The sequence below is a fragment of the Pinus tabuliformis genome, chromosome 5_1 (assembly GCF_031772625.1).
Source record: "Pinus tabuliformis cultivar Carrire ecotype Pingquan chromosome 5_1, CPIR1, whole genome shotgun sequence".
NCBI classification, from domain to species: domain Eukaryota; kingdom Viridiplantae; phylum Streptophyta; class Pinopsida; order Pinales; family Pinaceae; genus Pinus; species Pinus tabuliformis.
Window position 1 is genome coordinate 815,231,452 of NC_142305.1, and position 144,179 is coordinate 815,375,630.

At 40.0% G+C, this 144,179-nt stretch overlaps 1 protein-coding gene across 1 annotated transcript; it reads right to left on the bottom strand.

Moving 5' to 3' along the window:
- Nucleotides 1-17,678: 17,678 nt before the first annotated feature.
- LOC149167411 (vacuolar protein sorting-associated protein 60.1-like) lies at nucleotides 17,679-114,297 on the bottom strand. The gene is made up of 7 exons (XM_089431534.1): nucleotides 114,071-114,297; nucleotides 113,798-113,949; nucleotides 83,690-83,783; nucleotides 34,723-34,794; nucleotides 34,134-34,245; nucleotides 33,844-34,001; nucleotides 17,679-18,032 (listed from the first exon to the last, which is right to left on the bottom strand). Exons 1-7 carry the CDS (start codon nucleotides 114,146-114,148, stop codon nucleotides 17,976-17,978), a joined length of 723 nt encoding a protein of 240 aa, XP_089287660.1. The 5' UTR covers nucleotides 114,149-114,297; the 3' UTR covers nucleotides 17,679-17,975.
- Between the last annotated feature and the right edge of the window lie 29,882 nt (nucleotides 114,298-144,179).

Genomic DNA, 144,179 nt, shown 5'->3' on the forward strand with positions numbered 1-144,179 from the left:
TGTTTCGGTTCTAGTTACATGGCTAGCAGTGTATTGTCAGCAACTAGAAGTATTAACATATCTTAGGTGTCCCTTTTTTCCTCTTGTTTCTCTATACCTTCACTTTGTGTTGATATTTTCTGTTATTGTTTTCTCCTTTCCATTCCTATCTTTATTTGGTCCTACCTTGTCTTTCTCCCTTTGCCTCTGGTGTGTAGTGTCTAGAACCCCAGTGTTTCCATATCCTATGCAACACGCCTCGATGGTGCATGCGTAGTTGCCGAGGCAACGGTGGCATAGGTCCCCAAGATTGAAATCGTGTTGGGACATAGGAACGAGAGGTTGCAGATACATTATGCTCTATCATCCCTCCTAAAATGAGCAATGAAATATTTCACCTTGATTCCCTTACTATTGTGGACCATCAAGATTTTTCAAACTCATAGATTCTTGAGGAGGTAGCTCATTGGGTTCCTATCCCTAGCCATATCGAGGGAAGACAAAAACAATATCTCAACTCCATTTCCCTATACTAGCAAATGAAGACCCTCTTGAGTAGGGGCTTGAAAGATAAACACGAAGAGTGATACGACATCTTTTTTTCTTTGAATGATATTAAGTATGCCCAATGTCATCAACATGTTTTCCTGAAAAGACTCATTGCCAGGATAGCCCATTTAGAGAGCCACCTTCAGTGTGAATCAAACACTCTAGCTCCTCCATGGTCGAGCGCTAAAGACCCTACTCCAGTGACTTCTTCAAATTCTTGACTTCGTATTAAGCATGATAGTAGCTCCTTTTATTGCAGTTCAATAGTAGATAGGCCTCTTTTGCATCAGTTGGTTTTATTTTGGACAGTCTATTTCCTCTGTAGGCAGTTAAAAAATTTGGTTTCCCTTATGGCAGATTGAAACTACATACGATGAACTCTATTTAAACTATGGTTATATGGCTGACGTATTTTGATATTTTTCTATTCTGAGTTAATATCAATATAAATTCACAACAAAAATAAAAATTAGGAGTTTTGGATTTTGGAGGCCGCAGGCTTACAGGCAAGGTGACACACTAAAAGTGTCGAAGGGAATCCTAGTGGCTATGAAGGCTACAAATATTGGGAATCTTTACAAGTTGAAAGACAACACTCAAACAAATGAAGTGGAAGTTTTATTTGAGGAAGCTAATAAATCCACTCGTTTATGGCATCAGCAATTGGATCATATGAGTGAGAAAGGACTAAAGGTAGTGATAAACTACAAGTTACTTCCATATTTGAAATCTTTGAATTTGAATTTCTACAAACATTGTGTCATTGGGAAGCAATGTAGACAAAAGTTAAAAAAAATGGAGTCATACTTAAAAAGGTATTTTTTATTACATCCATTCAGATGTGTGAGGCCCATTTCCTACAGTTTATTTTGGTCAAGCCTCTTATTTTGTAACATTTGTAGATGATTACTCTAAGAGGGTGTGGGTCTATGTTCGAAAAAATGAAGTTTATGTGTTTCATGGATTTAAAGAATTTAGAGTTTTGGTTGAAAAGAGAACTGGGAAAGAAATCAAGTGTTTGAGAACGAATAATGAAGACGATTTCACCTCTTTGGAATTTGAAAAATATTGAAAGGAAGCTAAGATCCAAAGACATAAAACCGCAACATACACACCATAGCAAAATGTTGAGGCAAAACACATAAACAAGACTCTTCTTGAGATAGCAAGGACCATGCTCAGCAATGCTAGTTTGTAGCAAGAGTTGTGGGCAGATAGTCACCATTGCTTGCTATTTGGTGAATCAATCACCATCAGTTGCCATAAATTGTAAAATTATTTAAGGGTAATGGATAAGTCATCTTTGTGATTACTCAAATTTAAACAAAATTGGTTGTGAAGCTTATGCTCTTACTCTTAAAATTTAGCATTATGAGTTAGATCCCATATCAACGTATTATTTTGTTGGTTATGATGATGTACTTAAGGGATATCGATTGTGGAAACTTATTGTTGACAAAATCGTATTTAGCAATGATGTAGTATTTTACGAATCCTCTCTCATAAAATCAAATAATGTAGAAGTTGAAGTAAAATAGGAACATGTACCACAACATCAAGAAATTCATTTATAGACTTAGCCATCCACAAAAACAAGAAATCAAGAAGAAGCTTATAGAAAGGAAGAAGATAAGGATACAAAAAATATACAGAGAAATGTGGAAACACCACAACCAATAATGAGGAGAATTGCAGAAGACAAAAATCCTCCTAAGAGGTATGAAAAATATGTTTCATTTGTTGCTTTGATTACTAATGATGGGGAACCTTCATGTTATTAGGAAGCAATGAATGATACTAAAAGTGCCAAATGGAAAATAGCAATTAAAGAAAAAATGGATGCCTTAAAGATGAACAAAACATGGGACCTAGTAGAACTCCCAAAAGACAGAAGGGTTGTAGGGGTGCAAGTGGGTCTACAAATTGAAGAATGGTGTTGATGGAAAAGTTGAGAGATACAAAGAAAGACTTAATGCAAAAGAATATTTTCAAATGGAAGGTATTGCTTTCCATGAAATGTTTTCACTTGTTGTCAAGCTTGTTTCTATTAGTGTTGTATTAGCACTAGTTGTTTTATTTTACCTTCGGTTGGAGCAATTATATGTTAAAACAACATTTATAAATGGAGATTTGGATGAGAATATATGTGTGTGTGTGCACGCATGGAACAACCAAAAAGGTTTATTCAATATCATAAGAGAAGATTTGTTTGCAAACTCAAAAAGTTATTATATGGCCTAATGTAGTCTCCCAGGCAATGGTAGAAGAAGTATTACTTCATGGTAAGCCAAAACTTTACTAAAGTAAATAGGATCATTGTGTTTACTTCAAATGTTTAAATGGCATATTCTATATCTTGATGTTATGTGTTGACTATATGCTTGTCGCAAGCAAAAGAATGATTGAGATCAACCAATAAAAGCTCGGTTGGCTAGGGCTTTTGATATGAAGGATCTAGGAGTAGCAAAACAAATTCTAGGCATGGAAATACACAGAAAAAATGGTAAGTTTTAGTTATCACAACAAATGTATAGAAATAATTCGTAAATTTTGATACGAATAATGTGAAACATGTAAATATCTCTTTTTCTTCTCATTTTAAGTTTTCTTCAAGAATATGTCCTAATAGTATAGAAGATAAGAATTATATGTCTCATGTATGTGATGGTATATACTAGACTAGATATTTCACATGAACTTGGTGTTGTCAATAGATACATGGAAAATCCAAGAAAAGGTCATTGGTCAATAGTGAAATGGATGTTTTAGTATCTTAGAGGCACAATGGTTGTAGTTATCAACCTATGGTTATGTTGATTCAAATTTTGCAAGTGACATGAACAAAAGGAGGTCTATTTCAGATTATGTTTTCTCTTGCAAGAGAATCTATTAGTTGGATGTCAAAGCATCAAAAAACGACTGCATTATCCACCACTAAGGTAGAATATATCAATGTATCACATCCATGCAAATAGGCAATTTGATTAAAGGGTCTTCTAGATGAGTTTGTGTCAGAACAAGAGATAACTCCTCAAATGAATTGTGTTTATTCATTAAGATTACTCGTGGTTATATACATGAGGGAGTGACTTTTGGGCTTCACCTCCTGATGGCTCTTTATTTTCCATTATTTACTATTTACATTATTTACAAGTGTTCACTCAATCCCAATGATTAGGTGTCAACATTCCCAACCTTAATCCGAAGGGATTTCGATGAGTCCAAGCATCATTTTGAATCTTTCAAGGTTTTCTCTTCCAAGCGCTTTGGTGAAGATATCTGCAATCTGCTCATTAGTGGAACAATGACGTAGATGGATTGTCTTGGCCTCAACATGATGTCGAATCATATGGTATTTTGTATTCATGTGCTTCGTTCGATTATGGAAATTTGGGTTTTTGGCCAACTTTATTGCAGAATTGTTGTCAATCATGAGTGGAGTTTAATGTACCTTTTTTACCTGCAAATCTTCCAGGATTTTCCTGGGCCACACAATTTCTTTTGTTGCCTCAGTTGTTGCCACATATTTTGCCTCTATTGTGGAATCTGCTGGAACTGATTTTTTACGTGATCTCAAGGAGACAGTGCCTGATCCAAGACTCATAGCATAACTTGAAGTAGATGCCCCAGTGTCTTTGTCTCCATCGAAGTCTGAATCAGAGTATCCAATCAAGCTGAAGCCACCCACCTGTGTATACTTGAGTCCAAAGTTTGGGGTTCCATTCAAGTACTGTAGAACTCTTTTTGCAACAGAGCAATGTCCCTCACAAGGCTTTTGCATAAACCTGGAGAGGATTCCAACAACAAACAAAATGTTTAGTCTAGTAGTAGTCAGGTAGTTGAGACTTCCTACAAGTTGTCTATACTTAATTGCATCATCAAATTATTTTCCTTCAATGGATGTGAGCTTTATGTTTTGTTCCATTGGAGTAGTCAAATAATTGCACTTGGCCATGCCAAACCTGTTCAACAGATCTCCAATGTACTTTTGAGAGAGGAATATAGACTTCAAATGTTGAGTTACTTCAATACCAAGATAGTAGTGAACATAGCCCAAGTCAATCATTTCAAAACCTTCCCTCAATTCCTTCTTTATGGATGCATGTAGCTCTCATTGTTCCCTGTCATCAAAAGATCATCTACACATACCACAAGATATACAACTATTTTTCCAGCTTTCTTGACAAACAAAGTTGCATCATCAAGATCATAATGTTTGAAGTTGAATTTCAGAAGATGCTTAGTTAACTTGTCATACCAGGCTCGTGGTGCTTGCTTGAGGCCATACAAGGATTTCACAAGTTTGCATACTTTATGTTCATGTCCCTTCACAGCGAATCCCTCAGGCTGGGACATAAAAAAATTCCTTTTCAGATCTCCATTAAAGAAAGCATTTTTTACATCCATTTGATGGACTTTCCAACCGTTGGATGGTAGCCCATTTTTTTGTGGGGGAAAAAGTATCCTCATAATAGACCCCTTCCTTCTATGCAAAACCTTTTGCCACAAGCCTCGCTTTATGCTTGTCAAGTGAGCCATCAGCTTTATACTTGTTCTTATAGACCCACTTGCAGCCAATTGGTTTGGTTCCCAATGGAGGATCAACCAGCTTCCAAGTGCCATTCTTTATCAAGGCATCATACTCATTTTGCATCGCTTCTTTCCATTCATCGTGACAAGCGGCTTCTTTGAAGGAAGTTGGTTCAAAATCTGTAGACAAATTCAGTTCACAATCATAAAAAACATCCATATCAATAGGTGAATCAGAATCATCTACATCACCTCCATTTTTCCTAGTTGAATTTCTTGTTCTTGTCTTTTCAACCTCATCAGGATGAACACTTTCAAGTGTCTTTGCCAGCCACTTTGGGGGACCTTTCTAAGATGGTCCAAGTTGTTTAGTTGATTGAGTTGGAACTTAATCAAGATTGAGTCTCCTAATTATGTCAGTCACATCACTCAAAGTATCATCACTAGTTAGAGTTTCATGTGGGGGAGAGAGTGCTTCAGAAGAAGATTCCACATATTGATCCAGTATAGGAATCCCCCCTTCAAGATGTGGAATTTGATTATCAAATTCTTGAAATGATTTTGCATGTCTGAATCTATCCAAGCGATCAAGTTGTTGTTCAACAACATTGTCAGCTTTGGAATATTCAAGAAAGATTACATCTCTAGATACAACAAACTTTTTATTAACTTCATCATAGAGACGATATGCTTTGGAGGTATTTGAATACCCCGAGAAGATACACTTACGACTCCTTGCACCAAGTTTGTTTCTATGTACGTTTGGTATCAAGGCATAACAAGTGGAACCAAAGACCATGAGATGATTTACCGAAGGAATGTGTCCATACCACATTTCACAAGGAGTCTTGTTTCTAATAGCATTAGATGGACAGTTATTCTTTACATATAGAGCACATAGAAATGCATCAACCCAAAACATCAATTTTACATTCTTGAAAAACATCATGGAACGTACCATATTTGAGATTGTCCTATTCATTCTTTCAGCTACTCCATTCTGTTGGGGATTATAAGGCAAAATTGTTTGATGTTTGATCCCATGTAATGATCCTAAATAGGAATACCAGTGATACAAAGAAAATAATCTGTGCAGCAAATTATAAAAACGAAATACACATTAAACATTCACAGAAAAGCTGCAAATATGGAACTGATGAGCCATTTTATTAATTATCTGAAGGCCAAATACAATGGATGACAAGATGGTGCCTGTGGGCTTGTCTCAATGACAAACTGGACTAAACCCAGCTGATGGAATAGCTGAGATGATGGTCGTTCAGTTGCTACACCACTTTTCACTGCGATGTCCCAACAAATTTTTGATCTGCAACTTCGACCTGCTAGAATGTGCCCAAAATTTGTCCAGAAATTTATATCCTTCCAGCCATAGACTCTTAAATAAAAACCCAGAAGGGAATTTCTCTGGTTTTGACTTTGGGTTTTCGGCCTCCTTGGAGCCTCTCCACCAGCTGCTACAGCCAAATTCGACTTACAGGAAATAACCAGCAACTCCCTTTCCAAATACCCCTGGAACGATGGGCTCACCTTCACTGACTAACTCCTTGCTCCCTAGATGACTGCTCTCCGAGCACCACGAGTTTGCTGCTACAGTGGCCTCTGCGTTGGTCCAACTTACTGCTACTCCGGCAGAGTTGCCTTTTTCCATGTTGCCTCCTCAACTCCCAGCTCTCCTAGCAAGATGTGAATCCCTTTTTGTTGGTCTATTCCCGGCTCTCCCAACACGTTGTGAATTCCCCTTGTTGAATACCAACTCCTCCTGTGTGTTCTCTGGCTGCCCAGGAATACGCAGTTTTCTCCTACGCTGATGGCTGAAATGTGTGACTGTACCGGACTCCCTAAAAATCCCTGTGTAACAGCCTCCCTAGGGCGAGCATGGATGGTCCCCTAAAGAAGAGGTTGAATCTTCCCTGCGGAAGACTCGTGGATAAACAACCGGTAGACTCGTTGAACAACAGAGTGTACAAAATGAGTTTGTTGTCAAAATAATCAGAATGCCTCCAAAATGAGAGTTGATCTCTCTTTATAGCTCCTTCGGCCCCCTTAGCCTCATGTGGGCCCCTCCATCCACTAGCTCGAATTCCCTCCAACGTATCCTTGGCCACTTTTGAATTATGCATGTGATGGCCCCCACATTCCATTTGCTGCCAAAAATAATTCGAACTGCCTATAGTTCCTAAGTTTTTGCGTGCGGGGTCCTTCTCCTAAACCAAAATTGCTGCCAAAATTGTGTTGTTGCATCCTGTGACTAATTCATTTGAGAAGGGACATGACATTCCTCCCCTCCCAAATGTTTCTTACCCTCAAACAACCTCAAAGCCGGGTGCTCTAGTATGTGCTCACCCTCCCAGGTGGCATCCTCATCTGGTAAGTTCTTCCAGCGTACCAAGAACTCCCTGATGATTCTGCTCCTCAGTTTCCTCTCTCTTCTCTCCAATATGGCCTCTAGTTCCAGCACCAAATAGCCATCATCATCCAATGGGGGTAGATCAACTGTTGCAATCACCTGATGTCTCAGCGCCTTCTTCAGGCATGAGACATGAAACACGTTGTGGATCCTTCTCCCCGAAGGTAGTGCTAGCTCATAGGCCACCTCCCCAACGCGCCTGGTCACCTGGTAGGGCCCATAGAATCCTGGTTGTAGCTTTTCGACCCCCTTCTGTTTCAGTGTGGACTGTCTGTAAGGCTGCAACCAGAGGTACACTAAGTGCCCCTCCTCAAAGTGTCTCTCTATCTTATGCCGATATGCATACAGTTGTTGTTGATTTTAGGTTGTCACTAGATTATCCTTGAGAGCTTTAAGGATATCTTGGCTCTCTTGGACCCAGTCTTTGGCCTTTGGGGCCTGGCTATCTCCGAAAATAATATCAGCAAAAGTTAGAGCATCATAACCATAAAGGGCACAGAAAGGAGTCATACTAATAGATATGTGGTATGTGGTGTTGTAGCAGAACTCGCCCAAGTGAAACCATCAAATCCACGTCCTCTGCTGACCTATCACATAGTTCCTCAGGTACCCCTCCAACCACTGGTTGACCCTCTCTGTCTGGTCGTCCGTCTGAGGATGGTAACTGGTGCTAGGAGTAAGCTCTGTCCCAACCAACTTGAAAATATCCTGCCAAAAGCCACCCATGAATCTACTGTCTCTGTCGCTAACAATGTTCTTGGGGAGTCCATGTAGTCTGAAAACCTCCCGGAAGAACAACTCAGCTACCTGGGTTGCCGTGAATCTAGTGGGGATGGTGAAGAAGTGGGCAAATTTGGTCAGCTTGTCGACCACCACATATATGTAGTCCTTCCCCTGTACTGTGGGGAGCCCCGTGATGAAATCCATCGAGATACTTTCCCATTTCCCCTCTAGAATGGGAAGTGGTTGTAATAGCCTTGCAGGGTGAGTCAACTCCCCCTTGTTCCGCTGGCAGGCCTCACACTCCCTTACGTGTTGCAGCACGTCCTCCTTGAGGCCTTTCCACGTGAACCTCTCCCGAACAGCCATGTAAGTCTTCCAGAACCCCTGGTGTCCGGACAGTGGTGAATCGTGAGCTGCCTGGAGTACCCTCTCCCTCAACTACGAGTTGGGCACTAAGTAAATGCGCCCCTTGTAATAGATGACCTCATCCATCACATGGTAACGCTCATCTGCATGTGTCCCCTCTAGCACCTCGCAGGCCCTCTTGTCCTTGGAGTACTCAACCAACAGCTGAGCCTTCCAGTCCTGGCAGATGCTCATAAGAGATAACCCAGTTGGCCTCCTGGATAGAGCATCAGCCACCACGTTGTGCTTGCCCCACACATACTCAATATCGAAGTCGTAGGCCTGCACCTTGCTGACCCATCTCTGTTGCTTGTCGTTGAGGCCCTGCTGCCCCATGAAATGTCGAAGACTGTTGTGATCAGTCTTCACTCTGAATCGGTTTCCCACCAAGTACTGGCGGAACTTGGCCAATGCATGCATGATGGCCAACATCTCCTTGTCATATATGGAATATGACAACTCATGCGATAGGAGCTTCCGACTCTCGAAAGCTATGGGGTGCCCCTCCTGTGACAAAACGGCTCCAACTCCCACCCCTGATGCATCACACTCCACCGTGAATGGCTGGGAAAAATCTGGGAGTGCCAAGATAGGGAAACTACTCATCACCTCCTTGAGGCAATCGAAAGCGGCATGTGCTCCCTCAGTCCACGCGAAGGCTCCTTTCTTGGTCAAGTCGGTCAAGGGCACTGCCAGCTGTGCAAACCCTTTGACAAACTTCCTGTAGAAAGTGAAAATGCCCAAGAAGCCTCTCAGCGTAGTCACGTCTTGGGGTACTGGCCAATCCGGATGGCCCTGATCTTCTCTTCATGAACCTTCACCCCATCTGCTCCAATGATATGCTCGAGATAAAGCATCTTTGTCAAACCAAACTCACATTTGGAGAGCTTGGCATAGAACTGTTGCTCGTCCAGAATGCGCAGTACCTCCTCCAAGTGTTGGAGGTGCTCCTCCCATGTCCGACTATAGATCAGACTGTCGTCAAAGAACACTAGCACAAACCTCCTCAGCTGCCCCCAAAAGATGTGGTTCATGTAAGACTGCAATGTGGCGGAAGCATTGGTCAGCCCAAATGGCATGACCAGAAACTCAAAGTGCCCATAGTGGCACCAGAATGTTGTCTTCGGGATGTCTTGATCCCAAACTCTGATCTGGTGGTACCCTGAACGCAGATTGATCGTAGAGAAGTACTTGGCTCCTCTAAGCTCATCCATCAGCTCAGCAATGCGGGGAATGGGGTATCGGTTCTTGAGGGTCTTCCTGTTAAGGGCTCTATAGTCTATGCACATCCTAGGGGTCCCATCCTTCTTCTTCACCAGCACTACGGAAGAAGCAAAAGGACTGGAACTAGGCCTGATGTGACCCAAAGCAAGCAGCTCCTAAATAGCTTTCTCGATCTCGTCCTTATAGGCTTTGGGGTGCCTATAAGGAGTGGTGATGACTGCTTGTATGCTCGGTTCTAGCTCAATGGTGTGCTCAAACCCCCATCTGGTGGTTGCCCTAGTGGAATGTTCCTGAACAATGTTGCATACCTATCCAAAAGAGCAAGTATGTTTGTCGGTGGTGACTGTGCTTGTCCCCTAGCCTCTGAGATCCTCAACTCGACTGCCCACGCAATGTCCCCATGTCGAAGATCTGGCTCCATCTTGTGCGTCGAAACTGTCTGAGGTGGACAAGACTACATGCCTCTCAAAACCACTAGTTTTTTGTCTGGCCCCATGAACTCCATATCAAGTTTCCTCCAATTAGTCGTAACCCTCCCAAGGGAATACAACTACTGGACACCCATCACCACATTGGTGTCTTGCACATCAACCACAAAGAAGTGGACCGGCATCAAGTAGTTCCCCATAACTACTGTCAAGTAGGGCACGTATCAGGTACACTGGATGGTACAGTCACCCGGCACTAGGAAGGAGAATCCCTCAAACTCTGCCATGGTGAGGCCCCTCCTCTAGACCAGCTGTGTATCTATGAAGTTGTGGGTAGCCCCACTGTCCACTAGTACCAACACCCTCTGTCCCTGTACAGTACCTCTAATCTAAAGTGTCAACAACTTTAGAATCCCACATAGAGAAGCAAGGAATCCTCCTGATTAGGCAAGAGATGCCCCTCCCTGTGGAGATGGTGGTGGTGGTGGCCCTCTGTCCCACGAACTCTCTCCATTTGCCCCACCGCAATCTTGCTCCACCTCGTCCTCCTGGTCACTGTCAGAAAAGACCTCAATGTAGTGTGCTCTACCCACTGTGCAGCTATGGCTTGGTGCCGAAGACTCCTTGCATGTGAAGCATAGCTTTCTCCTCCTGAGGTCCTTTCATGTTTCCTCATCTAGCTGCCCCCTCCCCTGTGTGGTCCTCAATGTTGGGGGTCTAGTCTCATGCCCTTTCTGTGGGAAAGGGGTCCATGCAGGAAATGGCGCTCTAGTCTTGGGGATGGCCCCCCACAAATCTCTGGCGCACACCACCGCCCCTGCAGCGTAGAGGGTCTGCATGACTTCACCAATCCACGCAGAGGCTCAAGCAAACCTTCAATGAACGTGTATACCCTCCTAGCCTCGGACAAATCTGTGACCATCACTGACACACGCATAAAATTAGAAAAATACTGCTCTGGGTTGCCTGTCTAACGCAGTTGTGTCAGCTCCCTGAAGGATGCCTCTGGATCCCTCTCATCAAACTGCTCCACGACCCTCCTGGTGAAGTCCTCATATGAAACTATCTGAGCAGGCCCCAAAGTGGTTAGGCCGTGAAACCAACAGTGATGGGCTTCCCCCTCCAAGTGCAGCGCTGCCATTTTAATGGCCTCTTGTTCTGTCATCCGGTTGAGTTGAAAGTATGTGTCCATCTTTTCAACCCAAGTCTTGGTTGTGCACTTGGCAGTGCCATCAAATGTAGGTAAGTACATCCTCCCTATGGTTCTCTGCAGCTCATAGTTTTGGGTCCCCTGTCCTCCGTACCCCTTGTTCCTCTCGCTCTGCTTGAGCTTGCAGTAATCTCTGAAGGAGGGGGCTTCTTTGAAATCTTCGTCCATCACCTGCCACTCTCTGAAGTAATCCCCCATCTGGGGAGTTTCTTCCTCCCGTGCTAGTTCGATCTATGCCATCGGCACAAAGGAGGGTAGTGTGGCCCTAGTGGGCACACTCACTGAAGGGCGCTGCATTGCTGGTGAGGGATGTTCTAAGGGATGAGAAGCCACGGAGGTCTCTCCACACAAAAACCCTCTAGGTGTGGCTCTGTCTCGACTGTGTGATTTGATCTTAGACAACATTTCTTTTTGCCCTTGGCCAAGTCACTCAAAGCCCTCAAGAGGCTATCGAAAGCCATCTCCTCCCGACTCTTGGGCTCTTTCATTTCCTCCTCTCCGACCTTTGTTTTCCCTCTTTTCTCCGTGTCTGGTGTAATTTCCAGCTCCCTCTTTCTGCTCATGTACCTCTGCCCTCGGTAAGTGATGTTCTCCCAATCTTCTCCTCTAATGGGAAACCAACCCCACAGCTGAACCAAGAATTAGGCTCTGATACCACTGTAATGATCCTAAATAATAATACCAGTGATATAAAGAAAATAATTTGTGAAGCAAATTATAAAAGCAAAATACACATTAAACATTCACAGAAAAGCTTCAAATATGGAATTGCTGAGCCATTTTATTAATTCTATGAAGGCCAAATACAATGGATGATCAAGATGGTGCACCTGGGATTGTTTCAAAGACAAATTGGACTAAACCCAGCTGATGGAACAGCTGAGATGATGGTCGTTTAGTTGTTGCACCACTTTGCACTGCGATGTCTCAGCGAACTATTGATCGGCAACTTCAACCTGCTGGAATGCGCCCTAAAATTGCCCAGAAATTTATATCCTTCCAGCCTTAGACTCCTTGGACGAAACCCAGAAAAAACCAGAATGGAATTTCTCTGGTTTTGAATTTTAGTTTTCGACCTCCTTGGAGCCTCTCCCCCAGCTACTACAACCAAATTCGACTTGCAGGAAATAACCTGCGACTCCCTCTCCAAATACCCCTGGAAAGTTGGGCTCACCTGCACTGACTAACTCCTTGCTCCCCAGATGACCCTTGGTCCGGATGACTGCTCTCCCAACCCCACGAGTTTGCAGCTACAGTGGCCTCTATGTTGGTCCAGCTTGCTGCTACTCCAGCAGAGTTGCCTTTTTCCCAGCTCTCCCAGCAAGCTGTGAATCCCTTTTTGTTGGTCTATTCCCAACTCTCCTAGCACGCTGTGAATTCCCCTTGCTGATTACCAACTCCTCCTGCATGTTCTCTGGCTGCCCAGGAATACGCAGTTTTCTCCCTGCTCTGATAGCTAAAATGTGTCACTGTACCGGACTCCCTGAAAACCCGTGTGTAACAGGCTCCCTAGGGCGAGCACGAATGATCCCCCAAAAAAGAGGTTGAATCTTCCCTGCAGAAAACTTGTGGCTAAACAGCCAGTAGACTAGCTGAACAACAGAGTGTACAAAATGAGTTTGTTGTCAAAATGATCAAAATGCCTCCAAAATGAGAGCTGGTCTCTCTTTATAGCTCTTTGGACCCCCTTAGCCACATGTGGACCCCTCCATCCACTAGCTTGAATTCCCTCCAATGTATCCTTAGCCAATTTCAAATTATGCATGTGGTGGCCCCCACATTCCACTCGTTGCCAAAAATAATTCGAACTACCTATAGTTCCTAAGTTTTTGCATACGAGGTCCTCCTAAACCAAAATTGCTGCCAAAATTGTGTTGTTGCATCCCATGACTAATTCATTTGAGAAGGGACATGACATCCCATGTTGGCGAAGATAGTTTTCAAATTCATTTGAAGTGTATTCATTTCCATTATCAATGCGAATAGAGCCAATATGAGATTGTGCATCATTTTCAATCCATGTATGAAAGTTCTTGAATGTTTGAAAAGCATCAGATTTGTTCTTCAATAAATAAACCCAAAACATTTTGGTGTTGTCATCAATAAATGTCATCATATATTTATTTCCATTTGTAGAAGGAACAGGCATTGGACCGCATAAATCTGAATAAATGAGTTCAAGTTTTCTATGTGCTCTGGAATGTGAATCATGAAAAGATTGTTAGCTATGCTTTCCTAGAATGCAAGCATCACATTGCTTAAGTTTCCTCGGAATTGTAGGCAAACAAGTGACACCATTTTTTTTCAACAAGCGAAGGTTGTCATAGTTCAAGTGTCCAAATCGAGCATGCCATAATAGACTTGATGGAAATGTACCTTCATCATAATGAACACTGTATGAGAAATTTTGTGCACGAGCAGAGGTACCATGTTGCTTCAAAAGCCTTTCTTCTTCTATCCCCGTAATGACAAGTGAGTGATCTGATGCTTTTCTCACCTCAATCTTGCCATCAAACATATGAATGGAGTGTCATTGCTGGCGAATGTGGACCAAGGACAGCAAGTTTCTCCTCACTTGTGGGAGATATAAAACATCATGCAGAAAAAACTCTGGAAGACCAAGCAATTTGAGCCTGATTGTGCCAAGCCCTGATGGCTTGAGTTTTGATTTGTTTGCAAAGTATACTGCTCCATCAACATTGCCAATAAATTCTTTAAAAAAATCTCTTCTAAAATTCATGTGGCAAGTTGTTCTTGAATAAAACAACCAATCATATTTCCAAGAAGCAAGTTAAGCATTAAACAAGTCTTCATTTACTCCAATATTACAATGTGCCACAACATAATGAGTGGATTCAAGTGTTTTACCTTTCTCTTTGTCATTGGTTTTACCTTTGGGTTGATTTCTTTCCTGCTCAATTTTGTCCCAAAGCAACTTGCATGTGGATGCATCATGTGATCCATCTCTATTGCAACGTATGCAATGAAGATCAGACTTTTCTCCTTGAGAGTGTCTACCCCCTTGCCTCTGAAATTTCTTCTTCCTCTTCCTTTTCGACCACCTCTTCCTCTGGAAGAATCTTGAGCATGATTCTTTTCTCTATGTGCAAGACACACGGCTTTTTCAAAACACTGAGTTGTCTTCTTACCAAAATCTTTCTCTCTCAGCAAATTTATTTACAAGGGAGTCAAAGGCAATTTCTTTGAGGTTTCCATTTGCTTGCAATGACTCAAGATAATTTGAATAAGTGGGATAAAGTGCCTTGACAAAAGTTATCAGAGGAATGTCTAGTTCAACATTAGTGACTTTGATATCATGCATACTAGATTTTACTTCTGATGCAAGAGCAAGAGGATCATCATTTTGTAATTCAAGATTGAACAATTTAATCATCAATTGGACAACTTCAAGCGCAGAGTGTGAATCATATAGTTCCTTCCACTTCTGTAAGGCTTCAAAAGCATTTGAAAATGGTGAAATATTGCGACTCACCTCTTCATTTACAGATGCTGCAATCAAGGCATAGGCCTTGTTTTTCTTGTTTTCCCAAATGGTGAATTCCTTGTCTGAGGTAGGCTTTGCCGATTCATTGTATCTTTCTCCTACACAAACTCCTTTCCACAGTTCATTGAAAATGAGTGTGTTTGATCTTCCAAGACCACTCAAGATAGTTCTCCTTCCCGTTGAGAACCACTCCCACAATAGATATCAATTAGTGCATTTTAAAATCTGTGTATTGTAAAAAAATACTTCTGCTGCCAATGTATAAATTCGCACTCCTAGTGGTAAAAATACAATTCTAATATATTTGAAGCCGAGGTATAGTTGGGGGAGGGTATATTTGGGGGAGAGAGTATGTGGGGGAGGGAGTGTTTGGGGTAAGGTAAGTGTATTAAGAGCGACAATATATGTATTATGCAATAGTGCAACGTTATATGTATTATAACGTTAATTATGCAGGAAGTAAATGACTGTGGGAGGTATTATAACCATAGGTATTCAACGTAATATCATAGGAGGTATTATAACCTAAGTAGTATGATTGTGGGAGCGCAAGTATGACAACGTTATATAACATAAGTGAGAGCATAATATATGTACCTGTGTGTGGGATTAAACCAGTGGCAGTTCTGGTATATGTACATAAAACCAGTGTGTGAGATATCATTCAAAGCCATGAAATGGGAGGCAACGTTATGAATGGAGTATGGGAAGGAGGTGGTACCAAAGCGGTATTGGAGGAGTCGAGACGATGGTGACAAGTATGTCAGGGGAGGGAGGTATGTCGACAGACAATGTGGTATGGAGGAAGGAGTGGTGTGGCTCTGCTACGCAATGAGGCGAGGTTCAACTTAACACTGTAGACCCAATGTATGGGAGTCCACGCTTCCGCTGGGCCAACTACTATCAGCGCAAAAGACAAGCAGTGACGTATGGTGGTTGGTAAGCGATGGGAGGTATGATTTACAGTAATACAATGGTGTAACCTCCAACAACCAGTATAACAGTCACAGCAACACAATAACGCATGCAACACTCATAAAAAATTTGGCATACCATTCACGCAAGAGCGTTGTTTGCTAAGATAATCTCATCCCCATCAGCGCTAACATTGTTGAAGTCTATTATGATGTCTAGCAGCCGCGCAGTATATCCTTGACGCTCACCGGTCTGTGTAGATATGCAAAATCTAAGCCTATCTGAAATGAGAATTGAGCAAGAGCAAAAAAACATATGCATTAAGCAGAAGACAGAGCTGGGACAACTCCTAGTGAGCAGGAAAATAACAAGAGCATAAAGCTAAATTTGGGTGCTGGCTCTAAAACCATGTCAGGCCAAGAAGCAACTCCTCAAATGAATTGTGTTTATTCATTAAGATTACTCATGGTTATATACATGACGGAGTGACTCTTGGGCTTCACCTCCCGATGGCTTTTTATTTTTCATTACTTACTATTTACATTATTTACAAGTGTTCACCCAATCCCAATGATCAAGTGTCAACAGTTTGGAAACAAATAGAACAATGTAAATATATTATGTGATAGTCAAAGTGATAAACATTTCGTTGTTAATCAAACTTCTCATAACAAGATTAAGCAAATAGATATTAAATACCATTTTGTAAGACATGTTATTGATGGAGATGAAGTAGATCTTTAAAAAGTTCATACTCAAAAAACTAGGCAAACATTTTCACAAACCAATGCTATTAGAGAAGCTATAGTGGAGTTTGGCTTCTCTTGGATTGCAGAAAAGATGATGAAACGGGTTTGCGCAGGGTATCAAGCAAATTGTCGCTGAGATAGAGATCATTGGATTTGTGACAATAATACATTTTTAGAAAAAAAAACAACTACCTCTTTTAAACAATAGGGCAATTTCAAAACATTTGACTTTCACATTCTTCAAATGCAAGCCAAAAAATTGTATAACTACATGTAATTGTAAACCCTGTATGCAACCCACGAATTTCTTGTGAGACAAAATCAATGTCCTTGCTCTATGATAAATTTTCTAAATATTATACTTCATTTATTCTTTGCAATTTTTTACTCTTATTTTTCTCTATATGTAAAATATGTATACCAACATACTCTTTATAACATTGTACATACCCAATTTACTACTCTCTTTGGACGTGAATGAACTTGAATGATCGAATGAAATCTACAGGGCATGGGATTCTCCTCTATCGACTTCAATGATCAAATCAAATCGATAAAACTTACATCATTAAATAACAAAATTGCTGAAGATGTTGATAAATTTAAAACGCCATTTTAAGTATATGTGAATCCACTCGAAAGTTCGTCCATTTGATGTTTTTAAGTATGTGAATCCACTTGAAAGTTCGGCCATTTGATGTTTTTTAAATACTCATGCACAGGAAATGCTAAATAACGAATCATAAAATTATATGAAGTGTGGCATGCTATATAATGGTAGTACAAATACAGTTTCTAAAGATTATTTGGTCGCGTTTCATAATAGCTTTTCATGAACAAATATGTATTCTAAACATTGTCAAGCCTTATTCTTACGCCTCCAGATTTCTTACAATCGTCAAAATTTATTCTGTGAGATAAAATATGTGTTCAGAGCTTAACAGCATATAGCAAGCCCATCTGCCTTACTGTTTGAAATGCATCAACCATAATTTCATTTTTTAGCTTTTAACTTTAACGCCAAGAGAGTGAATGCATGGAAGACATAATGCGATTAAATCAACTTAAATATTAAGTCACAAAATAATTAGAAATGAATGCATCGAAGGCAGAAAATAATTACAACTATGGGGGAAAACTATAATATGACATTTCTTTCTAACTTAATTTCCTTTAAGAAGAAATTATGCAATCATGCATTCTTTCTAATTTAACTTATTTACAATACCGGCATATTAAACATTATGAAAGTTTTGATATACAAAATAGTTTGTAATAAGAATCACTCGTTGCAATTATTACAATTACTACAAAATAGTCTCCACGTGAATTATAACTTTATGGAGGAAACTTTGGGCGTTGTAGGAAGATCCTGCTCATTTATACCCTGCACAAAACACAAGTTTCTATCAGTAACAACAATATGAGTAGTTTGATGAGACAGCCCACAACAAATGCAATGGGAATCAGATTATTTTCTTCCCGTTCCATTGTCTAATAAAGAAAAAGAAAAATGGTTGTTGAAGGTACAAAAAATTCATGTATAGTTTGATCACCAAGAAAATTTATAAAAAACTGGGTTGAGAAAGCTCCTCAACATCTGCTACTGTCATAAATATATATCAGGATGTCAAAATTGATGATGATTTCGGGGTCTGGAATAAAAATTGAAGATGATTTTGGGGTTTGGAATATATATAAATATATATATATAACTGGGTTGAGAAAGCTCCTCAACATATGCTACTGTCATAAATATATATCCAGATGTCAATTGAGGCTGATTTCGGGGTCTGAAATAAAAATTGAAGATGATTTTGGGGTTTGGAAAATATATATAGAGAGAGATGTGAAGTTCCTTGATATTGTTGTTGATCATGTTGGATTCTCTTGGGGCGAGACCCCGAAATCAGGGCCAATGGTTTACCTGGTTTAGCATCCACAAAGTGTGGGGAAGTACTCCCGGGTTTCCTGTGCTTTCATTCCAAATATAGAGGGGTTGCCTCGCATCTTCAAACCCCAAAAGACTCACTCTAGCTTGGTAGTCCTTGAAAGAGATTGTATCAACAGAATGCTTGGCTTTGTCTAGTAACATGTTTCTCTATTTGTTTGTGGGTCTGGTCCTAGTTCTGTTTTAATGGATTACAGAGAGATACAAGAAGTAAGAAGGGTGCTATGGAATCATGAGGAGCAAATTCAATGTAACAGGTCCTCCCTCTTCTCAGTCATTGCAAAGGTACATGATAAGCATCAAGCTGTATCTCAATTTGCCTCAATTATAGGAACATTAGTGCAACAGAAAGAGCAGATAGCCACCTTGTAAGCAAAGTGTAGCATGCTGAGAAATATGGTTTTGAATCTAAGGGAGCCCAGTCAGAGGCTTCAAACCAACGAATGTCAGTTAGCTCAGCTCACTCAGCCCATGAGGAGCTAAGGTAAGAAGAAACAGTGCACCAGCTGGTCAAAGATATGGAGATCGGAAAGCAAGACTTGGTACCATCAAATGTTGGCCTGGGTGAGGTTGCCAATCGTCATGTGTTATATTCAGTGAATCAGTATTATGTTTTTTAAAGTATTAGTATACTAGGAGTCATTTATAGAATATATAGCTGCAGCAAGAACTGGGACTTTTTGTGCAAATTCATATGTACATTGTGTATCTGGTAGGCAAGGAGCTATCTTTTTTTGGTTAAAATCTATGGACATGAATTATATGTATTATCACTGCTAACCTTGCATCAGCTTTTAATAATATAAAATCTGCCAGTTTTCGTTTCAGAAAGAAAAAAAGAATAATAATTATATAGTTTAATAATTAAAATGAACATGTTTATTGTTGATGTTTGTAGCATCGGATGGGAACTTCTGCACAAGCCTAATGTCAAACGTGTGGAAGTCATCCAAAAAGGCTTTTTCTATTTCGTAAGTCATTTTAATTAAAGTTAATTATTAAAATGAAGAATATTTTAGTAGTAAGCTGATTAATGTCTAATAAAATGTAGAGTATTTACACTAGTTATTTAGATATACTCTCTACCGTTGATTGGGATTTAATTTCAACCATCAATCTCATTGAGAGATTAGGGTTATGAAGACTTAGGTCATCAACTCAATATTATAAAAGAAAGAAAAGTGAAAGGGAAAGACACAGAAAGTGTTAGAAAAACACAAGTGAGAGAGTGATAAAGGATTTTCACTCAGTGTAGAAGCCCATAGGAGAAAAGACGAAAAAGTGTGAAAATGTCTCAAAAATTTAAGGGGCTATACAAGTTTCTGAGACAGATTTCAGCAGCAGCAGGAGGGTTTTTACAACAGGTTTTGGCAGGGGCCGTACAGGTTTTGGAGGGTTTTTTGCTGTAAAGTGCACTAGAACAAACAGGTTTGGCTGTAATTTTTTTTTCTGTGGGCTATTTTCCCAATTTGGGAGCTCTTGTAAGCTTGGAGTAATTTTAATGAAAAGTTAATATTTGAAGGGCAAAAATTTATGTGTGTATTTTGGAGATTGGTTTCCTGTAGCTTGCTGATTTTTTTATTTCCAATTAAATCTTCAGCAAGTGTATTTTATTCAATGAGCTGAAAAATTCAAATCTGAATTAATTTCAGTAAGGAAATCATAATGAATTAATTTACCAAGGCTGTTAGGAGCCTGGAATAGAGATTTCAATATTTATATTTTCCCAACTGCACATATACAATTTTGCTACTTTGAATGTCTACTTAATATGAAAGTTCATAGCTTAATTGCACCCAAGAGAAATGAGGTGTTTTTACATTTCAGTATGGATGTGAAATGTGGATAATCTGCATAAACTAAAACTAAAATGTAAGAAAATGGCCTCCAATAGCAAATTGAAAAGAAAGCGAACATACCAAAAAGGTCACACATAAAATTAAAAACAGGCAAATAAATAAATAAACCACGTATCCATCTTCACTCTGAATATTTTAAACACCAAGAAGGTTGCACATAGATTGTCTTTAATCCCTCTCAGTACTTAATAGATCTGGGGTTAAGATGGATCCATGTTGGTCTTGAGATGACAGCATGTGTCCAATCTAACTAAAGACCCTTTCAAGTTCCCATGCTAATAATATATGCACTTAGACCTTGTTGATGCTCAGCCAACAAATGAAAATGATGTTGAACCTACCCATATTTATTTACTGCTTTGTTCCTTACTTGACCCCTTGTTTAGAATCAGCTGATGAATAATAAGATTCAATTCGACTGCAGATTTGGAAGACACTCAAACACTCTCAATATACTCATTCATAGTGATTCGAACTTCTCCAAAGGCTCAAATGTCATTTCTGCAAAATAACATATCTCTAACATTAAGTCGACTGTCAAACTGGTTATAGTTCAAGGATGATCGATTTCATAATTAGCAGACTTTTACAATACAATCGCTGATTATGCATCAAGATTCAATTAAATTTGAATTCGTTCAAAGGTTTTAACTTGCATAATTAATTTCCTCAACTTCAAAAGCTTGTCAGAATCTTTCTTTTGTGTATGGGGCTTGATCCCTTAAATTTAAGACACTTCTAAAAAGATACCTTGCTATAAACATTAACTTTATTTCTTATTATTCTAACCGTCACTCAATAATACTATAGACGTAGCATTAGTTATGCTAATAATTGTCAATAGATCAATCACTGAAGACTTCTCACAGTAAGACAGGATCTGATGATCAACTTGTGATCTATTCCTATCAAATCGGTTGGCCTAGGAAATTCCTTTCCCCGTTATTCTTATGCATACAAATTTTTGAGCAATGTGATTACGACAATGAACTCAATCACCAATACAAGTTCAAGCATTACTCAGCAATCTCCCCTCTTTGTCTATTGTTACTACATTTCAGTAGTTGCTTGGCTACTAATAACTCAGTTACCCACCACCAGTGGGTGACCCCATAGGAGAAATTTTTCTCCTAGATTTGTCTTCAGCCCCCATAGGAGAAATTTTTCTCCAAGATTTGTCTTCAGCCGACAGCCTCAACAGCCACTACTGTAGCCGATATTGTGCCAGTTGATCTCCGCTCGCTGAGCCAATCATATGTCCCCCCACCCATCTACTGAGCATATGTTTGAAGGTGGGTGATCCAATCCTAAAGGTTTGTCTTTCATTGTGCGATCGGGTGCTTATGCTTGTTTTTCTTGGGCAAACTTGGGTATGGATTATTGGGTGACTTGGAAGAAGGGATGGTTTCAACTGTAATCTAGTTCCCTTACCTTAAATGGGGGGTTAATCCTCAACCCCTAGTCCCATGGGATCTCCCCTACTAGCTTATAGCTTCAGGATGGGCATTACTTAAGAAATCTCAATTTTGGTAGCATGGTCTTGTTTTCCCATTCCACATTTTCCACTCCCCTCCACACATTACATGCCCTATTTCATCATCTTCCCTCTTTAGGGCCACATTACCACTAGGTCTGCAAGGCTCTAGTACTTCCCCCTCCCCTTGTCCACATGTCTGGGTCGGGCATGGAATGATGCCCTATAGGTTGATGCCGCTAAAAAAAAGACAAAAGCATAATATGGATTATGGCCACATACAAAGGAAATAATACCACAAAATGCAAAAGATGGTCAGGACAATAAAATTTGGGGCGTGGGCAAAAGTCAAACATGAGCTTTACCCCTTATCATTATGGCCATCACCCTGGTTCCTAGGACCCCTATGAGTGCCCCCTACATCATTAAGGAACCCATGCATGCCCCAACCCCTGGTGGGCGATGAACAGCCCCACCTTAAGGGGGGGGTAATCATTGTTATATCCAAAGTGGAAAAGTCAACCTTGGGAATAAATCCGCAAGGGTCTAGAAATTGAAAAATTCATTAAAGTCTGGAGGCTTTTGAAAAAATCAGCAAAAGCTCGGCAAATTTAAAAAGTACAAAAGTATTCGTTTTTTTTTTTTTAGCATCTAAAGTATCCACAACATCAGATAAATGCATTGCCACATAAATATGAAAAGAAAGCTAATATACAAGATGTATAAGAAGTCTAGTGCTACATCACGTATCAATATTGAATCAAGTCCAGAATCTCAAGTCTTTACTCAGTCTCAAGAGTCAAATATCAATAATAAATGTATATCATGAGTCATCTACATGTCATAAACTAATCAATCATTGAGTTCCTCTGCCCCTTTTACAGGAATAGGGAATGGCTTTGCCTTTTCTTTGAGAGGAAGAAGGCCCTGCCCCTTGGGCTCCAAATGGACTATGTATGTGTCGCCCTCTAGAAGCAAAAATAGGAGGTCACCTTTGTCCTTTGTTGTTGGCTATCCTAGATGGTGTCACCTCCTCCTCCTCCTCCTCCTCCTCCTCCGCCTCCGCCTCCTATTCCTACTCCTCCGCCTCCTGCTCGTCCTCCTCCTCCTCCAGGCTCCTCTACCTTTCCCTCCCCTGCAACTGCTACCTCCTCCGGCTCTAGTGCCTTTGGATTCACCTCTAACCAATGAAGGGCTAAGTCCATGATAGGCCTCTCAATCTCAACCCTCCATGCAGTAGTGGTGTCAATATGGTCCAATGAGATGGCTTCCACATCAGGGGTTTTTTGAAGTTGTCTCACCCACAATCAGGTAAATCTCCTCCTCTTAGGCAGTGACAAACACCTCCTCTCTCCATAGGCACAAATCACAAAGGTTAGAGTGCAAAATGAGTGGAAAAATCAGCCTTTTCCTAATTTGTACACAGCCCAACACCTCACTCACCAATTTTTGGATCAACTCTCAAGTTTTAGGATTAAATCCCGAGTTTTTCATTTTTGAAAAAATCGTGAAAAACTTGGCCAATAAAATCGGCGAGTAAAAAATCGCGAGTTCCCAATGTTATCACGATTTTATCATGACTTTTTCCACAAAAGCTATATCATACACATCATGCTCTCATTCCCTGTTGCCCCAAGCAGTAAAATAAAGGAAAATTCAATAAAAGGCAAAAGGGAAATGAAGAAGGGTGGAAAAACAAAGGTCAGGGTAAGTCATGTACCATGATTGCTCCCTCCCACATTCATACACCCAAATATGTGGACATCCCTTACCATTAGCACCCTTGAGCCCATGGCATTTGGCCTTGAGATCACTGTTTTACAAAACGGCCGAATCGACTCCGACTCGACCGAGTCGAACCGAGTCAATGGCCTGGAGAGTGACTCGGCGAGCTAACCGATCCGGTTGACCGAGTCACATATGACTCGACCGAGTCATCCAATGACTCGGCCGAGTCATATGTGACTCGGTCAACCCGGCCGGGTCCGTTATGACTCGGCCGAGTCACTGTTGGGATGGCTGGGCAGCGTAAATGATAAAAAAAATTCACTTTTTTGGTAATTTTTGACAAAGTTAAATGCAGTTTATGGATTCCAAAGGGTAATAGTAATTTGTTAAATGCTTTTGGGGTCCATTTCCCCCTCCCAAACCCTATTTAAGACACCCAAATGCTCTCATTCACTCACAGCAGTCTTATGCATTTGAGTGAGAGTCTTCTTTGAGAATTAGTGAGCAGTTCTTGAGCTTGTTTTGGAGCAGCAGTGAGGAGTCTTGGAGGAGCATTGTAGCTGGAGTGAGGAGCTTCTTGGGCAGCCATTTGGAGCAGCATTGAGGAGCTGATTCTTGGAACAAGCTTGAGGAGGCAGTTTGTGCCTGGAGGTATTTTTTTCCACCTCTATAAATCTGTTTTTGCTTAGTAAATTTTAGGTGCATATCAAGAAAGCTTAGAGAGTGTTTTTTGTCAAATAAATGAACATTGAATCAATTTTATTTTTTTTCATTTTCAGATTGTTTTCCTAGTCAAAAAATGGCACCTAGAGCAAAAGATCCTGCTTGGGCATATGTTGAAATGGTTGATAATCAGATGCATTGCAAATTTTGCCATAGGAAAATTAAGGAAGGTCCTGGGGGCATTAATAGGCTGAAACAACACTTGGCAGGGATTAGAGGCCAAATTACCCCATGTACCTCATCAGAAATTGGGGAGATTAGAAAGAATTTGTTGGCCAGCTTTGAGAAATTTAAAGAAGATAAGGCTAGGCAAAAAGAGATACAGGCTGAAATTGGGAGGAAGAGGGAGATACAAAAAATGATGGCTACCAACCCCCACTATGATTTTGAGGGTTCTTCCTCTATCCCTCAAACTGAGGCATCCAACCCTTTCCGTTATGTTCCTCCCTCTTTTGGTTCTGTTCAAGATAAGGGAAAGGGTAGAATGAATTTGACAAAGGGTGATGTGACTATCAAAAGTTATTTCACTCCCTCCTCTCCATCAGATGCACATGGTCCTGAAGTTAGTAAAGGTCAAATTCAGCCCACTTTAGATGACCATTGGAAGAAAGAACTGAGGGAGACTGCTTGTGACTACATAGCTAGATGGTGGTATGATGCTGATATCCCCTTTAATGCTGCTCGTTCACCATATTATGAGCCTATGTTTGATGCCATACATGCTGCTGGAAAAGGCTTCAAAGGCCCTACTATGCAAGAGCTAAGGGGGTTTCGTTTGCAAAAAGAAATTCAATCCATTAATGAGTATTTGCAAGAGTTCAGGGACTCATGGGCAAGAACAGGGTGTACCATCATGTCAGATGGATGGACTGATCAAAGAAACCGTACCATCATAAACTTTCTTGTCTTCTGCCCACAGGGAACCATGTTTTTAAAATCAGTTGATGCATCTGATAAGGTAAAAGATGGCCACTTGTTGTTTCAGCTATCGGATCAGGTTATTGAGGAGGTGGGGGTGGCTAATGTTGTTCAAATCATCACAGATAATGCCTCTAACTATGTTCTTGCTGGTAAACTGTTAGAGGAAAAACACAAGACCATATTTTGGACCCCATGCGCTGCACATTGCATAGACCTCATGCTTGAGGATATTGGAAAATTAGATTGGGTCAGAAACACTGTAGATCATGCCAAAAGCATAACAAAATTTATCTACAATCATACACTGGTTTTGAGTCTCATGAGGAAACACACTGGAGGCAAGGATATTATTAGGCCTGCCATCACTAGATTTGCTACACATTTTTTGACATTGCAATCTATGCTTTCCCAACATAGAAACTTGCAAAAGATGTTTTCCAGTGATGAATGGAATCAAAGCAATTGGTCTAACAAACCAGAAGGCAAAAAATTGAAAAGGAAAGTCCATGAAGAAACTTTTTGGAGAAAGGCAGCAGAGATTGTGAAGCTTGCTGAGCCACTAGTTAAGGTGTTGCGGTTGGTGGATGGGGAAAGGTTGGCTATGGGCTTCATTTATGAGGCTATGGATCAAGCAAAGGAGCAAATAAAGACAGCATACAAGGATAGAGTGGCAAAGTATGGGCCCATTTGGGCAATCATTGATGAAAGATGGAACAATCAACTCCATCGCCCTATACATGCAGCTGGGTATTTTTTGAACCCACGGTATCATTATAAAGCTAAGGAGTCAGGAGCTTTGAGGGGGGAGGTCAGAGATGGACTGGTTGATTGCATTGAACGCATGATCCCATCGGAGTCTGATCAGCTGGAGATACATCAAAAGGTCACATCCTTCAGCAATGCAACAGGTACCTTTGGGAAGAACCTAGCAAAGATTGCAAGAGAAGCAGATGAGCCAGGTAAACAAAAATTTCAATTTTCAATTTCTTAATGGTTTTACAGTTTTACTTTTTTTATTAAAGTTTGTTAAATCATTTATAATTTGAAAGTTAGATATAATTTGTAATTTTGTTGAGCTTCAGCCTTCATCTAACTCATAATTCATTACACTCCTATGTTTTTTGCAGCACAATGGTGGGAGGCCTTCGGTGGCCAGTGCCCTCAATTGCAAAGGTTTGCAATTCGTATTTTGAGTCAAACTTGCAGTGCATCTGGGTGTGAGCGCAATTGGTCTGTCTTTGAGAGGATTCACACAAAGAAGAGAAACCGTTTGGATCAAAAACGGTTGAATGATCTAGTTTTTGTCCAATACAACCTTCGGCTCAGACGAAACCAATTGCTGAACAAAAGACCTGATTCAGATCCCATTGTGTTGGAAGACATTGATCCAACATCAGATTGGGTAGTGGAGAGTCGTCCACCAGAGTTTGATCCTGATGAGGATCTTGATGAACTTGAACATGTTGTTCAAATTCAGCCTGTTCAGTTGAATGCAGATCCCAATCCACCAGCCTCAATCTCACAGCCAGCAAAGACTCCAGTTGTAGGTGCTTCCTCTGCTCAGCCACGACAGAAGCGCAGCCGCATATCTACTCTATCTCAGCTTGCATCTGCTGCACAGCCTGCTAGTGGTACTGGTACCACTTCTACAGTTGCAGTTGGAGATGATGATGATGATGAGGAGCCATGGGGCCCCTTGTCTGACTCTGATGATGATGATCCAGAGATTGGTCGAGATGATCTTGGCTCCTCTGGCAGTAGCTACTAGCCAGTAGAACTAGTATTGCAGTCTGGTCACCATCACAGTTTACTTTTGTTGTAGAGGCCATTTCTAGCCTCCTTGGTTATTTGTATTTTGTTTTGAGTCTTTGATCATGTATGACAGTTGACTATGTATTGCCATTGGGTACCATTTTGATATAGTGGATTGGTTCATGAGCCTACTTTGATCATATGTTGTCTTCCATCTATATTATAATGCTGTGCGTTTGGAAACATGAATAAAAATCTTTAAAATTATGTTTAAAATATTTAAAATTATGTTTTTTAATAAAAAAAATAAATATTTAATGTATTTTTTACAATGACCGAGTCATTGAAATCGAGCCGGCCGAGTCATTACCGTTTCGGAGTCGGAGTCGGAGTCGATCCTCGGCCGAGTCGGAGTCGGAGTCGGAGTCTTAAAACATTGCTTGAGATCCCTGTGTCCTCATCCACCTCATCATTATCCACATGACACCCACCATTTGAAGGATGTACCTTGGACATGTCCTTCTCTTTAGGGGCTCGGAACACCTAATAGGGTTGTTTATTACCCACTCCTACCTAGGAAGGTAACATCATTACATGCTCAAATCCCCAAATGTGAAAGGGAACCCCACTATGAAGTCCCATCTCTGCCCTTAAAAACATGTTTGATTCACTTAGATGCACTAACGAATTATTGTACCTGAGGGTGAGGAGATGCATTGGATCTTATACAAGATTGGCAAGCAGTTTCATCACGGGTGGGCAACTTAACTGGGACCCAAGCCCACCATAGGATCATATTGACACCTGTAGGGGATGCATTGAGAGCCATGGGACTCTGTCACATGATATAACATTGTCCCACCTTATGGGCACCCATAATACCTTTAGCAGCTTGTTCATTGCCCCACATTATATGCGAGATGATGCACTTGGACCAGCAATGCCCCCAGTCAGCTTAGCAGTATATACAAGGTTTGGCAGCTGATCTGAGGCCCAGAGGAGGTTTGTCTCATCCTTGATACATGGGAGGGCAAGCACTCTCTTCTGTGCCCTCACTTGGAGCAGTCTACAAGCTTATTTTTCATTAGGAGTCCCATGAGACCATTTCATGTGCCCAAGAGCCACTTTGGAGCACCACCTGATCATTTATTCAAAGATTAAGGGGCTAGCGCCTTGTCCATCATTCATGGAACCCTCTCCGTCATTATGGCACCTTGAGGACTCAACTTGCCTTCCAACGGACCTTCTAAACCATGATTTCATCATTTCAACTCACTTTTGGATGGCTTTTTCACTTTATTTGCTACTTGGTGGGCCTGCCACCAAGGACATGTTATTTGAACATTATTTTATGATTGTAGGGGCTATTAGGCTAATTCAAATTAGTAGGAGGGTCATATAAATAAAGATGACTCTCATTTGTGAGAGCATCATCATCATCACTTGGATTATTCTCTTGTAAAAGAACTCGCACTTTTTCTTTGGAAGCTATTGGAGTATCTTGGATGCACTATGATATTTGGAGCTGAATTTTGATCTTGTCTTGGAGCCACTTTTTGAATATGGATGGATATATTGCATGATTATCTCGTAAGTTCTTTTGTTGATGAAATTTCTCTTGAAAATGTCTAATGTATGTAATTGTTGCAACTAACGTAAATGTTATTGTACCCTGATTTTGTTGAAGAAATTTTTTGGAAACTATTTGATTGGGTCTTGCATATGTTACTCGTGATATAAAATGCAATGAATGTTCCTAGTGATGAAATGTTATTTTTCTTCATGAAACTCTATTTTAATAGTAGGTAATTGTTGAAGGTTGGTAGCTAGGGCATCAACTTTTGACCTCCTTGAGGACAACTTTGGCCAATCTGACGCATCTAGGACTCCATAGCCCAAAGGACTAGGCACTGGTCCAAGAGGTTTGGTGATCCACTATTTTCTCCATCTTTCCTCCTCCTAAATTTCAGTCCCTTAAAGTTAGGGAAAAATCTAGGGCTTGCAGCGAAATTTTAGGGAGGTGATTTTTCGAGAATCTGAGGGTCCAAACATCAGTCTCAAATTCTAGGCTACATATGCTCCAAGTTTGGTGGGTATCCCCCGAGTTTCATCCATAAAATCTCTTTCCATAGGTGCTACTTTAAGAGGGAAAACCTAGGTCTTGTTCTCTCACCTTGGACACTGCTTTCAGAGTTGTATGAGCAAAGTATTGTGGAATAAATCATAAGAAACCCTTTCTCCTCCTTTGCCTTGACCTAGTGAGTACCTTGGATGTATTTCTTCCCACAATCATTCATAAAACTGTAGGTCTAGCGCAAGTATTTCCTAGGTCTCTCCAAGGAAGAGAAGTCTTTGGAAGTATTAAAATCATCACATATAGCTCCTTTGAGAGGTCCTACCTCATCTCCTAGAATCTTGACCTTAAGAATGTTGATTACCATCATCATATCTAAAACCCTAGGTCTTGATCTCTTCATCTTAAAGATTTTCTTGGAGAGCTTTTAGCTTCTTTGAAGCATCAAACCATTATTATGTCTCCCCTTGAATGGGCTTTGTGGAATCACTTCACACCTAAATCATTGATCTATTCATCCTAAGTGATTCCCTTCCTACTGGGACTCCTCCTATCAATGAAAGTCAGACAAAAGCAGGGGACCTTAACTAAGGTAACAATGGCTCATTGTCCTGTTGTTGTCACTTAGTCTAGTAGTTGTCCCTTAGGTTTCCCTTCCTTAAGGTCCTGATAGATTGTGTGGTAATAAACTCCAAGTGGACTTAATCTACCACTATTTGGATTATGTAGAATAACTCAATTTGATTTGCAGGTTTGTGCTGCCTTCATGCCATTTAACTCTTAAAAACCTTTCTTTCCCCTAGGACTCGAGTATCTATCTTGGTTGGAGTAATTGATTCAGTTATCAATCACACTGTCACGAGATCATTTTCTACACTTGCCACTCTTTTATCAAATATGTGTTTTGTATTTGAATGCAAATTTTATTTTAAATCAAGTCAAATCATCTTGTACCCACTACACGGTCTTTGAATCTATTAACTAAGTCAAACACCCCATACCTATTACCAGCTCCCTTCTTTCTTTTTGCCATTCTTTATTTCCTTAAACTAGGTTCCAGATTGCTTCAATGATGCTCTAGAGAGTCATTTCTGTTGTCACGTGTTGTTATTTTGGCCACTTGTGGACATCAAAATAATTTTTCTCTATAACTCTCCGATATTGTGTATTTGTGCATAAATCTTATGTAAGCATTATAAATAAAACACATGGTTGAGAGTTTTATGATAAGGGGTCATGAAGCTGAATTAGGGAAATCATGATTAGGAGTAGTGTTGAAATCTCTCGGACATCTCTCAGATTTTTTCAATTTTTTTCAATTTTTTTAAGCTGTCACTATTTCCCAAATTTTCCAAGTTTTAAAAGTCCATGTTTATGCTTTGTTAATACTTTCCTCAATATTTTTTATAAGTTTCTTTTAGAGCCCTCTCTGATATCTTCCTCAAAACAGTATTTGCAACATTAATTAGGAGATTAGTAATAAAGAGGGCATGATTATGTATGGGTTAGAGCAATCATTTGCAACCATGGTGTACATAGAACCTCCATGCCCATAAGTGTGGCATGCCCACCCATGCCCTCCAAGCCAACAAATGGATACTCACTGAATCGAATCTTAAATTTCAACCACTAACCAGTCAAGTTCACTATTTCTGCATGCCCACTACAGAGATAAAGATGCAACAACAAAATGTAAACATAATCATGGACAGCATAGAATCATAGATGTAAAATATAAAGATAATGCATGCATAGATTTCTTCATCTTGGAATAATTTAAAAAGCTAAATTATAGACATGTAAAACAAAGATTAAATATTTTTTAAAATAATAAGTGGTCCAAGTAACTAGTTGTGTAGGAGTGGTTCACCTCCCTAAGCATCCAACATAGATGACTCCTCCAATTTGGGTTATGAGGCCAAAAGGCTAAAGAAACGAACTATGGACATACATCACCTTAATACAACCAACAACGCTCATGACTTGTCCAACCCAGACACTATAAGACACTGCCAGTAGTCAGTACATTATTCAACCTTCAATCAACTATGGAACTTCCTTCATTCAAGCACTAAAACACAGCTTAAACATTTTTTCTCTAGAATACAATCCCTCAGGAAATCTATACCAGCTCGTGATGCAAGGCATGCAAGAAGAGCCCAACCACTACTTGCCCTTTATGGAAAGCCAAGCAGAGTGATTTATATTCTTGCTCAACCTGTACACTCACAACAAACAATTTCCCGATCAAATTCCCTCTCATACCAGCAATGACACTCACAGTGTCTCTACAAGATCACACAACCCCTAGATTCATGGTGTTGGTTACAATTGGTTGTCAACATTGAGAGGAACACCATATGAGAATGTGTCATGGGAAAGGGCTTTGCAGTTGAGACACTTTCTGCCTAGAATACTTTGACATGTTTGTCTGTTAATCGAACCAAGTTTGAGGGACTTCAGATCTTTCAATCAATAAGATAAGCATGCCCCTCAGCTTCAATGCCTTATGCAATGGCCACAGAAGGTTAGGAATACCTTATGCACCATACTACATAGGACCTCTCAAGGTCTGATTAAGAGTATTCCCCTCCCTGGGCAAAATATTGGTCAAATGGTCAATGGACATTTGTTGATGTCTCTTTCCAACCATTTTAGAGGACAATGAATCAATGGACAACACCCTGGACTACATCCAGATTTTTAATGAAGCCCAAGGCTTTAAGCTCCAACCAACCATAACATAGTGTTATGATTGTCTTGGAAAGCCATTCCAGATTAGCTTGCTTGCCAGCGCTTGTTTTGGATTCCAGCCCACCAGATCTATAAATTTATGGAGATTTCATTCACATTCCAAGCTTTGCAGAAGCCCTTGTGGAACATCATGCTTCAGCAAATTGCCAATAAAAGTGGAAAAATGGATCTCTATAACCCAATGTCTAGCAGCAAGGTTCCAAATATGTTATAAGGCCCTCACTACTGCCCATACTTATTACTCATCACCTTGGCTCCCTTCTCAGACAACCTATCCTTCACTAGAGAATCTCTAGCAACACTTTCTCTGAGTTCGCCTACAAGGGAAGAAGGGCTTCAATCACATTAATTGGGATCTTTGTTGTAGTCCAAAGGATTGGGTACATAATACATATGGGGATGATTGAACCAACCTGTCAAGATCAGAGCCTTTGTGCCAAGTGGTTTGTTATATCTATAGAAGGACAAGAAAACTACAATGTCCTCTTGCACAGGTGTATTTTACATGGAGCACTGTTGGGAAAAAAAATTTGTCAAATCTCAACTTTCAAAATTTACTATCAACCTCAACAAAGGTTCATATTCCAGGCATGTTTGCGGATCAAATCATTTGGAATGTCTGCGAAGCCATCAAGCGGCGTTAGAGCATATAATACCCCATATGAGCATATAAGCATAATGCCGAAGTATGTGGTGAGTCTGAAAACTGAATTACCATTTTACTATTCTGGAATTAATATAGGATAATAATTATACAATAGTATGGTGCACTTGGGTTGCAATTCCTAAGAGCACCATGGGTGCAATAAACCAATAAATGAGGAAGTAGGGTGAGTCAAGAATTAATAATATATTACTGTTCTTGACAAGTATCTATTTCCCAAGCCTTTCTATATTCTTTCCTTATGAAACCCATGCAAGTATGATGTCCATGCAAGCCATGGGGATGGGATTACACTCAACCTTTTTGGAGTCAATCATTTATTCTCTCATTTGTGTACTGCTGTTGGAAAAAGTGCATTCTGCCAAACGGATATGCTGTGATAGTTTGCTACCATTAAACTATGTGGAAACCATGACTGAATCCGTGGATAATTATTGAGAAAAAGAGGAAATTAAGTTATAGTTGAAATTCCCTAGTTCCCAACCATAGAGATTTATTGACCAGCCTAAACCAAAGCACTAGATGGAAGAGGGATAGCCCTGAGGGATGGTTTAGCAGAAAAGGGGATCCAATTCCTTGTGTTGCATAGGCTGATGGGGAAGAGGGGTTGGTTGAGTGGGATTGTTGTAGCAAGAATGGTTTCCCGTGCTAATTTATTGGTTGTGATATCTAGAAATTGAGGTCAGTAAGAAAAGCTAGAGCCATAGTCAGTAAATTCACCTTTCTTATTTCATTGCTCAGCATGGGGCTGGCACCTACACAAGCTAATGCATGTGGCTGGAAGGAAACACTCGCATTGAATTATTTCCCCGAACATAGGTCCCTAGACATGTCGTAGTCATTCAATAATTAAGGAGGTCAAAGTTGTAGGTCTTTCACATGCCCCATAGCTTTGCAATCTGTAAACACTTAACTATAACTTGTAATATGTGTGTGTGTGTTTTACATTTAATATTATTTTGTACACCGGTCCTTAGGCCTTATTGTACCCTCAGATTTATCCATCTGGCACACATCTTAAGATTGATGGGATTGTGGGTCAGATGCCATGGCTTTCTAAACGATAAACTTCTACCCCTTTTTCATCCACATTTCATATATGACATGCCTCCATACACGCATAAATATTTATGCTCCATTTGAAGTAGAACAAATTAGATATATAGATATGCTATCAGATATACGCAATTTGAGTTGCGTAACATTGGATACATATATCCTGTATTGAAGTTGAAGACAATTAACACGGCATATGGATAATAATAAGGGACCTGAGAAGCTTCAGAGATTTAACATACCTGGCTGCCAGACTGAGATGTTGGAGTTCCATGTACAAAAGATGCAGATGGTGATTTCAAATCTGCTTCAAACTCGGCTGCTTTCTCAGGTTGCAAATATGCAGGCATTTGATCCTCGTCAATTTCAGAGAGCATGTCATTCTCCAAACCACCCAGCTCTGTTTCAGTGGTAATACAAGCGGGATATATCAATTACTTCATGACACAAAAGGCATGGAAGATCAGACTAATACAAAGATTTAACTGTCAGTAACACTGTAATGCATTCCAAACAGTAAAGGACCTATTACCTCCCATTAGCTCTTCTTCATCCAAATGATCGGGCACTGTGTAGCTTCCAACCAAAGACTCCTGCATCTCTGAGCTATAACCAGCCAGATCTTGAATATCTTCTTGAACTCTCTGTTAAAGCAAAGCCGGAAGGACATCAGAGCCCAGCCAAACATAGTACATACAATGCCATTGTTTGGATTTTAATTATAGGATGAGGCATGCCACACCAGTTTTTTATAGCCAAAAGCCTCCAACTGAGATTTCAATTACCATTATGAAATATAAGCCCCTTTCTAAGTTTATTGTGGTACTTTCAAATATTAGTCCTCTGTTGCTATAATTACTGAAAATTGGATGTATTAGGACAAGATTAACATAACAATTTTATTGGATAAATTGAATTTCATCAGGCAGCTTACTCTAGGAGAATAATTTCTAATCACCTAATTTTCATAGTGAAACATATGCAATAACTCGTAGATAATCAATTTAAGGCAGAAGAAAGAGTCAAGACAACTTGCAGAAAAAGCATAACCAATACAATGATGACAACACAATATAACTGTCTTTAATGTGGACACTAGCTGCCAGAGTGTGAATGCATACATCAACATCATCTATCGTCAATCGCTTCATTGTTCCAGTAAGCTCCTTATTTCCTACTCTCATGGCTGCTATCTGCATAGGAATATAAGTAATTAGTTCATCCAAAATTAAAGATAAATTGCCATCAAACAGAACAAAAAATAGAAGTATCCATTCAGGCTCAAAAGATAATCTCATATCATTTCACATATGCAGATAAATTATCGCAGTACATCCCAAAAGAAATTTAGAAACAAGATTTATGTTAAAAATAGGAAAAATGTACCCTTATATAAGCTTCAGTGTTCAGAATAGTAGCATGTTTACTCCAAAATAGATACATGTATGCTTACAGAAGAGTTGGAAAACTGTCGTACGAAAACTAATATATCAAAGGCCCAATTAAAAAAAAAACAGGACATTGCAGATGGTAAACAACTTTCCTTGAAAGGGGCGCTTAGTGCGGCACAATCCCCTGTAGCGGTTACCCAATGATTGTGTTATCTTTCAATTGTAGAGGGTTTGCTAGCACCCGTAAGAAGTTAGCATTGAAAGACCTATTTAGAAATTCTTATCCTGATGTAATTATGCTCCAAGAAACTCTGGACAATGGCGAGGTTGTCCTGGCATCCCTCAAAGTGTTGTTGCCAAGATGGTCTTTTGTGGTATCCGATGAGAAGGGAAGGTCTGGGGGTCTAGCCATGGGTTTTAAAAACAGCAGCCTTCAGCTTATAAATTCCTAGAGCTCAGAACTGGTTTTGGAGCTGAAGTTTATTCATCGAAGCTCTGTATGGACCTAACTTTCACAAATACATATGGACTGTGCCATGACAGGGGGGGTTTTCTGGAACTCTCTTTTATCAAAATCCTTCATGAAAGTCCCAAATTTGGTTGTGGGAGGGGATTTCAATTTCTCTTTGGGAGTGTCCGAAACATGGGGTTCCCAAGCTCAAGTCGACCCCCTGGCAGACTTCTTTTCAAATAAACTGATGGAATGTAACCTTATAGATGTCAACCTCTGAAACCGGATTCGTTCAAACAGGCCAAAGTGTCCCAAATCCAGCGAATCAAACACGATTTGTGCCAATTCGTGTCCGGAAATCAGGACATGTCGTGTCCGATTGGGACATCGAGTCCCAATCGGACACGTGTCCCTATTTCCGGACACAAATCTAGAAAAAAGGGACCCACGCGGCCATAAAAAGGCGAAAATCGTTGTTCTTTTCATCATTTTCACTCATCTCTTTTGCAATAGGTGCCTGTGGGTTTGCTGTGAGGAGTTTGGAACAAGAAGCAAAGGGTGTTGGAGCGTTTTCAAAGAGATTCAAACAAGAAGTAAGTGCATTTCCTCTCTATTTCTTTGCATTTGTATTACAGCGTTTTGCATATGCATTTCTTTTACAAATTTGTGCATTTTTTGTTTATTTTTTTACAGTATTCATGGCTCAATCAAGGGCAACAGGTAAGGGGTAAAGGAAGGGGAAGAATGTCCCCATTGGAGATGCCCCTCCTCCCCCAATTTCATCAGAGTCTGCTGCAAGTATTCCCTCTATTGCAAGTAATGTTGAGGGAAGACTTCCTCCTAAAGGTAACATTGAGAAATATCCCTTGTGGAAATATGTCACAAGAGAGGAAGGGCCAAGCAGCAAGGTGAAGGGAGGAGGCAATGTGAATTGGAGATGCAACTTTTGCCACAATACTTTCACAAGCACATATTTTCGTGTGAAAGGCCATTTGTTGAATTTACCAGGTTGTGAAGTTGGAGCTTGTACAAAATTTCCTTTACACGAGGAAAGAAATGGATAGAGAGTTCAATGTTGGTATGGCACATGTGGCTGCAAAATAAAAATAAAAACAAGAATGATGACCCCCTTCCATTTTTGAGGAAAGGCACCAACAAATTCTCATTTGAGAGTTCTAGTGGGGGACAAGCAACAAAAAGAAAGGCAATTTCACTTAGTTCAATGGACAAGATTTTTCAAAAGAAAAAACGGGAAGAGCTTGATCTCACCATTGCCTTTTTTTCTATCAAAACTTCATATTCTTTAATGTTGCACGCTCATCTCTATTTATTGAAATGTGTCGAGCTCTAACTAGGGGCTCCATCATGGTATGTGCCTCCTGGTTCAGAGAAGCTTAGAACCACATTGTTGAGGAAGGCAAAAAAAGAAGTGCAAAAAATGCTTAGGCCTATTAAAGCATCATGGCCAACATCTGGGGTTTGCATTGTTTCTAATGGACGGGCAGATCCAGCACGGCACCCACTCATCAACTTCATGGTGTCTTCTTTGAATGGTCCAGTTTTCTTGAAAGCAGTGGATACACTTGGAGAATGCACAAATGCACAATATATGGGTGAGTCGTTTATTAAAGTTATTGAAGATGTAGGTGTTGATTCTTGTGTGCAAATCATTGTAGATAATGCACCTGTTTGCAAGGCTGCTGGCATGATTGTGGAAGCTAAATACCCACAAGTGTTTTAGACACCTTGCATTGCCCATTCATTGAACTTAGCACTGAAATCCATTGCTTCTGATGTGCTTTGGATTGGTAACATTATTGAGGATGCACGGCATATCCGTAACTTTGTACAAAATCATACAAATGCCCTCACTATCTACAAGGAGTACATCAATCTATCATTGTTGAAGATTGTGGATACACGGTTTGCCTCTTCATTCATCACGTTGAAGAGGTTGAGGGAGGTCAAGACCGCTCTTGGGGCCATGGTTATTTCAGAGTTTTGGTATTTTTGGAGAAAGACAGATCAAGTAGCCTCTAAAAGAGTGAAGGACACAGTGCTAGATGATGCTTGGTGGGAGAGGGTAGATCTACTTATTCAGATCATGGACCCTATCATTTCTTTGCTTCGATTTGCAGATACAGACCAACCCATCCTAGGAGAGGTTTATGAGGGATGGGATTCCATGATTGACACTGTGAGGAGCCTTACTTTACAGAATGGGTGCCCCGAGTATGAGACATCACTAGAGGCCTTCTGTGGTACAATACAGGATATTCTTGTCAGCAAATGGGACAAGAATTGCACACCTTTACATTGTTTGGCTCACTCATTGAACCCAAAATACTACAGCCATGAGTGGCTGAATGGTGGACCTTCCCGCAGATTCCCTCCTCACAGGGATGGTGAAATCTCATAGGGGAGGAAAGATGCATTCAGGCAGGTTTTCTAGGATAGAGCATTGCTTGATGAGGTGGAGGATGCCTTTGCAGAGTTTTCCACTAGCACTAGTCGACTTGCAGGATATGATGTGATTAAAGATAGGGGGCTAAGAAGCCCTATTCTTGGTGGGCAAATCATGGGGCAGCAAGCCCTCCTCTACAGCAGTTAGCCATGAGGCTCCTCTCTTAGGTGACTTCTTCTTCCTGTTGCGGGAGGAATTGGAGCACATATGGGAATTTGTATAGTGCTAAAGAGAGCAGGCTTGAGCAGTCCAGGGCAGAGATAATGGTGTATGTGCACACCAACCTTCATCTTATTTACAGGCAGAGGGAAGAGTGGTTGAAGGGAAAGACAAAGATGTGGAATGTCTTTCCTGATGATATGGGTCTGGACAGCAGTGTTGAGTTGGCATTGGCCAACATGGATCTCAATGAACCAGTGCTAGAGCCTGTTAGATTTGATGATGGTGATACTGTAGAGGGGTCATCCTCCACACCTGCAGATGCAGAGACGACTTTGGATACAGGGGAGGAGGATGCAACAGAGGAAAGCAGTGATGACCATGATGATGAGGATAGTGATGTTGATTCTGATGATGACTATGATTGATGACTCATGAGTCATGAGCTACCTACTGCCTTGAGGCTTGTATACTTGTAGTTGTTTTGTATTTGCTACTTCTATTTGCCATTGGCATTGCACTACCTATGTAACACATTTTGATTTTGATGACTTAATGAGAAAACTACAGTATGTCAGTATCTTTATCTTATTATCTTGTCTTTCTCCTATTGGTTCATCGATGAATTGAATATGTATTATGATTTATCATTTATGAATTTAGAATTTATGATTCATTGATTTATCATTTATGTGACATGTCACAAATTACAATTGTATTTGAATTTTGTATGTACTATGCATGATATAATGTTACTAACTTACTTTGTAAACAGTAAAACTTACATCTAGATGAAGATCTATGTTTGAAATCAATGAATTTGTATCATGAATGAGAATTTGTGTAAGAAATATCTAATTTATAATATATATATATATATAGATATATAGATATATAGAGATATATATATATATATATATATATATATAAAATAATATATAATCTATCCAAACGTGTCCTGTACCGGGGGGTCAATGTGTCTGAATCCGACACTTGAATCCCCGTATCCGACGAATCCTCAATCCACGTGTCAGGTTACTTAGATGTCAACCTTGTGAAAATCATACCAACCTGGAGAAATAGACGGTCAGGTGAAGCCAGGGTGGTGAAAAGACTGGATCAGTTTCTACTAAATGAAGACCTTATTAACAATATTTCTCTTTTCGGGCAGTGGGTTGGAATGGGGGGTGATTTGGATCATTTTCCCATTTTTCTGGAGTTAAAGGGGACCAGTAGGAAGCCTGGATCCTCATTCAAATTTAATTCAGCCTGGCTCATGCTTATTTTGGGTAGCATCGAATGTGCTCTAGCCTTGAGATCTTCGCGACCCAAAAATCATTTTGAGAAATTCCACTCGAATGAGGAGTTATTAAAATAATTAATATTTTTAACAGGTTCCTAAGTCTAAACTAAGGAAAATAAAAATATTAATGGGTATTAATAAAGATAAGGGTGAGAAACTTCTAAGAGACGATGATCAAGTCTGTTTTAATCTTAGTCGTTGATTAGAGACTTAATCTTGACTGTTGATTCATCAACAGGAAAAGTATAAGAGAAGACTTGAGGATCATTTGGAGAAACACCGGAAAATACTCAGTATCTCAAGGAAAATTGATTCTCAAGAAAAGGAGATCGATTTCAGAGGGAGAGTTGCAGGGTGGAGGAAGAGAAGGGCATCAACAGCAGTCAGTGACTGAGGAGGAGGTGACACAAGGACATTGAGAGACAGCGCAGAGAGAGACGCAGTCCAAAGGAGAGACGTAGCCCCCACGGAGGCTGACACAGAGGGACTCAGAGCCACGTTGAGTGACACAGAGGTTATGCAGAAGTGGGAGAAGAGTCTCCAAAGTGTCAGAAAGTTTATAGGGGAAAGTCTTAGGTGTTTTCTTTCAGTTTCTCTGTAAAATCATTCCTCGTAAAAGCGATTGTTGTTGAAGATTAATAAAACCCTCATTTGTTGCACCGGTTTTCCCGCATTGGGTTTTTTCGAGGACAATTGTCCAAAAACCACTGCGTTGATGTGATTGGTTCTTGTTTATGTATTTTCTCTGTGTAGTTATGTGATAACTGCAGTAGAATTTATTTTAATATTTGCTGAAGGGATTTCGTAAATAACTTATTGTGAAGAAAATGTAGGTGAAATAAATCAGTTGTTGTAGTAGAATTTCGGATTAGAAATTTTCACATGGTATCAGAGCAGAGATCTGGCAACGGGAGAGAAGAATCAACCATGGCTCAAGAGCATGATGCAGAGGCATCAACTCAAAGGGACTCACGCAGATTTCCAGAAGAAGGCACAAGGGACATGGATCACGATTATTCTATGTTAGCTTCCAGATTGGAAGAAGAAGTCACTTTCCTAGCAAGCTCTGCCTCCTCTGAGGTTTGGTATATAGATAGTGGAGCTTCCTGGCATATGACAAGAATTCGAGAGCGTTTTTCAGCTTATCAGGAAGAAAGAATGAATTTTCAGATCACCATGGGAAATAAGGCAAAGTGTACCCTAGTAGGAAGAGGTATTGTAGTCTTTCAAATCGAAGCAGGAGAGTGGCTTTGAGCAACCAATGTGTTGCATGTGCCAGGATTGGGGATGAACTTACTCTCCGTATCTCAACTTCAAAACAAGGGCTATGATGTTTTTTCATTAAAGAGAAAGTATATTTCAAACACCCGAGTTGGAAAAGGAAGACCCAGATTGGAATCAGAAGTAACAGGTTGTATAGATTACAGCTAGAATCACCAATGGAACTAATAGGCAACAATGGAGACAAAGATTTCAATGAACTATGGCACAGGAGGATGGGACACTTACACCATGGGGCACTGAGAATTCTCAGGAAAACAATATCAGGAGTCCAAAACTGAGTACCGAACGAGATGATGTATGCAGAGGGTGCGCTCTAGGCAAGTATGCCAAAGCAACGTTTTCCAGAAGTAACAATAGAGCTAGGGGTGTTCTAGGATTGATACACTCAGACAACTGCAGATCGATGTCCACAAAAGCTCTTAGTGGTGTCGAATACTTCGTCACCTTCGTCAATGACCATTCCAAGAAGACTTGGATCTACTTTTTGAAAACCAAGGATGAGGTTTTTGGTCGGTTCAAAGAGTTCAAGGCTCTAGTGGAGAATCTAACAGGAAAGAAGATAAAAGTGTTGCGCTCAGACAATGGTGGAGAATATGTAGACAAAGACTTCATCGATTTTTGCACTAAGGCATCAAAAGAGAGTGGACAGCTCCCTACAATCCGGAGCAGAAGGGAGTAGCAGAAAGGAAAAACAGGACTATTGTGGAAGCATCTAGGGCAATGTTGTATGATCAGGATATGCCCATTCTTGTGGGCAAAAGCATGCAGCACGGCAATTTATGTCCAAAACAAGACTCCACACAAGGCATTGGGCAAAATCACTCTGGAAAGGGTCTTCACTGGGAAGACACATGAAGTCAGTCATTTCAGGATATTTGGAAGTTTAGCGTATTGTCGTGTATCCGAAGAAAAGAGAAAGAAATTAGATCAAACTGTTGAGAAAGGATATATTATGGGATATAGAGAGAATGCTAAGGCATACAGAGTCTATCTTCTAGGGAGTAGGAAGGTAGTAGTTCGACAAGATGTAAAGTTCATGGAGGACAGAGCTTTCAGGAAATCCCAAGAAATGCCTTCCGAGGAGCAGTCAAAAGACAATCCATTGGTCCAACCACTTCGACCAATAGAAACTAGTACCAAAAATCCTCCTAAAGGCAAAGCTTCAAAACAGGAGGAATCTCAGGAAGATGAACAGTTGATGGATGTACCCAGCACCAATGGAAGAACGAGCTGGGAACTTCGATAGATTCTACAAGATGCAGAGGACTTCATTGGTGCACCCAGGAATGACAAAAGGGATCAAAGACAACCAAACAAATACCAAGCCCTAGTAGCTCAAGTTGGGGAACCTTCTAGTTTTCAGGAGGTCGTTCAGCATCAGTATGGGTAGATGCTATGGTGGAGGAATACAGTTTTATAATGGTCAATGATGTCTAGGAAATGGTACCTAGGCCTTAGGATAGGTCAGTGGTAGGTTCGAGATGGATCTACAAAGTCAAATATGTTGCAGACGGCAGTGTGGAGAAATACAAAGCCAAGTTTGTGGCTAAAGGGTATGCTCAGAAGGAAGGGATAGACTACGAAGAAACCTTCACCCTAGTAGCCAGGTATACTTCTATTAGAACCGTGATATCTCTTGCAGCACAGATGGGGTGGGAAATTCACCAGATGGATGTCAAGACGACATTCTTGAACAGGGTAATAGAAGAGGAAGTATACATTGAACAGCCAAAGGGTTTTGAGACACATGAGAAGAAATCTCATGTATACAAATTAAAGAAAGCCTTGTATGGGCTTAAACAGGCCCCTAGAGCATCGTACAATCGAATTGATGGCTATTTGCAGAAGATGGGGTTCGTCAAGAGTGATGCAGGCCCTAATCTCTACTATCTTGTCGTAGAGAATGAGCCTCTAATCCTAGTGTTATATGTGGATGATCTTTTCCTGACAGGATCATCCAGGCTCATCAAAGACTGCAAGAAGAACCTAGCCACAGAATTCGACATGAAGGATTTGGGATAGATGCATTATTTCCTGGGGTTGGAAGTTTGGCAGTAGAAAGATGAGATCTTCCTTGGACAAGGGAGATATGCTACAGAGATCTTAAAGAGATTCAAGATGCAGGACTGTAGACCTATGGCTACTCAAATGATCACCAACTGGAAGAAGATTGATGCATCAAAAGATAAAGATGTTGATCCCACCTTGTACAAGCAGCTTATAGGGTCCCTGATGTATCTGGTCAATACCAGGCCATACATTTGTTACGCTGTCAACACCCTCAGTCAGTGCATGGTGGAACCTAAGAGGGCGCACTGGACAACAACCAAACATGTTCTCAAGGATATACAAGGAAAAGTCGAGCATGGAATATTGTACACCCAAGGCAATGACATCAGGCTGAGTGGGTTCACTGATGCAGATTGGGCTGGAAGTTCAGTAGATCGAAAAAGTACAACTGGGAATTGTTTCAACATTGGATCAAGAATGACCTCCTGGTGTAGTAGGAAACAGAAATCTGTGGCTCTAAGCTCAGCTAAAGCAGAATATATGGCCGCTGACACAGCGTCAAGTGAAGCCATATGGCTTAGGAAATTGCTTGTGAATCTATTCAGGGAAGAATGGAAGCGACCGGGATTTTGTGTGATAATCAGAGTTGCATCAAACTCTCTAAGAATTCAGTATTTCATGATCAGTCAAAGCACATTGATATCAGGTGTCACTTTGCCAGAGACTATGCCCAACGAGGGGCAGTACAGTTGAGGTACACTGCTACAAGAGAACAGGTGGCAGACATCCTCACCAAGGCTCTAGGAAGAACAAAGTTTGTTTATTTCAGGGAGAAGATGGGGATGGTGAAGAATCCATTTCAGTAGCAGAAATGGATAAGTGTCAGGAGTTGCAGTGCAACAGTTAACAGTGGTAGTGTTATGGGCAGCATGATGCAGCATGTTATGAAGGAGTTGCAGTACAAATGTAGCAATGCAAGTGGCAATGTCATGGGCGGTAGTGCAATGGATGTGGGGCAGCAGGCCAAGCATCAGCATAGAGGACCGACGCGGAGGATCAATATGATGCTTCTATGGTGAAGCATTGCCAGAGCACATTCCTCGCTAAGAGGGAGTGTTGATTTTGGGTAGCATCGGATGTGCTCTAGCCTCGAAATTTGGAGGACAGGCTAAGGCACATGAGATCTCCAAGACCCAGAAATCGTTTTGAGAAATTCCACCTGGATGAGGAGTTATTAAAATAATTAATATTTTTAATGGGTTCCTAAGTCTAAACTTAGGAAAATAAAAATATTAATGGGTATTAATAAAGATAAGGGTAAGAAGCTCCTAAGAGACGAGGATCAAGTTTGTTTTAATCTTAATCGTTGATTAGAAACTTAATCTCGGTCGTTGATTCACCAAAAGGAAAAGTATAAGAGAAGACTTGAGGATCATTTGGAGAAACACCAGCAGATACTCAGTATCTCAAGGAAAATCGATTCTCAAGAAAAGGAGATCGATTTCAAAGGGAGTGTTGCAGGGTGGAGGAAGAGGAGGGCATCAACAGCAGTTAGTGATTGAGAAGGTAACGCAAGGACATTGAGAGAGCGCAGAGGGAGACGCAGTCCAGAGGAGAGGCGTAGCCACCACGCAGGCTGACGCAAAGGGACGCAGAGCCACTCAAAGCCACGCTAAGTGACGCAAAGGTGACGCAGAAGTGGGAGAAGAGTCTCCAAAGTGTCAGAAAGTTTCCAGGGGAAATTCTGTTGTTTTATTATAGTTTCTCTGTAAAATCATTCCTTGTAAAAGTGATTGTTGTTGAAAATTAATAAAACCTTCATCTATTGCACCAGTTTTCCCGCATTGGATTTTTCGGAGGACAATTGTCCAAAAAAAACTGCGTTGATGTCATTGGTTCTTGTGTATGTATTTTCTCTGTGTAATTGTGTGATAACTACAGTAGAATTTATTTTAATATTTGTTGAAGGGATTTCGTAAATAACTTATTGTGAAAAATAAGTATGTGAAATAAATCAGTTGTTGCAGTAGAATTTCAGATTAGAAATTTTCACAACTCAAAGAAACTAGTTTTAATGGATTGGTAAAGGTGACATGGATCCCTTTAGTCCCCAGCTGAAATCAATCCTATGCCCGCCAGTTTATGCGAATCTCAAAAGAATGAAGCAAGCTACCATTCTATGGGCAAAGGAAAAATTGTTAAAGGAAGATGTTGAATTAAAAATAATTGAGGACTCACTCGACAAGTTGGAAGGCACGGAAGGGGAGGGTTATGAGACTAAGAAACAAAGGAAAGGATAAAGTGTTTGGAAACATCAAAGACAAAGATATTGAAAGACAAAGAATATCAGTGGAGACTTAAAAGCAAAGCCATTTAGCTAGCATCAGGGGACGAAAACTCAAAAAAAAAATCAAAATTATGCTAGAGGAAGAAAAACACAAACACAATCTAGGAAATGCAAAAAGAGCATGGAAGCATAGCAAAATCCCATCTTGACCTTGCATCTCTCGAAAGAGATCATTTCAAGTCGTTGTTTCGAGAACCTAAGCAAGCTACGATTGCAGAAGACATCCACGTTGCCTAACGTTTTCCGAGATATTCAAGGGAGGAAGAAAATGAAATGCTTTTGGGCTCCTATCACTAAAGGGGAAGTTGAAGGAGTTCTAAAATCCCTGCAAAGATAAGAGTCTGGGGTCGGATGGTTGAACAGTGGAATTCTTTCAACCTTTCTTTGAGTTTGGGAGATGAGCTCACTTGGGTGGTGGAGGAATCCACAGTAAAAAGCCAGGTTTTTGACCCTTTTAACACTACCTTCCTGGCCCTAATTCCTAAAAATGACGACCCAAAATCCTTCGAGGATTTCAAACCAATCTCTCTATGCAACTGTATGTACAAAATAATTGCTAAGATCATAGTTGTTCGATTAAAACCACTCCTCCAAAAATGTTTCTAGAGAGCAATTTGGTTTTGTAAATGGCAAACAAATCCATGAAGCTATAGGGGTAGTCCAGGAAACTATGCATGGTATTAAGAAAAACAGGAGGAGGGGATTGATAGTCAAAATAGACTTATCAAAAGCTTATGACAGAATAAGTTGGATTTATCTTCGTCTATTGCTGACTCACCTTGTAGTATACCTAGGGGGGATAGTATGGGGTACAAAGGGAGGTACCCAAGGGAATAATGTAATAATAATATGGGCTATAGTTAATAAATAAAGTGGTTAACCCGCATCATGCAAGGGACCACAAGTAGTTAGCAATAATGTAATAAGCCCATTGTATTAGATATATGGTATTGAGAGAACCATGGAAATGACTCATGGTATTGTATGTATGAGGCCTATATAGAGGCTAGAGACTCTCCAAGTATACCTAGGGGGGATAGTATGGGATACAGAATGAGGTACCCAAGGGAATAATGTAATAATGAGATGGGTCATAGTTAATAAATAAAGTGGTTAACGAGCATCATGTAAGGAAACACAGGTAGTTAGCAATAATGTAATAAGCCCATTGTATTAGATATATGGTATTGAGTGAACCATGGTAATGACCCATGGTATTGTATGTATGAGGCCTATATAGAAGCTAGAGACTTCCAATGGAGAGATGTTAAAAGATATTGTATGAACAAGCATATGGCTTGTGGAGTGTTCTCCTTCCTTGAGGAGTAGTTGTATGGTGTTGCCCTACCTCAAGGGTTTGGTTAATAAAGAAAAGCATTTCTATATTTTGTGTTTGTAATTCCCTTGAGATTATTTACAGTTATTGGGTATATTTGCATCATTTCATATATTTACAGGTCATATCTATTACAAGTGCTATCAGAGCACTTTTTTGGGCAAGCAAAGAGATATTTTTTATTTATTTTTGCGGGAATTTTTTTGGCGCGGCGAGTTTGCAGATCAAATCTGAAACTTTTGAGGCAACATTTGTAGAAACAAATTGCGGATCTGGATTCTTTGTGAAAAATACCCAAATTCAAAAAAAAATTGGCCAAATCGAAGAAAGAATGAGGAAGATATCACTGATTTAAAACCAGTTGTGTTGCAGAAATTTTTCTGACGAAAATTCGTGGACGGCGGATCTCCAGTCAATTTTTTCAGTTTTTATGGGGAATTTTGAAAAACTAATTACAAATATGAGATCCTCTTGAAAAATCACCCAATTTCAAAAAATAATCGGTCGAATCAAAGTCCGAATGAGAGAGATATCGCTGATTTAAAATCAGTGCTTTTTTCATAATTTTTGTGACGGCAGGACAATTGCAATGCGAATCTGAAATTCAAGAGTGCCCAAATCGGGATTTCTAACACATGGAAAGATGCAGAATGGTCGTTCCATTTCCAAAAACAAGTTATAATAAGGATTCTAAACCATATTGATCGAGTTGTGTCCATTTAAATTTTCACCAAAGTAAGTGATTTCTTTTAAACCCTCTTCATGGCTTCTAGCAAGGATTTTATTTTTACAAGAAAAGATGATGGCCCTACTATTGAAGAATTCATAAACATTGAAAAGTTCATACATGGGAAAAATTGGAAAGGTTTTGTATGGCTTGGTTTGCAAGATGACGCTGCCATATGGTGGAGATCACTTGACAGCAAGAAGTTGTACAAACTTTCAGATGAAGAATTTGAAAAATTCCTTTTAGACAAATGATCTCATGCTGGAAAACACGATAATGAGAAACATATGGAGTTATTTTCTACTAGTATCTCCTTATTACAGGTTCATGGATATATTCAAAAGGATAAGATCATTGTGTCTATAAATCCTAGTTGCAAGCAAAATCTTATAAATGTTAATTTAGCAAAAAAATTGCAAGTTCCAACCAAACACATTGAAACCGCACAGATTGATAATGAGGATGTTCAAGTTTATAAAAATTTGAAGATTGTTATGGACAAGTATGTATTGCATTTCGATTTTTATGCTTCAAATATAGCTAATGTGGATATTGTTTTGGGATACCCTTGGATGGAATCTATTGGTACTATCAATATTAATGTGCAGAAGAAATTCCTGAAGCTCTTGTATAAAAAGAAAAAAATTACATTACAGGATATTTCCATCAATAAACAAGTAGAGTCCAAAGAGGCTGAAGCAGAAGATGTTCCAGGGACTGACACATCAGATGAGGAATTTGTGGTTGAAGTAATACTGGAAGATAAGAAACAACAGCAGGCGCCACAACATGTACCAGATATCAATCAGGCTCAATTAGGTGGTGAATTAAAGCAAGATACACCATTGGTTAAAATTTCAGCGTATCACCACCCACATCACCCAGCAAGAAAACAACCAACAAGATGGCAACAAATCAGCAACAAGAACAACAAACCCTGCATGACAGATAAAGAAGTGCAACAATCCACCCACAGCACATCAACATAGAGGAACCGCCAGGATCAACTCCCATCTCAAGCGAGCGAGGCACCGGCTAGATCGAGTAATCACCTGTCTCTGGGATGGCTAAATGCACGTGCATGGTACCAGTGGACTACTCTTTTGAGTAAATCTTATTATTTGTGTTCTTCTTATGTTTCGGGATGAAACATGTTTAAAAGGAGTGGAATGTAGTATACCTAGGGGGGATGGTATGGGGTACAAAAGGAGGTACCCAAGAGAATAATGTTATAATGGGATGGGCCATAGTTAATAAATAAAGTGGTTAACCCGCATCATGTAAGGGACCACAAGTAGTTAGCAATAATGTAATAAGCCCATTGTATTAGATATATGGTATTGAGATAACCATGGTAATGACCCATGGTATTGTATGTATGAGGCCTATATAGAGGCTAGAGACTCCTCATGGAGAGATGTCAGAAAATATTGTATGAACAAGCATATGGCTTGTAGAGTGTTCTCCTTCCCTAAGGAGTAGTTGTATGGTGATGCCCTACCTCAAGGATTTGATTAATAAAGAGAAGCATTTTTATATTTTGTGTTTGTAATTCTCTTGGGATTATTTACAGTTATTAGGTATATTTGCATCATTTCATATATTTACAGGTCAGATCTATTACACACCTGGGGTTTGAAATTGGGTTTATCAACTGGATTATGGGATGCATTACAAATGTCAGCTTTGTTGTCGTTATAAATGGAGCGGCATCCCCCTCTTTTCACAGTCAAAGGGGGCTCAGACAGGGATGCCCTCTATCACCTCTTCTTTTTCTCTTAGCGGCTGAAGGTTTGAGACTTGAAAGGAATTGAAGTAACCACAAACCTCTTTGTATCACACCTGTTGTTTGTTGATGATATTCTTCTTTTTAGTGATGGTTCTAGAGGTGATATGCAACGTCTGAAAGCATCACTAGACCTGCTCCTAAAAGCTATAGGTATGTGCATAAACAAAAAACGTCCATTATTCATGAAGGTTTCTCTATGGATGATATTTGCAGGATTCATACTTATCTTCCCTTCGAGGCAAAGCCCATGAAGGACAGCTTCAAATACCTGGGTTTCCATCTCAAGTTGGCTTCATAAAAAACAAGACTGGATGTGGTTGGTGGCCAAAATTGAGAAGAGAATTAAACATTGAAGTTATAAATGGCTCTCGAGAGCTGGAAGACTAGTTCTAATAAAATCGGTTCTAATTGCAATTTAAGTCTATTGGCTTGCTCTAACTTGGGTTCCCAAAGGAATCCTTGGCCAAATAAGGAAAATATGTGGTGGGTTTTTATGGGCCAGTGCAAAGGAAGATTTTGTTCTGTCATGGGTGGCTTGGGACAAGATTTCTCTCCCAAAAGTATGGGGAGGATGGGGAATAAAAGATCTCCCTCTTTTCTCAAAATCCTAAGCTGCTAAATCGGGATGGCGTATCTTATCAATGGATAATCCATGGACAGCAGCAGTAAAAAGAAAATATATTGATCCTATCCCATTGGAGGAATGGATGCGCGGGACAAACAAAAAAATCCCAAAATGTATCAGTCATCTGGAAAGCTATGGTGGATACCTTTGGGATTATAGAAAAAGGTCTAGCGTGGCACATTGAGAATGGAGAGAAGGCTAGAATAGGGGTTGACCCATGGGTAGGATGCAACAAAGACTATGTACTACCTAGAGACTTAATAGTTTTTCTTAACAACCAAGGGATATGTTACTTAAATCATGTGGCAAATGATGAAGTCTCCTCGTGGTGGCATCAGGGTTGGTTATCGGCAAGGGATCTTCATTTAGACCCACAATGGGGTGTTGCGTGGGAGAAATACACCAAAGAATTGGAGCATTCACAGGTCAAGATAAGGGACCAACTAGATGAGCTCACATGGGTTCATGCGCCTTCAGGTAATTACTCTCCTAAATTTGGATACCTCTCCCAAATGAATAGGAGGATGCAAGTAGAATAGACTTGGTGGTGAAAATTAATCTGGAAACTAAAATGTCCTGCAAAGTCAAAATTGTTTTTCTGTTGCATCTTAAGAAACAAGGTGCCAACTTGGGACAACCTTCAAAACAGGAACAAAAATGGTTCAGGCTGGTGCATCCTATGCAAAAATTCTGAAGAAACAATAAACCACCTGTTCCTATGTTTCCCTTTCACAATAAATATTTGGGAGACTACACTAAGAACATTGGGCATTGGTCAAATCTGGAGAGGAGCAAACATAGTTGAAGCTTGGCAAAACTCGTGGAACGCAACACAGGATGAAAATTGAAAAATATTCCCCCAATAATAGCTTGGGGTAGTTGGCTAGCCAGAAACAAATGTATCTCTCAAGATATTCACTTGTCCCCTTCAATTGCCACTATATAATGTGCTGCTATCTACTCTCTACTTCCATCCCCATCAATCCCCACAGCCCCTCGAATTATTAGGGAGGGACAGATAGATCCTTTCATCCCATGGGCCTACTTCGATGGAGCCTCTGATGCTCAAAACAGATGTGGGGCAGGTTTAGTCATTCATATCAACAGTAACAGAAATCTAAAAGCTTCGAATGGCCTTGGAAATGGATCAAACAACTATGTTGAACTTTTCTCTTTGAAACTATTATTGTGTTGGCTTCGAGAAATTGGGCTTCTTTCAGTAAAAAAAATTGGTGACTCCTTAAATGTGATAAACTGATTCAATGATTGTCAGAGATGTCAAAATCAGTGACACATGAATCTCCGATCACTCGCGATTAATCACGAGTCAAACTCTGCTCTTCCCTCAAACGATCCGATTCAACTCTGGGCGAGTCAAACTTGCGTTGACTGAGTTTGACTTGTGGTCAACCTGAGTTTGACTTGCGACTCACTGATTAATTGTGATTTAGGTGACTGAGGCGATTTTCAACCGTTAACTCAGCGAGCATGGGTTTTAACTTTTAGGGATCCCACATTTTTCGTTGTGTGGTTTAGTTACGTTAAAAATTAAACGTTGGTCTGTAACTTACTTCTCACTTCTCAGGCCCGCAACTCATACATCAAGAAGGTAATAGAGTCGTAGTGTAATAGAGGCATAGTGTGCAGTGTGCTCCAGTGTAGCTTCAACGTGTGCTATGTCAGAGATTTCAGTAGCAAACCATTATCGTATCATTTCAGCAGCAATCAAGAGATTTCAGTTACTGCGTTTTTACTGATTCGTATGCAGTATTTTATAAACTTTTAGAAGCAGATGCTTCTGGTTCTATGTAGTCACTGGTAAGGAATTAGGACTTAGTACTTTGGATCATGTTTGGACTCATAACATATATGAGATACTTATTCATTCATGATATTTGGGACATCTATTGATATTATGCATTGTTTGGAGTCTGGACATGGCTTTGTTGAATATCAATGAACAATGTATTTTTTTTTGTTGTTTTATTATTAAATTCAATATGTATATATCTTTATTTATTGAATTCACTGATTTTTTCCCGATTTTTCCCCGATCCGATTAAAACTCTTCGCTCTTTTGCCTCGCCGATTTATTGCCGATTCCGAGTCTGGTAACATTGGTCAAAATCACACTTTGACTCCTCTCATTGATGAGATTTTCCAATTAAAACAGGGATTTGACTTCATTTCTGTGTGCCACATACAGGGAACAGAACTCTGAGGCAAACATCCTTTCTAAGGAGGGTATTCAATAGGATCTGGGCAGATTTCATATAAGAGGAACTGAAGAAGGAAGAGTTCGGGGAACAGATCAATTGCCTTTCAACAGTTGATCATTTTCAGTTTCGCATTACTCCTATCAGACTGCTTATATATATGTGTCTTTTTACAGGTTACTGGATACAGGCCTATCATGTTTTACCTATTATCTGTATTTTTACTTACTGTTGATACTATTATTTTATTTTTGGACATGGATATATCATGATACAGACTCTATTTTTTGAAAAAAAAAAAAAAAAAAAAAAAACTTAAAATCTGGATTGTTTTCTTCGTGTATAATGGGAGGTCTGTTTTTGTGTGGTTTTATGCAATTTTTTAAGTATGAATATGCTCAGGGATATCTTATTTTGACTACTCAACCACTCTGTGTCTATCTTTTGGTTTACACACAGTCAGAAATGCTCTCAAGCATCTACAAATGTAACTTTTTATCTCCTTAATAAAAAGTTAAATTTTTCTGCGGAAAAAAAGAAAAAAATATATATATATATATATATTGGAAAATAAAATAATTGATATTTGACACGAATTTGAAGTCCATAATTTCTAATAATGCATACTTCATTAACAGGCGAGAATTGAAATAGAGCAATTGATGAACAAGGCCAAGTGATATTCGAAAGCAAGTAGTCCAATTCAACTTAAGCTCCAATTACTTATTGTATCCCTAATCCACCTCCTTTACCTTATGTTTACAAATATTTCGTTTGCTAATGACATAAGTGAATAGACATGTGATAGAATCCAAACTAGCTACCCTGATATGTGTCAATTTGTTCAAAACAACTTACCCAGATCAAGACCTCACTCGTGAAGTTACAACTCAGATTTTGGAGGAAATTTTTTTTGCAAGATTTTTATTGATGTTGATTCACCATGGAAAGCATTCATTGTCCTTGGTAACCTTCCAGTGGCTTCGTTCTTTCAAATGGATCTGCTTTGAAGAGAATTGAGGATTACCCACACACCCAACTATATAACTCAAGTCTCGGAAAGGCTTTCACAGTTATATGGCTTTCTGGATCTATTTGCACACAAAATGGATTGCTCGTAATTTAGCCTCACTTTAGCCCCCTCACTGCCCAAGCAAGATAAATAACAACTTCAGTTGTTGATTACATATCATAAAGATACCAGATCGATCCAATACATGCCAGAGGCCAATAAAGTATGGATCATAAGATAGAGGAAGCAAAATATAAGCAATTCTCTAGCTTCATAAACTCAAATCATCCTACACCAAGGATTCTCACATAAATCTACCTTACTCTAGTATACCTGTTAATTTTAGATAACAACGGTATTTTCTATGCTTAAGAGCAATTTACTTCAATTTTTCTTATTAACCCAATATCAATTTCCAGATTAGCAATCACATTAAGATTGATAGTAAATGTAGACAGAACATAAACAATAAGCAGAAGACAAGCCAAGACAAGTGGACACTATTTGGCGGATGCCAGGGAAAAACCCCAATTTGGGGAAACCCTTTGATCAAATCTTCTTATTATTCTTCAAAAGTTCCGCAGAGAGAGAGTACAATATACAAAATTTACTTGCCCAAACACTGTCAAAACTGTCCAGTCAAATTGCAGTCAACAGGATGCCCTAACCAGAAAGTCAACATTGGTCAAACCAACAGAAATTCTCCTCCAATTCAGCTCGGTCAAACCCAGTCAACTTGGCCTTTAGGGACAATCCAAATCAGCCCAAAACAGTCCAGAAATTATCGATCAAAGTTGGTCAATGCACAATCAACTTTCTGCGGTCAAAGGGTTGTAGTCAACATTGGTCAAAGTGCTCAGAAAATCTTATTTTTGTGCCAAAATATGTGGCCTATCCAAACAGAGACATTCCCACAAAAAATGCAGTCAAACACTGCTCGATCAACGTTGGTCAAAGCTGGTTGCAACTCGGTCAACACAAAAATCAAAAATCTCAGTCAAACCTTCAATGTGTGGAAAAGAATAGGTTGCCCTGTAATTTGTACGACCCAATCAGATGAAGAGAGAGAAAGATGTGTGAGTGTTGTGTGTCCAAATGAGGAAAGTGCCTCTTCTATTTATACACAGCGTTGAGGGTGAAGAGACATGTCTATTGGGCTTCATGAGCCTACATTAGACTTCTGTCCGACCTTGACAATTTGTCCATAGAAGAAATAAATTCATAATTCCATTTGTACTTGTCAGAATGAGATGATTTGTAGATCAATCCTACACCTCTCCGAAAGAGGAATCCAATAAGAATATCATCTCCATCATATGAGTTGTCCAAAGTGGAGTTTGGCCCTAGTTGCCAATTTTAACAATACCCATATGAAGAGGTGTCAGTTAGTAACTTTGTATGGACACATTGTCAAAATAATTATGGGAATTTAGCAATTCCAAGCTCAACTTTGAATCAACAATTGGCAAATAAATTCATGGTTTTTTCAGTATTCTAGAAATATTATATAAAGATGTAAAAGCACACCATGTATTTGATGGTAACAACATAGACAATATGGGAGCCTTCTCTCTCTAAAGGACCATTTTATTTTTTGTTGAACCTTTAGAATCATGTGCCATAAGTCATGAGCATTTGAAATTGGACATCTCATCAAAGTTTGTTCGAAAGGTGCAAACAAGTGGTGCAAACCTTCCTTCAAAAAGCACCCAACAGCTCGTATAATGGATAATCTACCAAGAACATATATTGCAACCTTTCCATGACAAAACAAAAAAAAGGAAACTAGCAGCAACCCAAGACTTAGAACATTGTAGATGCCTACTTCATGCTTGTCTCATATGCTTCACAAAGGTAACCATCAATTCCATATAGCCTCTAATGGATGATAATATGCCAAAATAAAGTATAATGTAGACTTGTCCAAGCTTGAAATCAATCTTCCATAGGAATGAAACTTTGACTCAAGTGTCGTGGATGTGTAAGAAGCATGCAACAACAAACCACGAAAAAAGAATCTATGAGAAGGGAGATCTTTGGACAATAGAAAGCATCGCACACCACCCTGGGAGAAAAATATGACTTTGCTAGCAAATCGTTATGTAATAAATTAATTAGTTTACTTTAACGAAAGGGTACGATCAAAAAATCATGCCCTTTCCTGAAAAGGTACCCATGGCGATATATATGCCAAGGACCTTCATAGTAAAGTCATCATCCTTCAATAATTAATAAAATATATATGTCTTTATGTTATTTACTGAGTCTGTATACTCCATCTAGTATCAGAGCAAGCTTTCTTCTCGCATGTGCATCATCGTGTCATTGTCACCCTCCGCTGCATCATTCACATGTTCTTGCTCCATCATCGTTCCTATCTTTCCTTCGTCATTGTTCCATCGATCAATTGAACACTTTGTCCGCACTTTCATTTATTGTTCCACGTTGGTCAACGCATTTGTTCCAGCCACCGTTCAACACGCCCTCGGTTCACATCATTCAATGCCCTCAGTCGACGCATCTATCCCACCCACCAAACCATACCTCGCTTGCACTTGGTCCCTTTACTGTCGTTGTTTACATGCAAACGTTGAGTCGTGTTCCATGTCCTGCTATCATTCATACCCGCTACCGCACCGTAACCCACTTCTCTACACTCATTCGCATCACGGCTCCCGCTCATCGGACAACCTCTATCTGTTTACCTTCGATCTCCCGACACCCGTCTAAAATATCGTGTCCAATGACCTGGATACGATACGTCGTTTTGTTAAACCGCCACTCTTAATAAACTTGGTATATATAATATAAACTATATTAAATATATATATATATATATAGTGTTATATATTAATTGTTTAAAAAAATATTATTATTTAATTATTATATAAAAAAAAATTAGGGTCAAGTTAAGAAAAAGAGTTAAGCTAGATAAATATACACCACCACATACCCAAGCAATGACTTCGTCAATGTCAATGGTCGATTTTAATAAAAGATTGATAGATCTTGAGACTAAAGTGACCGGACATGGCAAAAAAATCGAGGAGCTCCAGGATACAACAAAGAGAATAGAGAGTCAACTCGAGCAGAACCATAACAAATTTAAAAAGGATCATGCAATCCTTTCAAATAAGGTGGATCGAAATCATGATCAAGCAATGGTGATGTTGACCTGTATTTGTGACAAGTTGAAGATTACACCCGATCAAATACCCCAGAATAATGAAGCTACTCAACATCTCAATTCTCCAGATACATCAAACTCGTCAGACTCACATGAGAAACCTGAGTCTCCAAAAGCATCGTCCATGCCCCATCAACAAAATAGTAACACGAATTTTCAAAATATGCAGCTCTGGAATCAATACTCAAATATGCAGCTCGCGAATCAATACCCCTTCTTCACTCCACCAGTTGCTACATATCAACGAAGAGCAAAACTTGAGCTCTCCAAATTTGACAGTAACAAGAAGTGTAGTGTTGCATGGTTCAATAAAGCAGAAGAATATTTCGAGATTTACGGTATTGACAATGATGATGAAAATATCAGGCATGTGTCCATGCAAATGGAAGGCGAAGCATATAATTGGTATATGTGGTGGAAAAAGACGACACTTGCTATCAGTTGGAAGAAATTCAAAAATGCATTCTTTAAGAGATTCCAAGGTGTCAAGGAAGAAGAGTTCTTCTCAGCACTCATTAGACTACAAAAAAAAGGACATGTGGACGAATACACTCGAGAATGGGAAACTTTAGCTACATAAGTACCTGGATTATTAGAGACTCGTCTCATTCAGTCATGCATCACGGACTTAAACCCCATCTCCAGGCTAAGCTTGGACTTCATGACATCATTTCTATAGAAGTAGCAAGACAGAAGGCAAAAGTTGTTGGAAAGAAGCACAAAAACATGCAATGGCCAAAAGTTGAAAGAGTATATTCGAGACAAAGATTTCCCCAAATTGCGAACACGGATAATACAAAATATGTTCCACCACATCTTCGTGAAGGACAAAAAACTAACTTGGAAATGCAAAGAATGAAAGAAGGCAAGTACAAATGTTGTGGCGAATAATGGGACCCTAAACATAGATGTGCTAAGGGAAAAAAACCAAGAACCTGTATAAGTGTGAAGCAACTAATGATTCAGATAATGAAGAATCGGACATAGAAGAAATCAAATATTCTCCATAACCAAATAACGAGAACATTTCGCAAGTGTCATTATTGGCCATGACAGGTATATCTCAGCTCCATACATTAAAGTTAAAAGGACGTATCAAAAATAGCAACGTGATGGTTCTAATTGATACCGGTAGCACCCACAACTTTTTGGACTCAACTATGGCAGAAAGGCTCAACATTTTCGCATTTCCTATGCCCAACATGAAGGTTATGGTAGTTGACGGCAAGAAAATTGAAAAAGTAGGAAAATGCCATAAAGTCAAATTACATATTCAAGACTATAATCTAGAATCTTTGTTCTACACTGTACCATTAGGAGGAGTTGAACTGTTGATGTGGTGCGAGGTATCGAATGGCTACAAACCCTAGGCACTTACTCTGCCAATCATCAAAAGCAATTTATAAAATTTAAATGGGAAGGGCAAAAATACAAGTTATATGGGTTCCAACCCCCTGAGAATCAAATTGTATCATCATCCCAAATGATGAAAATGATTCGAAAGGGAGCGCCAACTTATTTAGTGCAGTGTCATCAATTAGAAATGCTAACTTCAAACATGATTAATGAAGAGTCACCTGAAGTTCAAGAACTAATTCAAAAGCACAAGAAGGTGTTCCAAGACCTTCCAATGAAATTGCCTCCTAAAAGAGAAATCGAACATACAATCAAAGTCAAATCAGGATCAAATCCCATCAACATCAAACCATATCGATATCCACATCATCAAAAAAACGAAATTGAGAGGTTAGTCCAAAATCTTTTAAAATGTGGCATTATCACAAAAAGTAGAAGTCCATATGCTGCTCCAGTTGTATTAGTTCGAAAAAAAGATGGATCGTTTACGCTATGCATAGATTACCGAGGGCTAAACAAGATAACGATTAAGAACAAGTTTCCAATTTCGTTTATCGATGAAATGTTGGATGAACTACATAGAGCTACATACTTCTCAAAATTAGATTTGAGATCAAGGTACTACCAAATAAGGATAAGGTTGGAAGACAACAAAAATTGTGTTTCGTACACATGAAGGTCACTATGAGTTTAAGGTAATGCCTTTTGGTCTAACTAATGCTCCAGCAACATTCCAAGTTGTTGAATTTCGACGACCTAGGGTCTAGGATAGAATGTTAAAATCTCTGACACTACCAAACCAAGAATCTCAACAATACTACTTTGCACGGCGGAATATAAACAACTGTAAATCACACATGCACAGAATATAGACAACCTTTTACAGTTTTCAACCCAACTTTATTGTATTAAACAACATATAATACAAAAGTCTAGGGCTCCCGTACCAGGGATAATGGCCCTCATACATCCACTAGTACAAGATACAAACTGGGGTTTGGTGTCAGTCCATCGACAACCAAGCTACCCTTAACAAGATACTCTGACCATCTGGTTGTCGCATGCTCCCTCAGCTCCTCTCGGTCGTATCCTGTACCTACCCGGTCTTTCGGCTCTCACTCTGCAGCTCCTACCTCTATCAATGCTCCAAGTCCATCTGGCCACTGAACCTCGGCTATCTAATCTGCTCTCTCGTTGATCGTTCATCCATCAACACATCAACACATCGAGACTCCTGTCGAGTTGCTCACAGCTCCACTTGTGAACAACTCTCAATCTGCCGACTGTTCCTCCTCAGCTACTAAGGGACTTCAACCCACTATGGTCTTCTTGCGCTGCTCCGATGAACATAGGGCACAGAGGGCTGCCACCTATCACTGCAAGATGTCCATCTCCCACAATGAACACGAGATAGGAGGACTACCCATCATCTGCTATAGAATTCCCTCTCCACACACAAGTCTTCGGCTCCACGGTTGCTCCTAGTTGATCAAACCCTTGAGCTCATCAACTGCCTCTCTCGCAACTACCTTTGTCCATCAAGGTGTTGCTCACCGAGCTCCAACATGGACACTATCACGCTGTCCTCCAGCAGGCCATAAGTGCCCAATCACATCAACACTTGGTCTTCTCTCACGCTGCCCTCCAACAATCCACGAGAGACCAAATCCATGTTGTAGCATCTGCACCTAGTTAGGGCATCCCCACACCCACCTAGGAGACCCTTACACGCGGGTTGCCCACAGACTCCACCAATCTGCCCTTTGCTTCTGCAATAAAGGAGTTATTGCACAAATCTAGGCTACAATAATATGTCCTTACTTAGGACATCCATCCACCGTGCGATCTGCTCCTAGTTGGAGTTTCTTCATGCCTAAGGCAACTCCAACAAATGGCTCCCACGGGTTGCAAACTAACTGATCCAATACTGGTCACAAATTGTGACCCAACACAAGGCAATTATGGATAAGGTGACATACCTTAAGCTGCTTCCAAGACTGATACAAATTTTGTTGCTTTGGTTGCCTGGTTAAGGCACCCAACAGTTCACTGTTAGCCCTCCCAAACAGCTCCTAAAGCCTCCAATTTATTGTGACCTAGTCTCCTTGATTGGCTACTATAATATGTTGGTTGTAGGGCTAAGTTCCAGCCCTTAATCCATCTCTACAACACCCTACAACCTCTAAAACAGAGCTCGGTCTGTGGCCCTACTTCAAGGTACCTTCAGCCACATATCAGTCACAAAAACAACCCAAAACAACTGCCCTCCTTCACGGCCTCCACAGTAAGTCAACTTGCACTTCAAACAGTCACTAGAAGGCTTCTAACCAGCCTTCCTCCTTCACTAAAATGACCCTTCTTCTGCGGCCCTAAACAAAGATGTCCTTCTCCTTGAACTAGCTTCTATTTCTCCTTCAACATTGCCCTTATGTTGCACAAATGGACGAGTAAAATGACTCATCTCACCTCTCTATTTATACACATAGAAAGGGCTCCTTCCAACGTCCTCCATGAGTTGTCTAGCTGTCAAGGAGGCTTACTAAACTTAAGTCGTCCTTAACTCATATGTTGTCAACCCAACATCAGACTTCAAAAATTCATAACTCCACTTCTACAACTCGAAATTCGACGATTCTCGAAGCATTGGATTCTCCTTTCCGCTCTCTATCATCTCATGCCATCACATGTAGAAATGTGCCTCCGAATTGCCCCAAACACAATTGGGTGCAAAAACCCATACTTGGGTTCCAAGCCCACAAGCCTACTTGTGGCGCTTTGACCTCCAACCCTCGAACACTAGGACTTGGAGTACCTCCCAAGCTACACAAAAATCAACACAAGCCAACATGAATGAGATATTCCATCCATATCTATGGAAGTTTGTGTTAGTGTTCTTTGATGATATTCTAATTTATAGTAAAACATGGAAGGAGCATCTACAACATTTAGAGAAAGTTCTCATTGTATTAGAAGAGCATCAATTTTATGCCAAGAAATCCAAGTGCACTTTCAGGAAAGAGGAAGTAGAGTATCTCAGACATATAATATCCAAGGAAGGAGTAAAAGTAGATCCTAGTAAAATCAAGGCTATAAGAGAGTGGCCCAAACCAATTAACATATCCAAGTTAAGGGGTTTCTTAGGGTTAACTGGATACTATCGAAGGTTTATTGAAAACTATGTTGCATGAGTTTTTGGAATGTGGGAACGTTGGGAACTTGGGTACGGGTGTCGGGAACGACTAGAGATTTCCCCAAAATTTACAGGAAACGGTTAATCGGGAGTTGTAATATTATATAATAAAAAAATAAAAATATTTTTTTAATTATATAATTTATATAATTATCAAAATTAATATTGAATCAAAATATTCAAATACTAAAATCAATTTAAATATATAAATATATAATATATAATCTCTCTTATATATAAATATGTTCTCTGGGTGTCTCTCTCCCTAAGTCTCTCCCTTTTATATATATAAAATGTCAAGTTCATTATCAATTCTCTGACACATGACCAGTCTTTGAAACAATCTAGCTTAAAAATACAAAGGAACAGTTATGTTTATCTAGTTATTCTTAAGAGAAAGAGCAAAGCAACTCTAATGTTTAAGCATTGACTGCCACATACAATATGCACACACAATCTTCTGCGATATATATACATAAACATCAAAAGAAATACTCATCAGCATGACATCCCAGATATCGCCCTTACATCGAGGTCCCACACACTTTCTTAACCCATCAAGAGATTGCTCCAGCTTCTCAATTAAGGATATCCATGTTAAGGATGTCTTTGGCCTTTCTTCCTGCGAAGGTTTCAACATAGGCTCATGTTTTGTGGACAGTTCAGCATATTTCTCTATAGGCTTTGTATTCCCCAACCCCAAGGAACACCAGAACTCCAAAAAAAACAGTCTACAAAGCTCTCGAAACTTTCCCCAACTCCCATTGCAGCTCTCGTTGAATAGGTAACGTTCCCATACAATTCCAAAGCTCCCGGGAGCGCGGGAATCATTGTGACGAGTTTCCCACCTCTTGGGAGCTGTTCTAGTGTAACAAAGATTAAAAACTATGCTCATGTAACTACTCCTTTGACAAACCTTCTAAAGAAAATTCATTTTGTTGGGATGAGGAAGCAGAAAAGTGTTTCGAAGACTTAAAATAAATTATGTCTAAAGCACCTGTATTAGTAACTCCTGATTTTTCAAAACCATTTATAATCGAATGTGATGCTTCAGTTTTTGGTATAGGAGCAGTGTTGATGCAAGATGGTCATTCAATAGCTTTCGAAAATAGAAAGCTCAATAAGAGGGAATGTCTTAAGTCTACAAACAACAAAGAAATGCTTGTGATTATGCACGAACTAGCCAAGTGGAGACAATATCTTTTGGGAAGTAAGTTCTCCATACGAACAGACCATAACAGTCTCCAATACCTCCTCCAACAAAAAATGCTCTCTGAAGAACAACAAAAGTGGATTGAAAAAATTGTTGCTTTTGACATGGAGATATTACATAAAAGGGGAAAGGACAATGTAGTGGCAGATGCTCTCTCCAGAAAAGATGAAGAAACATCCTTGTTTGTAGTCTCAGCTATAATCCCATAATGGCTTAATGAAATCCGAAGTGAGTATGCAAAAGATCCAGAAACAAGTGCTATAATCAATAACCCTCCTCATAATTCAAAATTTGAATGGAAAAACAATATTTTGTGGTACAAGGGAAGGATTTACCTAAGTCCAAATTCCAAATTTAAAGTCAAGGTTCTCAAAGAGTCCCATGATTCACTATCAGTCGAACATGTAGGTTTCTTTAAAACCTACTATAATGCACGTCAATCATTTTTCTGGAAGGGAATGAATAATGATATTCAAAAATATGTAGCAGATTGTGATCAATGTCAGTAAAATAAAAGTGAGAATATTATGACCCCAGGTCTGCTCCATCCTTTAAATATCCCAAACCAAAAATGGGAAGAAATATCAATGGATCTTATTGAAGGATTGCCTATGTCAGATGGAAAAGATAAAATTCTTGTAGTAGTAAACAGAGTCACAAAGTATGCACACTTCATAGGAAGGAAGAAATCAGATTCAACAAAAGAGATTGCCAATATATTTTGCAAAAATGTCCACAAATTACATGGATTCCTAAAGTCATTGTTAGTGATAGAGATGCCAAGTTTAAAGGGAATTTTTGGAAGGAGTTTTCCAAACATATTGGAACATACCTCAACATGAGTTTTGCATATCACCCTCAAACAGACGGTCAAACAGAAACAGTCAATAAGTGCTTAGAATCTTACTTTTGTTGTTATGTAGCAGACAAACAAAATAAGTGGACAGTGGTTACATCTCGCTGAATGGTGGTACAATTCAACTTATCACACTTCCGCAAAGATGACCCCATTTCAACCTTTGTACGGATATGAGCCTCCCAAATGGAATGATTTGGCCATTTCCGAGACAAAAGTTCCAGCAGTTAAGGAGCAATTAGAAGAAACCCAAAAAAAATTCAAACATTAAAAGAAAATCTAGGTATTGCATGAAGCAACAAGCCGACCCACACAGAACAGAGAGAAAATTTGAAGTTGGATAATGGGTATTTGTTAAACTTCAACCTTACAAGCAATTATCCTTAAAACAAAAAGGAAAAAAAAAATTGGCGCCGAAGTTTTATGGACCATATCAGACTAACAAAAAGATCAGCCAAGTAGCATATAGCTTAAGCCTTCCTGATAATAGTTCACAATGTTTGCCATGTATCTTGTCTTAAAAAGGCATTGGTCAAACACCAATCAGCACGAACAACGCTTCCAATATTAGATGATGAACGCAAGTTTATCTTAGAACCAGAAGGAATTGTTACCACCAGCGAAAGGAAGCTTGATTTTTTGGCCCTTTGCAAGGTAGTGAGTTTGTTCATGTAGAGCCTAACTGGTGAATTCATTTCTTCATTGAGCTTCTCCATTTTCTTGATAAGCACCAAAAGGGTTTCTTCATGTTGATCTTTGGTTCCCTTCTTGGCTTTGACCTTCACCTTGGGCGTTCATCAACATCCATCTTGGAGATTCGTAGGTTTTGTTCAACTTCCATTGCTAGGTGGCCACCACCAACTTTGATAAATTTGTCAAGTATGTTAGCATCAAGGGGCTTCAAATGGTCGAGGATATCCCTAACTACCCTATCAAATTTTTGGATGAATTCTCTAATGTCTTCCCTCGTCGTACTTATTTTATATAACTTCTCAATGTTGAAGGTTACTAGTGCATCACATGACCATCTCCTTGTGAATATATCCTCAATTTGGTCAGAGTTGTCAATGCATCCTACAAGAAGACTAATGTACCATTCCCTTGCTTTTCCTTCAAGAGACAAAGCAAAAAACATCATGATCCTGTCTTCGTCGAATATCAACCTAGGGGAAATGTTCCAATAGAATTCTTCAATATGGTCATGGGCACTTATGGTAGCATCACCTTTGAACTTGGGCGGCTAGTTATTGTATTTTTTAGGTAAAGGTTTGGGGTCATTACTCAAGTTCAGAGGGGCAAAGACACTAACCAAATTCATTTCACTTATAGTCATTTTGGGTTGGTCTTGGTTTGGATCAGTGCTAGAATCAGTTGCCATATTTGGCGTGGGATCACTGACCTTTTCAAATTCAGGGAGAAGGGTAGTTATAACAGGTCATGGAGTTGGTTCTCCCCTTCTTGCAGCGGCCCCAGTTATAGGAGGAATGTTGTCACCTTCAAGCAAACTAGGGGTTTGGACAATGAATAGAGTCGCCAGAGGAATTTTTGAAATGTCGTCAATGAATCAATTCCTCATTGATTCACTAGGGGGGTAAACATGCTTCCTCTCGAGCAACGGCACCAAAATATTACCTCTCAAACTAGCAAGGTCCTAGGAGGGGATCCCAAGAGAAACCATTAGGTCAAAGGAAACAATGGAGCGATAGCCCATTGTCACCTCAGCTAAGGCTCCCTACTCTTTACAGACTTTCACTGATGGGAGGAGACTCGGTATAAGAGGAATCACTAGATGAATAGATCAATGAGAGGATGAGGGGTGATTCCCAAGGCCTATTCCTAAAAGAGACTCAAATGTATGGCTTTCTTGCTTGGAAAGCAAGGTGGTAGGCTCTTTAGGAAGGGCTAAGAGGATTCTCGAGGCTATGGTTTGGGAATGTATCTTGTAAAGGTGATTCCTAGGCCTAGAAATCCTTATGGAGATTTGGTCTTTACATGATTTTTGTATAGTTGGAGTTATAAAGTTGTGGGACCACAAGGGACCAAGTGACCTAAAATTAGGTCAAGGAAGTGGAATTAATCAATCAAGGAGGGGCTTGACCTAATTGTGGAAGGGAAGGGGATCAATGGACAAATATTCTTAGAATAGAATACAATGATCCCAACGAGTTCACTAGCCAAGGGAAACCTAGGGCAAAGAACGATCGTTGGGCTAGGGCTTGCAATATCTCAAGATCCCACAGTCCAAATTTTGTGAAATTTGGAGGGCCCCTAGAGGAAACCCTAGCACAGTAATGGGCAAGAAATCGAAGCCTTTTGATGGCTAGAACGTGAGATAAGTGATGCCCTAGATGAACTATGGAGGCTAGGCCTAAAGAGAGATGAGGTGAGAGAAATATATGTTTAAAGTGACCACCTATGGAAGGACCAGTGCCTTATCCTTTGGGAGAGATGGAGTCAGGAGAATTTATGGTTTAGAAGATGTTTTCCCAATCAAGGAGGTCTTCAAGCAATTTCACATGGCATTAGGGCATGAGAGCAGCTACTTGAGATCTTTGTACTTCGATATGCAATAATTGGTAACTTGTCAAGATGTATTTCAACACAATAATCTCTAGCAACATTTACCCATTCATACATGGCCCATGCAATGATGCAACGTTGTAAAATATCAAAATTTCCACAATTTCGCATAGGAAAGCAGTAAATTTCAAACTTGTATAGCGAAAATCCCAGCAACATTCATGTGACAAAGTAAATACAAGAATAAGCATGAAAATATCACTTACATGTACAAAAGATTATATCTGATCGTCATGTTATGCCAATAATGAAGCTCCAAGACAAGACAGATAGATCCAAACATCAAAATTCATCCATAACATCCAAACTCGTCCTCAAAAAAGGAATGTGAAGTTCTCAAGGGCTACTAAATCTCAATCCAAGTGATGATGATGATGAAAATGAATCATCTCACTTATATTTATACAATCACTAACGAGTTTGATTTGCCTAATTGAGCCCCAAATAATAAAATAACGTGCAATAATAACATCCCTTGGTGACAAGCCCACGAAGTTAGTTCAATAACATAATAAGAAGCCTATCAAGAGGGTCAAATGATCAATAAAGTGAGTTGTTGTCCTTTGAGGAGGCCTAATGAAGTCCTGAGAGTGCCACGATGTGAGAATGGACCTCAAACATAGTGGACAAAGGGTTGGCCCCTTCTTTTCCAAGCAAATCCCTGTGATGCCCCCAAATGGGTGCGAGGGGCACAAGGACATCCTCATGGGTTTCCAAGTGGATCGAAACTGCATGTAAACCATCTGCAAGGGCTAGGAAGATGTCATAAGCCCTCATCTGGATCCCAGATCGTCTACCAAGTGTATGGTGCAAGTGTGGAGTCGACTAGGCATGGTGAACCAAGTGCATCATCCTCATGCAAAAGGTGGAATACGAGCAAACAATGAGTGTTGTTGGGGATCCATGAAGTAATCTTTGCTATGGTGGAGGCCCATGGCTCTCAACGTTCACCCTACAAGTGCCAATGTGGCCCTATGGAAGGGCAAGACCTTGTATAGGGAGACCAAGCCCCAAATGGAGACCCACCTGCAATCCTGCATAAGATTCAATGCATCCCCTTGCCCTCCAATACAACAAATCATTAAAATAATCAAGTAAAAGAGCTTACAAGTCATGGAATCAACAGGGCATTTCATGGTAGCATGCCCTTCCATAGTGAGCTTTGGCATGTAGAAGTGTCTCCAAGCTCAATAAGGGGATTAATCAAGGACGCTATTAGGTACTTTCAACCTTTAAAGGGGGTGGCATGTCCATGGTACATCCTTCAAGTGGTAGGTGGTAAATGATATAATAATGGAACAAAGTGGGGATCAGGAGAATCATCCAAACCACATGTTATGGTACAAGGGTAGCTACGACAAGGGAAGCCCACACCTGGGTATATGAGTGTAGGAGGGATCAAATCGTGGTACATGAGTTACCCCAACCTTTGTTTTTCCGCCCTTCTTCATATGCCTTTTGCCTTTGTTTGGTTTTTCTTCATAACTGCTTGGGTCTCCAGGGGATGAGAGCATGTTGTGTAATGTATAGCAATGGATACCCCCCTTAAGGTAGGGAAGTTCATTGCCCACCAGGGTTTGGGACAATCATGGGTTCCTTAATGACGGAGAGGGCTCATTTAGGGCCCATAGGAACCAGAGTGAGGCCACGAATAAGGGGTAAAGCTCATGTTGGCTTTTTCCCATGTGCTAAATTTGTATGTCTTGGCCATCTTTTGCATTTTGTGGTACATTTCCTGTTGAGAGTGGCCAAATTATGTTTTTTTCTTTTCTTTTTAGCTGCATCAACCTCGGGCATTGTTTCAGGCCCGACCCAAGGTGTGGACAAGGGGAGGGGGAGGCTAGCCCTATGTAGACCCTGTTGACCACTGAAGTGTACCCAAATATGTTTGAGGACTCCATGCCCAAGGATGTATCAGAAGCTTCATGTACCATCAGAGATCATCATATCATCAAATTGTTTCAACTCTACTTCTGCTTCTCATCTTCTTCTATTGTACCCAAATTCCACAAGCCCTGCAGGGATGATGTAAATTGATGCTATTATGATGAGTTTGAGTCATGTAACATGAATAGGTAACTTGGGACCTTGTCATCAAATGAGTTTACTCTGGGAAGATTTTTTCACTTAGTTAATTATTATATCCTTATGGGGACTTAATAATTAATTGAGTGTTTTTCTTTCAAACATAGCCCCAAAGCCGGAGTACAACTTGAAGGTGAGGTCTTAGGTGAGTTCTAGTGTCTAGAGTCATTGTATATTACCATACTAGATCACTCATAAAATTTCATGGAATTTGGTTAGGTCTATGGATCTTTTTTTCCCCGCAGGGTGGAAATTTGAATATAATATGTAACAAGTGATGTCTAGAGAAGTTGTATTGGATATGTGTACTCAAAATTACACCTCTCACCCTCAATTTTTTACTATGACACACTTTGAGGGGTAAAAAAATGTGTTCTAAACTCTCAAAACACATTTTTCCTAAGTTTAGTGGGAAATCTGGCAATAAATTAAACCAGAAATAAATTAAATAGAGAGAAATAAATAGCTCCATGTGACAAAATGACATGGAAATGACTTGGAAACTATCTCAAGTCAAAGGATAACTGGAAGATGATTTGGCACCTTACATCATAAATTCATGGCCCACTCAGGAAAATCAAATTTTTTGGCATTAATGCAATAGTTGGTAACTTGGAAAATCAAATTTTTGAGGAATTAATGCACATGTGAGATATTTGGAAGATATTGATGGAGATTTTCTTGGGAGTTTGTCTCCACTTGTGTTCCCTCCTCTTCACACTTGGCATCATCATCTACTACGAGTTGGCTCAAGGAGGGCCTACGCAATTCCCAAGGAGATTTACGCTGAGCTCATTGGAAGAATCTACATGAGGTGTCATCACATGGTTTGATCATGGATTTTGACTTGAGTTAGCTCCTTGATTGGTTCATACTTGGATTTGCTCATCTTCACACTTGGATAATTTGATTTTGCTTGAGGATATCTCGGTGCCACATATGGAATTCGATTTGGATTGGTGGCTACTTCATCCCCTCCACTTGGAATTCAATTTACTTCTTGGAATCTTCACCATGGCCATTTGTCACTTGGATGCTACATTAGGATTTGCTCCCATTTCTCTACATAATAGAGCTTTGAGCTCTCATTTTGTATCATTTGTTTACTAGCTATTGTGCTTGCAGAAGCACTACTACTTTGTACACTTTTCAAGAATTGCAATAAAAAGACTTTGGGGGCCCATTCATGGGTGTTCTTCCTTTGGAGCATGGTGCATTGTGAGTTATTGGTATAATCTTTTCTATTTATGCTTTGAGTTATTTCATTTTCCATATACTCTTGTAGACTTGCTAGTTCAAAGTTATCTTGCATTAACATTTGATTTGGAAGTAGGCTCTAGATGTTAGAAGTTCTAGTTTATTTTCAAATAAATTTTTAAAAGTTTGAATTCATTGTTTGCTTCTCTAAAAATCTATATGGACTAATGTGTGATTGGAGTATTGTAGAAAAATTATTTTTGTTAGATCAAGCGTGAAGGGAAGTCTTTGGAATACCAACCCACTCTTGAAACACCTTCAAAGGAACTCTCATTTGTTATTTGGATTTTCATAATTCATCTTACGAAGAAGTGTTCTTGCAGGGATTCGTTTGGATGTAGCTTGTATACAAGCAAGCATTTCATATTTTAAATCTTTTCAAATAGTGTTTCATTGATTTTATATTAGCTACTTAAGAGAATTTTCTAAACTAAAGCAAGTGATGAGGTTCACTCCTATCACTTGATTTGATTTCTTATGCATTATTTGTATGATATGTATTTGTTTTACATGTGCTCTCTACACTAATTGTGTCTTTGTTTTGCAGCCCATAGTTGGAGAACTGATAACAAAAGACTTGAGGAAAACTCCAACTATTTTCTTGTAGGACCTCTCAAGCCTTTAAAGTTCACCTTCTAGGAGGTCGTGGGCATTTGAGGACTAGCTCATTTTCTTATGCAAGGTTTCATCTGCTATTGGAAGCTAATCTTTGGGATATCAAGAAACATCTAACATTTTCAAATTTGAGAGCATTCTTATTGTACTTACTTTAATTTCTAATTTTGACTTTCAAGAAGGAAATCTAGTGCTCGAAAAGCCTCATATGTTGTAAAAAAATCCTCTTGAAGTTTTAATTGAAATCCTTTGGAAGGTTTCTCATCTTGTAACAATCTAATAAAAAGGCTTAGTTTTTTCTTGTGGGAGCTTGGGTTTCACCCAAGGCATCTTTTTCTCCTTATTTAAAAAGAGAAACATGTGGGTGGATTGATCTTGCATTGTTTTCTTAGTTTTCATTTTGCATGCCTTAAGAATTAACACAATCTCATCATCACAATCTAACTTTCTAAATTTGATTTTGCTACTAATTTCCATTTTATGCCTTGCATTTGAAGTTTTGTTTTTAAGTACAACTTGGGATTTCACTTTGGAGCAACTTATTTCATTATATGCAAGCATCTCAATTCATGTGGCAAAGTTTGATTTAGTTAATTTGACAATTTGCTTCATGTTTGTCTCACTATAGGCTCATTGGTTACTTGCTCATTTATTTTAAAGTTATTTTCGCAAGCATATCATACTTCGAAGCTTCGTCTCATTTCATTGCTTTAGTTGTTTGATCATTAATATATCATTTGTTAAAGCACTTACTTTGAGTAACTTACAATCTTATGTGCTTATAAAGCTTATGTTCATGTATCTTGTACAATTTTGAGCAATTATCTAAGTTATCTCATTGAGCATATTTCCATTTACTTGAAGCATTTCTTTTTTTGCAAAGCATTAGTAATCTTACTTGCATAGCATATTAGGCATTTTAGCATAGTTGCATTTTAACTCAATTTACCTCCAAGCATAAACTTGGTTGATAGAAATCACAGGGAAAAATCTTTCTTGGAAAATTATTCCAATTGGTACGAAGTAAGGTAAAAGTGTGTGACTCTGCAGTTATGGAGGTGGCTTGTCCCCTTGTAAGAATGAAGACACACGCTGACTAGTAAGACTCAGGGGAAGGGTATCATTAATGACACCACCGTCTCCTCAACCCCTTTTTCTTACAGTCACACCAATTTTTACCCTTTGAAAAGAGTTCAAGAGGAAGATATCTCACCTAGACATGGCATTTAGATTAAAATTAACCAAGATAATTGTACTTAATCTTAGTTTTAGTGCATTTCATGTTAACACATTTTACTATTTTACTTGCAAATTATTCATGTACTTGTCATTGATGAAAATGTTTTGAATTGATTATCTAATTTAAGCAAGTATCATCTTGTTGCAAATAAAGTTTTATCATGTTTCCTTTGCAAGTTATTCTATATTGTTTCCTTACATGCTTTGGATTTGTGAATGATTATATATTTTGAAGCAAATTTTATATTTTGCATGTGATATCATATCTTGCTAGCATCTTTTGTTTGATTGACAAGGTTACTTGTGTTTCAATTTGAAACACTTCATTTTTCTTAAGCAAGTATTATTTATTTTCTATGTTGCACGAGAACCCGTTCCCACCAAAAAATCCCTCGTACCCAACGTTCTGTCGTACCAGGGACTTTTACAGGGGTTGGGAATGTCCCCAATTTTTGGGGGACTTCATTGGGGACTTGGGGACTTGGGGACTTCCAAGCCGTTCCCAATCCATCTCGGGCAAATTTTGGGGACTTTTCTAGTACTGTTCCGCCATCCCCAAAGAAAAAACAGAATATCTGACCTGATTTTGACTGGGTTTACTTTGATGTTTGGATAGCTTTCCCTCAAACAATGAATGTTGTATGGATGTTTATCTTTTAATATAACCTCTTGTGTGAAGTAAACGCTGCCAACAATGACTGATTTCAGCGCATTTCCTCTTAAGACCGATGTTTCCAAAACTATTCTTTACACTTGCTTTGTCCAAGAAAAATAAAAGAAGATTCAAGACTAATTTATATCGCAAATTGATGTAAAGAAACCACACTATGTTTAAGGCTCTAACACACTTTCCAACTTTGCTAACTATGCCAAGGAAACTGAATTTGTTTAACTTGGCCATATTAGTAGCATTGATTGTAAGAAAGGCTCTTTTTGCTTTCACACAATTAGGAAAATATCTAGTGTGGTTGACCAATCAAACTTGGCTTTTATTTGACAAATCTAACAACATAAAGATCTGTTAAAATTGGCAACTAGGGCAAAACTGCATGTGGGTCATCTTATTCATGGCTGATAATATTTTTATTAGATTCCTCTCGTCGAGAGGTGTAGGATTCATATAAAAATCATCCAATTCCGATAAGTATTCATGGAGATATGAATTTATTTTGATTATGGAATTATTATCAAGCCGACCTACAACTCATGTAAGCTTAGAAGCCCAACAGTCGCATCTATTCAAACAGCAACATTGTATATAAATACAAAAGAAGTTTTCCTCATTTAGACTTCCTCATCTCATCACATCTTTCTCTCTCTACTGTGCAGAAAAGTGTCTCTTCTCTACTGCGCAAAAAAGGGTCTCTCCCTCACACATGTAAAGCCGGAAGCTGATGCAACTGAAACTGCAACTGCAAAAGTAAAGATTGACCTACGTGGACTAGAAGATCTCATCATTTAAACTGCGTTGTAGGTTCATTTGAACCTCCTCTGAAAGCCGCAACTTTTGGTGGTGGAATCAAGTCAATCCGACGGACGGTTTGCAAAATATCCACTGCCCTAGTTTGAAGCCGGAAGCTGCCGAAACTGAAGCTGCAACTACAAAAGTAAAGTTTGACCTGCGTAGACTAAAAGATCTCCTCATCTGAATTGCGTTGTAGGTTCATCTGAATTGCGTTGTAGGTTCATCTGAACCTCCTCTGAAAGCCGCAACTTTTGGTGGTGGAATCAAGCCGATCGGACGGTCAGTTTGTAAGATATCGTCTGCCCTAGTTTGATGATGAAGCCGCTAATGCTGATGCTGCCGATCTAAGGCTTGCTACTACTGATATGAATCAGATTTATTGTACTATTTCTCTCTGTTGAATTATTGAAGATAAAAGAAGATTTGATCAAAGGGTTTCCCCACACATTGTGGGGTTTGTCCCTGGCTAGCCGCCACATCTTGTGTCTCTTGTCTTGGCTTGTTTTTTGTCGATCGTTGAATGTTCTATCTGCACTTTACTTTATGTACATGTTATTGCTAATCTGTGGAATATAATAAGGAAAAGAAGTAAACTATTATAAGCATAGAAAATACCATAACTTAACAAGGTATTAGAGGTGAGGTGAAGACAAAGCCCGAGCAAGAGCAAGAGCAATCACCGAAGAGAAGATTGGCAAAGCTATCCTAAAAGAAAGATGGGGTCCTCAACACTCTTTCCTGCCGAAGACAAGCTCCGTGAAAAGGCTGACTATCACGGATGGAAGATGTCTATCGATCTAACCCTTGAGGATCAAGGAGTGTTGGATCATGTGAGAGGCAATATTGTTGAGCCTCCATCAAATGCACCTCCTGCTGTCAGGAACAAATGGAAAAACGGAGAAATTAAAGCGAAAAAGATCATCCGGGACTATCATAAGCACTTGGTGGCCTACATCTCTGAACTAGACACCTCCAAGGAAATCTACGATAGATTGGTGAGTTTATTTAAAGTTAATGATGCAAATCAAGTTTTGTTTCTTAGAAATAAGCTGAGGGAAATCAAGAAGGGTAAAGATGAGAGTATGCAAGCATACTTCTTAAGAATCACCGAGATCAAGAACGATCTCCTATCTATTGGGGAGGCTATTACTGACAGAGAAATGGCACTCACAACTCTTGGAAGATTACCATCCGAATGGTATGTGTTCAGGACTACTCTTCTGAACAATAATGTAATTCCTGTTTCAAGGAATTAATGGATAGATGCATTCAAGAAGAAACAAGGGTAGAAGAGCCAGAAATGCCCTTGCCTAAAAGTCCTCCTGCTGCTTTTTCTTCTCATGCTAAGAAAAGAAATAATTCTGGGTCTAAATCGAAAAGAAAGGCTGGACCTAAGGGTGGAAGAAAAGGACGATGTTTCATTTGCAATAAAGCAGGTCACTATGCAAGGGAATGTCCTGATAGAAAGGACTCTCACCATGACGATGATCAAAATCCCTCTCATGGTAATCGAAGGAATGGAAAATTCAACAACAAAGGTAAAAGGAATGCTGGAAATCAAGGAAGAGGGCAACCATTCAAGAAGGCTAGAAATTCCAAGTATGAATCTAACATTGTTGACAATAAGCAGGTTGAATATTATCTACCAGCTGCTCTATCTACCTCCGCTCCTTCGGACTCAATGGGAATTTGGCTCATTGATAGTGGTGCCTCAAGACACTTCACTGCTTACAAAGAAGTACTTCGTAATCTGGTAGAGAAAGAAACTACCCTGGAAATTGTCCTTGGAGATGACATGAAATACCCCGTGAAAGGTGTAGGCAATGTTTCTCTCAAATTGAATCAAGGTAATACGATTCACTTACAAGATGTATTATATGTACCCGATCTCAAAAAGAACTTGGTATCCATGTCGGCAATGGAAGACAAAGGCTACAAGGTAACCTTCAACGATGGCAAGGTACGTATATGGAAAAATAATGTTAAAGATGCTTTCACTCTTGGGTTTCGAGTTGATTCTTTATATCAGGTCGGTGGAAGTCCGCTAGGTGTCATGTCTTGTGACACAACTCTTCAGTCCGAACTTTGGCATCGGAGGTTTGCCCCCCTTCATTATAAAGCTCTACTCGATGTAAGACAAATGGTGACAGGGATGCCCGAATTTCGAGTAGAGAAAGAAGGTGTATGTCCAGGACGTGCCGAAGGAAAGCTCAAAAGGGGACCATTCCCCTCAAGCCTAAGCAAGACCTCCGATATATTACAATTGGTTCACTCAGGCATACCTGAGGTTGGCATTAAGAGGGAGACTACTACACCACATACTCCAGAGCAGAATGGTGTGGCACCGTACGATTGTGGAAGCTGTCTCTATGGGTAGAAGATGTAACAATGCCTGATGTGGAAGAATAGATGGATCCTATTTATCCACCTGAGCCTTCCTCTTCCAGAAAGAGGCCTTCATGGCTTAGGGGGATACTTGATGATGCTGAAAAACATGCTGCACCCCGAGGAACCTTCCATGAAAGTAAGAAATCTAACAGGTGTCAGGGATACCTGACCATCATGAGCACGATCATACAAAATTATCCTTCATCATTCTCAAATGTTGTCAAGCATCAAGTATGGAAGGATGCTATGACCATTATGGAGAATGATGTCTAGGAAGTAGTTCCCAGACCCCAGGACAAGACAATTGTTACTTCAAAATGGCTTTACAAGATAAAGCTGCAACAGATGGAAGTACGGAATAGTATAAGTCTTGTTTTGTTACTCGTGGTTTCTCCCAGAAGGAAGGTATAGACTATGATGTGATATTGCACTTGTTGCCAGATATACGACCATCCGCTTGATCATAGCCCTTGTGGCTTCACAAGGATGGAACCTACATTAGATGGATGTCAAGACCGCGTTCTTGCACGGTTCGATCAAAGAAGAGGTCTATGTGGAGCAATTCGAAGGATTTGAGATTTATGATTGAAAATCTCATGTATGCAGGTTGAAGAAGGCTCCCTATGGGCTGAAGCAAGCACCCCGAGCATGGTATGAGAGGATCGATAGCTACTTGATGAAGCTGAGATTCACTAAGAGTGAAGCCTATCCTAACCTTTACTTTAAGGTTGAAGATGACAAGCCTCTCATACTGGTGTTGTATGTGTATGACCTCTTTCTAACAGGTGCATACCCTCTCATTCACAAATGTAAGAGGGAGTTGGCTTCTGAATTTGAAATGAAGAACCAAGGACTTGAAGTGTGGCAGAAGCCAAGGGAAATTTTCCTATCTCAAGGAAAATATGTGGTGAAGATTCTGAAAGGATTTGGTATGGTGGACTGCAAGCCTGTGATTACCTTGAGGATCTTAACTTTCAGAAGTTATATGGTAGTGATGTCGGACCAGATTTGGGAAATGCCTCTGAGTTTCAAAAAAAAACTCATTCGTGTTGATGTTCTTGGTGAACCTCCGTCCGAACATATGTTTTGCAGTTAGCATTGTGAGCTCATATTTGGTTGAGCCTCACTATATTGGTGCCAAGAATCTTCTGAGATGTCTTCAGGACACAATCCCTCATTGATTGAGATACACTGCTGGAAATATGAAACTGCATGATTATTCGAATGCTGATTAGGCAGGTAGTGTGGAGGATCACTAGAGCACCTTTTAGTGTCGTTTCTCTTTGCATTCTACTTCGATATAATGGATGAGCAGGAAGCAAAAGTCGATTGCCATAAGCATCGCTGAGACCGGATACATATCTACGAGTATGATCTCGTATGAAGCTACCTGATTGGGGAAGCTCTTCAGTGCGTTGTTTGAACACATACCATTGTGATTCTCTGTAACAACCAGAGGTGGGATTCGATTATTGAGGAATCCCGTATTCGTCGATTGCTCCAGCAGATAAACATCATCTAGGATATGGTAAGTCGATGAGCAAGGAGGCTCCATCGCATTAAGATGATGTACAGGTCGATACACCTTGTCAAAGCCCCGACGAAAGATCTCATCTGTGATTTTATCAAACGACCTGGAGTCGTCAAGAAACCCTTGTACAAGGGTCCTGCATGTTGCATACCTTGAGCTCTGGGAGCTTTGAGGGCTTGCTATTCTTACTAAAGCAACATACGACCACAGGGTGACTCACCCTCCCCTGGTGGTGCGCATTGGAACAAGATGATTCGTTCTCTTGTGTGACAAGATGATTCGCTCTCTTAAGGAACAGGATGATTCACTCTCTTGTGTAGCAGGATGATTAGTTCTCCTGTGAGGCCTAGATTGATGTGTTCTCCATGGCGATTGTAGCAGGATTGATGTGTTCTCCTGTGAGGCCTGGATTGATGTGTTCTCCATGGCGATTGTAGCAAGATTGATGTGTTCTCCTGTGAGGATAGGATTGATTAAGTTCTCCTGTCGAGGCATCCTACCCATGCAGTCTGGGACTCATGGGAAGTACCTCTCATCTGATCAATGAGCAGGGAAATGAAGTTAGGGACCATAGTAGTACCGATGGACGCATCGTTGTATCTACCGTACTCCCTACCCTAGGATGACCTCCATTGATCTGGGATCAATGATACTAGTCTGGGACCAGTGGTAGGAGTTGTACCATACTATGACGCTGACTTCGGGTCAATTGAGACTAGTCTGGGACCAATGGTACATACTCTGAGACTGACTTCGTGTCAGTGCAGTACTGGTCTGCGACTAGTGAGAGTGGTACATACTATGACACTGACTTCGGGTCAGTTGAGACTGGTCTGGGACCAGTGGTATACTCTCTGAGACTGCGATACTGGTCTGGGACCAGTGGTAGGAGTGGTACCTACGATGAAGCTGACTTTGGATCGGTTGAGACTGGTCTGGGACTAGTGGTACGCACTCTGAGACTGACTTTGAGTCAGTGGAGGATGATACTGGTCTGGGACCAGTGGAGTTGTACTCACTATGACGCTGACTTCGGGTTGTTTGAGACTGGTCTGGGACCAGTGGTACATACTCTGAGACTGACTTTGAGTCAGTATGATACATCCTCGATCATTTCTTCTTCTTCATAATTCAGACAAAAGCAGAGCAGAACAGAACAATGCAAAAGCAGAGCAGAACAATACAGATCAGTACAGGGCAGAACAAGAAAAAGCAGGACAGGTAGAATAGAGTAGAGCAGGGCAAGGGACAGGCTGTACAGGGCAGTGCATTTGACGGATGAATAGTAACAACCGATAGACAGATTGCAGATGAAGTTCTCCCTAGTTGTGAGAGAGTGTTAAAATTGGCAACTAGGGCAAAACTTCATGTGGGTCATCTTATTCATGGCTGATAATATTTTTATTAGATTCCTCTCGTCGAGAGGTGTAGGATTGATATAAAGATCATCCGATTCCGATAAGTATTCATGGAGATATGAATTTATTTTGATTATGGAATTATTATCAAGCTGACCTACAACTCATGTAAGCTCAAAAGCCCAACAGTCGCATCTATTCAAACACAAACATTGTGTATAAATACAAGAGGACTTTTCCTCATTTGGACTTACTCATCTCATCACATCTCTCTCTCTCTCTACTGCGCAGAAAAGAGTCTCTTCTCTACTGCACAAAAAAGGGTCTCTCCCTTACACATGTAACGCCGAAAGCTACCGAAACTGAAACTGCAACCGCAGAAGTAAAAATTGACCTACGTGGACTAGAAGATCTCCTCATCTGAACTGCGTTGTAGGTTCATTTGAACCTCCTCTGAACGCCGCAACTTTTGGTGGTGGAATCAAGTCAATCCGACAAACGGTTTGCAAGATATCCACTGCCCTAGTTTGAAGACAAACGCTGCCGAAACTGAAGCTGCAACTGCAGAAGTAAAGTTTGACCTTCGTGGACTAGAAGATCTCCTCATCTGAACTGCGTTGTAGGTTCATTTTAACCTCCTCTGAAAGCCGCAACTTTTGGTGGTGGAATCAAGCTGATCCGACGGTCGGTTTGTGAGATATCGTCTGCCCTAGTTTGATGATGAAGCCGCTAATGCTGATGTTGCTGATCTAGGGTTTGCTACTGCTGATATGAATCAGATTTATTGTACTATTTCTCTCTGTTGAATTATTGAAGATAAAAGAAGATTTGATCAAAGGGTTTCCCCACACATTGTGGGGTTTGTCCCTGGCTAGCCGCCACATCTTGTGTCTTTTGTCTTGGCTTGTCTTCTGTCGATCGTTTAATGTTCTATCTGCACTTTAGTTTATGTACGTGTGATTGCTAATCTGTGGAATATAATAAGGAAAAGAAGTAAATTGTTATAAGCATAGAACATACCATAACTTAACAAGATCAATTTAGGTGTTGAGATTGGCAATATTAGGAATTTGAGCCAAGGTATGATTTTGACAAAATTAGCATGCTTGCCAACTGGGATACTAAGGTGAGTTAGTTTACATGCAAGAATGTCAATCAAGAATAGTAAAACTGAATCTGCGTTTGAATTTGAGCAAAAGTAACAAGCCAGACAACTAGCTCTAGTAATTCAACCCATTTTTGATTTGACATTTATGGCAAGACAAATTAGGTCATTGAAAGGTCAAACTAGCAAGAGTTAGCGCTAGGCCATTTGGACCGTCATCTCTGAAACCGGATTCGTCCAAAATAGGCCACGTGTCTAAATCCCACGAATCCGACACGATTCGATGGGAATTTGAATCCAAAAATGGGACACGACGTGTCCTAACGGGACATGATCGAATCCCGGTTGTGTCTCGATTTTGGGATTCGAATCCCAAAAAAGTGAAACCCGCGGCATAAAAACAACGCTATTCTTTGCAAAGTTTTCCACTGGCACTTGTCAATTTGCAAGATATGATGTGATTAGAGACAGGGGGGCTAAGAAGCCCTATTCTTGGTGGGCAAATCATGGGGCAACAAGCCCTCCTCTTTAGCAGTTAGCCATGAGGCTCCTCTCTTAAGTGACTTCATCCTCTTGTTGCGAGAGGAATTGGAGCACATATGTGAATTTGTATAGTGTGAAGAGCAGGCTTGAGCAGGCCAGGGCAGAGACAATGGTGTATGTGCACACCAACCTTCGCCTTATTTACAAGCAGAGGGAAGAGTGGTTGAGGGGAAAGACAAAGATGTGGGATGTCTTTCCTGATGATATGGGTCTGGACGGCAATGTTGAGTTGGCATTGACCAACATGGATCTCAATGATCCAGTGCTAGAGCATGTTAGATTTGATGACAATGATATTTTAGAGGGGTCATCCTCCACACCAGCGGATGCAGAGGCGACTATGGATACAAGGGAGGAGGAGGATGCAGAGGAGAGAAGTGGTGACCATGATGATGAGGACATTGATGCTGATTCTGATGATGACTATGAGGATTGATGACTCATGAGTCATGGGCTACCTATTGCCTTGAGGCTTGTATACCTGTAGTTGTTTTATATTTTCTATTTCTATTTGCCATTGGCATTGCACTACCTATGTAACACATGACTTAATGAGAAAACTACCGTTGTCAGTGTCTTTATCTTACTATCTTGTAAGTTGTCTTTCATTTATGAATCATGATTTATGTGACATGTATTTGAATTTTGCATGTACTATGCTTGCTATAATGTTACTAACTTACTTTGTAAACAATAAAACTAACATCTAGATGAAGATCTATGTTTGAAATCAATGAATTTATATCATTAATGAGAATTTGTGTAAAAAATATCTAATTTGTAATGTGTATATATATATATATATATATATATATAATGAATCCTATGTGTCCTGTTCCGGGGGGTCAACGTGTCCGAATCCGACACTTGAATCCCCATATCCTACAAATACCGAATCCCCATGTCAGGTTACTTAGACCATCATATAGATGGATACCATCCAACTAACTATCATGTGTCACACTAGGAGAACAGTTCACTTAACACTGCTCTTGACTTGGTATCCTCGAACTAAAAACTTTAACATGAATTTCAAATTTCTTAGCTAGTTCAATAATTATAGTTTTATTGCAATGATGTATTTATTATTTATTATTTATCTTTATGCACATAGTGAATTTAAAATAATAATAATAATACTTATTATATATATCTATATGTTTTGATGTCGTCCCTTGGAAAATTTGGGGGTGCGCTCTAGCCGTACCGGAAACTCGTCCCCTCGTCCCCAAAGGCAGTGCAACGTAGTTTATTTTTAAGCAATATTGAAGGCACTAGTTTTATGTATGCTAATCTTTTATTTATGTATTGATGGTTATTGAAGTATATATTATTTCATATTGCTCATCATATTTGCTCATAATCTCAAGTAATCCAAATTAACCTTGACATCTCCTAGAAACCTCACATTACTTTTTAACTTAGCTTTAGAATTTCAAATTTCAAAGCTAGTTCAATAATTATAGTTTTATTGCAAGACAACTAGCTCTAGTAATTCAACCCATTTTTTATTTGACATTTATGGCAAGACAAATTAGGTCATTGAAAGGTCAAACTAGCAAGAGTTAGCGTTAGGCCATTTGGACCGTCATATAGATGGATACCATCCAATAACTATCATGTGTCACACTAGGAGAACAGTTCACTTAACACTGCTCGACTCAGCATCCTTGAACTAAAACTTTCAACTTGGATTTGAGATTAGAGATTATATATTTGGTTTTGTAATTATTAACATGAATTTCAAATTTCTTAGCTAGTTCAATAATTATAGTTTTATTGCAATGATGTATTTATTATTTATTATTTATCTTTATAGACATAGTGAATTTAAAATAATAATAATAATATTTATTATATATGTGTATATATTGTTGTCGTCCCTTGGAAAATTTGGGGGTGCACTCTAGTCATACCGGAAACTTGTCCCCTCGTCCCCACTATCCCCCTGTCCCCAAAGGCAGTGCAACATAGTTTATTTTTAAGCAATATTGAAGGCTCTAGTTTTATGTATGCTAATCTTTGATTTATGTGTTGATGGTTATTAAAGTATATTTTATTTCATATTGCTCATCATGTTTGCTCATATTCTCAAGTAATCCAAATTAACCTTGACATCTCGTAGAAACCTCACATTACTTTTTAACTTATCTTTTGATTTAGGGACCACCCCCCTTAGCTTACCTAGGAGAGAGGTTTAATGAAGAGAGATGGGAATAGGTGCCAACCCCATCTCTTAGTATTTCCACCAAACCACACCTTGTTGGGTTAAGGGTTTTTCCTCACTAACATAGGTGTGTGTGACAAGCGGCAACAACGGACCCAGTGGACACATGTGGACCCGGATGGGAAAAGTGATGAATGGGGCTAAAATAAGTGGAAGGGAGTGATGTATATGATGTCGGAAAGCAGGACCACGCAATGAAGATCGAGATTTCCTATGTAGTGTCAACCCTAGAGCTAATGACTAGGAAAGGAGATCCCACAGGACTAGGATACAAGGCTAATCACGAAATCGGGCAGTGGAGACAAGAGTACAAACCTAGCCCACTCTTTCTGTTGAATCCCCGCACCAATCCAAGCCCAAAAGTGCCCATGACAAATAAGGAAAATTATTCAACTATACCAATGAAAAGCCATACCTTCGGGGTCGGGAGGCCCCCCTTCAAACATACAATCATAACAAGTAGGCGAAGGACCACGTGGCTAGCTCAGGTGGCGGAGATAATGGCACATCAAGCTATCCGGTGGCTGCAAGGGGCTGCTAGCTATCGGTTGAGGACCATCTAAGAGAAAAAAAATTCTCCTATATACACTACCCACAAGTGGTGAGTAACAGGGACCATGCTATCTCAATCAAGGTTTCCCAAGTAGTGCCCTTCCTAAAGCCATGGGCCATTAGGGGAAGTCCCACTGGACTAGGATTAAGATTAAGCCCCCATTTAAGGTGAGGGAACAAAACCACGATCAAAGCCCTTCCTTCTTCCAAGTCACCCAATAATCCATGCCAAATGCCCAAATGAAAAACAAGCATAACCATGCAATTGCATAATGAATAACACAACTTTTGGATCAGACTGACCACGTTCTGACATGTGCTCTTGACAAATGGGCAAGGAAACATATAATTGATGGAGGTGGCGGAGATAAAATGGCACATTACATCGGCTGCAAGGTGGCTGCCAGCGGGAAGAAGATGATTAGGAGAAAAGTTTTCCTTGAGGTACCCACTTTTGGTGGTTTACACCACCTATTCATGAGCTCCTTCAATCAATATTCAAACACCATAAAAGAGAAATCTGCCATAGAATCTTCTAGTGCTTCGTTTAAGATCCTTCATCTTCAACTCTACCCAGCACAGACTTACAATCTGTCCAACTCTGTCTTTAAATTGATTATTTAATATGGCACCAATGCCATAATGTGCATAAAAGATGCCATAAGACTTTAGATCTATTACAAATTTATGGATATGAAATACATGACACTACCCACTTTTTGTGTCAAAACCATATTGTTGATAACCACACCATGATCATTGCAATCAGCATAATACTCAAATAATTCAATTCCATCGTTTAATTTGTTTACAATAGAACAATAGAATACTATATTGAATGCAGATCAATTTGATACTTTGTCTTAACATTGTATGGAGGCCGCTATAACTTTTTACAATATCCTATAAATTTTGGATAGAAACTAAAATGGTTATTTGTTTTACCATTTCCAAAATTTCCAAGAACTAATGGTTTAAGACTTGAGCTAAATAAACTAGTGAATCAAACAATCTCAGATATTGATAATATCATATAACAAATGTTCATGATCACAACTTCAAGGTTTATGAGAACATAAATGGTGAAAATTGGCTTCACTGCTCCAACAATAACAAGTAGATGGTTTAGCAAATTTTGAATAAACTAAAAAAGACACCAATAGAACATCCCCTCCAACTTCGCCAAATAATGCTGTCAAATTAAAAGTGTTAATGTCAATGTCATAAAAGTAAGAACTAATTGCCTCTACAATTTTATATTTTGTGTATAAAATTCAACTATAATAAAATAAGCATGTCTGTGTTAAGAAACTATCATAAAATAAGCATGTCTATGTTAAGAAACTATCTAAAGAGACTTCTAGGAATCCTTTCTAGTAATTATTACTGAAATGTTTAACCGCTTAACCTTCTCACGAGTTAAATTTCATCCATTCTAAACAAGTACGTATTAAAAATAAAAATTAATTGTAATGATGTTGTAGAATCTAATGTGAAAAGTACAAACTTTATCAATTCTGCTATGGATGTTTCGTTATAAACAAAAAAGTCCGATTCATCCTTTGTGGCAAGTAATTTCCCAATTCTACTTTAGATTCCACAACACTCCACCTAGACTCCAGCATGAACCTCTAAGCCACAATAAGTGAATCTATGAAACAGATATTACAAAAATATTCAAAGCGACGTAATTTAAAATTAGACCATATACAGCTATAATAATTGCATAATATGTAATGAAGTCTGAAAATGGACTCAACTGAGGAAGAAAGACATACAAGAAAATTTTGATTTTAATAACAGTTTTAGGACCTGCGACTCCAATTTTGTACAAACAATAATACTTTTTTAACACAGAAGAAAAGGTAAAATACTGCAAAATGAGATACCGCAAATGATTCTATGCTATAATACGCCTATCTCGTTTTTTCTATCGAATAAAATTGGATAACATACGATAAATCATTCTCATAAATAAAGATTTTCTATGGTATGCTATCCAATTTCATTATTCGCATGCTTCTCAATTTGTTTGACGTCTAAGCCATATCGTTTTTCATATCCTTCATGATATCCATTTCTTTCTGTTGAGAGATTTTTTGCCAACACATTTTAAAATGAAATAGAGTAAGACGAAGAAAAGCATTGAATCAGGAGGAAAAAAGTGAGATCTACAAGCTACGCTTCAACAAATGTCAGAAATGATAGCCAGAGTAGTAATTCTTACTGTATGTTGAGCATCTTTTATACCCTCTGATGCAAATGAAACTTGATCGAGGCTAAAAGCTTGATTGTAAAGCATATCTCTCTGCCCTTCATACCTATTGCAGATACCACAGAAATATGGAACAAATACACAAAATATTAGTATTTCATAGACAAAAGAAAATAATTCAAGGCATCAAGGGCAGTTCATTTTCAAAAGAATATATCAACTGCCATTTCGTAATATGCTGGAAAAATTTACTTCATTTTGTAATAGGCTGGAAAAGTTTACTTCCATATTCTATCATGTAATTAAAATGATTTACAATTGTGATCCATAATCTCTAATTTCACTATTTAACCTGTGAAGGAAAATGCATGAAAGGTATCCAAATTATTGAGTCAGCTTACACATTCAAGCAATGTTGCAAAAATCGCAATCGGCGAGGGGAAAAATCAGAAAATACAAAAATATTCATTTTTTTCAATTTTTTTAATATCTAAAGCATCTACAACATAAAATAAATACATTGACAAATAAATATGATAAAAGAACTAATATATAAAATATGTAATATCATTTCTAGTGCTACATCACACATAACAGTGAAATCATGTCCTTCCCGGATGCGGGTGACAATTAAGGACAGTAAGGTGGCAGCCAACTAGGTTGGCGTGTGGCGAGACCACATGGCCTCCCGCAGGTTGGCACAGAGGTCCAAAAATGGCATTTACAATCGCCATAAATGCACCTTATGCGAGCGTTGCCTCCAATCTATTAACCGCCATCAACCTCAGCTCAATGCAAACATGAATTCTCGAGAGAATTTCACCTCTGCTTCTGCCTATCAACCTCTGCCACTACAATGCCTCTGCCCTCAAGCCGTGACTGTACCCAACTCCCGCACCACCACAGGGAGACGCTGCCACCTCCTTTGCTGCATTGATTTCGGCCCGAGCATCCACTTCACCCATAGCCTGGATTGTCATTTTATCTTCCCTTCGGCCCTGGCTGCTCACCCCTCTGCTGAGCAGTCCGCAAGCTCCATTGTGTCGTTGCACCCCATTGTGCCCAATTCTGGAAGAAATTCACATATGCCTGTAGACAGTATGGTGCGACACCGTATGCGCAGCCGCAGGGGCGGGAGCCGAGGGAGCCTGAGTCGCCCCCAGCACTCTCCTGCTTCGGATACCACTTCCTCTCTGGCTGAGCAAATCCCTGGACGTTACCCAAATACACGCAGTGGAAGAGGTCGCCTCCACTCGGTGGCCTCTGCCTCACCTCCCAGCAGCTTCCCTTCCATTTCTGCCTCGTCTCTCAGAGGCACTCCACCCATTCCTCAACTGCATTCCCAGAATGCCCAATTCACCTTCCGCTCTACCCTGAACAAGCCCCTCATCACGGCCACCATAACCATTCTCTTTCACGAGGCAGAGCAGATCATTGAGGAACAAGCCACCGAGGTTGGTGGACGCACCAATGTAATTGAGGAGCAAGGAACGACGGGGGGTGGTAGCACCAGGGCAATTGGGGTATCGGACATTGCTGGTGGTGGGCGCACCACAACAGGGTGCAACCACACCAAAGCCATACCGGAACTGGCTCAGACGAGCATTCAAGGAGCAGGGGAGTGGAACCAGGAGCAGAAGACAAGACGTGCAGGGAAGGAGGTGAATTGGGTAATGGACGAATATTGTTGTCTCGTCGAGGAAGAACACCAGGCATTGCAGGCTGGCAACACGGAGACCTCGCTTCTGGCAGGTGGCGACATGGAGGAGTACAGGTGCTTCATCGTGGAGGAACACCCTCCGTCTCCGCCACGTCCCTAGTCTGCCACCTTGATGCTGCGTGTCTGCCTCATTGTCTGCCACCTTGTTGCCACTCAACGCGCCACACAGTTTGCCACTCAGCATGCTACGTGTCTCAGGTTTTTTGGGACTCTGTTTTTCAGTTTTTTGTTTTCAATGGGGTTTCGGTGAAAAAACTATGAGTTTTTGGCTCTTTAGTTGGTTTTTTTTGTCTCATTAGATACAATGATAACAAACTGGATGCTTTGTTGGTTTCCCCTGCGTGGGCAGCAAGCTAATTCTCTGAACTCTTTTCTGTTACAGACTGGTTTCCCTTCTGGGCAGTTCAGATCCAGACTTTGCTGGTTGTTGCCATTCCTCTGGCATAGTTAAGTATAGGCTCCGGCCTCAGTGTATGATATCTTTTTTTCATTAATAGAATTAGTATAACTTAGAAAAAAAAAAACAGTGAATCATGTCCTGAATAATATATCTTGACTCCTCAGCCTCAAAATATCAACAAAAAATATAATAGTGTATCTCATATCATGAGTCATAATGTCATATATAATGAAATGAGCCAAATAACTAATACTATTGATTTCCTCTACCCCTCTTGCGAGAAAATGCAATAGCTTTCCCTTTCCCTCTAGATGTAGATGCCGGTGGAGTTGGCAGTGGACTCCACTGCGCTCTAGAATTTCAAACACGAATTTCTCTTGCTTGGGATGCTAAAATCTCTGTTTTTCTCCTCCTCTGCCCTAGTAGTCGCCTTCCTCTCCTCCTCAGCTCTCAAACAAGTCCGTTGTCTGCTAAAAATGACAAATAAAACCCATGAAATCGCTTTTAAAACACGTTGTCTCGGAGCTCCACGATTTTTGCTTATCGAATCACGATTTTTTCAACGATTTTTTCGAAAAAATAAATAATAAATAAAAACGGGCAATTTTATTGACGAAGTTAAAAAAACGCAATTTTTTGAAAACATCGCGATTAAATTGCAATGTTCGCAACACTGCATTCAAGAAACCCAATGTCTCTCTACATTGATAGAGCCAATGTTTGTCCATAGGTTGGTTTTTAACTTTTTTCCTATTAATGCTACCATGGAAATGCACATCAATTTTCACTAAATTTGGGAATAACAACATCATTAGGTGCATAATGGATCCCAAATTAATCTCTTCATAAAATGCCTTAAAAATATAATGCCTTCTAAGTCATTACAATTTAAAAAAATCAATACGTGTTATTAACATGTACCTACATCCATCTCGAAGCTCCTACAAATTCCTTCATTATTTCACTTCTTAATGAAAATGATTTCTTGTTCACGGTTAATCACGCTCAAAACTACCACATTACAACCTTACAATACACATGCAATGTCAAGCACATGATAGAACAGTGAATTACATTTCTTATTAACGTAGATGTACATTTTTAATACATTGGTGTGATTGTTGGATTCATATTCCAACGTCTCTTGGACTCCTTTGATTGTTTAACTTCCATACCATAACCCTTAGAGGTTTAGGTGTCCAACATTCCCCCCTCTTAATCCAAAGGGGTATGTATGGGTCCAAGAAGAGAGTTGTAATACAAAATGTGCAAAAATGCATGGCAGCACTAGGTTGAATGTGCTCTCTGAAATGTTGGTATAAGGGGGTGGTTTAAGGATGACCACCAACACTGGAATGCTTAGTGTAGTTCCCGGAACTCTTCCAAGTCTGGCAAGAAGCTGAAATCTTCTGCTAGAGGAAGTGTCCCTAATGCTTTGGAGAGGGAGACCTTCAACCTGGAAAAGGGAGGTCTACAACCTACGGTGGTTTAAGGATGACCACCAACGCTAGAATGCTTAATGCAATTCCTGCAACTCTTCCGAAACTGGCAAGAAGTTGAAGTCTTCTGCTAGAGGAAGTGCTCCTAATTCTTTGAAGAAGGAGAAGCTCAGCCTAAAAAGGGAGGTCCCACCACACATAGATGGTTTAAGGTTGACCACCAACCGAAGGCATGCTTTGTCTCTGGCTACAACTATGAATCTGGTATGGCAAGTTGTGGCTCAAGCTCACTTGATGTGGCTTTGAAGCTTGTAGATGACCATCATTTCCCCCCTGTCAGATACAAGGTGAGATGATGGAGAAAACTCAACTACAAGATTGTTCAATACTCTAGAACAAGTTTTGTTATATGATTGAAATATCTTCTTGGTTGTTGAAGCCCATTGCCAAGAAACGATCCATGATTCCATCCAAGATCAATATTTGTCCTTGCAGGAGGCTTGTTTTTTAAGCATATGTGTGAAGAATGAGTACGTTGGCCACAATGCTTGCACGGATGAAGATCAAAACAGTGATTTTTCATATGGCCAACTCTGTCACAATGTTGGCATTTAACAACTTTTGGTTGTGAATATCGAGGAGCAAAATCTGGAACAGGTGAAGGTGAACCACCATGAAGAAACCCAACACTTTGAAGTTGAATAGGCTTGGAATAGTCTGGAATATGAAGGGACACCTTATCATAGCCAAGACCTGTTATGTGCTTGTTGTTGACAAGGTCTTCCCAAGGTCTGATGATTGGTTTGGGAAATGCAGACTGAATTTCCACACCTATATTCAAATCTGCTTCTAAAATAAGCACTTGATTTGAATCAACATTATTGACTCGATGACTTGTTGGTTGTTGATAGGATCTTCTTTCAAAGTTAGATAGGGGATTGTTCCGAACAAAAACAAGTTCAAAAGGATGCTTTTTCTGTTGTAACTCATCCTGTCGAAATTGTGATTCGAGTTGCAAAAATTCTATCTTTTCTTGTGCATTATGCAGACAGGTTTGAATGTCAAAGAGAGTGCCCTTGCTGATGTTTTGTTAATTTTAGGTATGTTCTATTCTAGAGCAATTTATTTCAATTTTAGTTAACTTAATATATTTTCCTGATCAGCAATCACATCAGCATTAAAGTAAACTGCAGATAGAACATAAATATAAATCGCAAAAGACAAGCCAAGACAAGAGGACACAAGATGTGGCGCCAATCAAGGACAAACCCCACAATGTGGGGAAACCCTTGATCAATTCTTCCTTTATGTTCTTCATAGTTCAGCAGAGAAAGTGAGAGAGATAGTACATTTACAATAGAAGTCCATACTTGACTTTTGATATCGCATGAGATCAGTTGAAGACATATTGCTTCAACTGATTGTCTAAGGTGACTCCTTCACCTACCTTAGTGTTGCATCTCGTCCATTTGCTGCACCTTACCATGTAGCACCATCATTCTGTCTCATTCATCATTGTGCTGCCCTTTACTAACATGCCCATGATGTTGCATCTTTCATCATCATGATCTAAGACTGTTCATCCTTTGATGTTCATTGTGATAGGGTTGCTATAGATATGCTACCTACAGTTGTTCATTGCTGCTACAGGTATGCCACCAATCTATCACTGCTATTCATTACTATGATTATGGTGATATCAGGATCAAGACTGTGATCCTTGTCCCTATCCCTTGTAGCATCATAATTGAATCTGAGAGCAAACTTCTTCCATGGTTCTGTGATACATCACGTTGAGGTTGCTACAGGTATGTCATAGTGAGGACAACAGTAGATCACACGCTGAGTTATCTACTTTATCCATCCAAGGGCATCATCTTTATCACAGGGATGTCGAGAGGAGGTTGATCTAGGTTCTGCTGCTCCTTATACCCATTCGAGAATGCAGCTGAACCCTAGATCTATCCCACATAAAAATGTGGATTCATTTTCTTTATGACTGCGGCTCCATGCCTGGACTACGGCTCCAACAACCTTGGTTGTGGCTCCGTTACCTTGACTGCTACTTCATTCTCTTGACCGTGACTCCATTACCATGACTGCGGTCTTTGTTACCCTTACTGCGGCTTTATCACCATGACTGTGGCTACGCAAATTGACTGCGGCATGACCAGCATATGAACGTAACCATGAACAGAGTATAACCAGCATATGAACATCACCATGAACAGCGTATAAATGTGTCTCCATGATCTGTGCATAAGTGTTTCTATGAACTGCGTATTAGTGTCTCAATGACCAACGTATTAGGCCTCTCCTTAGCAACGAATTAGAGCATCACTTTGACTGTGTATAGATGTCTTCATGACTGCGTTGGATTAGGGCATCATCTGTAGCTAGGACATCATACTAGGCCAGCATATTCTTTAGTGTCTCTCCTTCTCCAAAAACCCAAGATGTGGAGAGGAGATCACATGAAGAGTGTGTCAAAATGACTTCAAGTCCTCCTCTATTTATACTAAAACGTAGATGATGAATAGACATGTCTATTGGGCTTTTGAGCCTACATAAGATGCTAGCCAACTTGACAATATGTCTTATAACACAAATAAATTCATAACTCCATGAATACTTGTCGGAATCGGATGATATTTACATCAATCCTACACCTCTCGATGAGAGGGATCCAATAAAAATATCAGCTACTATAAATAAGATGACCCACATGGAATTTGGCCCTAATTGCAAATTTTAACACTCCCTCTCAACTAGGGAGAACTCCATCCGCTGATCCATATGTCCAACTGTACTATCTCTGCCATCAGTGCCCTGCACTGCTATATTCTGCTTAGCTCTGCTCTACTCAGCTCTGCCTCTGCTCATCTCTGCTCTGCTCTGCTCAGCTCAGCTCTTCTCTGCTCTGCTCTGCTGAACCATGAAGAAGAAGAATTGATCGAGAATGTCTCATACCATTCTCCACTGACCCGAAGTTAGTCTCAGAGTGTGTACTACTGGTCCCAGATTAGTCCTCAACTGACCCGAAGTCAGTGTCATAATATGTGCCACTCTCACTGGTCCCAGACCAGTCCTTTACTGACTCGAAGTAAGTCTCAGAGTATGTACCACTGGTCCCAGACCAGTCCTCTACTGACCCGAAGTCAGTGTCATAGTGGGTACAACTCCTACCACTGGTCCCAAACCAGTATCATTGATCCCAGATCAATGAAGATCATCCTAGCATAGGGAGTACGGTAGATACAGCAATGCGTCCATCGGTACTACTATGGTCCCTATCCTCATTTCCCTGCTCATTGATCAGATGAGAGGTACTTCCTATGAGTCCTAGACTGCATGGGTAGGATGCCTCGACAGGAGAACTAATCATCCTGTCCACAGGAGAGCGAATCATCCTGTCCAGTGGATGCCACAGAGAACTAATCATCCTGACCCACAGGAGAGCGAATCATCATGTTCCACAATCACCATGGAGAACACATCATCCAGGCCTCACAAGAGAACTAATCATCCTGCAACACAATCGTCATGGAGAACACATCATCCAGACCTCACAGGAGAACTAATCATCCTGCTACACAATCGTCATGGAGAACACATCATCCAGACCTCACAGGAGAACTAATCATCCTGCTACACAATCGTCATGGAGAACACATCATCCAAACCTCACAGGAGAACTAATCATCTTGCTACATAGTCGCCACAAGGTGTCACAGGGAAAGTTTTGATTCTTTTACCCTGTACACGTACACCACTAGGGGATGGTGAGTCACCCTGTGGTCATATGTCGCTCCAAGAAGTACCCCGCGCCCCCCTGGAGTTCTTAGAGCTCAGTACATCATCAAAAAGTTCTTAGAGTTCTCAAAAAGTCAGGAATTTGACCTTTCCTAGGGGCTTTGTCAAAATGTCAGCGACCTGTTCATCTGTACCGATATGTTGGAGCCTTATAGCTCCTCGCTGCACCATATCTCGAATATAGTGGTACTTGATATCGATATGCTTGGAGCGATCATGAAATACGGGATTCTCTGATAAACGAATCCCACTCTGGTTATCACACAGGATCACAGTGGTATCCAATGTAAATCCAAACAGCTCACTGAAGAGCTTTCGTAACCAAACTGCCTCACAGGTGGTCATGCTAGCAACAATATACTCTGCCTCGGCGGTGCTCAAAGCCACTGACTTCTGCTTCCTGCTCATCCAGGATATCGAAGCAGATCCCAAGGAGAACCAGCACTGAGAAGTGCTCTAGTGATCCTCCACACTGCCTGCCCACTCAGCATTCGAATAATCATGTGGTTTCATATTTCAGCAGTGTATCTCAATCCATGAGAGATTGTGCCCTGAAGATATCTCAGAAGATTCTAGGCACCAATCCAGTGAAGCTCAACCAAATATGAGCTCACCATGCTAACTGCAACATATGTCTAGACAGAGGTTCACCAAGAACATCAACGTGAATGAGTTTATGAAACTCACAGGCATTTCCCAAATCTGGTCCGACATCGCTACCATATAACTTTTGAAAGTTAAGATCCTCGAGGTAGTCACAGGCTTGCAGTTTATCTTTCTACATTCGGAATCCTACTTCCTCTGTCTTCTACAAATGAGAGGGTCTGCACCTGTCAGACATAGGTGCCGGTATGAGAGGTCTATCATCCACAACCTTCAGGTAATGGTTTGAATAGGTTTCACTCCTAGTGAATCTCAGCTTCATCCGACAGCTATCAATCCTCTCATACTACGCCGGGGTGTTTTGCTTCAAGCCATAGAGGGCTTTCTTCCACTTGCATACGTGAGATTCCTGATCATCAATCTCAAACTCCTCGGGTTGTTCCAAGCCTGTGGACCTGCTTTTCATCGATGAGTGCCACCTCGTAACCTTAGACTTCCATTGCTGAAATGGACACCAAGTTCTTCTTGCGATCAGGTACATAAAAGAGATTCTGTAAATGAATTGAGTTACCCCCATTCAGTTGAGGGATAACATTCCCAACATCCTTTCCGGGATAGGTGGCATCAGCTCCAAGTATAATCCCACAATTGTTTCCATTTCTACCAAATTAGAGAGTGTACCCATCTATCCAATGGAGTGCCTTGAAGCACTACAATCAATAAGCCAAATTCCCAAAGAATCTGAAGGAGAGGGCCAATACAAGATAACGCTTCTTTATCTTATCAGAAACAACATTTGATTCTTCATACCTGGGGTTCCTTGCTTTCTCTGAAGAGTCGGTCATGTCCTTGATGACCTGCATTACTTATCATTCCTCTGATCATTGAGGATGTCCCTGGAATGATTATTATCTTCATCAAGAGATGTGTCTTTGCCATTCAGACACTCCTTCGCATAATGGTCGAACTTATTGTAACCAAGGCATCTGCCTTTCCTTCCACCCTTAGATCTGAACTTCCCAATGAAGTGATCTTTAGGTATGCCATCAGAAACTTCCGCTGCGCCATTCTGGTAATATTCTCTGCTTCGACTTCACCCTTGGTGAATTAGAAGAGGGATGAGGAACCCATTGATCCTTGTGTCCTGTCCCAATTGTCTTCGGTGATTGCTCTTTCACTCTTGTTTGGGCATTGTCTTCACCTCAGCTCTGATACCATGTTAATTTTAGGTATGTTCTATGCTAGAGCAATTTATTTCAATTTTAGTTAACTCAATATCTTTTCCTGATCAGCAATCACATCAGCATTAAAGTAAACTGCAGATAGAACATAAATATAAATCGCAGAAGACAAGCCAAGACAAGAGGACACAAGATGTGGCGCCAGCCAGGGACAAACCCCATAATGTGGGGAAACCCTTGATCAATTCTTCTTTTATGTTCTTCATAGTTCAGCAGAGAAAGTGAGAGAGATAGTACATTTACAATAGAATTCCATACATGACTTTTGATATCGCATGAGATCAGTTAAGACATATTGCTTCCACTGATTCTCTAAGGTGACTCCTTCACCTATCTTAGTGTTGCATCTCGTCCATTTGCTGCACCTTACTGTGTAGCACCATCATGCTGTCTCATTCATCATCGTGCTGCCCTTTACTAACATGCCCATGATGCTGCATCTTTCATCATCATGATCTAAGACTGTTCATCCTTTGTTGTTCATTGTGATAGGGTTGCTGCAAATATGCTACCTACAGTTGTTCATTGTTGCTACAGGTATGCCACCAATCTATCACTGTTGTTCATTACTGTGATTATGGTGATATCAGGATCAAGACTATGATCCTTGTCCCTGTCCCTTGTAGCACGTCAAGTTAGCATCATAATTAAATCTGAGAGCAAACTTCTTCCATGGTTTTGTGATACATCACGTTGAGGTTGCTACAGGTATGTCATAGTGAGGACAACAGTAGATCACACGCTGACTTATCTACTTTATCCATCTGAGGGCATCATCTTTATCACAGGGATGTCGAGAGGAGGTTGATCTAGGTTCTGCTGCTCCTTATACCCATTCGAGAATGCAGCCGAACCCTAGATCTATCCCACATAAAAATGCGGATTCATTTTCTTTATGACTGCGGCTCCAACCACCTTGGTTGCGGCTCTGTTACCTTGACTACTACTTCGTTCTCTTAACTGTGACTCTATTACCATGACTACGGTCTTTGTTACCCTTACTGCGGCTTTATCACCATGACTGTGGCTATGTGCATTGACTGCGGCATGACCAACATATGAACGTAACCATGAACAGCGTATAACCAGCATATGAACGTCACCATGAACAGCATATAAATGTGTCTCCATGATCTGTGCATAAGTGTTTCTATGAACTGCGTATTAGTGTCTCAATGACCAACGTATTAGGCCTCTCCTTAGCAACGAATTAGAGCATCACTTTGACTGTGTATAGATGTCTTCATGGCTGCATTGAATTAGGGCATCATCTGTAGCTAGGACATCATACTAGGCCAGCGTATTCTTTAGTCTCTCCTTCTCCAAAAACCCAAGATGTGGAGAGGAGATCACATGAAGAGTGTGTCAAAATGACTTCAAGTCCTCCTTTATTTATACTAAAACGTAGATGATGAATAGACATGTCTATTGGGCTTTTGAGCCTAAATAAGATGCTGGCCGACTTGACAATATGTCTTATAACACAAATAAATTCATAACTCCATGAATACTTGTCGAAATCAAATGATCTTTAGATCAATCCTACACCTCTCGATGAGAGGGATCCAATAAAAATATCAACTGCTATAAATAGGATGACCCACATGGAATTTGGCCCTAGTTGCCAATTTTAACATGTTTACCATCTCATCTACAGTGGAATGTATTAGAGTACTTAACATCTCTAGTATATTATCAAGTTTGCCCATTTTCAAAGAGTTTAATTTTGTGAATTCAAATGTACGCCCAAAACCAAATAAATGGGTGCTCACTTTGCCAAATGTTACACCAAGGCCAAATGAAGAATTAGAATATCAACAAAACTTGCAGAAGCGCCAAAACTAACACCAAATGTAACTATAGTACCAAACCTAGAAAATAGTGCAATGTTGTCCTTCACAAACAATGTATTGCAACATAGGCCACAAAATTTATATCTTGTTTTTCGAAGTAAGGTCGTGCAACCTTGGCAGTCATTGGGCAAAGAAGAAGGTCCTCAAATTAGAAGCAATCACGAGTTTGTTGGATGGTCTTTTATTTCTCAAAGTGTTTAGGCCCAACACACTTCCGCTGCACCACTCTTGCACATTGTAAGGATTCAGCTGCCATTTGCCAGATAGATCCTCCAATGGCCTCTACAGTCGTCTTCTGTTATAAGGAACCAAGGTCCCATTCATAAATGAACCCGTCCAAGCCAACTGAGAATAAACGACCAGATGAACAGGACCTTGAGATAGATTGGCACCAGACAAGGGACGAAATCACAAAGTCATCTCTACCTGGAATTGCCAGTTCGCAGTGCCATCCTACAAAGTCGGGGCGGCACTACAGATTTCAATGATATAAATGGTTGAACGGCAAGGTAGCCAATATAATGAAAACAAATTAACAAACTTAGTCCAGCACAGACATTAAAATGGCATTTCAGCAAACAATGGCTCTTCTCTTGGTTTCTTTGACTCCAGTGCCATTGACTGCTCAAAAATTATTTAAATAAATACACGACTGGACAGCGAACCTTAAGCAATGTTGCAAAATGTAGTCCTTGTCTGCAGAAACTTCAGAGTTCATGTGTTCACTAATAAAGGAGGACTGGCCTTCAGTCTTGACACAAAATAACGACTTAGAGGATCATGCTCTGCTTTCAGTATTAATGGAAAATAACGATTTGGAGCCTCCGCAGGAAATCTTTAAGAAACACTCTGCGCCTACGAAAAAGCAAGAAGAGGAACACAGAGAGGTGCTACCAAAACGTTACAATAAACATTACAGAGGTGTCCGCCGCCGACCATTGATATGTTGGGTAAGATGGTTGAAAAGGGTGTAAGCCCAGACAAACAACTTATGCTACTCTGATTAAAGGTATAGCCAAAGAAGGCAGGAGAGCTGAGGCCATAGAGCTGCGGACTGAGTTAGTCGACAGAAGTGATGGTCATCACAAACTATTCAACGTACATATAATGTTAAACAAGAACAAACGCAACTCGGTCTTGAACGCAGAGATGAGAGCCAACGTACATGCAAAGTAGCAGAGAGCCAACATACATGCAAATCATTGATGTTGCAGGAACGTACACACCAAAAGCTTGGACAATTCAACCCTTCAACGAAATTCATGGAATTCAAGGTTTAATTCCAATGCACAGGAGGAGACTGAAACGCGTTGTCAAACGCAGAGAACAATCCAGGGAATAATGATGGGGAGTCTTCAACAAACATCGTTCCAGCACCATTCTTTTAAGGGAACTCAACGCATACCACTATCTTTTACCATGACCTTCGACAATATTCAACGTAGAATTAAATTTACCAACGCATCACAAAACCAAAATCAGTGCTCACAGCAGGAATTGGCAGAATCTTGTAAAGACTATGGCACCAAGGAAAACTAAATTTGGAACCTGTGCTCTGATACCATGTCAGGCACACATGAATGTGAACAGTCATGAATGATAGAACAGTGAATTACATTTCTTATTAACATAGGTGTACATTTATAATACATTGGTGTGATCGTTGGATTCATATTCCAACGTCTCTTGGACTCCTTTGACTTTTTAACTTCCACACCATAACCCTTGGAGGATTAGGTGTCCAACGCACTCCATGTATTAGCTCACCTCACATGCATATACGCCATAACACAGGAATCAAAACACAAAGATAATTTCATTAAAAAAAATAGTATTACATCTAATGGCCTCTCTGGATTTGGTGGGCATGCTCATTGTTCAATGGCCACACCTTTCAATGCATGAAGGCTACAACTTATATTGGGAAAATACATCATTGTGGATCACTTTAGATCCACAATTTTCTCCACGAGGCTCTCGACATAATATCTAAGATCCCTCACACATCTGATTTTTCACGCTTTTAATCCTTTACAAAATCGATATTACCCTACTTTTTGACAGCTGCAAATTCTAGAACTCGTTCTTGTTGATTTTCTTGGAAGTGGGTCAATGCTCCTACATCAAACTCCCAAGGTAGAAAACTTTATGACCCCCTAGTCATAAGCTCTATGGTCTTCCCATAACATCTTCAACTCGTGAGCTACAACATGCCTCTACAGTAACAAATCTCCACCTTGCTACACGATACCTCACGAAACTTTTTCTTGAGTTTGGGCTTTTGGCATCTCCCTAGTTCTCTTCTCTAGAACCCTATGAGCACTCCTTGCTCTAGGTTGTTTCAAATCTTCTCACCTTCCTTTGATGTCGCCTACACAGAGAAACAAATCTCTTACCAGATCTTCAATCAACTTGTACCTTCTTCTATTGCTTCTCCTCCACACTGCACACAGGTGTGAAAATTTCTGAATCTAACACATTAGAAACCCCTACTACAATTTTTGGTTTACTATCTCCTACTGTTCTTTACATTAACAAGTTATTTAATTACATAAACATCGAAGTAAACACAAATGCAGCCTTCACAGATATACAAATCAACAACTTAAATAAACTGAGACAACACAAGGGACGCCGTTATTTTCAGACAATCGCCACCGAAAAAACCCAATGCAGGAAAATCGGTGCATGATATATGAGGGTTTTATTATTAAGCAAATTTTTGAATAAAACTAGGGTGCCAGAAATGGCTCAACCTTCATAGAATATCCTTGGCAGTAGTAACTCTCTCCTGAGACAAATATTCTGGCAAATCGGCAACCAGATGATCAACCCCACAGTGACTCTGACTATTCCTTGTGCTAGACAACGAAAGCTGCTCCACGCACTCCTTTGGAACTGCATCACCCTCTCCCGGCTGATCTGCTCCACAGAACCTCCTCAGCATAGCCTCTTCAGCCCAGCATCAACCTCTACATCCCTTTGTGTTGTCTGCGTCAACCTATGTGTCTGCCTCTACAGCTTCTGCGTCCTCTACACTGGCCTCCACAGCCTCTGCGTCAACCCTCCTAGGCTCTGCGCTACCTCTTCCGGCACTTTGTTGCCTCTCTGATATGTATTATTCAACCTTGGATCGAAATCCCTTGCTGAACTGCCCCTCACTGCAACTAATCTCTAACTCGATTTCCTCAACAAACCCAGCCCCAAAAAATCGAATACTCGATCTCTCTTGGTGCATCTCCAACTGACCCTCAAGCCTCCTCTTATACTTTTCCTGTTGACGATTCAACGGCCAAGATTAAGTCCCTAATCAATGGCTAAGATTAGATCTGGCTTGATCCTCGTTATTTAGAACTTTCTCACCCATATTATATTAATACACATTAATAGTTTAATTTTCCTAAGTTTAGACTTAAGGCCTCATTAAAAATATTAATTATTTCAATATCCCTTCATCCGAGTGGAATTTCTCCAAACGATTTCTGGGTCTTGGAGATCTCATGTGCCTTAGCCTCTCCGACAATTTTCATGGCCAGAGCACATCTGATGCTACCAAAAATCAATACTCCATCTTAGCGAGGAATGTTCTCTAATAATGCCTCACCATAGAAGCATCACATTGATCTTCCGCATCGATACCTATGTTGATGCTTAGCCTGCTGCCTCACATCCCCTGCACTGCTGCTTCATGTACTGTTGCCCATGACACTGCCACTGCCACATCTGTATTGCAGCTCCCTCTCAACATGTTGCATCATGTTGCCCATAGCACTACCACTGCTAACCGCTACACTGCAACTCAGTTACTGAGAAGTAAGTAACTGACTTCACCCAAATACTGACATCCTGGTCAATTTGGAAGCCTCATGATGTTGAAGCTACCTCTGCTGTTATCCTGTGCTCCCTCTGTTGCCATTGCGTTGCTGCAAACACCTCTGTGCCTCTCGCACTGCTGCAGCCTCCACTGCGCTGCTATAGACTTCTGCACTCTAGCACTGCCTTGTCGCTCCACCACACTTTGCTCCACCCGACACCTATCATCATGCTACTGTCGTTAAGGGCTCCCGTAGTCGGATGTGATCCAAGAGTTTGGGTACCTCAAGGATCCTACCCCCTGCTTGTAGTCCTCCTGACTACAAGTCGATATGTCCCCACCTCTTCTCTAGAGGTACATGAGCACTCATGGCACAATCGTCATCAACCTCGACATCCTTCTCCGCCTTTGCTAGAGCTGCCTTTGAGTCGGAAGCTTCTCCCTTACCTTTCTTCTTGGGGCACTGAGATGCATAATGTCCTAGCTCCCCACAACTGAAGCACTTGACCTTGGAGATGTCCTTCTTCCTCCTCTTCTGAACCCCCTGTTGTCCCGCAGATGCTAGAGCCGCATCCTCCTCTTCCTCTTTCTTGACTCAAACTCCCTTACCGCTACTCCCTGCCTTGGTCAACCTCCTGATCTCTTCCTATCGAAGAGCTGCCCACATCTCCTCCCAACTGGGGAGAGTCACTCTGCCCAAAATGCTTTGGACAAATGTCTCCCAGTCCTCGAAGATTGCATTTAGAGCAATCCTGACCATAAACTCTAGATCCGGTGTAGACCCCACGGAAGTAAGTTGGTTGCGAATTCCTTGCAACCTGAGAAGGAAGTGATCTATCTCCTCTCCTTTCTGCATCTGATATGACCTCAACTGATTTTCCAATAACATCTTCTGCTGCATGGAAGAGCCCTGGTATAAGGTGGTCAAGGTCTGCCACATCTCCCTTGTTGTTGACTTCTCAGCAATATGTGGTATTACACGATCCTTGACCCCGTCTAGAATCATGCATTTCGCCTTTGTTGTGGCCTCCTCATACTTCTCATTTGCATCAGGGTCAACAAGGACAGCTATGGTTTTCAAGGCATAGTCCTTGCGATGTTTATCCAAGATTGCCAGGATCTTGGCCTTCTAGATGACAAAATTGAAAGCCCCGTCCAATCTATCATGATCCCTCAATCCGTTTACTGCCATCTCTACTCCTCTTCTAGACTCCCTCTGAGTCTCGACTTCCCTCCTAGAAATCCTCTGGCCAACTGTCGAATCACTCCTCCCCAATCCTCCTTTGTCGCTACAACTCGAATCTAGATTTCTTGGCTAGAAATATGTCGACATGGTGCTTCCCTCTACCTTGGTTCTGTCTCCTTAGACATTGTTCTGCAATGACATAAACAGCGTCCCACTAGCTCCTCAAAGCACAATCTGCACAACTCCCTTAGCCCCGGCAACTGAAGAATCTGAGCCTTTCAGGCTATACGCGATCATGACTTGGGTTGAATCTGCTCCTCCCGGCCAGCTGCGCCAATCCTTCCTGGCTAAGAAAGATGGTGTGGCTCTGCGTGAGCCTGTTCTACCCCTCTGCCTCTGCATTAGCCCTTCTTCTAGCTCAGAATGTTGTTGCAGGCTCTGCGTGAGCCTCTGCGTCACTCCTCCTCTTGCCTCTTCAGCTCTAGAACAGCGTTGTCTCTCGGGACAGTTGCTTATCTGCCGTAAACTCTCAAATATCTTTGGCTGGTGTCTTCAGTCCTCTTTGATCTGCAATCGCTTTGATACCATGTGAAAATTTTTGAATCAAACACATCAAAAACCCTTACTACAATTTCTGGTTTACTATCTTCTACTTGTTCTTTATATTAACAAGTTATTTAATTACATAAACATCGAAGTAAACACAAATGCAGCCTTCACAGATATACAAATCAACAACTTAAATAAACTGAGACAACACAAGGGACACCGTTATTTCTCGACAATCATCCCCGTAAAAACCCAATGCGAGAAAACCGGTGCAGCATATATGAGGGTTTTATTATTAAGCAAATTTATGAATACAACTAGGGTGCCAAAAATGGTTCACCCTTCAAAGAATACCCTTGGCAGTAGTACCTCTCTGCAAAGATAGATATTCCAGCAAATCAACAACCAGATGATCAACCCCACAGTGACTCTGATTGTTCCTTGCGCCGCTGGACAGCGAAAGCTACTCCACGCACTCCTCTAGAACTGTGTCACCCTCTCTGGAATTGCGTCACCCTCTCCCAATTGATCTACTCTCAGTCTGCCCCACAGAACCTCCTCAGTGCAGCCTCTTCAACCCAGCGTTAACCTCTACAGCCCTCTTTGTTGTCTGCGTCAGCCTCTGTGTCCTATGCAGCTTTTGCGTCCTCTGCGTTGGCCTCCTTAGCCTTTGCGTCAGCCCTCCTAAGCTCTACGTTGCCTCTTCCGACACTTTGTTGCCTCTCTAATATGTATTCTTCAGCCTTGGATCGAAATCCCTTGTTGAACTACCCCTCACTGCAACTGATCTCTAACTCGATTTCCTTGGCAAACAGAAAATCGAATTCTTGATCTCTCTTGGTGTATCTCCAACTGACCCTCAAGCCCCCTCTTATACTTTTCCTGTTGACGCTTCAACGGCTGAGATTAAGTCCCTAATCAACGGCTAAGATTAGATCTGGCTTGATCCTTGTTATTTAAAACCTTCTCACCCATATTATATTAATACACATTAACATTTTAATTTTCTTAAGTTTAGACTGAGGGTCTTATTAAAAATATTAATTATTTTAATATCTCTTCATCCGGGCGGAATTTCTACAAACGACTTTTGGATCTTGGAGATCTCATTTGCCTTAGCCTCTCCACCAATTTTCATGGCTAGAACACATCCAATGCTACCAAAAATCAACAACAGGAATCTTCTGCGCTTTGATAACACTTGATGAAAACGATTTCTTGTTCACAGTTACTCGTGCCCAAAACATATTACAACCTTACAATACACATGCAGTCCTAAAATACAGACTCCACGTATTACCTCACATCACATGCATATATACCATAACGCAAGAATCAAAACATAGAGATAGTTTTATAAAAAAGAACATTGTTACATCTCATGGCCTCTCTGCGCCTGGTTGGCCTACTCATCATTCAACAGTCACCCCTTTCAATGCTCGAAGGCTACAATATATATTGGGAAAATACATCATTGTGGATCACTTCGGATCCCCAATTTTCTCCACGAAATCAACAAAATCCCTAAGATCCCTCATGGATCTGATTTTTCATGCTTTTAATCCTTTACAAAATAGATATTACCCTGGCTTTTTGACAGTTGCACCTTCCAAAACTCGTTCTTGCTAATTTTCTTCGAGGTGGGTCGATGCTCTTGCATCACTTCTTCACAATCCTCTAATTGCCAAATGCATTTGAAATGGAGATAAACTCCTCTTTAAATAGTGTGAGCTACGTCTCTTCTATAACAACATATATTATCTTTCTAACTAACTTCATGACATGTCAACAAATTATTAAATATTGCAGTTAAATCTAGGGTTGACAATATCAACACATGTGGACACCAATCTCCTAAAGAGACGTCACCCTCATCCAAAAATAGGTAATGATATGCAACAAAAACATCCAAGATAGGACACTCCATCCAAATTCAAATTCTAAATGGGTCCGCATAGAAATCGCCCTCCAGTAATGGATTCATGCAAAATACAATATAATACTCTTCAATCTAAGAGGATGTTCTCAAGGGTACACGTAGAAGAACTCACAAAGCGCGGTCTGCATGGGAGATATAACAATAAAATGTTCCTCCTAGGAGAATTTTGTATAAGCAACCTTCAAAATAGAAAGTGGTCCAAAAGATGTATGCAACCAACCTACATGTGCAAATCCCAAGGCAACCAATTCCATGGATGAATCTACAAAATGAAGTAAACAAACCCCAAAATAGTAAGTAGATCATCTCCACAAGATGAATCCAAGGAAATAAGAGTGAACTAGATTTTTGACCCTGCAAAAACTCCATGAAATAATAAAATATATATCTCCAAAAGTGCACTCTCCAAGTACATAGTCAAAATTTAAAAATAGTAAAAGCATCAAGAGCCACATGTGTGGCCCTCCAAGTATGTCACACACCCCTCCATAAAACTCCTCCACACACACCTCCAAGAAAATAATATATGCCAAGTCAATACGATGAGGGCACTCTCCAATGAAAATCAAATGATGATTAGTGTAAATAAAATATCCATGCAATAAAGATGAAAGAGCACCTAGGAGAGGTGTTATGCCATGTAGCTGCATCAACCACCCACAAATAATAAAATATCCTCCAATGAAGGGCATGCTACAAGAATGTACTATGAGTGGTTAGACCTCAATAAAGTAGTACTCCATATGCCATGTCATAAAGATGTTTACCCAACACAAGAGAGTGCACCCTAGAGAAGCATGCCAACCTCTCCACAAATCATTAACATAACGCAAGCCTAGGTAATTGTGCCCAAGAAGGGGGGTGCACCAAAAGAAAGCCTCAATCAACTCCAGTTACACCTTCAAGTGTGAAAGGAAGTCAATGAAGTAGGGTGCCCTAGATATTAACTTTAATTTGGATAAAAAAGATTGATTTAACCATTGAACGACTAAGTCAGTCTCAACATCTATGTGCAAAGGTTAATGCTAAAATAAAACCATAGTGCCCCTTCGAATAGTCACTAACTGATTAAATCGCCATGAACATATGTGTCAATCAAGGGTGCACTCTAAGAAAGTGTTGTAGCATGTAAATAAAAGATGTTCTCCCTAGAAAAATCACACCATGATAACAACAAAACATAAATCCCAACCTAAAGTGCACCACCACCAAGGGATTATCACATCAAAATTCATTATCCAACCTTACGAAAAGGTTAGATCACCATCAAATCATATGCAATACGCTCCCCTTCTAACTCAAACTTAGGAAATAGCATACCAATGAGGGTAATAACATCATGGAAGACATCCACCTAGGGATGTCTAGCAAATGTTAATCATAAAGTTAAATCACCTTGAAAAATATCACAAGGCAACATGAATCATCCCACCATAGCAACATCATAAGAGGAGGCATATAGAAGTGCTAACCCATTAAATCATAAAGTATGTTCCCCATCACACATCCAATAAATAAGGATTGTGAAGAACATTGCCTCTTAGTAACATCAACAAATCATGAAACATCTACCTCCCAACACCATTGTCTAACCCCTTAGGGGACTAGAACCATCATCCATATCCAAGATAAGCATGTATCAAACCACCATAATGAGATAGTGTGCTCCACATCCATTGAAAGTAAAACTAGGGGTGATCAACAAGGCAAACACATGTGAGAAGACCACCAAGCAATAAGCATAATCATTGAACCAAGGAGAAGTGAGACAACGCCAAACCAAAGATCCCCATCAAATGATCGAAGACCATAAAGGAAAGGGCTCCATGAAGATGAATCCCCCAAATTCAGTCCAAGAGCTCCAAGGAACCAGCAGCAAATCGCATACAATGTGATGTGTCGCATACCTTATACCTTGAACAAAATGTTATATATGTCATGTGTCATCCTTTCATGGAGGGCATCCTCCTATAAGCCTCCTCAATTATTCATAGATCATGCCAAAGCACAAAAGATGATGAGTCATGCCTCCAAATTTGCAAACTTCCCTTGGGGAATGTGACAAATATCATTAAATAGAGAAAAATGCATAAAAATATGTAGAATCACTACCCAAAGGTAAGATTTGCAACAAATCACACTCCTTTTAGCTTAGGCACTAATCCTAAATGATCTGATATTCACCCTATGAGTGCCATCAGTCAAAGATTTATTAAACTAAAGGTATTACAAACTCATGTGCTGGTGTGTGTTCTGTGTTATTGAAACAACGGATCGATCAAATTGCCAATACATAGAAAATAAAATGGAAAGACAACAGAGGAATACAGTGAGCAACACAAAGACACAAACAGTTTTAATAAGGAGTTCACCTTATTCTCTAGGGCTACGTCTCTGGTCCAGCTTCAGTGGTGGCCTTGTTTTATTGTGTCTTTCAGCAGAGAAATTACAATACAGGGACTCAATATGAGTTCTCCTGAAGCAAATTTTGCTTGGCAGGGTGGTTCTTGGATTCCCCAAGCCACTTGGAGTACACAGACTCTTCTTCTCCTACCAGCTCTGTGACCCTTGGTCTACAGTGGAAAGAGCCAAATGTGATGCTCAGTCCGGACAGATTCCTCTATGGGAAGGCTTGAATCTTCAAGCTCTCTGGTGCTCGACGCTACCTGTGGTCAACTCGGCCCTCTATCTCTTATGCTTGGCTTTACTGTTCTCTGTGTTCAGTCCTCCTCTCAAGGTTCACTGTTCACTGTCTCTCTTGGTCGCTTGGACTCTTCTCAATTCTGATTCCCAATGAACTCTTCTGGTTCGACTGTCTCTGTTCATGGCTTTAGCCATTCGATCCCTATGCCTGTTCGGTTCCTCTTCCGCTTGCGTCGATTCACCTTCTACAGTTGCGCTTGGAGTTCCCTACGTTCGGCGTCATCATGAACGCTCAGGGAGTGGCCACTTGTCCTCCTCTAAATGGTGCCAGCATGCTTCGTCGGTTTGTTTCTTCAGTTACGCCATGGATGCGTTCTTCCTCCACTGTGGCGGTCAAACGAATTCCAAATCCCTTTAGAACGCGGCTTAAGTCCCTGTTGATTCCGCTTCTTTCCATCGGGTGCAATCTCAGTCGTCCGATGTAGGCCCTCCAAATCCGACGCCATACGCACGTTTCGCGCGATTGACTTGCTTGACCGATAGTGCGCGATCAACGGCAGTTTTCTCTCACCTCCGCCTGCCACGCGTCGATCGATGTATGGAATCGCTCCTCTTCTATCCAAAACCTCTTACCGTTCAAGGGCGCCCCGATCAAAACCGTCTATTTCCAAAGCGCGGGTCCCGCCTTCGTACTTTAGCGCTTTTACCTTTTCTCGCCCGCGGTCCTCCGATTCCCCCACGCGACCAGGTGCTCGGGCTTTCCCATTTTGGCCCTGTTCGCTTAGCGATGCGCAATTAGAGGCGCTAATTGCGCATCAAAAACCTCGCCCTTTTCCCATTCCGGGGCTCCTAGGGGCTACTTTGGCCTCCTGCACGGTCTCCATCGGCCTTAATCAACGCGCTTTGACCGAGGTCCTCGTCGTTCCATGTCCGCTGCCATGGCCACTGGTTCAGGGTGTTTTTTATACTGTTTTGGATTTCATTAGAGATTTGTTAGACCTGATTCAGTCATGGTTCTTGACAGTCTTTTTATGGATCCAATTCGAATCACTAAATCAAGAACTCTTGCTTTCAAAGTCACTTCCATGATATCATGCCCAAGATACAACTCTTGGTCATGATCATCAAATCCACTATCCTTTATGGTTTAAAGGTTTGAGGACCTCGTACGCTCCAGGTCAATGAGTCTAGGATGGAACACACCATCCTTTGCAAACAAAGGGCTCCTCAATGCATCATCCAAGGGAAGTTCAAGGCACATCCTTTGTACCTCAAGGCCATCTTCAGACTTGTCTACTTCCTTCACACGATCCATACCTAGCTCTTTACCATTTTGAGGTTATTGCCTCCACAAGCCCCCCAGGACAAATACATTGTTGCTTTTAGGAAGCTTTTCAATTACTTCGATCAATGGTCATCTCTCTTTATCACCCTTCCCCTTGCATGTAATTTTTATGTACTCTAAGTCACCTCCTACCATCTAAACAGGACCTAAACCAAGTGAATTGAGAGGAAATTTTGAGATCAAATTACACCCCATTCCTAAGCAAACAAAGTCAGGCACATTACAAAGTGACATTAGGACAAGAACTTGGCTATATAGAAAGTTTGAAGGATTGTTGTGAGGTTGAAAATTAATGACGATTGAAGTACCCTACTATCTGATCTAGATGTGCCCTACATTACAAAAATTTATATAATGCAAATGAATAGGACAGGAAGGATGAAAGTGGAGGTCAGACATATTACTGTAGACAATACACCACATGCTTTTTGAACTTTTGAAATAACTAATTTTTACTCTTTTTGCTCCTAATATATTTTATCTCCCTTGAGGTTGCCATGCAATCAATTGTAGTCATGTTATTATGGTAGAAATAGAACTGAGCCTACAACAGATCAACATTGTTGACTCTACATTGGCATGCTACTCTTTGTTTTCCAACTATGTGGCTTCTATTTTTGTAAATTATGTAAGCTCCAAGGAAAACAAATATTTATTTTGGCTCTATTTCAAACTGATCCTTTTGCTAGTCCAATAAAAATGCTTTCCAAAAAAATTGTAAAAAAATGATAGCGGTGAAAGCAAATTAGGCTAGTAAAACTGTTTTTTTTTGTAAAGTGAAATCTATTACTTCAAAACAAGAAATTCATCAAAAAGGAGTCATAAGTCGCTTTGACCTCTCTCCCAAGAGACCAGACCACAACCAAAATTGTACCTCTGCAAGGACATCATAGACATACAATATCTAATATAACTAAGTTTAAACAAGCCTACACTAAGGTGTTGACCTATTCTGCCAAATGCATAAACATTTACAAAAAGAAATCCATAGGCATGAACATAAATCATCACAGAATCAGCAGGGAGGTTCTGAATCTAAGCCCTCTACTAGTATCAGGGTTGTTGGGTCTGCCAAAGGTCTAGAAGTTATAGGAGGAATGTCGAGGTGTTGTTCAATTCAAGCCAACCTTCGATCCATCCTATGTTCCACCAAGACTCGAGACACACAAGTGCAGGGAGATGCACAGGGGAGACATTTGGGAGTACCCTCAAATTTTAGGGAAATTTCGGGGTTGCAAGGGGGCATCAAGGTATATAATGAAAGCATAAATAGACTAATAGTAATACATTGATCCATACATAAAATTTAAATTCATAATTGAATTAAATAATGACATACATTGATCCATCCTCATCATTCATTTTGATACATACATCATTCATATGACATACTCATCGTTCATCCATACCATGAGATTCAATAATAAAATATTAAAATTCAATAATGAAATATTCAAATACATTGATCCATATCATTCATCATTCATCATTCTATAATCTACATTGATTTAAAAATTAAATTCATCATTCATCATTCTAGAAGAGCTCAACAGCGGGCAAGAGAGAAGAGCTCGACGGCAGGAGAGCAAAGCTCGACAATAGGAAAGCACATCTTGACAACGGCAAGAGAGCACAGCTCGACGACAACAGGAGAGCACAGCTCAACGACGGGTAGGAGAGCACAGCTCGACGGCAGCAAGAGAGCACTCAACAGAGCTCGACAACGGGCAAGAGAATTTGGGAAATGAATGTGTAAGTTAACCTAGGTAAGTTTTAACTTTTTATTTTTAGTTATGTTTTATTTTTATTTATTTTTAAGTTCTGTTTTACTTTTTATATTTTAAGTCTTCTAATATGTGAATTTTCAATCTTTTAATTATTAAGTGTTATTAGACAAATTCGGGAGGGGGGCCAAAAGCACCCCTTTTGGGGAGTCGCATCCTCCACATTGGGGAAACGCACCCCTTTTGGGGAGTCGCATCCTCCACATTGGGGAAACGCACCCCCAATGTCACCCCACGACTCCCCAAAAGGGGTGCGTGGGGAAACGCACCCCTAAACGTCCCCCCGTCTTGGGTGCGTGGGCTGTGAGGGGTGCGTGCACCCAACCCTAGGGGACACGTCCCCGTGGGGCACTGGATCTATCATCTCTAGTACATAGTCATAATGCTTTAGATGATCGTGCATGTGCATCCAAAGTTTGCAGAAAATCCCTCCTCAATACATGGTTGTCCAAAAGTGTGCAACCCGAGAGGAGCTTCATTTTCCAATATAGATCTATTGCTTGTATGTACTAGTTCGCTCTGCTCCCTATTTGCCCCGTATCTAAAATCCATTGTTCCGATTGCACCCTCACTTCAAAATGCGAAAGAGAAGTTTGTTGTGACGAAGCTTCCCTTTCCGACCAGTTTAATTCTTTCTGCACATTCACAAGAATCGGTTCACAATACCTTGCAGTAAAGCCAGCTGTCCTATTCTAAAGGCGGGAGCCACCTCTCCGGGCTCGCTCTTTATAATATGCAACACCTCTTTGCATGCAACTTCTTTACCTCAGCATAATAGACTTAACCTCAACGCCCTAGATAGAAGGTGGTAAAAAATTTTGGGTAAAAAGATCGATTATCATCTACTAGGACCACTAAGAAGGTTCCACTACCCTGCTTTGTTACCAACAATCACACACCATTGAAACCCTAAACTCTTCAACTACCAGTTCTCTCGACCTGAGAGTACCCCCTAGCCCAAATTCAAATGAAAATTCCACCACCCTACCCACACAAATGAAAGAATGCCAAAGTCATATCTTCTGTCAACCCCCCTCCAAAATATAATTGCAAGGCCCAAGCAAACACAAGATAAACTTTCACAACCTCCCTCCTACTTCCAACTAGAGGACACCCATACCAGACCTAGCACAGTTAGAGTTCAGAGCAAGAGTTTTCCCCAAAAACTCTATTCCAAAACCCAAGGCCAGTGACTGCCACCAAAATCATTAGGAAGCAATCTTCCAAACTTGTCTCAATACCTTGACTTCCCACAAAGTAAATATCAGTGCAATTGTCTGTCAGACCTGCTCTGCTTCCCACTCAAAAGCAAGGAAACAATACCATACAAATAGACATTTTCCAAAATTCTCTAAAAGTCCATCCAATAGAAAGGGGAGCTTCCAGCTAAGGTTAAGGGGGAGAAAAATAAACACAGACACAACAACAAAGTTCTAGAGCTCGAACCCCATCTCCTTGTCAGATTCTTGAGTTGTATGCACTCCTTGCATGGCCCATGGTGACTTCCAAAATCCTCCCTTTTGTTGAGGAAGGAATTTATCGCATTGAAATCCCCCCACCAAGCTCAAACACCAACTTTCCTTTTCTCAACTATCGCCCATTAGAAATCGATCTACAGACTGCAATTCTTTACAGGTTGGCAGCGCCCCTTACATCTTCCAACTTCCTTGCCCCTATCACCCTATTCTATTGTCCAAACTTTCTCTAGTGTGCTCCAAGATATAGCATCCCTTATAAGAATAGTTACCATTATACACAACCCAGTTAACATTCTCCTCACATGTGCAATGTCGCTGACCCCCTCCCATTGGCAACAATTCCACTGGCACTTGGCTGGGCTTATTAATGCCAATTGCAAGCTAGAAAGATTGCCAAGGATGGCTCCACCAGCTGCGAAATCCCCCAAACAAGCTTCCACCTTCATGCACAACGTATACTCCCCATCCTTTCCACACGCAAGTCACCAACCTCCATGTTGTGCTGTATCTTCTGGCCCAAGGAGTATTTAAACCGCCTTATGCCCGGATGTGCCACTTGCAGGGGGCATGTTGCCACGTCCCCCTGCCTATTGGTCAGGTGCGGTTTCTTTACAGATAACAACATGGTTCTGCCATCCCTAAAACTATTGCATATTACTTACTTGCAACGGATGTATTCTACAGAAAGCTACTAATTATGATCAAAAACTGTGTTAGAAGATGTTTAATCTCAATGAAGGAATAAGAGTCGAGACTCTTCTCTCTTAAATTTTTATTGATAGACTACTATCTGAACGAGATGCAGTTTTGTTACCATTTTCCAGGATTATTAGCAGATCTAAGGTTGAGATAAAAATTAGGTTGCTTTAGCATTAAGGTGTTTTCCCAAAATTGGCAAGGGTCCCAAAAACCAAAATATCGAAAAAAATTGAGAAAATATCGATAGAAATTAGCAAAATTAAGATACCACCAAAATATGTGTAAAAATCAGAAAACATCAGCTAGGCCAAAAAATCATGATTAGAAGATATTTTCGCAATAAAATCGGGATTTTTACAACACTGATTGGAATCTAGTTTATCACTGTTGGACTTGTTAATAATCTGTTGTTTACCAATGAGGAAATAGTTTGTTGTGGAAATTCAGAGTGTTAATTTATCTATTAAGGATCCATTCTTGTTGTGGTCTATCTTTTAGGCAATTTTGGCAAAATTGTTACCCTTCAGACCTGGCAATCAAAAGGAAGTATGCTCTTTGAGGTGCAGACCCTTGGGACATGTTTCTCAAAGTGCTTCCAAAAATCCTGGTGGGGGTCAGAGCAATAGGCCAGTTGCTCTCAGCCGAGTGCCAACCAGTTGGAGACCCCAATTTGATCCCCACTAGCTGCATCAATCCAGCTCTTGCCAGCAACTCTAACTGAGGCTGGGAAGGGTTATAGTGGTAGCAACAGATGTTGAACTCTTGATCTGTAATGAGCTGGTGGATACTAGGATATGTGGTTACAAATTCCCCTGTCAAAAAGATAAAATAAAGATTTTAAAAAGTGCTTTGAAAAATTATTAACAATGATTTGACAGATGAATGGAGACATCAGTGACATTCAATATAGATGTCTGTCACATTCAAATTTATCAAACACATTTGATAGTTGAGACCTAATAAAAGCCTGCCATCATGCAGAAGTGGAGAATCAGGGTTCAGGTGGCACATAACTGATCTGAAATGTGCATCTGAACTTCTGAACTTCAGCATCACCATTTAAGGAAACCCTATTAAGAGATTACTTGCATGTTATTCCCTTTTTCATTCTTTACCCCTCTACTTTTGATGTCTTGTCAATTTCATTTCGAGACATGGATTTCCATCTCCTATGTCTAATATGTTTGGGATGGTTAACAACACCCCCACCCAACACCACTCACCCCACAAAGAACTAAAAAAAACTCACTCTGTCTCCGCTTTAACTTTTATGAAACTTGATCTGTAGTTAGATCTGATCGATAAAAGTAAATAATAATTAAAAAGCAGAAAATAAGACTCTGTGGGCATTCATGCCACGTTAGCAGCAAAGTCACTTATAAATGGTTGGAGGAAGACAGTTTTGGGGAATTTTCTGTCATGAGGGTTTTCTGCGTTTGTTAAAAGACAGATGGACAGTGGGAGATGAGGAGTCTACAGTAAGGAGTATGCAACATGGGCTGCAAGAGGAAGACAAAACAGGAATGAGGGATGCTGCCATTGCAATTTGCAGGACAGAGCCAAGAATAATAAGAACAGAGTATAAAATCCTTGCTGCCAATGCTAGGGTGCAAGATGACTTGCATCTGTGAAACTCTCATTTAATAAATAAATTATTAGATTTCCTTCTGAAAGCCTGTGTTGCAAAATTGTTCTTTTGCTGTTAATGTTTGACCACTGTTCCTTATGGCTGTAGCATAATATAGTTGAACAATGACGTGTATCGACAAACTAATATGCCCCATTCCTGTGCATCCTTGAAGTCTCGTTTTGCTGTTTGGGAATTTGTGCCGAAACCTGCATTAACAGATTTACATGGACATCATCTTTATCATGTCTAGTGGCTTCATTTATTTGTTGTTACAAACACTGCATAGTAGTTCGGTTTCCTGCTGTAAAATCTGTTCGGCGAGAGCTGCCTGGACTGATTATTTTGGCATCAGAGAATTTCATTATTGGAAATGCCTCCCATATTCATTTTTGTATCGAATAAAGTTTTTAGCATGTGGGCTTGAAGACGAATGGCTGGACACAAAAACCAGAGCCAAGGCTGAGCAAAAGCCAAAGCCAAAGTCAGAGCCTGAGCTAAAGTCAGAGTCAGAGCCTAAACTAAAGCCAGAGAGGCTGGGCAAGAGCTGGAGCCAGGTCCTGAAAAAGAGCCAGAGTTCAATAAAAGGAAATGATTATTTAAAAGCAGAAAATGACATCCCGTGAGCTTTGTGCCAGGTCAGCAGCAAATTCACCCACAAACGGTTGGAGGAAGACAATTTTGGGGAAGTTTCTATCATTGGGGTTTGTTGCGTACGTTAAAATGCAGATGGATAGTGGGAGATGAGGAGGCTGCAGTCAGGAGGATGCAGCACAGGCAATTAGAGACACACCTAAGAGGAAGGAAGTCTGCTGTCATTGCAAGATGCAGAAAAAACTGGAATAAGAACGGAGCATCAAATCCTTAATGCCCATGCCAGGGCACAAGATGAATTGTAATATCTGTAAACTCCCATTAATAAATAAATTTACAGTTTTTTTATCATGGAGTCTCTGCTGTGTAATTGATCTGTTGCTGTTAATGTCTGTTTTTCCATTCCTCATTGTTGTAGCAGAGTATGGTAGAATAATCAGGCAGATAGTTAGATTGTCCTGCTCCATCTGTCAGCGTCATTGTAAACCTGTTAGCAGCTTAGCTGTAATGATTTGTGATGTAATTCGTATGGGGCATTACCTTTATCGTATTTAATAGCTTGGTTTAGTAGCTGTATTAGCAGCAAGGTTTCTCCTGGTGGAAAATATGTTTGTCAGGAACTGCCCAGAGAGGTGAAGACTTAGTGTGACATAAGCAAGTCAATGTAAATGGGGTTTTGGCTCACTAGTGAGGTTGATGGAGTATTAACCCATCCACCGTGTTCCATTCTCTCTGTGGTCTGTTCCCCCTAATAGAATGTCTCAAAAAGGTATGAGTTCGAGTGCAACTCACCAGTGATTTGTCCTCGTTATGCTAATAGGTAACGGAGGCCTGGGACAACCACCCTAGTTTCAAAGTCTATGTTTTATGTGCCAACGGGATCAAACCCATCCACCAGAGTTCCAATGTGAATAGGGCATTGGTTCACTGGTGAGGTTGCTGGAGTGTTAACCCATCCACCAGAGTCTCATTATCGCTGTGGTCTGCTCCGCCCTAATGTGTCTCAAAAGCTATGTTGTTGAATGCAAGTCCCCGGTGATTTTGTCCCTGTTATGTTAAAAGGTAACAGAAGCGTGGGACAAGCGCCTTAGCTTATGAGCCTATGTTTCCTTTGCCAACAGAATTCGAACCCCCAAGCCCACCCCCCAAACAACACAGCCTGGGACATCCACCTTAGCTTATGAGTTCTGTTTTTTTGGCAGCAGGATTCGATCCCCCAAACCCACGGGTAAGAAATTGCCACCCACCAAACAACCATTCAGGCACAGCTCAATTACATTTTGTGTTCAAATTCTCAACATTCAGATAATTTTATTTTCGTGATTAAAACATATTAATCTTGAACAGATTAAAACCCACGCAAATGTTCAAAATGCAGAGCATATACACATACATTTTTTTCTGCTTGAGGACGCGCATAGCCCGTGCTTTGATAGCGTTCTGAGAAGGACCCGGTCGGGTCCTCTTGAGCTGCTCTTTGTATAGGCAGAGCTCCGCGTCCAATTTCTTGATCTTTTCATTAATCACATCGCCTCTCTTGTTCATCTGCCCCAACAACAACAAGAAAAATTACACAGTGGACTCTATCATAGCTACTCGAGAGCCACTTCGTCCGATCATCCATGGCAGCTTACATTATACATGTAATAATTGCTTAAACGCTTACCTTTTCAGAGGCCTCTTCCACAGATGGAGGAGGAGGGGCCGCTTTCTTCTTCTTGAAACTGAATAATCGCTTCATCATCTTTGCCTGAGTCTAACTCTACAATGTACTACCAGTATCGATGAGATAATGTTGAGGCTCGCCTCCTGCAGCTCTGCTCTACTGTGCTGGTAACGGAATGTTATCGGTGTCTGGTTTGCCCGCCAATTCTCCGTGGCCATACCCTCTTAAATTCAAAGCAATTTAACGGAAGGGTGGAAAACTTTTACAAAATTGTGAAAAAAAATTATTCGAATATTATAAATATTTTAAAAATTATTCCAATATTATATATATTTTAATATATTTCAAAAGAAAGGAGATGGGAACAGTGTTGAATTTGCAACGCGCTTTGTCTTCTCATTTATTTTTTTACCCTTTTCGTTATCCATGATGACGCTCAATTCAAGATTATTTTAAATCTATTAACCCATCCATTCCGGTGCACTATACTTTTCTTTATTCAAATATATATTTTTAAGTAAACTATGGGGGCTCTTTTGTCATGTAGGGAAAACAAAAAACCTATTAAATGGTTTGAATGGAGATTGGTCGCTCCATTAATCAAAGGATTAGTGAGCACGCAGCTAACCTCAAGCACAAGAGAACCAAGTCTTCCGCTTTAGCTGAACATGCGGAGAGTACTAAACATCATGTTTGTATTGAGAAGGCGGGAGTTATTGCTAAGGTTTCACAGTTCCATCACCGGAAATTTAGGGAAGTCCTTGAGATTGAAAAAAAGACCGAACAATCTCAATAGAGAGGATGGATGGAAGATCAGTAGTTGTTGGATCCCAGCCCTCTCTTCCTAGTCGTTTTCTTCCCTCCCTCCTTTTTTGCTTGTTCTTGGTCCTAGTTTCCCCTTGTCTTCCCGTATCCTTCTCTCTTTGGCCTTTATTAGTTATGGCTAATCGATCACAGAAGCCTCAATTCAACTATTCAAAGAGTTATGAATTTTAACTTTGACAATACCTATCTTAACATGGAAGAGATATTTGAACGCTCGAAGTGATTATAAAAGTGATGTAATTCTTATTAGTCCCTTCCATCTAGGCATGGCATGGGATTATAGTAATCAGTTTTATGTATTTGACATTAGGTAGTTTTCAGTTTTTGCGTTATTTTTTTTTCATGTTTTGTTATTTTGAGATTAATCTCTTATTATTCAACTTGACAGACTTATTTAGCCTCTTCCCGAGGCAGAAGAGGCTGGCTATATAATATTCTACCTTTAGCCTGTTCATTTTTTGAAATATTTTGCACTTGCAAACTAATGTTGACATTAGTTTGAGCTTATTTATGTTATGTATTATTAAGGTTTGTTTGCTATTGTTGCAGGTAATTTCAGTGGAGTTGGAGCTAGTTACAGGTGGATCCATGCAGATCTAGGTGATGGGTGTGTCGATTGACCAACTAGATCTAGGTCGATCTGGGTCAAGGTGAGTAGGCGAGATTCATCCTCTCCAATGGGTCGTCAACCGATGAAGAGCTTCCTTCAGTAGTTTAACTGAGAATGAATTAGAGACAAGGACTGTGCCCGTACTTCCAGCATGTGGCACCTGCACCTTTCTCTACAGAAACTTCTTGTTACCCTTTTCTTCTCATCGAATTCATCAATGAATTATGTCCAGTGTTCAGTCGAAGAACTTTCAAGGACTATTTTAGGGTATCCTTATTCTCTACTGGTATATTTTCTTCTTGAACTTCAATGGATCTTTCTGTAACATGAGTGTTGATTTCGTCTCTCGCTCTTGCTGCTACCGACTATCACTTTCGAAGGCGAACTATCACCAGGGAATAAGCTACTATCACTTTCGAAGGCAAACTATCACCAAGGAACAAGTTATGTATCGATACTTAACGGGTTATTGACTGGTACTTAACAGGCTATTGACCGGTCCTGCAATTCTTCAAGTCAAGTTGGGGCGATTGGAAAGAAATGAAGGGATGGATCGAGGACCTCAAAACAAATAGGTAGTACAACCCTCAAGCTTGGAGTAAGGCTTTGAAATGAAGGGTGCAGGGCAAGACTTACAGACGGGTTGGCCATGTCAGGCCCCTTTAAGCAGGTTGATATCAAAAGCCTATAGCATAACCTCTTCCAAGCCCATAGCTAGTAGCAGCATAAGCAAGGGCAGGTGCGCCAGTTGAAACAAGGGGAGTAGCAGCAGGACTTCAAGTTTACCTTTCCTCAGTAGCCTTAGCCGTTGATTCAACGCCAGCTTCTTCTATAGATGAAGCAATTACGACAAGCCATAAAAAAGTCAGTCATCTAAGCCAACCACTACCCAAGAGCATAAGCACTAGTACCAAGGCAACAACCATATGTATGGCCATAGCCTTGAAGTGCCTGCCCCAGCTTCTCTCCGTCCAGTTCAAGATCCAGCCCTCGCGGTCCGTCGAGTCAACTCTCCAAATCACTTCCTTACTACAACGTTCTCTGCCTTCTCTACCTGCCTACCAACGATAGGCGAACGAACAGAAAGCAGGGGAGCGAAGGCTTGTTATCAGAACTGGACAGTGAGGTAATATGACATCTTTTTGTGAACCTACTATATCTATGACATTTGTGTTGGTTAATTTGGTTAAGTTGTTAAGCTGATTTGACGGAGGTTAACACAAATAAGATAATTTATATGTGTTCCTTGCTAGTAATTTATTATAAACACATTTCATTTGATTCAGCATTATGCATGTAGAGTCGTCATACGTGTGACGGTTTAGGATACTTACGTTAGTGGAGGATTGTTTGGATGGAAGACCAGACGCGCATAGTGGGTCGTTGGCCACACATAGTGTTTCAGTTAATACCAGAACCTTACAATAGTGTTTCATTGCGGACCTGACCTAATAGTTCAGCGGTTGGTCCAGTAGATTAAGAAGCAGTTCGTAAAGTAGTTGATCCAGTGGGATGTTTACTCTTAGAAAGGCTTGTACCTTATTCTCATGGGTTTTTACCACGCCTTGCTTTTTTCACATAGAAATTTAATGGGATTAATTGCTTTTATCACTTTCTTTTTACTTTTAGATTAGAAGTGAGGCTTGTCCAAAGGCAAAAGGTTCAAGGTGACCGAAAAAAGGTTCCAAGGTGAAATTCCTATCTCTGTGGGGCTGACTTTTGCGGGACTGACTTCAATTGAAAGAAGGTGAAGGCTTCCGGCTCATTATTCCTTATGGCTAATAAAGGCATCTGACTTGGTGATGAAAGCAAAAGATTGAAGGCTTCTAGCAAAAGGGTAAGGCCAATATCTATGGGACTTCGCAAAAGGCAAAGGCATCCAGCTTCTCGAAGGTTCAAGTTGAAAGGCTAAGTATTCATGGTGATATACTAAAGGCATAAGACTCATTATCTAGCTCCTTAAAATCAATCATCAATTGGACTGCTTGCTTTGATTCCTTATTTACTATCGTTCCGGGTTTACTGATGGATGGAATTATATTGCTGCTTTGTTATTTCTGCCTCCTCTGAGTTGCAAACTTGACATCATATAGTTTTGATGCTTGTGGCAACCATGAAACATTTTGAAAAATCCTTCTACTGGGAAGGGCATTCGTTATAGGGAGTCAGGGACAAATGGTTATAGTGGACGGGATCAAGCCTGGGGATCCCAACATAATCCAGAACTTTATGGACATTATGAAAGTAAAGGCACCTTCATCTACAATTCAACAGTGAATAATCACATTTTTTTTATCATGACATGGATTTGGAATGCGATGGAAGGAGGAAGCCTAGGCTCTGATCTATCCAAATCAAACATTTTTTTCACTGGGAATCTTGTTTCAAAATTCATTATGGATCTTCTCACGAGACCTGCCTTTAGTTTCTTATTCTTGAGTGAGTACCCACTTTATGCCTTGCTTCAGGCAGTAATATTAATGGGGTAGTCTATTTTTGAACTAGGCTTAACTAACCCCTAGATACATATTTATGGATTCAGACAGCCTTACTGGGATAGGAGCTTTCTTTATATGCCTACGTTTATTATGTGTTTTTTCCTTGCCCTCTCTGTTCATAACCCTTGCATAGGCTCACCTACCTGAACTTAGAAATAGATCTTACTAGTTGGGCTTGGGCACTTACAGCATTGGTATTGACTTTGGAAAGAAGCCTACTGGATTCATATTAGTTCCATGCTACCAACCTTTACTGTTAACTACCCTTTCACCGGCTCACTTATCCTGAACTTAGAAATTGGAAGGGCTTAGGTGTTTGGAACATTATTGCTATGAACTTTATATTCCTACTTTAGTCTTCCTAGCTTCTTCATCAATGAGTTGGGCATCACTCCATGTCATGCTTCCAGGGTGAAGGCAATAGTAAGAGTAGTAAGAGACTACACCATCACTTGCTTTTTCTTTTATCGGCTATACCATCACTTGCTTTTTATTTTATCGGATGTTTTCTTTCAGAAAGGCTTGTACCTTATTCTCATGGGTTTTTACCATGGTTTGCTTGTTTCGCACAGAAAATTTCTTGAATAGGCTAAACTTCCTCCCGCAAAAATGCTTCAAAAAATTGTCAAAACCCTTCACATATGCCAATTTGTACCTTGCTCTCATGTTTTGCTTTATTAATTGCGTGTCTCATAGCTGCTCTCTTATTTATGCCTCCTCTGAATTGCAAACTTGGCATATTTTAAACCAAACAAACAAACATGTGGGTGGGATTTTCTATTAAAGTGGTTTACTTAGGGAATGATGCGTAGATTTACCGTGTTGAATTCTCCAGCACGGGTTTCCTTGGAAATATCCTATTAGAATAACTTTGAAAAATAAAACATCTCTGTTAGAATAACTTTGAAAAATAAAACATCTCAAAGAATGTTATTTCCATGCTAAAATATTATTATAGATTTGACCTAGTTCACTTTTTGACACACATTAAGGTAGTTATGTTCTCATATCAAACATAGCCCTTTTGCAAATTTCGACACTTAGTCCTCATCAGTTACAACTTTAAAGCAAAATCTAGCTTCTCTATTCAGTTTCTTGTTTGCTTGGTCCTCCCCCATAAGCATAAGCATTCACCATTGCTCCATACCAGGCAACCAACTTTGAATACCCACCCAATATAGAGAATACAATGAATAACTGCATCCTCTGCCTTTGCCATGTCAGTTGTCAACCCACTTGTGTTTGGTAAGGCAATGTGAGATGTCAACCGGCCTGTAGGTTACAAAGGCAAATACAGCATAGGCTAAGGCAGCTTTAGGAGCAGGAACAATAGAAGTGTAAGCCAAGCCAAACAAAGCATTCATTGGAGTTTTATTTGTGTTTCTAAGCCCACTCACTCAACGTTGAACGTCTATAATAGGTCTAGCTGCTAATGAAGGTATCTAAGAAGTTCAACCCAACCCTTCTACTCACTAAGGTATGATAGACAGGTGGTGATCAGAGTATGGTGATCAAGCAGATCATGGTCTTACCGAAGGCCAGTATTCTTGCACACTTCACATGTCTATTCAGAGTCTGCCACAATGAAAGCAATTGAAAATCCGATAATATTTTGCAGACCAACTAACACAATTGCCATCGAGGATTAGTTGCCATCCCGGGACAATAATTTTAGTTTATAAAAAAACCATGAAGAATATAGAAACTTACTCATTCCTAATGCATAATATACAATTACATCTCTATATTTTAACTAATGAAGAAAACTGGTGAACAAATAGTGCATGGAGCAATTCTTAAGCAAAATATACTACTAAAAACTTACTCATTCCTATTGCATAATATATAATCATCAGCTGGACCTATATTAGCCCAAGAACTGCCCCGACGGTTGGCTTGTTGAAGGGCTAATCTGTTAACTATAGATATTAGAAAGTACCTGCGAAGTAGCAGCTCCAAACAAAATCATTGATGCACGAAATATTATTGCACAGGCAATGCCATAGGAAAGAACCCGACCCTATGCAACACATTATGTCATTATCAATCTTAAACTTAACGGGAATGTAGAATAGAAGAGAATATTATTCCTCCATCTAAGCATCAAACATGATGCTCTAATTTTACACAACAGGGCCTAAAAATGCAAGGAACATTGGCTCTGTCACATGCTGTAAGCATTGATAGAATAAAAGCACATAAAAAGGACAACATCAAGGTAATTAAACAGGCCCGATACATTAGAGGCACCTGAAAATACTTGAAAATTAAAATGAACACAAAAAGATTGTCAACCGACAACCTTTGCTCCAGCAGATATCTGAAACAAGAAAAATGAATGCAGAAGATCACTATTTTCTCACATAATCTCATTGCTAGCTTGTTACTAAAACAATTAAAACATATTTTCATAGCCTACCCTAAAGAAGCAAGTTGCATTCTAAAATTCATTAATAGAAATTTGAATTCTAAGGTTCATTCCAAAGCATCCATGATTTTTTTAGTTTGAAAAGATAGGTTTCCCCACAACAGTCGCATTGTCCTATAAAGTGCTTCCTCTTACTAAAAGCTCCATGGGAACTGATCTCAAATTTTCTTGGATCACAGTAACTCACATGAGGCTCTAAATTTGCTTCAATAACTAACATTGATCTCTTCCATATAAAATGTATAGTTACACCTTGATCAGCAAACACTCATTTAGCTTTTCCTGCAAGCAAGAGGTGTTCAATACACTGCCTTTTAGTTCTGATCAACATATCTTAAGCATCTAAAGCTTCTACAACCTTATAGTGCGTACAAAACAACCCACAAATCCCAGGAATAGGTCTCCTTGTTCCATTTAGAGGATATCTACTTGCAAGATTGTACTATGATATAAACCCATTTGTCTACAGGAAACTCTCCAATGTGTTGCTTTGACAAGCTTTGCTCCAGCAGATATCTAAAACAAGAAAATGAATGCAGAAGATCACTATTTTCTCACATAATCTCATTGTTAGCTTGTTACTAAAACACCTAAAACATATTTTCATAGCTTGCCCTAAAGAAGCAAGTTGCACCTTTAGCCCTAAACCATGGGCCCATAGAGAAGACATGAGTAGTCTTAACTCAAACAGAAGATAAAACCTTTCTAAGCAAAATCAACATTTCTATTGAACTTGAGCTTCTTGTAAGTGACTTGTTAGCTCTTCCCAGCTATAGCTTGGCCCGATACATTAGAGGCACCTGAAAATACTTGAAAATTAAAATGAACGCAAAAAGATTGTCAACCGACAACCTTTGGTCCAGCAGATATCTGAAACAAGAAAAATGAATGCAGAAGATCATTATTTTCTCACATAATCTCATTGCTAGCTTGTTACTAAAACAATTAAAACATATTTTCATAGCCTACCCTAAAGAAGCAAGTTGCATTTTAAAATTCATTAATAGAAATTTGAATTCTAAGGTTCATTCCAAAGCATCCATGATCTTTTTAGTTTGAAAAGATAGGTTTTCCCACAACAGTCGCATTGTCCTATAAAGTGCTTCCTCTTACTAAAAGCTCCATGGGAACTGATCTCAAATTTTGTTGGATCACAGTAACTCACATGAGGCTCTAAATTTGATTCAATAACTAACATTGATCTCTTCCATATAAAATGTATAGTTACACCTTGATCATCAAACACTCATTTAGCTTTTCCTGCAAGCAAGAGGTGTTCAATACACTGCCTTTTAGTTCTAATCAACATATCTTAAGCATATAAAGCTTCTACAACCTTATAGTGCGTACAAAACAACCCACAAATCCCAAGAATAGGTCTCCTTGTTCCATTTAAAGGATCTCTACTTGCAAGATTGTACTATGATATAAACCCATTTGTCTACAGGAAACTCTCCAGTGTGTTGCTTTGACAAGCTTTGCTCCAGCAGATATCTAAAACAAGAAAAATGAATGCAGAAGATCACTATTTTCTCACATAATCTCATTGCTAGCTTGTTACTAAAACACCTAAAACATATTTTCATAGCTTTCCCTAAAGAAGCAAGTTGCACCTTTAGCCCTAAACCATGGGCCCATAGAGAAGACACGAGTAGTCTTAACTCAAACAAAAGATAAAACCTTTCTAAGCAAAATCAACATTTCTATTGAACTTGAGCTTCTTGTAAGTGACTTGTTAGCTCTTCCCAGCTATAGCTTATAGATATCTCCTACAAAGCACTGAAACATAAGTGCAAATCCCCCCTATTCCTCCCGCTTAAGGCATGGACTCGCTGCCGTGCAGCCCCCTTGTTTATATTATAAAAATAAATTTATTTTTGTTGGTTGTGTTATATTAATTCTAAAAAGAAAAGGCATAAGCCTTGATATAGACCATTTTTAAGAGAGATCTAAACTGATTTCCAAGAGTATTGTTTTTCTCCTTTTACAAACCACCGAAGATTACTTGATTGGCCTTCCACATTGTTTTTATAGTCCTAAATAAACTGCTTAAGGAGAAACAAAAATTTGTTATTCATAGTTAATTATTAGAGGACAAAAATTGAAAGTAGAATTTGTTGGAGAGAGGTGTCAATAGATTGAGTATTGATGATTGCAAAAGATACTCGTCCAAATCATATTTCTTGATAGATCGATCGATTCGCCCTTTGCTAAGACATATTGTTTTGTGCATTTGCTCCCTCATTGAGTTTTTTCGTTTCACATATCGTGTTGTTCTTTAATTTGATCTGTAAAATAAAAGAGGAATCCAAGGACATATGAAAATCGGTCCTTCTAATGCATGAACATATACTTCGCCTGAACAAGCGCATCTTTGACAGCTAAGAAAAGAGGACAAAAAAGGAAGTCCAGAGGAGCGAGGAAGTAGACGATGAGAGCAGTGAAAGGCTCAAAAGAAAGGGAACATAGAGGGGGGTCAAGGAAGAGTGCTAAGGAATGCGCAGGGGAGAAAGGAAGGAGAGGGAGGCAAGGGGATTGGGAAGAGGAGCACAGCAAGTCAGAGAGGAAAGCACAGCTAAAGAAGAAAGGTAGGAGGAGAAACACGAGATTCCCATGAAGCCAGATGCTAATGATCATGAAGAGAACAAAAGGAGATTCGAGGAGATAAGCATAAAAGCTTGGGCGAAGAGGAATAAACTATTAAGCATTGAGCAGATTAAGAGGAGGAATATAGAAGATATTCCTGGGATATATCTGACTAAGGATTGCCTATTGACTCTTGATTCTCCTTGATGTTTGAAACAGACATTGTGAAAATTTCTAACATAAATTCTACTGCAATCACTGATTTATTTCACCTACTTATCTCTCACAATAAGTTATTTACGAAACCTTTCAGTAAACATTAAAATAAATTATACTACAGTTATCACATAATTGCATAGAGAAAATAATAGTGATATACAAGCACAATAATCAATCACATCAACACGGTTGTTTTTGGACAATTTTCCCCGAAAAAACCCAATGTGGGAAAATTGGTGCAGTAGATGAGGGTTTATTTATTAATCTTCAGCAACAATCGCTTTACAAGGAATGATTCTACAAAAAACCTAAGACACTTATGAGAGAAACACCTGAGACAAAGTTTCTCCTCCTCTTGAAGAAGTTTTGACACCCTGGAGACCCTTCACCCATTCTGCATCAGCCTGCGTGAGGACTGCGTCTCCAATGATGATGTCTCCCTGCTCTTCCCTCTAAGTTGTCTCTTGAATGCCCTGCATCACCTCCTCCTCAGTCTCTGACTATTGTTGATTCCCTCCTCTTCCTTCACCCTGCAACTCTCCCTCTGAAATCGAACTCCTTCACCTTGAGAATCGATTTCGCTCGGGTTACTGAGTATTTGCCCAGTGTATCTCCAAATGACTCTCAAATCTTCTCTTATACTTTTCCTATTGATGAATCAATGAACGAGAATAAGTCTCTAATCAACAGCTAAGATTAAAACAGACTTGATCCTCGTCTCTTAGAAGCTTCTCATCCATATCTTTATTAATACCCATTTATATTTATATTTTCCTAAGTTTAGACTTAGGTACCCATTAAAAATATTAATTATTTTAATAACTCCTCATCTGGGTGGAATTTCTCCCAACATTTTATGGGTTTTGGATATCTCATGTGTTCTAGCCTCTCCACAAAATTTCGGAGCTAGAGCACATCCGATGCTACCCAAAATCAACACTCACTCTTAGCAAGGAATGTGCTCTAGCAATACTTCTCAACAGAAGCATCACACTGATCTACGGCATCGGTCCTTTGCGTTGTTGATGCTCGACCAACTGCCCCTCATCCACTGCGTTGTTGCAACCTGTACTGTTGCCCATGACATTGTAACTGTCACTGTTACATCTGTACTGCAACTTCCTCTGAATATGTTGCATCATGCTGCCCATAGCACTACCACTACTAACTATTGCACTACAATTCCTTATACTATCTGTTTCTGCTACTGAAACGGATTCTTCACCATCCCCATCTTCTCCCAGAAGTAAAAAAACTTTGTTCTTCCTAGGGCCTCGGTGAGAATGGTTGACACATGTTCTCCTGTTGGGGTGTACTTCTCTGATAAAGTGACACTTGATATCAATGTGCTTCAACTGATCATGAAAGACTGGATTCTTAGAGAGCTTGATGCAACTTTGGTTATCACACAAAATATTGGTCGCTTCCATCTTTCTCTTGAATAGATTCACAAGCAATTTCCTAAGCCATATGGATTCGCACGAAGTTGTGCTAGCTGCCATATATTCAGCTTCAACTGAGCTTAGAGCCACGAATTTATGTTTCCTACTACACTAGGAGGTCATTCCTAATCCAATGTTGAAACAATACCCAGTGGTACTTTTCCGATCTACTGAACTTCCAACCCAATCTGCGTCAGTGAACCCACTCAACCTGATGTCATTGCCTTGGGTGTACATTAGTCCATGCTCGATTGTTCCTTGTATATATCTGAGAACATGCTTGGTTGCTACCCAATGCACCCTCTTTGGTTCTGCCATGAACTGACTCAGGATGTTGACAACGTAACAAATGTCCGACCCAGTATTGACCAGATACATCAGGGACCCTGTGAGCTTCCTGTACAAGGTGGGATCGACTTCTTTATCTTCGGATGCATCAATCTTCTTCCAGTTGGTGATCATTAGAGTAGCCATAGGTCTACAGTCCTGCATTTTGAACCTTTTCAAAATATCTATAGTGTATCTCCCTTGCCTAAGGAAAATTTCACCCTTTTGCTGCCAAACTTCCAACCCCAGGAAATAATGCATCCGTCCCAAATCGTTCATGTCAAATTTTGTGGCTAGGTTCTCCTTGCAATCTTTTATGAACCTGGATGATCCTGTCAGAAAGAGATCATCCACATGTAAAACCAGGATTAAAGGCTCATTCTCTACAACCAAAATAGTAGATGTTAGGATCTGCATCATTCTTGATGAATCCCATTTTTTGCAAGTAGCCATCAATTCGACTGTACCATGCTCTAGGTGTCTGTTTAAGCCCATACAAAGCTTTCTTCAATCTGCATACATGATATTTATTCTCATGTGTTTCAAAACCATCTGGTTGTTCAACGTATACTTCTTCTTCTATCACCCCATTCAAGAACGTCGTCTTGACATCCATCTGGTGAATCTCCCACCCCATCTGAGCTGCAAGGGATATCACGGATCTAATAGAAGTATACCTGGGTATTGGGGCGAAGATTTCTTCACAATCTATCCCTTCCTTCTGAGAAAACCCCTTAGCCACAAACCTGGCTTTGTATTTTTCTACACTACCATCTGCAACGTATTTGACTTTGTAGATCCATCTCAACCCTACAACTGACTTGTCCTGAGGCCTAGGTACCACTTCCCAGACATCATTGACCATTATGGAAATGTATTCTTCCACCATAGCATCTACCCATACTTGATGTTGAATGGCCTCATGAAAACTGGAGGGTTCTCCAACCTGATCCACCAAGGCTTGGTATCTATTTGGCTGTCTACGCTCCCTTTTCTTATTCCTGGGTGCCCTGACAAAATCCTCCACATCTCGTAGTATCTGTCGAAGTTCCCGACCCGTTCTACCACTGTAGTGGGTATATCTATTTGCTCCTCCTCTTCCTGAGGCTCCACCTCTAGATTTTTGTCTTTAAGAGAAATACTAGAGCTAATTTATGCTAGTCGAAGTGGATGGACCAACGGATCATCCTTTGACTGCTCTTTGGAAGGCATTTCTTGGGATTTTCTGAAAGCTCTGTCCTCCATGAACTTTACATCCCGTCGAATTACGATCTTCCTATTCCCCGATAAACTCTATATGCCTTAGCATTCTCGCTATATCCTACAAGATATCATTTCTCCGCAGTTTGATCCAATTTCTTCCTCTTTTCTTTAGGTACATGGCAGTATGCCAAACTCCCAAATACCCTGAAATGGCTCACCTCAAGCTTCTTGCCGGTGAAGACACTCTCCGGAGTAATCTTACCTAATGCCCTGTGAGGAGTCATGTTCCGGATATACACTGTCGTGTTGCATGTTTCTACCCATAAAAACTTGGGCATATCCTGATCATACAACATTACCCTGGTTGCTTCAACAATACTCTGGTTCTTCCTTTCTGCTACTCCATTCTATTCCAAATTATAGGGGGTTGTCCACTCTCTTCTGATGCGTTCCCTTGTGTAAAAATCAATGAAGACCTTGTCGATGTATTCTCCACCATTGTCTGATCACAATATCTTTATCTTATTTCCTGTCATATTCTCAACTAGAGCCTTGAAGTCTTTGCCAAAAACCTCATCCTTGGTTTTTAGAAAGTAGATCCACGTCTTTCTGGAATGGTCATCAATGAAGGTGACGAAATATTTGGCACCACTAAGAGCTTTTGTGGACATGGGTCCACAGATATCTGAGTGTATCAATCCCAGAACACTCTTAGCCCTATTGTTGCTTCTGGAAAATGTTGTCTTGGCATACTTGCCTAGTGCGCATCCTCTGCATACATCATCTCGTTCAGTACTTAATTCTAGAACTCCTGATACTGTTTTCCCGAGAATTCTTAAAGCCCCATGGTGTAAGTGTCCCATCCTCCTATGCCATAGTTCATTCAAATCTTTTTCCCCACTGCTTCCTATCAGTGCCATTAGAGATTCTAGTTGTAATCTATACAGCCTGTTACTTTTGATTCCAATATGGGCCTTCTTTTTCCAACTCGAATGTTTGACATATACTTTCTCCTTAATGAAGAAAACATCATAGCCCTTGTTTTGAAGCTGAGATACAGAGAGTAAGTTCATCCCTAATCCTGGTACATGCAATGTTGGTTGCTCGAAGTCGATCCCCTGCTTTTGTTTGAAAGACTACAACACCACTTCCTATGGGGGTACACTTTGCCTTATTTCCCATGGTGATCTGGAAATTCATCCTTTATTCATGATAATTCGAAAAACATTCTCGTATTCCTGTCATATGCCAAGAAGCTCCACTATCTATATACCAAATCTCAGAGGTGGCAGAACTTGCTAGGCAAGCGACTTCTTCTTCCAGTCTGGAAGCTAACATAGAATAATTGTGATCCATGTTCTTCATGCTCTCTTCTTTCTCTGGAGATCTACGTGAGTCCCTCTAAGTTGATACCCCAACATCATGCTCCTGACTCATAGCAGATTCTTCAATCATGTTGGCTGAACTTGGCTCTGATACCATGTGAAAATTTCTAACACGAAATTCTACTGCAGTAACTGATTTATTTCACCTACTTATCTCTCATAATAAGTTATTTATGAAACCCTTTAGTAAACATTAAAATAAATTCTACTGCAGTTATCAAATAATTACATAGAGAAAAATAATAGTGATATACAAGCACAAGAATCAATCAAATCAACACAATTGTTTTTGGACAATTGTCCCCGGAAAAACCCAATGTGGGAAAACCAGTGCAACAGATGAGGGTTTATTTATTAATCTTTAGCAACAATCACTTTACAAGGAATGATTCTACAGAAAAAACTGAGACACTTTTGAGAGAAACACCTGAGACAAATTTCTCCTCCTCCTGAAGAAGTTCTGACACCCTGAAGAACCTTCACCCACTTGTGCGTCACTTCTGTGTCACTCTGCTTCAGCACTACATCTCCAATGATGTTGTCTCCCTGCTCTTCCCTCTGCATTATCTCTTGAATGCCCTGTGTCACCTCCTCCTTAGTCTCTGACTGTTGTTGATGCCCTCCTCTTCCTTCACCCTACAACTCTCCCTCTGAAATCGAACTCCTTCTCCTTGAGAATCGATTTCCCTCGGGTTACTGAGTATTTGCCCGGTGTATCTCCAAATGACTCTCAAGTCTTCTCTTATACTTTTCCTATTGATGAATCAATGGCCGAGATTAAGTCTCTAATCAACGGCTAAGATTAAAACAAACTTGATCCTCATCTCTTAGAAGCTTCTCACCCATATCTTTATTAATACCCATTAATATTTTTATTTTCCTAAGTTTAGACTTAGGAACCCATTAAAAATATTAATTATTTTAATAACTTCTCATCCGGGTGGAATTTCTCTAAACAATTTCTAGGTCTTGGAGATCTCATGTGTTCTAGCCTCTCCACAAAATTTCGGAGCTAGAGCACATCTGATGCTATCCAAAATGAACATTATTTTCCATCTCATCAGCGCTTCCATTGTTCTCCCTTAATTCATGATAATAATAAATCTCACCCAGAATCCTTCTGTGATTTTGAATTCGGGAAATGATCTGACCAAGGCCCGCATTGGAGGGGATCACCTTTTTAATCATTCGCTGAATAAGGATTGCAGAATCACCAATTACTATTGGGTTTGTGATTTTGAGCTCCTTTAAAATTTGAACTCCTAGCAGACGACCATAAGCCTCGGCTCTATTGTTTGAGGCTTGACCCAAACCCCACTCAAAGGAAGAGATTTCTAAGCCACTATAATCAGTGATGATACCCCCAGCTCCAACATGAACAGGATTAGATTTTGAAGCCCCATCAAAAAACAAGCATGGCCTTGTTTGGGAATCAATCTAGTGTTTGAAATCCTGATTTTTTAGGCCAATCTTCCATATAACTTGGTTGATGTTTTTTTTTGAAGGGGGCAACAAAGAGGGATTCAATCTATTTTGAAGCCCAACCACTATCTCTCTTCAAATTGTAGAGAGTTGAGATCCATTTTATTGTTACCCTTTGAAAGAATAGATTTTGTCATCAAACTCCAAGTTTTAGCCATGGTCTTCATGCTACCAAGATTTTTATTTTGGAATATGAATTTGTTTCTTACCAGCCATAAGTGCAAGCATAAAAATGTTGGAAGGTTTGTCCAAAAGCACTTCAACAAGCCTTTGTTTTTTAAAGTATGAGGGTAAGATGATTTCCAGTTGGTGATAAATTCTGAAATATTGAGGCTGGAATTAATGTGAGTGAGAAGAGGACTGAGTATCTCACAACAACAATTTCTTGAAAAGGAGCAGGATAAAAAGAGATGTTGGATTGTTTCTTCAACCAAAGAATAAGAACGGAAAATATAGGGCCCCTAAATGCCTCTTCTTTTGAGGTTGTTTGCAGTGAGGATCTTACCTTTCAACATTGTCCACATAAAGATTTTTATTTTGGGAAGAGATTGAACTTTCCAGACCGTTCTCTAAAGGAGCCAAGTGGGAGATTGCTTATTGTCTTCTTGCATCTTGGCATATCCAGTTTTAATTGTATATTCTCTTCCTGATGGATTCCATTTGAAGCCATCTTTCTGCTCAAAACTGATAGGAGTTGATCCCTTAAGTAAACTCAACATAATATTTTTTTGATGAAGAAGCTCGAGGGGGACAACAGGGATCTTCCAACCATCCCAAGAGTTGTCTTGTCGATTCCAAGAGGAGATTTGATCCAAAGTTGTGATGCCCAAGTTTTGAAGCCATAGTTGAATGTTTTTTATTTCTAGAAAGGAGGAAAGGGAGGGGTTGCCCATAATACTGTCATTCCAGATATTTATGTCCTGACCTCCTAAAGGGACTCTAGATGTATTATCTTTGATTAAGGAAAGCGATATTTTACAAAGTTTCCAGATATGAGAGCAAGGTTTGTTGGGGATTTGAACAGAAAGGAGATGGTGATGAGGGGCACTAATGTATTTGTATTCTAGAACTTGCTTCCACCAAGAGGCCTCGCTAGAGAGAAGTCTCCAAATGATTTTGGCTCCTAAAGAAATATTCATTTGGCAGGGATGCCTAATTGTCACTCCTCCTTTTTCATAGGATGATGTGATTTGTTTCCAATTTATGAGACTGAACTTTTTTGTCTCAGTTTTCCCTCCCTGCCAAAGGAAATTTCTAGTGATTATCTCAATTTGTTTTTAAACCCTGGCTGGGGCTTGGAGTATGGAAAATTGATATAAGGGGAGAGAAAAAAGTACAGACTTGATCAAGATTATTCTCCGGGCTAGGTTAAGCCATTGCATACCCCATCGCTTTATATTTCTCTTCATTTTGTCTAATGCATCTTCCCAAATCTTAGCTTTCAATGAGCCATTTGGGATTGGCATTCCCGAATATTTAAAGTGATCCAATTCAGCTTAAGTGGTATGCCAAAAATTTGTGAGATACTCTGTAGGAACCTAATGGGGGCATTCCAACCGTAGATACTACTCTTGAGCTTGTTGATGGAACCTCTTGATAATTCATAAAATGATCCAAAATTATTTTAAATCTTCTGGCTACAATGCAAGATGTTCCTCCCATGAGAAGTGTATTTTCAACAAATTGTGAATGGTTCATATTTTTTGTTCCTCTATTAAAATGAATCCCTGTTATGAGTCCCTTTTGTCTGAAATTTTCCAATTTTTTGTTGAAAGTCTCTGCCATCAAAATGAAAAGAAACGGGGAAATGGGCAGCCTTTCCTAAGCCCTCTGGAGCTTTGGAAAAAATTACCTAGCCATTGATTAGAGGAGTGATCCAAGGCCTGTGGATGCAAGCTTTTAGGAGGTCGATGAATTCATTTGAAAATCTAAATTTGTGAAGGACTGCTAGAAGAAAGGAGTGTCTAACCCTATTAAAGGTGTTAGCCAAGTCTAATTTCAAAATAATTCCTTGCTCCTTTCTGGTTTGGCTAGGGTGGATGACTTCTTGGACTAGGAGAATGTTGTCAACAATTTGTTGATTGGGGACAAAGCCACCCTGATTTTCGGAAATCAATTGGGGAAGAAGGAGTTTGAGGCGGTTGGCCATTACTTTGGTGATTATTTTGTAAGAGGAGTTGCATAATGATATGGGCCTAAAACGATCAAAGGAGGTAGGTCTTGAATCTTTGGGAATAAGAGCAAGATAAGTTAAGTTGGTGCTTCCTCCCACTTTTTTTTCCTTTGAACCCAATGGATCATTTTTAGAAGGTCTTTCTTAATGAAATCCCAGAAAGACCAAAAGAAAGAGATGGAGAAGCCATCTAACCTAGGAGCTTTGTGTGGATGGAGGCTCCATATTGCTCAAATTAGTTCCTCTTCCTCTACTGATTTTGTAAGGGTTATGTTTGCACTTTTAGTCACTAGTTTTGGAATATGCCTTAGAAAATTCTCATAGTTGTTGGGTTCTTCCTCAGCTGAGAGGAGTCTTTTGAAGTGTTGAAAAGCCTCTTCCTTAATTTATTCTTGATCTTTGATCTTTGTGTTTCCATCCACTTTTATTGTATCTATATGATTCCTTGTTAATCTTGCTTTTGTTTGGTTGTGGAAGAAAGTCGTGTTCTTGTGACCTGCCTGAATCCACAGGCTTCTAGACTTTATCCTCCAACTTTCCTCTTCTCTCTGATTGGATTGGTATATTTCCCAATAGATCCCCTTTTCCTTAGTTTTCATTTCTCTTGTTTCTTCTCCATTGTCCATGTTTGTTTGAATTTTCTCAAGTTCAATGTACAGGTCCCTTTTCTTTAGCGTGGGCTCTGTGTAGTGGATTTTGGCCCATTTTTTTAGAGCATATCTTGTTATTTTCAATTTTGATTCCCAAACATACAAGGGCGATCCACTGATACATGTTTTCCAAGTTATTTCCACCACTTTCTTAACATCTTCCAAAACATACCAAAGGGGATTATAACGGAAAGGGAGAGGCCCCAGGATGGAAGGCGTGCCAAAAGTGAGGGAGATAAGATTGTGATTTGATGCAACAGAGGAGATAAATTTTGAGGAGATAGGGACACAATCTAAAATGAGGCTGAGATTGACTATAAATTTGTCTAATCGTTCCTTGATATTACTCGACCCTATTCTTCAGTTGCTCCATGTAAATATTTTGTTTTTAGGTACTACATCCATTAAATTTTGGTTCTCAATTATCTTTTCCAATCTTTCTCTGCTTGGATTGACTAAAAAATACCCCTATCATTTTTCCTTTGCATTTAGAATCAGATTGAGGTCCCCTGCAACTATTATGTTTTGACTCTCTTCTACATCAAGATGATCTTCCAGAGACTGCCAACATGCCTCCTTATCTCTATAGTGAGTGGGAGCATAGATGTTGAAGATTACTATGGTTTTACCTGAATTTTTGTTTCTCATTTCTATTATGATCTGATCCAGTGTTGCTCCTTATTTGAATTGCAAATTTCCCAGTGGTTTTGATTCCACGTGGTACTAATTATGCCTGACGAACCTCTAGAGCTTATTATTATTGCTTCGAAGTTTTTTATGTTGTGAATGACTAAATTCATTTCTTCTTCAAGTGATTTGGTCTCCTGAAGTAGTAAAAAGTCAAGGCATTCAGTCTTCATTATATCCTTTAATGCATTGATTTTGGAAAAGTGACTGAGCCCTCTACTATTCCAAGAGACCAACTTCATTATTTATTCTACGATGGGCAGGATGGTCCCTTACCTTTCATTGTTTGTTCTTGATTGTATTTCATTCATGTTCCTCTGTCTATATATGTTTCCATAGGCTGTTGGGTTCCCAATGCCATGTCCTTTTGAGCAGCTTCATCCCAAATTTCCTTGTTTGATTTTCTTCCTAGTTTTTTGGGGTTCTCAAGGAGTGTAGGAGTTTCTTTTGCTTTGTTTATGGTGAGGATTCTGCCAAAATAGGGAGATTTTGGAATCAAAGGGGGGTAGGGGGCAAAGGGCAGGAGGTAGGGGTGTTATGGAGAGGGGGTTTGGGGGGAGGAAGGAGGGGAGGGGAGGGAGAGGAAGGAGAGGGTAACTCCCCATCCTCGAGAAGGCCTAAAGTGGAGAAGGGGTTGGAGGAGGAGGGGAAAGGAGGGTCAGAGGAAAGAGTGGGGGCGGGGTGGAGAGAAGGAGCTTCGAGAGGTGAGAGGCCAGGGATGGAGGATGAAACAAGCTTTGATGATTTATTTCCTGTTTTTTTTACTATTTCCCATTGTGGTTCCTGAGCTTCTATAGATTCTTCAATCACTTTTTTAGGGCATCTATTTGCAAAATGACCGTATTCATGACATATCTTGCATTTGAATGGGAGTTGTTCATAGTCCAACTATTGCATGTGAGTCCAGTTGTTGAATTTTATCTTCACTGTTTCCGGTAATCCCTTGTCCAAGTCGACTTCGACACAGATTCTACTACAAGCGTGAAATTTTTCCCTTGGCTCACTTATGTCTATGTATTTCCCAAAGGCGTTGCCTATAGCCTTAACTGATTCGTCTCCCCAATAATGAAGAGGAGGATGGGGAAGGTGAACCCAAACTGGAATTGCATTAGGTACATCAAGCTCATGATCAAAATCAGGGGTTCATTTATTCAGGTAAACACCCCTTGTGTCCATGAAGTATGGGCCATTTCTGAAAATCAAGTCTCTGTCTTCTTTAGATTCAAAGTAAAATGTGAAGAATAACCTACCACAAAATCGATTGAAGATTTTCCCTTGGGTCTTATCCACCCAGTTTCTTTCAACCCATTTTTAGACCGTATTTGGGGAGGACCAGAGGCTAGTGAACTGACCAACCAATCCACACTTAACCAAGGAGAGAGAAGCTTTGCGAGAAATGGTTGGCGCAACTCTATTTCAAGAATTTCATCAAGTTTTTCATAAACTTTGAAGTAGAAGGGCAGAAACGAGGAGACTCCAACGATGAAATGAGACAAGAGTAAGTTGATGCAGAAGGATCAACATCAGAAGGATCCAAAAGTGGGAAGCGAACCCCCTCCGGAGCAGATTCTGGAGGGACCTTCAGGGAAGACAAACAGGAAGCAAAGCACAGAGAAGTTGCAAGAGCGATTTTTCAAAATCGGTCAACAACGCTAGTATGGAAGAATTCTTATTATGCTTGCAAAGAGTCAAGGCCATTCTAAAAAAAACAAATGTATTCTTATTTATATTATAAAAACAAATTTAAGTATATTTATGAAGTTTTATGAAATTGGGTGATATTTGCTATGGGTTTGATTTTTAGTAGGTTTTCCAAATTTAAATTTGATTCAACTTTTTTTTTAATAAAAAAATGTGATTTATTAATGGTTGGTTGGGTAGTTAAGTGAGTTTGGTTTTAATGGTTGGGAGAAATATTGTTATCTTTTTTACCTGGGTTTGTCAATTGGGGTTATCTCAGGTGGTTGTTTCTCCCCCACCCAAGTTCAATGGTTGTTATATTATTGTATTGACCCTCACTCTCACCCTCTAACAAAAAAAATAAATCATCTTCATCTAGATTCAATCTCTTTATACCCATTAAACTCATAATGGACATTTCTTGTAATTTCTGTCATCCTTAAGAAAGAAAAAATCTGATTACACAAAATCCAAATATATTTAACAAAAGTGAACATCTACACTTACAAATTATTTTAAATAACACAATCTTAATAATAACCAGCATAGATCCATCTTAAATATGGATCTAACATGAACCGAGAGGGATCAAATTTCTTCACGTGCAAACTTCCTTAGAGTGCAAACTACAATATGCTATTTTTCATTGTTTAAATGTATTTTTGAATGCTAAATAGAGTATATATAGGACCGAATAAACATTTTAATCATGGTATATACATCATTTGTTTAAAATGATATATAATATATACGTAATTTACATTAAAATACTGTACATCACATGTACATTGAGACATTTTATCACACAATTTTATTATTATTATTAATATATTTTTAAGTAAATGTCAATATTAAGTCTTATTAAACTATTTTATTGATGAGCCACATTGAATATTTTTTTATATACAACATTAAAATGTTTTATTTTAACATTTTATTTTTATTTTTTTATATAGATATATATGAAGTTGATATTGACATTAATTTGTTAACAAAGATCTTCAAATAATTTATTTAAATCTCTCTTGAAATATTTTTAAAAAGTATAAGAGTCAAACATCTTACTCATATATTTATTTACTTCTATTCACATTTTTTTATCACAATCGATATTATTTTTCTACTTTTTATTTTTATTTAAAAAAAACAAACATACTAACAACTTATACATCCCTCGTACTAGAATATAAAATGAAACTCTCAAATAAATAAATAAATAAATAAATATCATGCATTTACAAATAAACTTTACTATAAACCAACAACCTATAAATTACACGTCTCTTGTATATACGAGATAAATGGATAAGCTTAAACAAATTAAAAGTCATATAACATAATATTAATAAAAAGCCACCTAACTCCCTTGCTTTTTGTGTGAGAAGGATAATGCGAGAGAATGTATATTGAAAAAGTAAGCACCAACTAAAAGGAGAATTTGGACCCGTGAATTAGGTTTCCCTATGTTATGGTGTTTGCAGGGGATTTTTATAGAAAAATTCAATTGTTTCAATTTTTTTATTGTTTTTATATGCAATTTTATTGTTATTGTTTTCTAGTAATTTTGTTATTTGCTTTGATTTTTAACATTTATAATGAGATAGTAATGTAAAAATAATATATTTTATAGAAGAGATAAATCGATAATCTTAAACATACAAGTTATGTGATATAACAAACTTAAAGTCACCTAATTCCCTCACTTTTTGTGTGACAAGAGACGACAATTTGAGAGTATATGAAAATATAAGCACCACTTTTTATTTGGATAAGTACATTAAATTCCTCTCTTGTGTTATGAACTTAATTAAATTCCGATCGTGTTATGAACTTATCTTTTTATTTTTCAATTTGATGTTCTTTTGTCTATAAGGGGATTTCCATATAAAATTTTGATTTCTCTAATTTTTGTGTATGGTTTTACTTATTATGCCAATTTATAATATTATTATTTTCTAGTAATTTTTTCAAAACGAAAAAGCATCATATTAATTATATTGAGAGAATATAAGTTCCAGATTGTACATATGACAGCATTCAGTAGCTGTGTGATCCTGATTTTTAGGATGCAAAAACAGATAACAAAAATTCCCAAAAAGAGTATCATACATAAAACAATACCAAGCATAAGCGACACATACTAGATCTATTCAGATAAGAGAAACTAGATCAGGGATACCACTGGGCATCAATATCATGACATGATCAAAACAAAAAGAGGCAAAAGATGATAATAAGGAAAAGACGTAGAAAGGGTCAGTAGCCAGGAATGGAAAAATCCTGGATGAGCCAGGAATTTTCGTCGAGAGTAACCTTCAGGGACCAGGACCCTGTCCCGAGAAGCAAGCCCTCCTTTGACAGAGAGTCTGCTTGCTGATTTTGATCACGGCAGATGTGCTGAATTGAGCTGTCTTTCATGAGACCCCAGTAAAACTTAATCCTGTCCAACCAGCCTGCTAGGTGGGAGCATCTGATGTGGCTAGAACCCATGACATGATCGATCACAGATTTTGAATCACCAAAGATAGAAATAGACTGGATATCAAAAAAAGTGCAAAAAGCAAGTAGACCTGCAAGGGCTCGCACCTCCGCTAAGCTATTTGAGCCCCTTCCTCCATTCCATGAAATGAAGTATTGCATATTCTTGTCCATAATGATGTGAACCCCGCATCCACAAATTTTTTGTTGTTCTGCACCGTCAAAAAACGCCCTTGGAAACTCTAAGCATGGGCATATATTTGCAGTACTGTGGCCTTTCTGCATTTTGGGCGGATTTTTTGGAATAGAATCATAGACCGAGATGATATGCTGCAATATAGACATGAGAGGGGATTTTGATTCCTTGAATATCTTGCTGTTTCGCCATTTCCAGGCGCACCACAGAACGATAATAATCAAAGGTCTCCATGATTCTTTTTGCGTGCTCCACCACTCAAACGCTGCCTGAGTGGAACTGAAAGCAATGAGAGGAAAACCAAAAAGATTTGCCAAGACTTGCCAGATTTGCAGCAGAGATTGACATTGGAAAAACATGTGAAAGTTGGATTCTTCGTGAGAGTCACACATCGCGCACCTGCTCGGCCCGTGCCAGTTCCTCTTTCTCAAATTCTCCCATGTCAAATTTTTGTTGTAGAACACAAGCCACGAGAAAAAAATTGATTTCGGAGGGCAGCCTGACTTCCACAAGAGCGGAGGAAAAATCGAATTGCAGCAAAGGGCCTTAGGACTAATCAGGTTAGAGTAGATGTCTTTTACTTGTACAACCAATTTTGCATTAGGAACTGACCATACCAGATAGTCTGTAGTCCCAGAATGATGGAAACCACAACCTTTCAGATATAAGATGACGGAGTTCCAAAGGCCAGCCAGGGGAGCTGGCATGCCGAGATCATAGGCCTCCTTCCATAGGGGGATAGGACCGTGCCAGGCGTAGATGAGCTTATCCCAAGTAAAAATACCAATTCTGTGGAAGAAACAGAGAAGCTGCTCGGGAATGGAGATGCCCTCCCGACCTCCTACAAAGGGATCGATTCCAATAAAAATTCTGCTGCCCGTTTGAAATTTCCACTTCAAGTTCTTTAGAAAAAATTGCTCAATTTTCCGAAAACTGAGCCAAATGGCCGAACCATATTTAGTTCCAATCCTACCTTTTCTGTACCAAAATTCTATATCCCTTCCTTTCATATATTTGTTCTTAATAGTGTTGCTCCACGGCCCATCCCCGAAGATCCCCCTCCACAAAGACCTGCAAAGGAGAGCTTTACCAAAGATCCTCATATCCAGTAATCCCCAGCCTCCTAAGCTCTTTGGCGCGGCAATCTTTTCCATCCTCGATAGGTGGTATTTCTTCTGGTGAGATTTGCCACCCCATATAAAATTTGCAGAGATCTTATTCATTTTGTTAATTATATCTGCGGGAAGGAAAAAATGTGAGCCCAGTAAACAGCCAGCTGCGTTAAGACAGCTTGAGTCAGAATAATTCTGCCCGCCAAGGAAAGGCATTTGAACTCCCAGGCAGAGATCTTCTTATAGAACCTGTCAATCAACCACTGCCAGTCCGCATTTGAGTAACTGTTTGCCTTTAATTGGAATCCCAAATACTTTACACCATCCTTGATCGACCTCGATTCTACACCAAATAACTGTGAGATCCAATTAACCAGTTCCGTGTTGGAGTCGTTGTGGTAAAGAATGGACTTGGCTCTGTTTATATATAATCCAGTTGCACTTTGAAATCTTTTCAGGATATCAAAGAGGCAGGACCACGATGCCCTACAGAGCATAGCGAACACAAGCACATCGTCTACAAATAGATTGTGGGACATGAAAATATTCCTGCAAATTTTGATGGGCTTGCACCTGTTTTCTGAGACCGCCTTGTTGATGTGAAGGCTCAGCGAGTTCATTGCCATGATAAACAGAAGAGGAGATAGGGGGCACCCTTGACGAAGTCCTCTTTCAGCTGGAAAAAATGGAGAGGGCATGCCATTTATGATAACCGCATAATTCACATTCTCCACGCAAGACATTATCCAGCTTATGGAGTTTGATTTCAGACCAATTTTTGCTAATAAACATTTTATAAATCCCCAGTCCAAGCAGTCGAAAGCTTTTTGTAGGTCTATTTTCATTATGGCAGCGTTTGTTTTCTCCGAGAGCATAGTAAACAAGCACTCCTGAGTATTGGCAACAGCGTCCAATATGCTCCTTCCCTTTAAAAAAGCATGTTGATCCTTAGTGAGAAAAGTGGCCAGAGTCTCTTTTATCCTTTCCGCAATAATTTTGGTGATGATTTTGAAAGATATGTTGCATAAGGAGATCGGCCGGAAATCTTGGAAGGAAACCGCCTCATTTTTTCGGGATAAGAGCTATATGAGTGGAGGATGTGATCGGGTGAATACTGCCTGAAATTCTTGATGCTTCAACCATCCTCAGCAGGTCTTGCTTGATAATGTCAAAAAAGTGGATGTAAAATTCGATTGTCCAGCCATCCGGGCCAGGACATTTGTCCTTTTTAAAGGCCTTCAGAACCCCCATAAGCTCGTCCTCTGTTATGGGCTGAAAGAGACTCTCATTTTTTTCATCATCGAACATTTGAGGCATCAGGTCAATACCCCACAAAATGTCCTGGATTCTGCTTCCTTCCCTTCTTTTATATTGCCCTTTAAAATGTCTTACAGCTTCCTTAGAGATATCTTGTTGAGAGACATAAAAGCCTCCCTGACCATCGCTTATCCTCCATATGGTATTTTTCTGTCGCCTGGAATTTGCATATTTATGAAAAAACTTCGTATTCCTGTCACCCTCCTTAAGCCAAGTTACTCTGCTTTTGAGTTTCCAGAAAGCTTCCTCCTGCTTCAAAAGGTTCTGTTTTTTCCTTTCTAACTCTTTTATGCGGCATCTCATGCTGAAGGAAAAGGAGTTGACGTCCATATCCCTGTGGATCCTGTCCAGCTCCCACTGCGTTTCCTGAAGGGAGGCTCTATCCCTCTGTCTTTTTTTGAACTGCCAATCTTTGACCACTTTTCTCATGGCGCTCATCTTGTCTCTGAATGTCATAAATGGGGGGGCCGAGTCTTTTGCAGAGAAGTCCTTCCAAGTGTTAGTTACGACTTCATTGAATTCTGGGTCCTGTAGCCATGATCTATTGAATTTAAAAGGGAACCCTTTTCTGATACCATTTTCCTTCCAGCATAAGAAAATTGGTTTATGGTCGGATATAAGAGCAGTCCCAATGGATGAGAGTGGCATTCCCATTTTATCAATGATGCTGCCATGAACGATGAATCGGTCGATCCTCTTTGCAATATAAGCTTTTTCTGTTCTACCGTTATCCCACGTCGGCATCATTTTAGAAGGAGCTATATCAACAAAATTTCTCTGCAGTAATTCATACTTTATGCGATCAGCCAACGGGTCTCTATTCCTGCAATTTCCCCATCTTTCTTCAGAGCTAAGGGTAACGTTAAGATCTCCTGCAATCATCAATGATTCAATATCAAAAATTTCTGAAGCGAAGAGTTTATCCCAGAAGGTTAGCCTGTTCTTATAGGGAGCATAGGTATTCAAAATATTAATATGGCAGTCTTTTCCCCTGATGGATGCTGAAATGAGAATACCAGCGAAGCACTTAAATGCCTTTGCCCTGATCCAGTCAGGGTCCCACAGGACCGCCAACCCTCCCGATAGGCCTTTTGCCTCTGAAGCTACCAGGAACCATGAGGGAAACATTTTCCTAAAATAGGCAATGGACACATGACTACTGTGCATCGTTTCTTGAATTAAAATGATTTTTGGCTGAGCAGAATAGAAAAGATCCTTTAGCGCCAAAAATTTGAGGTCTGCTCCCAGACCCCGAATGTTCATGGATATCATAAAGGTCATTTGGAACAGTTACCAGCCATGCTTTCTCTAAGAGGCTGTGTCTCTGACATGTCGAAAATGGGAACCTCGGTCAGGGATAGGTTCCTTATACCACCATCTGTAACAATTGTTCTCCCCCTAAAATGTCTGCTGCCCCCTCTTTGCTTCTTTCTGACAGTAATATTCCTTGCTGAGATCGGGCTGATAAAAGGCGTGCCAGGATTATCCGGTTTATGGATAGTCAGGGGTTCCAGCTCCAGAGATTTCCTGTTTAAGAGGAAGTCGAGGTCACTGTCATATGGATTAATTGGGGAGGAGGTCGGGGATTTTAGAGGGGTAACAACCTCTCTTGGCTCCTTTCCTTTGGTCGGTTTGGGCGGCGATGAAGAGGAGGAAATAAGGATGGGGTGGGATCCCACGACAAAGTCATTAATCAGAAAGGGTGGAGGTGACGGGACCGCCTTATCATCAGAAGGTTCCGGGATAGATGGGCAATGGAAAGGCGGAGTCTTGATAATGGGAGAGTCTTTCAACTTTCTGGAGTCTTCCGGTCGTAATTCTCGATCAATTGAGACTACCTGAGCCAAAGACTGCGGAGAATCGGAGACAGTGTTTACCGTATGTTTGGAGCCTTGCCCGTTCACAAGTTCAGTCGGGGAGAGGGAGGCTGAAGGAGATGGGATCTCCTTTTCCGTGAGCAAGGGGGAGTCTACCCTGTTTTTGCGATGCAGCAATCTACTTTTTGACGACTGGCGCCGATAGCAGTTTTGAATGAGGTGACCTGTTTTGTGACATGCAGAACACCTGAAGGGGATGCCCCAAAAATCAAGCCTTTGATTGATCTTCTGGTCTCTCCAAGCAATCTCAACATGTTCAGGGAACCCCCCCTATAGGCTTTTTCGATAAGAATCCACGCGATTCTCTTGTCCTTATAGCCCAGGCATCTTGGGTCGACATAAACAAAACTTCCAATTGTATTTCCTATTTCAGCTAGCGTCTCCTTGGACCATAACTCCAGGGGAAAGTTTGGGAGCTTTACCCAGATAAGGTTATTCGATGGAGTATTTTTTAAAGGATCAAATCCTATGTACCACCTGTAGAGGGCGAGAAAGCTCCTATTGAAAACCCAGGGACATTTCAGAATGGATTCTACATCTCTGGCCTTCAGAAAGTGGAAGCAGTACCACTCTTTCATAAGGTTTGAAATGATGGGGATATATCCAATAACGGGTTTCCACTGTATCTCCAACCACTTTCTCATCTCGACATCATCCATTTCTGGGAAATGCCACTTACCCACCAAGGCGAGGTCCTGTAAGCTCTCAATTCTTTCAGTCAGGAAAATGCTGTCTAAAGAAATTGCAGAGGGCGGGGGAGAGGTTTTGACCGGTTTACGGGATTTGTTGAAACTGCTGGCATGTTCGCGCGTTAACTTTTCCTGTTGGTTAACGCCACTCCTATCATCATCCCTGGATGACTTGTCTCTGTGTATGCCTTTACGATCCCTTTCGCCATCATACATCGTCGGGTTGACCACCACGTCATCCAGGGTGGATTGCCATCCTCCCGACATCGAGGCATCCACCCAAGCCTTCTCAGCCTGGATAGCCACCTGGACCATAGCTTCCGTGGCCCCCTCGTCAGACTCACCCTCCATGCACCTCGTAAATCCCCTATCACTAAATAAGGGATAGTACCTTTGTCCTAAAATGGATTTGCAGATCGATTTGGAGTCAGAGAATTAATCAGGCTCTGACCACACTCTGAGCATAAAGCCTGGATAGAGTAAATGCCAGATGAGGGAATTTGAATGATGTTACACCAGCTCTGACAATGAAACTAACACTTAGAAGACTCGGGAACAAAGGATTCAAGATTCGAGGCAGGCATGGAGAAAAGAACCACCTTTTGGGTCATAGATAATAACTCTAAGGATATGGTTTTGCAGAAAGGAAGTTACTATGGATGGATAATCCTGAATTGCCTGAGCCTTCAAGTACCAATACACGTCGTCTAAGGACAGAGTTCAAATCCCTATGAGATTTTGAAAAAAGATTGAAGATGAGGCCAAGAAATCCGATCCCGGAAAAATTTTCCGGTCCAAGAAAAATTTGGAGTCTCCGGTTGATGGCTGTGGCTACTGGATGCAGGCCATGACCATTCCAGTTCAAACAGATCAAGCTAGCTGCAGCTTTTGAATGTAACTCAAAGAAGGTAAACCATCTTCCTGAAAGGATTAACTGGTTGACGTATCATGACACACTAAGCAGCAACAATATAATTCAACTATACACCACCACCCCCCTATTCTAAACCGTAAGTCTGTGCACGGCTTGTGAATTACAAAATGCTTCTTCAGGATGCTAAAGATTGCCCAGACCATAGTGATGTGTATCCATTCACAGCTTGAGAGTTTTATGAATAATGCTAATATCTACATACCCTGTTAATACTTAAATCCTTTCCGTCTCAAAACTTGAAGAAATAGCTTTTTGGTAATTTAAACTTCTTCAAAATCACAAAAGCTTATGCATTCTAGAAGTGAAACAACAATAATACTTCCAGGGGCGAAAGACCAAAACAGAACCAGAGAAACAAACACTAAATACTGAGAGGGAAATGAAAATTACTGACCTCGTGCCAGGCGCCTGCCGAGGGGAGCGTCCATTTGCCTCCAGCAGAACCAAAACCAGATAAAGGTGACACCAGAGTTTTGCCTCCGATGACGAGGAGGGTGTTGAGGGAGCAACAGGCCAAAACCGTCACCCCAAACATAAGATTGCTAATATAGAACGATAGCTCAGCAGAGAAGGAGGAAAGCGTGTCAGCTAGATAGCTATCATGGGAGACTAAGGGATGGTATCGACAAATGTCAGCGGTCAGAGACATGAACCTTGCATGTGGCTACAGAGAGACTAAACGGCTTTGAAACAAAGGTTTAGCAATTTGCAAGGCAAGTAGGCCTCGTAGTTACCTGTTCATCAGGGATTGGTGCATCTGGGCTGCAGAAAGGCATCCTGGTTGGCTGCTTTCGACGTTCTTCTCCTCTCGGTAGTAAAAAATTATTTTGGGATTGTTTTCTTCTGATGTATATTATTAAATAGATTAAATTTATTGATATATTAAAATACCTTGAAATTGTTAGAAACCATATTCCAAGAAGTACGTTATCATAAATTTTAATAGCTATTAAAATATCAAAATTGTTGTTTTAATGATATAATTAATAAAAATATTATTTTGAAAGTATATTGGTAAAATTTTCAATGATAAATGACTATTAAATTTATATTTGGTTTACTTTTTATTGTGTAATGTTTTATTTTAGATTTTAGATTTAATATTGCTATATTAATATATAAAACATTGAAATACATTGAAATTGAAATGAAAGAAATTAAGTAAATAATACTACATTTACACAATGAACACAAAATATATTTTAGGAAACTCAATATATTAAAATTCTAACTAGAAAATGAAAAACCTATGCTATGGTCTTTTTTTCAAAGTGATGAATTGGAAATACAAGGAGAGCGCACTCAATATGG

Excerpts from the sequence above, each read along its gene's own strand:
- LOC149167411 (XM_089431534.1), bottom strand. The coding sequence starts at position 114,148 with ATGATGAAGCGATTATTCAGTTTCAAGAAGAAGAAAGCGGCCCCTCCT. Across the intron at positions 83,784-113,797 it reads GTCCTCAAGCAGAAAAAAAT|GTATGAAGGGCAGAGAGATA; the intron begins GTATGTGTATAT and ends TATCTGCAATAG. Across the intron at positions 34,795-83,689 it reads TAAAAGATGCTCAACATACA|ATAGCAGCCATGAGAGTAGG; the intron begins GTAAGAATTACT and ends ATTCCTATGCAG.